Source organism: Metopolophium dirhodum, chromosome 1 (genome assembly GCF_019925205.1).
Source record: "Metopolophium dirhodum isolate CAU chromosome 1, ASM1992520v1, whole genome shotgun sequence".
NCBI classification, from domain to species: domain Eukaryota; kingdom Metazoa; phylum Arthropoda; class Insecta; order Hemiptera; family Aphididae; genus Metopolophium; species Metopolophium dirhodum.
Genome location: NC_083560.1, coordinates 25,023,035 through 25,146,868, shown reverse-complemented (window position 1 = coordinate 25,146,868; position 123,834 = coordinate 25,023,035). Strand labels below are relative to the sequence as shown.

Below are 123,834 nucleotides of genomic sequence, written 5' to 3'. Positions count from 1 at the left end.
CTACATCTGATGGAGAACCTGTGCTCTAGTGATTCTGATTTATATAATATGTAAAAAAATTACTATTTTAATTACATCATTAAAATAAATAATAAGCAATTTTTTATATTCACAAAAAAAAAAATTTAAATAAAAAAAAATAATATTACGTATTGTCGGAATTCAAAAATTTGATTTCAGGACTTTATGAATACACTAGGTAAAAACTGAATTTGAAAATGAACTAAATATCCGAAAAGTAAACTTTTTTTATAAATAAAAAAATTTGTCCTGCTAACAATTCTTTCTGGAATACTTTTTTGGCTGCAAGCGCATTGTTTGTAACATCTTGTAGTATGTCAGTTGTGTGACCTGTTGTGACCACCACCACGTCGTCGGCAAATGCGACTAACGTGGTCAAAGATATGGACGAAAATAGGCTAATTTAAAAAGGGTTGAATTTGGTTTTTTTTTTATTCATTGGATTTTAGTACGGTTAAGTTAGGTTAGGATTTTGTATAAATGGATTATATGAAATATAATGGTGGAATTGTGTAAAAACGTCATACTTGGTATAACTTTGATACTTTAGAGTTAAATCATACACTTACGTACAAAACAGCATGGGGTTCACATCTAACCGCAGGTAGATTGCCTTCCTGATAATATACTGCTGGGAATCATGGTTTTTAATCCGCAACAGAACGGTTAAGATACATTTTGAACACTATACACCGAATATTAAATAACGAATTGAACAAAGTTTGAGTCTTATAGAGTTGGTACATTTAACGGGAAATAAAGTGCACGGGATGAGGTAGTATATTATAAAATTACAATACCTAACGGATGATAATATTGAGAATCCCCTATATAAATCTAGTGTTATAATTAATCTGTGGTAATTGCCAGAGAAGAAAAAATAGCGATGCGATGGCAATAACCATGGATATATTATGGTGTTTTAATAATATTTATAAATATAAAATATTATAAAATATAATAATTAACTTTATGTTTATTTATTAGTTTATTACATAATTGAAAAGCGGCTAACGTTTTTTTTTTATATCGTTTAATTATCGATGACAAAATATCTACATCCTGTAACAGTTTTGGTGACGTCTTAACGTAACAGTCGACGGCGTCGTCGTAATTCTGCAGCTTTCGATTTTGTGTAGCTGTGAAACGACTCCTACCAGACGATTGGATGCATAGCGGTCAGTAGTAGGGCACCTGAACCATCCCGATGCTCTTTTGACGACTCGATAGTAGTCAGAACATCGGATAATCCGAAGGCGTTTGCCTACACTCTACAGTATCAGAACTCAGAACGGAACCACGTCGCAAAAAATATCTAAATATGTTTTTCATGGCAGCTACATACATTGCTTTTTTGGCTTCTTTTTTGGTTGATCCTGAGAATATATCTTACAGGATCAACCAAAAAAGAAGCCAAAAAAAGCAATGTGTATAGGGGCCATTAAAAACGAATTTGGATATATTTTTTTCTTTACAGTGTAAAACCAAAATTAATATTTAATTAACAGATTATTGTAGAAACATTTTCAATGTAAATCTAACCAATATTTTTTGTATATATTATAAAAGTTTTTATTACGAGAATAATCTATATTTTTTTAAAATTAAAACTAGTAATGTTTTATTAGATGTATTAATAATTTATTAATAACTTCAGAATTCAGGCCATTGACTGACAATGCTATTTATTTTTGTTTTATATATTAAAGTAATGATATCCAAATCAAATAGCATATCTGAGTTTTTACATTAAACTTAATATTTAAGACAATTTATTAAAAACGTATTTTAAAAATTCCACTGACTAATATAATACTACAAAATATTACGTTGTCCGATAAATAAATTCGAGTCTTTGAAACAACCGTATATGAAGATTCCATTTAGTTTTACAGTTTGTTGAGCAGCATCACGTGATTTTGAGGAAATGTCTTCATTGCCTAAAATTATATTATACCTGGTGTTATTTACTGTATGCTTTAATAAATATTTAAGATGATTATACCCAATACCAGCATATTTTGAAATATAAAGATTCAAAGAAAAAAAAAGCATTTTGAAGTAAATCACATTTTGATCAACACATACTTTAAAAAAAATTGTTATAAAAATGACGGGTACTTGCATATGAAAACACAAAATAGTTACTATAAATTATAACAATATAAAATAATTAACAAAAAAAAAGCAATTCGTTACAACCAGTATCGTATTGATAAAGTTGAAATGTATAAAGGGTTTAAAATAATACAAAAAACTGAGCTATAACCATAAAAATACAAAACAAAGAAATATATTAATAATATGAAAAAGCTTAAAATATGAATAATTTATGATAATAGGTAGGTAATACAAAAAAATATAATCATATGAAAAAGAGCAAAACTACTATACATAATAATCTGTTTTTTTATAAGTATTATATATATGTAGATGCATATGTTTTTGTTGTCCAATATATATATATGTCGAGAACGACTAGTGGTTAGTATATCAGAGTGGTAAAATTACCACGGCTAGAGGTCCATTCCCCCACTTTTGAAATTTGAACTTCTGACCACACCAAACATTTGTGCAGAAATGTGCACCAGGTCCCGACGTTTGTGCACAAAAACTCCAAAAAATATCCAAAAAACAAAATGGAGGAGGCATTGAAACGAGAGTCGCCTTTTTTTGAAATTTTAAATATTTGTCATATTAATGAAATGTCGTTTAAATAAATGTCGTTTAGGTACCTAATATGTTTAATACAATTTTACTATATTGCCATGTAAACGTCTAGAAATAGTAGGGCAGTAGGTTCATAATATATTATATTTAAATATTGTCTTATAATATGTATAATACAACGTGCGTTGCGCCAGCACCGCTCATTGAAAATTTTAATTTTTTATTTCATCAATAATTAGCACGCAATGAGCATGAATTTGCATGACTAATTTTGCAATTTACACGATATCAGTGTCCCTGGAATCACAAAAATCAATGGGTGGTGCTGGCGAAAAAATTCGGCAGCACCGCCCAACTAAAAAAAGGAATTTTTTTTAATTTTACATATCCTTCATTTAGCACGCATTTAGCATGCATTTGAATGACCATCACCGAAATCCGCACAATAGTAACTTTCTTAAAATGTAGTCCCCAATAATTTGATTGTTTTGCTGGCACCGCCCCAGAGTGAAATTTTCAAACTTTTAAAATTGAATGACTGGGAAAGACTGAACGATCCATGGATTGAACATTGCAGATTCAGCCCAAGATGTGTATATGTGTTATTAATGAAAGGTAATAAATATGTTCAAAATATATTAAGTAAATATTGTAAAACCGAACATATTTGTAATTGCGAAACTGGGTCATACGTTACCGTTTGTTAATCGTCTTTTTATTATATTATGTTATAGTAAATAAAAATAAATGTCGATTTTTTAAAACAACATATATGTGTTAATATTTGATTTAATATATCGTGAACGTATAGCTTAGTGGGTTAGTGCTTGTAGCAATAATTTAAATGTTTTCAGATAACAGGTGAGTATATGTAATTCTCCCCTCTACTACATGCACTAGCCGACTATGCTTACATTCACATTTTTTGCATTTTTTTACATTTGTATCTATCAGGTTTAGTATATAATACACTTACAAAGTAAAAATGCTTTCAGTTCAACACTCATCGGTTATATTATATCAAATTTAAAAAAAAAAAAATTACGTTTATATTTTGAAAGGTTTTTTAATTATTAACTTTAATTCGTTATGGGTCTACCGGTAATTGTGTCAAAATCGGTATTTGACATACGTCCATTTGGTAAGAAGAGTGTTACGGTTGGACTATTAATCAGCAAGCAAATTTAAATTATTGTGTTATTAGAGTATAAGTTAACGAAAAAAATTATTACATTCAATTTAGAGCAATGGTGTACGCCATTAATGTCTGAATCTAATTACACTTCAATTACTAAAAACTTACATACCAGTTGTAGACGTGTAAGAATTACTGAGAACTTCACATATTCAATTAATGTGAAGCAGAGTTCAATAACCTTACATATAAATGATGATTATATTACACTCTCACATATAGATTTCTGCAGACTTAAACAACTTCAACATTGTGTCGACCTTTATATCGCAGAAAAACAGAAACGTCTACCGAGTTTTTAAGCAACACCCAATGCAGCTTACGAACTGATTAAAAACGATGTCCGTGGTTTGCCCATCAGTTGTCAGAGGAACGAATTCACAAACCAGTATAAACTATGATTTTAATTATTATTCTCATCTACAAAACGATGACATTTCATTTTTGTATGAGATATAACAATTTCATTTTAACGCAATGTCTGACATGATTTTACAGGAGTTAATAGTATGATATAATACAAATTCATTTATATTTATATATTGTTTTTTTATTAAATAAAAAAAATATTTTTATACTAAATTTTTCATGCGGCTAATTTATTTCTAATCGTTCGAGGTTCAGGGTCTTTTAAGATGACATAGAAGATGACCTGCATGGTCTCGTTCAAAATGTTGTTCAGAGTTTAGTCTTTTGACTTATCTGATGTCACCAACTGCAACATAAATTAATTATTCAATCAGCTAAGCAGTGAATAAAAACAGATGATTTTTTTTTCATTTAGCAATAGTTTTTTAATTAAAAAATAAACCCAAGTCTAGTCTTTACCTTTCCTTTGTTGGAACATTGCTTATTTTTGCACACTTGTAATGGGTTATCGTCCAGTAGTCAGTTGGCTTCTCATCAGGATTAAATTGGCTTTTGATGGTACCAAAGTATTATTTATCTTACTATTTTCATCTGTTTTTTTTTTTGTTCTTTTTATCAATTGCTTTTTCAGCACCTATTTTCAACGATGTTTTAGTCTGCTTCGAAGTAGAAGGCTTCATTTTTAAGTCCAGGGATTAAAATTCGTTCTATAAAACATAAACTAAGGTGAATAACTATAAATATATGAGTGGCTTACAACCGATCTCTAAAACAATATTGAGTAACGTTACAGTCACACTCTAATTATTATTTAATTTAAATATTATGTTTAAAATAAAGTTATAATCAACCACGAATTATAACCATAGTGTTGAGTAATTTTACGACTGACCTCCAATTTGCTTTAGTTATTAAAGTGATTCAATTACTAACCTCTGATCCAGAATAGATGATTGAAGTTCTGTAAGACATCTTGAAGCTGAATTGTTAAAGACGATGAAGAAGTTCTAGTTGCTGAATGTTGACTGTAATATTGCTGTCAATACACTAGCCTTATATACTGTTATGTTTCTACTACCATAGCAACTTTGAAATAGTCTATTATTATTAGTATTATTCACTAATTAATATGCACTATTTTATTTTTTTTATTACTATCAGTTAGTGTATAAAAACTATGAAAATTACAGAATAATAAAAAAAAAAAAAAATTATAATAAATGTTTTAAATATGCATTATTATCCAAGTTTGATAATCGTTCCAATAAAACTAATTTTCATAAAAAATATTTTTAGATGTTAGAGTTAAAAAGTAGTTTAAATTTGTTATTGATTTTCCAACACCAATCAGTCAGATACCTAAATTTGAACATATAAACAATATTTCAATAAACACTTATAGTTTGAATGACAAAACAACTATTTTTCCCTTGTATGTATGTAATACTGAAAGAAATGATAATTTTGACCTATTTTTGTATAATAATGATGAAACATCACATTGTTATATTAAACATTTTTCAAGATTAATCAGAAGTCAGAAAACGAAAAATTGTTCAAAGTTAATTATTTGTAAGAGATGTTTCACAACTGTTGGTACTCAACCATGCAAAAGTAAGTTTATGGGTGTAAAAGTGTCGCGGTCGTTATCGCAATGACCACGGCCTCTCCATCGACGTCCGCGAGGTCGCGACCGACAACTGGTCTGGTCGCCGCCGGTCCAGCCAGCGGCGATGGTGGCAGGCAGCTTTTGCCTGACCATCGTCGACGCAACACGCGCTGATATATATATATATTATATTCTATTTCGTTAATAAAACGTGTGTCTTGCCAAGACGTTGTTGTCATTATTTCATCCAACCGTTCCTATACCTACAGTGGCGTAGTCGGAAAAGGAGTAAGGTAAGTGCTAATTTTAATAAAAATAATGTTACGTAAATTAAAGTAAATTAGCACATATCGGGTTAAAAGAACCTACAATAGGTGTCCTGATCATACCTGATCATAACCTAACCTAACCGGTTCCTAATATTTTTATTCTGATTTCTTATTATAAATAAAATATTAAGGGCTTGTCCAATCTAAGGTGGTAAGTTGTAGCAAAATGTGCATAATTTAGCGTAATTCCTACAGTGCTAAACTCGGTTTAGGCTATTTATAGATTGGAAAGTACATATCTCTACCAGCGATAGCCCGAGTTACGTAATTCGTATCCATCGTAATTTAATTAGATAGATAATAGCAATTAAATTTAATCTCCACAATGGTTACTAAATGCATTAGTGAGTTAAATATTGTCGGTATTAACAGGGAATTATTGAAACGTGGTATTGAGACCGGGAGGGTCCAAGGCCGATAAACTCTTAGCTTTAGAAGAGTATATTAGGACCAAGGAAAGCATTGACCCAAGATCAGTACGGTTTGGGGAAACTGATGGGACGTCAGCCCAGGTACCGGAAGAGAAAACATCGGAGGCTCAAACCGAGGAGGATGAGGTCGACTCTGAAAAGAGTTTGATAAACCAGTTCATGGAGCAGATGTTAGATAGGCTGGTGGGGTTGGAAACAACGGTCGACAAGCAGCAACTAACAATCGCTAACAAGAGCGTGGAACACTTGGAGCGGGAGTTAGCCGAAGAAAAGATTAGGTCGACCAAACGGGTAGAGCAAGCAAGTTGCTCATGCCGTGGAAATTCCCCCCAACCATCCACCAGTGAGATATCCGGGGAAAATCAAATTTCCCCGAACAAAAGTCAAAGTCTTCCGGTCAAAACTCAAAGTGTGAGTTTCGAGAGCCGATGGGCGAACATACGAAGCAGATTGACCGGGGAAAAAGCGAGAAATCGGAGTTCCTCCAAAGTTTCTGGTAACCGGTTCGGAGTGTCCGGTGAAGTGTCCGGCAGAAGTCATGAGGAAGCGTTACGGAGTAGTTTTTCCGGAGTAAAACGCGTGCATTTCCCGGATAGCCTGCTCATCCCTCAAAATGAGCTGAATATGGCCCGTGCGTCGATACCAGAGTTTGCTGGTAAGAGGGAGGAGACCCAGTGCAGTTTTTGCTCCAGGCCGAGGCAATACTTGAAGAAACTGGTATTCACAAGGCTAGATGGGTGAACGTTCTGGCCCCTCAGTTGAAGGCACAGGCAGGAACATGGTGGGGAAGCATGATAGCGTTGGACTTACTATGGCAAGAGTTCAGGTCCGAATTATTGGAGAAGTTCAACGGGGACGAGTTGCAGTCGAGACTGCAATCAGAATTGTTGAGTACCGCTCAGACCAAGACCGAAACACTGAGGGAGTACGTCCTACACAAGTACCAGTTGCATCGGAGGTTAAACCTTGGTCTGACAGAAGAAGCGATGGTAATAACAGTGATTGGACTCATGCGTGATGAATTTAGAATTCATTCACGTATACAGCAACTGAAATCGTACAGTGAATAACGAGCGCTTGCCCATGTTCTGGATGGTAGCAAGGCCGTAATATTGGATAAGGTACTCCCAAGCTCCCGGTGAGCTTCAGCGTACCACCAAAGTTAAATTAGTTAGATAACCGAAAAGCTGAGAGTGCAGAGAAATCCGAAAGTGTCGAATCCGAAGCAACGACTATCTTCGGGAGCAGGATGCTGAGTATGTGATAGTCATGACCACTGGCAAGCTGCATGTCCGAAAAGAAAGTCGGAGTCGAGAAACGCCAAAACGATCGGCGGGACCGCCGGGTCCCGGCCGACCAGGAAGTAACCAGCGAAAAAGTCACGAGTCGTCCAAAGAGTGGTAAGCAACGAAGTTTAACACGGGCAGTGAGTAACGTTCTGGTACAGAAACCATAAATTACAAGAACTGACCCGAAGAAACGGAACTTCGGAGCGTTACGGACCGGAGACTCGGGGAAGGGCCTAAAGAAATAGGTCAAAAAGAGTTCTGAACCGGTGAAATCCGGTAATAACGGGATTCCTCCGGAGGAAAACTTTGGTCACCCGAAGATAACCTCCAGAGTGAGGAGTTGCCCGGTGAAAACCGTCGAGCCTCCGGAGAAACACCGGAGAAAACCCATTGAAAACGACGTTCCGGTAAAGGAATCGCAGCTCGTGACAATGGACCGGGTAAATGGTTCGGTGATGGAAACGGGATCCGACCACCTGGACAACTGGTCGGGAAAATCATGGAGGATCGAAAGTGTTCCGGAGAAAAGTGAAAATCTCACCGAGGTGAGTGATCTTTCCAATAAAAACGTCGTGGACAGCATTTCAAGTGATGCGGAACAAGATGAGTTAACACAGGAGTTGTTAATTTGTCCGGTCACACCTGAAAATTTCTCCGATGAGTTTATTCCTTATCCACGGGAAAAGTGCAAGAGGAGAGACTCAGATACGGACTCAAAGTTGGAGTTGAGAGAACGCTTTTTGGATCTGCGGACCAGAGTGTTAGAGTCTCCAGCCATTGCAACGGTGTCAACGGGGAAAACTACAGTAACGGATGTTCCGTTACCGGCCATAGAACTAGATTTTGCACTCGGGGCAGTAGTAGCGCTACTGGACTCCCAAGCAGCGAGGACATACGTCAAACCGTGGGTGGCAAAGAAGTTTGGCTGGAGTTTTTGCTGAAGTACACAGATATACAGAAGTTAAAAGGTAAATAATAATAAGATCAGATATATATAATATAATAATAAGTATAATGATACGATGTATAATAGTGTTATGAGGCGTAATATAAATCAACGACTAACTATGTATACCCGGATACACTACACAAGACATATATGCTGTAGTATTATAAAAATGTATAGTCAGCGTCTGCTGAACTACAGTGTGAATATATTACTTATACACTACATTATATAGGGTGTTTTTTTTTATAATTCCAACACTTTCCCTTAAACAATATACCCTAATACATCAATATTTATAACACCTAACATCTCCCTTAGCTCATTGAACCGCGTTCGAGGAGTTGGCTTTGTCATAATGTCTGCAATCTGCTCCTTGCTGTATATGTACTCCAATGAAAACAATCCCACATTGAAATTTTCTCTTATATATATAGTGTTATGTACGTCTACACAAATAAATAAATGAAACACGCAGTGAGGTAGTTAACTACTATACTTTATTTGAACACTATGTCAATACAAAAAATATACGGATTTGTGGAGGCTCTGTTGGACTGACAACGACTGACTCGCCTTGGGGACGAGTGCGGTCGGGCGGGCCCGCTGTGGCTCAAAAGTGCCCATGCAGCGGAATGCCATATACGCCGACCGTGCTCGTTCCTACAGCAAATAAATGGTTACATATATATGTCAAAGAAATGCTTATATTACAAATACATATACTACTCATGAAATGGGTTTAGAACACCCCACGACTTAAACGAGGAATGGGGGCTAAATAGTCACCATGTGTCTCCTGTTTTATGTACAGAATAAAAAACTGCAGGCCTAGGCGGTGTGAGACTGTGCAATTTCTTGTACATTATGAGGTTCTGCGATTTCAGGTGAATATAATTATGTTATACTACATTAATACTTAATAACTAAGTACAAATTTATAATAACTAATGTAATGACAATTATATATTATAACAATATAAAATGATGTTTTGGTTTTACAAAAATATTTTTTGTGGTATCCTTGTACAATTCCTTGAGTTTGTTTAACTCTTGGAAGTCCCGAGCTAATTTGTTAAAATTTATATAAAGTGTATGATTACTGATTTTCTGAGGTTCATGATGTTCTGTTATTTTCTTAAGGCATAATGGTAAGTTTAGACTTGGATTTTTGGGTATGAAATCTTTATGATTTCTTGTTTTGATATTCCTGATTGATGTGAGTATTGAGTGGTCTGTATAGATCACGCAATACTCCGGAATGTCTATTTTACCTACCCCAGTAAGTGATATTTTATACGGGACTTGATGACAGGCTACTGTTATCACCTGATGAGTGCAATAATATAGCCACGAATTTTGATACTGAAGTTTATGCCATATAGTGGTTTGCAAACTCAAATATCTGAGGTTACATGTGTCTAATTGATTGTCTGGATTGTTGTACAAAGATACCTCACAATTTTCTTTCTTAGTACGTTTAAGATTCTAGTCCTATACATAATTTAAACGAGAACAGTGACTTACACTTATAATATTGAGGTTCTGTTAGACTAAAATGGTATTCATTATTTACTACTAAATATTGTGTATCTGGATTTATTAGAGCTATATTCCCGTTTGGAATAATTGGGATGTTATAATATAGATTAAATGGTATGTTTGACAATAACGGTATCCTTGCTACAAACATGAGGGTCTATTGTAGATATACTACACTTAAAGTAGATGCTCTAAAGAGTTCAGAAAGGTCTAAATGTGATTCTACAACAGGGAGTACTAAATTTGGGGGTAACGTAATTTGAATTTCCTTTATTTCGGGATAAAATTCTGAGGGTGGATAAACACTAGTGTGCATCCACCCATTTAATGTAAAATTAACAATTGTTTGGAGGTTCTGATTTTCCCACGCAAACTGATTTAACAGGATGACTAATGTTGTAGTATGCGCATCGAATAGATTTTTAGCGTTTAAAATATCGATTGCGTTTAACATGCGTGTGGATTGTTCGGAGAGTTTTTGGATATTTGATTTTGTTTTCAGAGAATCTGTTACTATATCATGAATCGTGAAGTTCACGTCTTGTACAATCGATGACACAATACGTAATTGCTCTTGTGCCGGATGTTATGATTTTTGGTTGGATTCTTTTAGATTTTGGATTTTTGAGTAGAAAAAATTCAGCGTATTCTTCTGAACAAACGCCGAAGAGGACGTTTGTTAGCCTACCTACTGCGTTAATTAGACCTCGATTTTATCTAGACTGAATTTTTTCTACTGGGTGCCAAGATTTTCATTACAGAGTTAAAATGTAATTCTATTTCATGGATGATCAGGTATGTGGTTTGTACAAATGTGATACAGACATTATTTAGAGTCTCTTCTTCCTGATCTTTAAGGTGTGTGCATATGTCGCTAGTGAATTGGAAATAACCCCTGAGGTTCTGAAATTTACTATAGTAAATAGTAAGGTAGACATATGTCACAAAGTCCCAGTTTGAGTAAGAAATTCTGATTGGACTTATTGGTTCAAAATAAAAACCAGTAGTATTTCTGAGTGACTTTACGTGTAAATGCTTGTCCATGTTTTCTGATCTTCTGGCTATGATTATGGTTAACACCCTGAAACGTAGTAGGAGTTACTCGTGGAATAATCTTAACAGGTTCCTGTGCAATCGCATCTGCTTATTACGTTTGAGAATAGTGACGTTGGGAGAATCCATATGGACTTCTATCACAGGATATGATCCTAGCTATTTAGGTGCTAATTTGCCTTTACTGGATTTTTCTTGAACGAGAACTTTATCGCTTACGTTAACCGTCAGAGGTGTGATTTTCTGGTCATAGTGGTCTTTGGATTTTGGATTGGATTCGATTTGTTGTTTGGTTACCATTTGTTGAGTTTCCCGAATCTGTCTTTTCATTTCAAATTGATAATCTTGGTAATTATACTGAAGTTCTGGGGAGCGTGTTAGAGAATTTGGAACGACGAGAGGATATTCATGAACCACCTCGTGAGGCTGGTATCCAGTGGATGAATGTACTAATGAGTTGTGACAATACATTGCATAAGGGATGTAAGTGTCCCAATTCTTCTGATTTTTATTAGAGTAGTTTCTTAGATATTCACCTTTTCAAAAGGTTTCGACGCTGTGGTCGTTATAACCATTGGTTCCTTGATAGTACGGTTGGGTGTCTTATTTACTTGGAAAATCGGACCTTTTCGGATAAGCTGCCTGATCTGAGCTCTCATGCCTTGCCATTGGTACTGTTGCGATAGTCTGTTGTAAGTACGGGTGTTTCCTTGATGTCCTCCAAGAGGATTCTCATGAAACCCTTTGATAATCTGCTCTTTGTTGTCTTCAGTTAACTCGTCCTTTTTGTATACTAGAATATACACAGAAGAATCACGGAAGATGAATATCATAATTTTTTGTACTGTTTCCCACTTAAGTCTATCGAAGCCGCAGCCTAAACGAGGACAAGCGAGTTTGGTAACTTGAAGTTCTTTGCAACGTACCTTGAGATTCTGAAGACTTTTAAAGAAGTTTTCATACGATGATCTGTTCCACTTAAGTTCTTTGGTCAACAAATAGAAGATATACGGTTTCCTTCTCGTATAGAAGTGATCTCCATGACTGAATGGTTTTGGAGTCAGAGTTCGTCGAGTCGTGCATATTTATGACTGAATTCCAAAGCTATTCCCTTATTCATTTTTATGTCAACTGATACGCAATGAGCTAAGGAAGTTCCTAACTCCGTTTCGAATATCTCTCCTATCAGCTCAACGACGTTCGGCGTCGGGCCTTGCTGTGCTGTATCGGCTTTCAGAAATTCTGGGTAAGTCTCTGGAAACTCTGTTTCTTCTAGATGTGTTTGATTATCTTGAGGATCTGTAGATTCTTAAGGTTCTGGTAAATCTGATGGTTTTTGAGTTTCTAGTAATTCTGATGACCTGGTATAACCCCTAGTAGAGACAACATGTATACGGCTCAGTGCATCTGCGTTCGTGTTATTTACTCCGGGTTTGAAATTAATAGTATACTGGTACTCTTCCAACTTCAAACTCCATCGAGTTAAACGTGATCCCGGATCTGATATGTTGAATAACCAAGCTAATGCACGATGGTCCATTATTATGTTAAAATATTATCCAAATAGGTACAGCCTAAATACTTTTATTCCACATACAATACTGGTTAATTCTTTTTCCGTAGTATTGTAATTGATTTCATTCTTATTTAGTGTTCTATTATGCGAAAGCTATTGGTAAATTCTTTCCAATAGGTCCTTGAGACAGTAAACAGCCTATGGCGTAGTTCGTTGCATCACACGTTAGATTAAATTGCTTCTGGAAGTCTGGGTATTGTAGAATCGGAGCTTGAGTGAGGAGGTTCTTCAATGTTTCAAACGATGTCTGACATAAATCACTCCACTTATAAGGAACTTCTTTCTTGAGTACCATGGTTAATGGCTTAGAAAGTTGTCCATAGTTGTGTATCAATCGTCTGTAATAGCCTGATAGTGCAAGGAACGACTTCGCTTCCTTGACATTCTTTGGAACTGGAAAGGACTGAACACATTCAACCTTTTGAGGATCTGGTTTAGTTATTCTTTGACCTAGCTAAGTGACCTATTTCCTAAGAAATTCGCACTTAAGTGGTAGCAATTTAAAATTATACTGACGAAGTCTGTTAAAGATTCCTGAGAGTATCTGAGAATGATCTTTGAGTTTTTTTGCATAGATAATGATATCGTCCAAATAGACAAAGGCCCTGAGTCCATTTAAACCAGTCAGAACCTTATTCATTAGTCTTTGGAATTTCCCTGGTGCTCCATTCAAATCAAATGGCATCCTTAAAAACTCGAAATTACCTTTGTCTGTGGAAAAAGCCATTTACTCACAGTCTGATGGTATCCATGTGCTGAATCCAGCGTAGTGTAGTATTTGGACCTACCTAGCTGGTCCAATGTGTCTACGATGTTCGGAAGCGGAAATGCATCTTCTACGGTGACTTCGTTTAAGCGACGAAATTCAACACAAACTCGATATTTTATTTTCCAGTTTATGTTGGACTTCTTTGGGACGACCAATAGGGGTGCGTTCCATGGCGATTCACTATGTGCTATAATTATGCCTTCACGTTCAAGATCTTCCATTTGATCTGTGATTTCTTGTGGTATTGAAAAATCGAAGTGTACCACTTGGAAATCTGTGACGAATATATTTTCTCCTAATTTAACATCTAGATAGGTGAGTCTAATTGTAGACACCAGTGAGTCATGGCGTCGTGTTGTGTGCGTACGTTCAGCAGCGGCTATAACCGTTTTGGGTGACACTATGTACACGGCAGCGCGGACGCTTGATGATGTTCGTGCTATTCCACACCAGTCTATATACTCGGTGTTGGAATATGCTGATATGCGATATTTCGGGAGGCACCTCGTACGCGGCGCTCGCTTCACAATGGCGACAATTTCTTGCTACGGAAATGCCACTCTCGATGTTCTGAATTAAATTTATTAAATTTCCTCACGATGGATTTTCTGATAGTCCCTATGATTTTCCTGATGCTCTTGAATTCTGTTTGTTCTCGATTTTCCGTAATTTTTAATATTACACACTTTGGGTTTAAAGATATAGGTTTACGTTTTTGACGACCTCGCATATTTACTTTAAGGTACTGGAATCAACAGGTGATGCCACCGCTGCCAAAAAAATGTTATGTACGTCTACACAACTAAATAAATGAAACACGCAGTGAGATAGTTAACCAGTATACTTTATTTGAGCAATATGTTAATACAAAAAATACAAAGATTTGGGGAGGCTCTGTTGGACTGACAACGACTAACTCGCCTTGGGGACGAGAGTGGTCGGGCTGCCCCCCTGTGGCTCAAATGTGCCCATGCAGCGGAATAAAATATAAAAAGGCTGTTTGAACGTCAAATTGTCGAAGTTGTAATTGTTCTGCTGCTGATATAGCTAATATAGACCGAATTGAATCGAACTTTACTACAGGACTAAAAGTTTCATTAAAATCAATACCAAATATTTGACTATACCCTTTTGCTACTAGCCTAGCCTTGTATCGATCAACATATCCATGAACATTGTATTTTGTTTTATACACCCAACCACAATTTACAATAGTTCTGTCCTTAGGTAACTTTACGAGAGACCATATTCCGTTTTGTTCAAGAGATTCCATTTCATTGTTCATGGCTTCTATCCATTTTTCTGAATTTTGTGGCTTCTCAGTGACACGGTACGCAGCGGCCAGTCTACATTTTTCGTCAAACACCACTACGGGCTACAGCGCGACAACGCCAACTCCCCCACCACGCCACAAAGGCACAAGGTGGGACGGGAAGGCGAGTCGCGTAGAACGAGTACCGGCCGTCGTAGACTAGTTACTAGAAAAGACACATACGTTAAGAACACACGCCACGACCACGATCTATATACCGTCTTATATAGCCGCCGTCAGTTGCTCTTGTTCTTTCTTTTTTTTAATACCATTTTTGTATACCTATATTATTTTACGATTATATCTGTGTGAAATAAACATCACTATCGTCACCCGAAACTGTGTTACCGTTTCTTTTTTAAATTTGCGAGTGTGCCGCCCATTCTAACCCATCAACGACCGGCTCTCCGCGGACCATCTGCCACCACCGTCGTAGCCGTGTCAACAGCTTCCTTGAAACTCACTGGATAGGATTTGACTACGAAAAAGGCTGAATCATCATAACGTTATGGTTTCTTAATATTACTTCTGTCTCGCAAGTTGTACACGTTGACATTTGACCCATTTCCTTGTTCATGTCCTTGTTTTTTATTGTCAGCTACACTTATTGATCCAAATTAATTTTCCATGACTTCATCTCCTTCTGATTTATTGCTGTGTTCTGATAAGCCGTCCTTGTGTAAGCTAAAAACATCAATGTTATAACTATCATTTAAATTATTAGAACATTCTACAAGTTGGTAATTTATAACACTTTCATCCTTGAAAATTACGTCTCTACTAAGTGACACCTCGTTATTTTCTTTATACCAAATGCGATACCCTATTGAAGTTTCTGAATATCCAACAAAGTATCCTTTTCGGATTTTTGCATCCCACTTCTTTCGTCGTTGTTTTGGAACTAAACTACAGTTTATTCCAAATTCTACGAACTTTTCTACTGTAGGAAGTTTATCAAACCATAACTCGTATGGAGTCTTACATACTTTCCCTGAATTACCAGTATAATTGAATGAGAACACTCCTGTATTGACTGCTTCTGCCCACAGTGATTTTGGAAAATTCTTGGCATAGATCATTGGCCGTTGGAAAAAGTAGTAACTCGTCGGTGGCCAAGCAGTCAGGCCGTTGCTGAACTTGGTGTTGGGTCTTGATGGAGTGGGGCAGGTCAGTGTCGTAAGTTTGCGGGAATTCATACAGTAATTGGGATATAGAGACAGTATTGCTTGCGGGCCGTGCCGGCGGACGCGACGAAAGCGCCGGCGGCAACGGGCGGCGGGCAACCGTGACACTTTGACGACGGACACTGCATGGTAAAGGGGGGATCGGGGAACAACTATTACATAACACTGCGGTCATTAGTGCACTAGCGCGCGATATCTAGTTTTATTACCCATGGTGGGAAGAATAAAGGTGCGTTGACTTGTCAACAACGTTAGAATAGGTATGCTCGGGGATATTATAATTTATTAAGGAGGCTAAAAATTCCGTGACGTTACAAGCTATATAGTAGTAACTCATTTTAAGCCAAACATAATTTATATTGATTTTGAAAAAGCCATACATAATTCTATAACACGACGTACACTACCATACATATAATATAATAAAATATAAAATTATCATTTAATATTACTTTTATATTATTATTGTTTTTTTACCTATATTATATAGTATAAACCTAAGTCTTATATTTTCAATAATAATAAAACATAAAATAATTTAAAAAAATTTAAAAAAAATTTATTAATTATGTTAATTTTATAAATTCATATATTTATGTCGATTTTTATAGTGAAGCTTATAAATCACTACTTAATTCTGTACGGGAGGTAGCTAGTGTGAAAATTCTTGGGAGGGAACTCATATATAATTATAATCTACCAGGTCATCGGAGGCAACTAGTGAAAATTAATCTTTTTATTTACGATAAGGTTGGGAGGAAATTACGTACGTTTAGCCAGCCCCCACCCCCCCCCCCCCCCCAAAGAAAAATCTATAAACAAACTAAACAAATATTTAGCACGTACATGAATAAAAAATTAAATCAATTTAATTTAAATTAGATTAAAAACTTCAAGTTGAATGAAAAAATGTTATTTTAATAATAAAAAAAAGCCTAGTTGTATAAAAAATCTATATTTCATGGCTGAAATAAAGTTAAAATATTTGGTAGGTTGAATGATCTTTAGGAAATGCCGATAAAAACAATAAGCGAAAAAATTATGTAAAGTATCTACGGTTATTATATTTTTTCTATTCTACTTTGATTATTCTTTTATTGAATACAGTTTTTTATTACGGTGTTTTTGTTTAATATAGATTTTTTCATCAAATATACATTTTTATTTAATATAGATTGTTTATTAAAAAAAGATTATTTTTTTTATTAACTACAAACATTTTAAAAGGCATTTTTATAGATTTAAAAACATCATGACATTTCTTTGATAATTTTAGGAGGTATAATACTCTGGTTCAAATGACATCGTTTGGAGCAAACGAAATAGCTGAAGGGAACTTTATGCCCACTTTTAAAATTGCATCATTTGATAGGAATTTTATTACCCAAAATTGGAAACAATGCAAAATGTTTACAAATATATTTTATGTTAGAGTCTGATCAAATATCTACTCAAACAAGTATGATTCCAAATTTAAAAGAGGTCTCATTGAATCATTGCAAATAGTTTTGCGTGAATAAAATCACTTCATACAGAGCTTTTGATCTTATCTAGAGTCAAGGTCCTTTGATGATTTGCAAAACTTCAAGTTAATTATTCACGCTGATCGAGTTCCTCAAGAAGAACACAGAGGTCAATATAATGCACCTACAATCGATGAAGTAGCTGTATTATTAGTTAATGAAGATAAAGGTCCCAGAGATATAGTTCTGCCGAGTCTGGCATAGATCTTATGATGCACTGCAATATCCGTTAATGTATACTAGAGGTAAAAACGCTGTAGTGATCGCCGTGAAGGACACGTTGAACACTAATACAATAATTATTTAAACGACGTAGCACGTTCGTTTGTTGTCTTGAGTCGTGGTTGAGAAAGATAGGTAAATAATTAATAACACTTTTTATACTTTTAAAATATGACAATTACATAACACTTTATTATTACAAGTGTGAATTACAAAATAACTATAAGCACTGTCGTAAGCTTGATAGACCTACGACGAGGGCTGACTATCTTCTAAGTAATAGTAGGTGCTCTACCCGTATTTATGCGGGTTCTAACAATGACGTATTGGTGGCGTGATATCTATATTCTAATATTACTTCCCTAGTAATGTAAAATTGCATTATGATGGGAATAGGTAAAACAACTTGTTGTTTTCACCTCTGATCCACGCTTCCTGTTATTTAGGCCTATTTTACATTGCATATTAATACCTACATTACCCATTATAAATTATACTAAATGTATAATTTATTCTACGTGATATTGTTTAATATCGTATTATAGCTGTGGGTATTAATACATCCCTAATATTGTTGAATTGCACTATTTTGTGACTCGGTAAAACAACTTGTTGTTTTCACCTTTGCTCTATGTTTCCTGTTATTTAGGATTATATTAATACCTACGTTTCTACTCATAAATTATACTATGTATAATTTATTATTTTACTTATTTTATTTAAAATAATATAATGGCTTTTGGGTTTACTATAACGCTGTCACATTAATATTTTACAGAAAAATAACCAAAATTGAACAATCACCGTCTCCTGCAAGTGATTTTACTCTTACATACTTATGGTTAGAGAAGCAAATTTAAATCACCTACATTATTACAAAAACTTATTTAGTCAATTCACCGTAAACATGATGGCAAAAATAATTTCTGAAAGATTACACTTTATTTGTAACCATCAAGAACAACTACTTGCGGATGATTATGTTCACCTCCGAGATGCTGTTAACTATGATGCATATATTAATGCTAATAACGTGGGGCAAAAAGTAATACTTCCCTCCTCTATTACTGGCTCCCAACGTTACATACATGAAAAAAATCAGAATGCCATGACTTATGTTCGTAAGTTTGGCCGTCTAGATTCATTCGTTACTTTCACATGCAATCCGAAATGGCCAGAAATAAAAAATGAATTATTTCAAAATCAAAAGTTATTTGATAGACACGACATAATTTCTAGAGTTTTTCATCAAAAACTAAAAAAGTTAATGCATGTATTAAAAAAGAAATATATTTTTAGAGAAGTTAACTGTCCCGTTTACAGTGTTGAATGGCAAAAACGAGGTTTGCCACACTGCTACATTCTTTTATGGTTACAGACAAAAATTCAGACAGCTGAAATTGATAAAATTATTTCTTCCGAGATACCGAACAAAGACAGAAATTCTATACTTTATGAAATAGTATGCAAGAATATGATTTACGACCCATGCGTCGAGTTAAATATTAGATCGCCATGTATGATTAATGGAAAATGTATTAAGAAATACCCTCGCAAATTGTTCAAGGATACTCAATCTGGAGATGATGGTTATCCGACTTACCGACGGAGATCACTAGATGATGGAGGTTATACTGCAACATTAAAAGATCGAGGTCAAACAGAAATTGTGCAAATTATTTGAATGGTCGATACATAGGTACTTCTGAAGCATTATGGACAATTTTCAATTTTTAAATCCACGTTAGAGATCCAACAGTTATGCACTTGGCTTTTCATCTAGAAAATGGACAGCGTGTTTACTTAAATGCATTTTTATGTTAAATTTAATTTGTACCTAACTATTCTTTTAAAATAACAATAAACTACTACCTACTACTACTGTAAATCACATTGGTTAATTGTGTGTAAACCCATAATAATTCATGTTAATCTTTTAACGGCCAGCGGCTATGGTGGCAGGCAGCTTTTGCCTGACCAGCGTCGACGCAACACTCGCGAATATATTGTATTTCGTTAAAAAAACGTGTGTCTTACCAAGACGTTATTGTCTTTATTTCACCTAACCGTTCCTACACCTACACAACATCAGTAAGTACTTTACTATAACTCACATTGATTATGATAGTGTGTAAACCCAAAATTTGTGTTAACCTTTTCACAATGAGTTGCAATCGAATTTCTGTTATAAGAACTCGATGAAAAATAAAATCGATAATACACGTAAGTAATCTGTAACTCAATGTATAACGGTATAAAAAATTGTAGTATTTTTGAGAGCAAACGCATATACCCTAACAGCCCATAATATATTAATCGGTATTTCAGTTTCCAACCATACGAGATATTTAAATATACAGATAACCATTATATACAGACGTTAATTAATTACGATTGGCATTAATTAATAAATACATTTTTCAACAGTAATATTAAAGTCTACCCTAAAATTTAAATGTGAAATTGGTTCTGAATACAATTCGACATTTAAATTACAGTGTTAATTGTTGTACTAAACATTATCGTCTACGAGTGTGCCTGGTACTGAGTCGCAAGATTACATATCCGGTGTGCGTTGTTTTGAATTTCCGGGACGTGTACCGTACTAAAATCTAAATTAGCTAGTAAGTTGTAGTGACCAAAGTGTTTATTTTGAATTTTTGTCTTTGGCCCTGTATAACCAAATTAGTGACGAGTTGTCTGTTAGGAGTTCAAAACGTCGGGTCTCTAGGTTTGGCCGAAATTTGTCAGTTGTCCAAATATTACTGCTAGGCACAAGCGTTCAACCGCGTCATACCTTGTTTGTGTCTTGCTAAATTTTTTGCTTGCGTAGGATGCCTTGCCTCTGGTCTGTCATCCCGTTGGAATAGTAGGTACCGCATCAGCTCCAATTTCGCTTGCATCGGTTTGCAGACAAAACGGTTTGCTATAATCGGGTAGGGACAATTTTGGTGATGGGCCTAGCGCGTTTTTTTATAGATTTGAACGTGCTTTGTTCGACATCTGTCTATATCCACCTAACTTCCTGTTTCATTAAATTTGTTACCGTCTATTTTTGAGACCGAAGGGGAGGACTTAGAATTGAAATAGACCTCTACGTGTTTGGAAAGCCGTGTATTTTTGTGCATTTTTGTGTAGTGGCACTTACAGTTACCCGACCTGAGGTAAAAAATGTTGACAATTTTCACGCCTCACATTTGCCTAATCATTTTGTTGATATATGGCACAGGGTACGCGTCGGATTCCGTCACTTCGTTAAGCCGCCTGTAGTCGACACAGAGACGAAATGATCCGTCTTTTTTCTTTGTCCATACAACTGGTGCGGCCCACAACGAGGTGCTAGGTTCAACGAGGCCCTGGAGTTCCATATCACGCACCATATCGTCGATAGTAGGTTGTTTCTGATATGAATATGGGTAAGGTTTGAGCGTGATTGGGGACGGGTCTTTTAGAAAAATGTTGTGTTCAATTAATTTGTTATGTCTTACTTTTTCACTGAATACTACCGCGTATTTGTTTAATATTTTGGTTAGTTTCGCGCTGTACGATTTCTGGTTTTGAAACTAGTGGCTAGTTTTTTTATTTCACTAGTTAAATCTAAAAACACTGACGAATTGTTTATTTACTGGATAATATCCAATGTCGAACTTTAAACGCTTATAAGAAATGTATTTGACTTACCTATCGGTCACTTTGACTTTTTTTTTTTGTTAATTGTAGAAAAATTTATAGGGAATCTTGAATTAATATACGCAATTGATATACGCCAGGATATTTTGTAAACCGAAAAGTAAAAAAAAAAAGTGGGGAAGTGGATGTCGCTCTGCCTGTAAGGTAAGGTACAAGTGGGCCACTATAAAATGGATGGTATTAAATTTGAATTCAATGATATGATGCCATTGTATACGAAAGACGATTCTGAGCGGTGACGCGGTTGGTCAGTGTGGATATTTTATATTATACTATTTATATTGTTATTACTTATTATTAATACAGTAGCCACGGTAAGTTGAATTAATATTATAACATTACAACAAAATAACTAAAATAGTTATTCTTGGTTTTTTAATATGTAATTTCGTCCCAATTTGAACTTAAAATAACTAAAAAAATAAACTGTGTTTATTTATTATTTAGATTTTTGGTAAATTTTACTTACGTGGAACTTTGTTTTATATTTTAATCCTTAGCTATAAAAGTTGAACATTTATAAATGTTTAACTACAAAATCATTTTCAAATTTCAAACTTGATATAAATGTTGTTAAAAATCGAACTTTAAATGCTTATAAAAAAAATTTGTGCCTATATATTTTTAATATTTTTCAACTGCTATTAAGCAACATATAAGGAGCCTTTTATATTACATTTTAACGCTTTTTGGGCCGAAAAATGTTGACCCAAAAAATTTAAAATTTGAAATTGTCTATAAACAGCGCAAAACAATCCAAAATATTTTGAAAATGTTATTAAGTATAGGAATTGATAAAAGAAACATATGATTACGAGAAAGTAACTGTGTTTTGATAGTTATTGAGATAAACAACATATTATTATTATTTATAACGTACAATACCTAAATATCAATTATATTGGTAACTATCTGGTAACTGACCGGTAAATATCCACGACAAGCCCTGCAATAACTATTAGATATTAAATTATTTCGGTTTGTGTTGTGTCCTTCCACCTCGCCGTGTTAAGCAAAAGATATTATGCCAGACCACCGGCTAAAAGAAACCTGTGGCGGTCTACAACACGACCATATTATTGTCAATATATTTGAAGTTTTCTGGAAAAACAAACACAGCATAACGTAACATGTATATCGTTATAATGACTAAACAATAATGATGATCAATACATTAAGTACATTTTAGTTAAATAAATTTTTATTAATCAGTGGGTATGTAAAAATGTTAAACACCCGTAATTTTTTTTGATAGATGGGTATAGCTGTTTACGGTAGTTAAAATACTACACCGACGAAGTAGAGGTAGGTAGCACACTACACGAGTACCTAAAATAATAAGGGAGCTCAGGGAGGCGCAGGATGACGTATTTCTGGTGGGGAAGGGAGAGGGGATTGTCGGTGTGACGCAGTATGACGTAGTACAGGTGTGGTGAGTGGGAGGGGAAATAAGCTCAGGGTGGCGCGTGATAACGTAGGAAAGAGTAAGAAGGTGCTGGGAGTAACTGGGAGGGGCATTTTAGGTGGGGGAGTGGGGTGGGAGGCGCAGTATAGGCTTGTGGAGTGGTAGATGTGGAAGGGGGGTATACAGAACTGGCTATTTTATACTACTCGCATAAATTTAAATTATAATGAAGTTTTATTAATTTTATTGTAAGAAAAATTTATTAGGAGTGTTTAATCAGAACATTTATATACTACTAGATTAATATTACTATGTACAAAAAAAAACTTAACTAAATAATTATTACTCCTTCTTAAATTAAAACATAAATAAATTAACACTTAAAAATAAACAATTGGTTAAACAAAAAATTCGTAAAATATAGATCGCATACATACAAAATATAACCCATACGTCAATATTCACCTCGAGTGTGTAAAACACCAAAATCATAGACCCAATTGCTCGTAGTCTTCCCGCCGTGAAAATTCAATCTGATAGAAAATGTCCAAAACGCGATATGTGTAAAACACACAAAATATACTTGTAATTAAACAAATGAAAATACAAGCAAACAAAAACACAAATGTTAAAAAGAAATTAGGGTAGTGGATTACGAATGATGTTGGACACCACTGTCGTGTACCTATCTCTCGATAGTACACAAAACAATAGATGACAATTCACACTATTGAATAACTTTATTAAAGGACCATCCAACTCAAAAAATTTTCTCAGGCTTAAATTAAAGTACAAACTTTGACGAAAAAAATGATACCACTAAATTAGTTTGTGACTGTCCGTTCGCTAGTTAAGCGATTGCGCGTGCATTGCGCGTGACGTCACGGATTCGTTCGTCGCGGCGGCGGTCATATACAATACACAGCAATGTTTATCCGTTTTTGGTTTAACGTAAAGTAACTGCTAATAAACTTATATTTTTTCGAATAACCTAACCAAATGTATTTAAGAGTACCTCATAATCTTTCTATTCGTATAATTATATTGAATTTTGGTTTAATATTAATGAAATAATAGCAATTATATTATAATACACCACTGTCATATTATAGTGTCAATTGTCACTAATTACTCATATGAGTACTGCTATGATTTTATTTATAATTATATAAGATTTTATCGATGTTTATTTTTTATAACAATATAGTCTTATTGTCGTATTAAAGTTATAAATATCTTTATGGTTATGATAATAATTAATAATAATGTTATCTTTTATTTCGTATTAGTGTTTAGCTAGTTACTACTAACAACTAGTAAGTACAGTGTCAGTGTGAAATGTGAATGCGGTCCTTTCTAGTTACACGATATAATATTCTAATATATGTAAATTATATAATATTTTTTAATGGCCCTTCAACCATATAATTTCGAACCAACAGTGGATGATCTGGGAACAGATATCCAACCACAAAATGTAAATAATTCATTTTTGGAAATCGACGTTAGTGGACGATCAAAAGTGGCCAACATAAATAATTGGTGTACGTGCGAAAAATGTTGCATTTTTAGTAACGATATTGAGTGTGTTTGTTGTGCCGAATTTGAAAAAGTTACATCTTTACCATCGGGACATAAGTGTATAACAGAGAGTGATTTGTTTAAAAAAATAATTTTAGACGAAGACATACTAAACATTACCCGTCATCAAATTATTCTAAAAACAAAAAACAAATCTAAAAAGAAATTACTCACTATGTCAATTTTATCAAATAGTTCATGGAGGTTCATTTGTTACACACAATATACGCATTGGATTAATTCGTGGTCTTCATTGGGAAAAGGTAATATTATCATACATTTATTATATATATTAAACTGTTTATAAGTAGGTAGTTGATACCTAATAACTAATAAGTAATAACTATATTATAATACCATTGCATAATATAAACTATTTATTTATAAGACTTACCCTTATCAGGTGTACGAGTTGTTATTCCAGCCTGTGTTGTAAAAACTATTAGAGAGAAATACCCAGAAGTGAATGGAGTTTATGTTGGATTCAAAAATGGAAGTAAATTACCCAATTAGATAAACACAATTTATTTGTTATCATTTTAAATAAAGAATGTATTCTAAATTGTAATTGTGTATAAAACATAACAATAAAACAAATGATTGTAAATATACATAATAATTTATACATAGACATGTATAATATTATAAAGTATATGTATACATAATTATAAACATATGATCCTTTAAATATTATTAGATACAATTTTAAAATACATTTAGATGCCAGTATTACATAAATCTCTTTTGTATGGGTATTAAAATAATATTAAAACTAAAAAACATTTTTAGTAATATTTTTTTTTAAAACATTTAAAATCATTTTTGATTATTATCGTTGAAAAATCTGGAATATTTTTTTGATCGCAACTCATTTATATCTGGTTTTGGAGTAGAAATAATATTCTTTGGTACAGGTATTAATTGTTCTTGACTTTGGAAAATTATGTTTTCCTTAGCTTTTTCTTTTATATTTTGCATTATTTCCGCACGCCAATCATTGGTTGTAGATGAATAACGATTTTTAATTGTATAACGCCCCAAGGGTTTAGAGTACACCATTTTGTCCCCAATCATAGTTTTGCCTACGTTACTATTATGATCTAAAATAGCTATAATTGAACGCATATGCATACCACTGTACTTTAAATGAATCCTTTTAGGCATGTATTTTAATCTGACGTTATGATATGATTCTAAACGTCCTGTGTGTACAAAATGTTTGGCATGTTGGAGATCTTTTAGAAAATCTTTTGCCAATAAAATTTTTTTTAGAGCATTGTAGGACTCGCTATCTGGACGTATCCATAATGTATTATTTGTATACTCTTCGCTCAATGTATCATGTTCACATTTTTTTATAATTCCATCTTCTTCCCACTCATGTATATTACTTATGTGTTGAAGAACTGATGAAAATTTTTGTGTAAGTAATGAACCATCCTCTTTACATGTTTTAGATGACCACCATAAATGATTATTTATGCTTGTTTTCCACAGATAAGCATCGGGGTATTTTTTATCCAATATTTTCATTCTTTTCATCAAACTCTTTGATAAATGCCAGATATCAAACTCGTGTTGAATTTCCGGAAATTTAGTGCGAATATCATATCGAATTCCTTTGTGCCTATCAGTTAGGAATAAATCAATTTTACAGCCTTGTTCTACCATTTCTTCGAGTAACATTTCGCAAGCTTTACGTTCTAAATCTCCTTTTACCATTCCTTTTTGGACAAGCTTGAAATCAATAATTTTACTACTATTCAAGTCCATTAATGTATAAATACAATATTTCGCACAAAACCCTGGAGAATCAAATTGTCCATCACCTGCTACCCAAATTTTATCTGAACTCTTTAACTCGTGCAAATTTAATTTTTTATGTTCACTCCATATTACGTTTATCACAGGTTCTGTATAATTTCGAATTATTTTATCATATGAAGTACGAGAAAAAAATGCAAGTTTTAATGTTTCACAAAAAACTGTCATTTGCGCAAATAAAATACCAGATAGCGTCAAAGATGCACCTATTAAAATATTTCCCTCGGGACGTGTTCCATTTTTATTTTGTGAGCTCCATTGGTATAAATGACCTTCTTCACAAATCGTATTGACCGATAAAAATGCACCTTGGACGAAGTGTTTAAGTTTTATTATTTTACCAGAACATATATTACAAGATTTGAATAAAATTAAAAGACTTTCCCAAAATACTATAAAACATGCATTTGTACTTATATCTATCATACTTTCATTATTTTTAAATTTTACATCTGTATCATCTTCAGAGGAGCTATTTTCATCCGACAAATAGTTGAACGACTTATCATAATCACCTGCACTATCTTGACAACGGTAAATTTCATTACCTATTTCACATTGGATGCCCTTATCATTAACAGTGTCATCATAACTTTGTCTTGAACATACAGAAATCAAACTAGAATTTATATTTATGAAATCGTCATCAACATTTTCGTCATCAAAAACTTCATCATGTACATTTTTTTTTTTTTTTGGTGTGCTAGTTTTTAATAATTCTACGACCATCTCTTTTTCCCTCTTTCTCGAAATTCTTTCCTCTCTATTTGAATTACTAGTAGTTGAAGCGATAGAAATATTTTTTTGAGTACTAAAAATGGTAGGGAAAACTCTGGGTTTTAATCTTACAACTACTTTAGTGTCGGGCATAAGTTTTTCACGTAATAAGTCGGATTCATTAAAATCTTCGTTAGAAAAATGTTTAGAACAAATCATTGATGACTTACCAGGAACAAATTGTTTTCTCTTACAAAAATTAGTCCACTTTAAAAATCGATCTGGCGAGGTTTCTCTACGAGGAAATCTAAAAAAATGAATTTTTCCCGGACCATTATTTTTTGAACTATTGCAATTGCAACCAAATACCGAACACAACATTTTTGTGGCTGCAATAGTAACAATATAATAAAATAAACAATCACAGGACACACCACTATGTCGACAACGTGAGTACAGTATACGAAATGAGAGGTATATTTGCAAGGCTGGGCATTAACGAGTTAAAAATTAAAATTAAGTTAAAACGTTAAGTTAATATTAACTAAATTAAGTAACTCGTTACTTTTTTTTGGAAACTTAATTTTAACTTAATAAGTTAATTTTTTATCATATTTAACGTGTTAACTTCAAGTTAATTTTATACAGATTTCTTAAAATTAAGTTACATTTTAAATTTGACCCATTGATTTATAATTTTGTTGGCTTGAGAATTATTAGATATCATAGAAAATAAATGGGAAAATGACGTACCTATGGTTAATAAATAATAATTATTACCGATTGAGTTTGATATATACACAATAGACATAATATAGGTATTTTCAATTTTGTAAATAGCCTATTAGCCTGTATCCAGTGTAATACTAGTAATGCCCACCCGCATGTAATAATAATTAATAATTAATATTTATAAATTTGTGATTATTGTCTATTGATGTATATACAAATATACAATATACATACAGTATATACTATAACTATATACTTTATACATTATACATATTACGAATAGTGAATACGAGCCATATTGGATATAAATATTTGATCATATATTATGTTTATCATTGTCATAATATTATATAATGAAAAAGAACATTGAACTATTATTATATATTTAAATTATATATTAAATATTAATATAAATTTATATTTATATGTACTCATATAATTGTATACGGGTCTCGACGTTCATGTACTTAATTAGTTTTCTTGTAAACCATAACTCATTACCTAGTATAGTGACATTTTAGCGCATACACCACACATCCTGTCTGATTCCGAGAAATACATTATTACTTGAAATTATTAAAATAACTCATGCCTCATGGGGAAAAATTATTTTTGAATATCTGATTCAATATTGAAAATATTTATACTCCACGATTTATAGTTTTAATTACGGTATTGTTATTTTGCTGCTTATTGCTTCATTGACCATTGACGTGCGCAGAGCGGTACTGCAGTTCGATTGACATTTCGTCGATTTCGAGTCATTTATTTGTTTTAATTCCACTGTGGTGTTTTTTGTTATTATTTGTATATAATATTAATTAATGATGACCGAGTCAAGAGACCTAGAGTCAAAATGGCCGCATTTAAATAATTATTTTAAACAGCTACCTGCGGATATTTCGGATGTCAGTGGAAATTTTGTGTTCAAATGTGTCCTTTGCCTACCAAAAACGAAATTATTGTGAAATTATTTGAAAATAATTAAATTTTTAATTAAGTTAATTTTAACTTAGTTAATTTTTTTTATCCATGAATTTTTAACTTAACGAAGTTATGAAAAAAACATTAGTTAACTTTTAACTTAACTTAACTTACTTTTTCTTGTATTAACTTAACTTAACGAGTTAAAAAAAATCGTTAACTTGCCCAGCCTTGTATATTTGTATATTATAATAACAAAATATTATGCCACGATAGATAAAAAATTATCAGACAATTAATAATAATTATAGCCATTGCCCTACTAGATGTCTAGATATTCATTTATGTCGCCGTCGCTGCAACGTGCTGCGATAAGATTTTATGTTAAAATAGTTAGATAATAATAAGAAAGCCTCACCCATCTCTAATATTAGCTACGAGTTAAAACTATATAGACAGTTTAGGCGTCAGAAATCCGTACACGATGTCACGATCGTCAAAACAATATTACACACGTTTACTGCAGCAGCAGTATGGTAAATTCATAATATAATTTATTTAAATGTTATTTTTGTCTACACTATTAAACCAAAATGTGATATAATTATACGAATGGAAAGATTATGAGGTACTCTTGAATACATTTGATTAGTTCATTCGAAAAAATATAAGTTTATTAGCAGTTACTTTACGTTAAACCAAAAACGGATAAACATTGCCGTGTATTATATATGGCCGCCGCCTCGGCGGACGAATCCGTGAAGTCACGCGCAATGTCATAAGTCACAGTAACTAGCGAACGAATAGTCACAAACGAATTTTAGTTGTATCATTATCTTAGTTAGACTCTATTCTATTTATTAGAATAAAAAAATAATTATTGATTTTTTGAGTTGGATGGTCCTTTAAACATAAACAAGCACAAAAATACGAGTCTCTATGGATCGCTTACAAACATACGGGCCTCGCTCGAGGACTACACTGTCCTACTACTGTGGTGCTTACGTCCTTAAATATTATTTTACAAAATGCTGCCTCAGCTCATTTGCTTTGTGGGCTTATTATTACAAATATTAAAATTTCTATAATTATTATTATTTAATTAGTTGGCACCTACAACAATTTCATTAGTACACACTATTATAACTGTATAATATGAATATGATAATAATTTGAATAACAAATAAATAATATGTACTTATACATTTTATATTTTATTTATTTTTATAATAAATCAACTAAAAAAATTACCATTTTACTTAATTTTGTAAAAATGACAATCACTAGGTATTTATGAGCTACATCTATATAAGCTTGTAGAGTTTGTGTGTTTGAACGTGCTAATCTCAGGAACTACTGGTTTGAATTGAAAAATTATGTTTTTGTTGGATAGTCCATTCATCGAGGATGACTATATGTCTATATAACATCACGCTACGATCAATTAATAGAAATGCTCAAACAGGGATTTTGAGATTAACGATAGAAATATTTGTTTATAAATGGTTACTATTGGTTATAGAAGAAATAATTAATAGAAATAGTATTTATTTATTATTGTTGCTATTGGTTAATCGGGCTAATCAGGTACAAGCACGGATCAAATCTAATTTTTGAACATTTCCTACCAGCGTAGCACTTACTGCAGTGAGTTACACCAAAAAGGAGTTGAACAATCACAATTTTTTTGTCATTTTTTATGGGCCTCAAAGTGCGCAGCGTCAGCTAGTTATTTTATAATTTTAATACATTTTTTTGTCACCGATCAATTAGAGTTATCTAGGTTTTGCTATATAAATATAGTAGGTACTCGTGTGGATCGACGACAGCATATTCATTTGATGTTCCATTAAAGATATATATATAAAAAAAAAATTGTTAACGGTGCTAGACTTGTTTGATTAAAATATTAAAACACTATGACACAGATAAATTTCTTCCTTATGCGTTGTGGAATTTTGTAATTCTACTATAAATACAGAGGTAGTATAGTTGAATCCCGCGCTTAACAAAGTTTTTGCTATGTTAGAAGACGGAGACAACACATGGTCGTTTTAAAGTCTTAGATGCTTATAAAAATAAACATGCCTACATACATGTATCTTTAATATTTTTGAACTGTTAATATAATAAATTGTATACATTTTCAAGATTTTCAACCTAACGAAGAAATCTATTGACAATTATTTCAAATGTCTATAATATTAAAAACAAGTCAAAATATTTTGAAAATTGTATCATATACGGAAAATGATAAATAAACATTTGATGAAAATGTCAATCCTATGGTTATTCATATTTGAATTACAACAAAAAAAGAAAATCTTTCGATGAGAATTCGTTAATATTTACGGCTGAAAATCCAATGTTGAATAAATTTAAACTTCAAACGTTTATAAAAAATTAATTTGACTTTTCGGTGTTATTTTTTTTTTTTTTTTAAGGTAGAAAAACTTTTGAGCATAGCTCAGATTACATAGCATTTGCTAATTGTATCATAATGCAGATAAAATATCAGTGATCTATAAATTTTTTTTATTCACTAGAAACTCCAAATATAAAATATTTTACTGCTATTTGTTGCATATTTTAAGTATTTTAGATTTGTGTTATTTTTCAAGTTTTGTTTTTTCTAATATGCATAGTAAAATTATTTGTGTAGACTGAAAAATAGAAGAAACAATTTGTTATTAAGTGAATTAATAAGAAAAATACTTACATTTACATTTCATACTATTATATATTTTTATGTAGCCCGGTGTATTGCCATTTGTCAAGAGTATTCTGTCATACATATTTCAGCATCAGTCAGTTCTCCATACAAATAATTATTTAATAAATATAAGTTTTTTTAAATTGTTAACAGAAGACCATTTTCTTCTATACTTTTTTTTATGTTTTTTATGGAATATTATAGCACATATTTCAGTTATTCTTAGAGCTATAAAACCTGAGCCCTGCTTATGAGAAATCTTGTATTCATTTTTCAAAATGTAGATAGGTTAGGTTTAGGTTTGTTAGGTATATTTTTTTACGAATTTCTAACACAAAATAGTTTGAAAATGTTCGTCATTTTGACAAATTTCATACTTTTAAAAACATCTATAAAAATATATTGTGATATTTTAATATTGTTGTGTACAGTACTGTTATCGAGGGCATCGAGCAGCAATAGATTGCAAGGCAGTAGCTGGCAGAGCCAAGAGAGTTAACAGAGTTACAGTAGAAAATTACTACAAAAACAATTTGGTAGTGTTCAAATTGCCGATCAGGTATTATGAAAAAAACAATAATAATTATTGATACAATAGATTAAAATATTGTATTGTTTTGATTTAGCAAGAGGGCAGCTAGAGAGGCGCATAGTCTTCCCACCACAACCGCCACTGCCTAATAAGTAATGACTCTGAATTTATCAAACATCACATATACAGCAGTGTTATCAACTAACGACAATTTTGGCTATCAAGATGGAAAACAGGAAGATACATTGATGCGCAGTGATAGTGACAGTAGTAACCACTACAGTCTACAGTAGTAGACACCTAGTACATCTAGTTTATTGTTTGTTGTCGAACCAGTGGTGAGTCAATAAGCGACTATAAACAGTGAAGCGCATAAAAGTAGGACTTCTTCAGTTAATTATGATTATGAAACATCTAGACGGACACCCAACCACATAAATGTGTAAAATGTTTAACTTTTATGGCTAAGGATTTAAAATTTAAAACAAGGCTCCACGTAAATAGGTTATAAATAAATTACTTTATTCACAATAATATCATCAAATATACTTGGTAAAATCATAGGCTGACTGACCGTTTTCGCTCAGAATCGTTTTTCTTATACAATGATATTATATCATTGAATTCAAATTTAACACCATCCATTACAGTGACCCACTTGTAACCTACTGTACAGCAGAGCGACATCCACTTATCCACCTTTTTAATAATTAATATTGTCAATAATAATATCATATTAAACGGGTAAATATTTTGATACGAGCTTAATTAAGTCAAGTCTACTAATTTGATTATTTTTGTACTTTGTCATATTTTGCTCTCTTAATATATTCTCCTTTTCTATAGTGTTTTGATTTTTTGGATAGATCTCTACTTCTTATTGAATATATGTATTAGATTGGGTTTCTTTGAAGGCATCAATAAAAATATAAATATTTGGATGTGATGTGATGTATAAAATAAACTATTCAGCTTCGCGTGAAATGATTCACAACTATTTGTTGTACGATTAGATGTTGTCGAAAATTCAGCCCAAATATTAGGCGGGAATGTGGAATCTGATGTATGTTTTTAAAATATAATCGGTGAATAATTTTATATTTTCATTTGCAGGAAGCTTTGGCATAATATCTTCAATGAAACAATTGTAAACATCTTTCGGACTTAAAAATGGTAAACCAAAAAATATTTTTAAAAAATAGCTTTCCTCCGATTTTTGTTTTTTATAATTTGTACTTAAGCCAAGGCATTGAATTTTTTTCCACCAATTTTGTCCAAGGTCAAAACGACAGCCTTTAATATTAATTGCTGGCCAAACTTGTTGTGCGGCATTATGTATAGATTTTTCAAAGTCAATAAAAATATATTTTAGTGAAAATAATCTAATTATTAATACGCGACATTGGTGTGTTTATATGATCGCAATACCTAATGGTGCACGACTGTACGTACATAGGTAATTTTGAAAACTTATCTAATAATATACGAGGGACTCAGTTTACCGCTTTAACTTTTATACAACTTTAACTCAATTCACCGCTTTTGAAAAACAGTAATTTAGTTTGGGACTCAATTTACCTACGCCCGTATTGTCAAGAGTATTCCGTCATACGTATTTCAGCATCAGTCAGTTTATTCTTTGTTGTCGAACCAGTGGTGAGCTAATCAGCAACTATAAACAGTGAAGCGCATAACAGTAAGACTTCTTCAGTTAATTATGATTATGAACCACCTAGATGGACACCCGACCATCATGACTATAGTATTTAATTGATTATGTTATTTTTATTTAGAATACAAACACAATGTTATATAACAAAAAACAAGTTATTTCAAAATATTAAAGTGAAGTTTATTAAAGAAATGTAATTAAGATGTATAAATAAGTATAATATAATATTATTACAAACTACCAAATATTATTATTTGTTTACAACTCTTAAACTAGGTTGCTTAAAATATATTTTTAAATTTGCTTTATGTTGAATAGTGTTTTCTCATAGTAAAAATACTGAAAAATGTGCATTTTCCAATTGTTTTTATTTTATTTAAGTTAAATAAAAAATACTAATTGATTCAGGTATCATAATCTTATAAAATACAAAATTTTAAAATATAATAAAATATTTTGCAATATATTTTGGAATCTATAATTCAACGGTAAAAGTTATGATATAGATGTTAGTATGTAAAAATCTAATTATATACTTTGACAACTTATGCATATTCAGATATAAATGCACAAATTTCAAAAATATTAACAGTATTTTAAATCAGAATTGTGAGTATAATATTACTATAAAATATTAACTTAAATATTTAGGATATAATAAATTTAAAATAATGAACAAAAATAATTAATTACTAACAAATAAATTTAATATTTTTTTTTTTTTATTACTATGTATTAAGATTTTAGTACTTTAGAACTGTACACTAAAGGAATTTAATTTAACTTAATACAATTATTGATTAAGCTAAGATTATTACAACTATGACAAGGATTCATGCATATTTTATACCTCTGAATTTGTCTTAATAAAAATATTAGAATGGACATGCATACAACCTTCATAGTTCATGAATATTTATTTATTTATTTAATACTAATAAATATTTACTTAAATATCAAGTATGTAAGAATTATATTAGATACTAATAAATACATTTTTTTCAAATTTAATTTTACCTCTTAAAATTATTGATTAAGCTAAGATTAATTAAACTATGACAAAGATTCATGCACATATTATGCCTTTTACATATATTATAAACTTATTTTATTTTTAAAAAATGTAATGAACACATACCTTCACTTCATGAATACTAATGAATTCATTTAATACCAATAAATTTTTTTTTTTTTTGATTTAAATTTTTTTATTACTATGTATTTAATTTTAGTACCTTACAACTGTACGCAAATATAATTTAATGATATCGCATACAGTAATTGATTAAAACTATGACATTGATTAATTCAAGGATATTGAACTAGTGTTAAAAAGTATTAGTGATCAGAACAGAAGAATACTTTTCTGTATCATAAGCTAAGCTACACATTTAGTAAATAATAAACAAAATTTAAGGACTACTATATATATAAGACATAATATATAATTTTTCATATATTACGACAAATTTGAGTTTTACTACTTTTACTACTGGACGTAAACATATTGTAATGTTACCTCCTACAATTATTTATTAAGCTTAGATAATTGAAACTATGACAATGATTCAGGCATATTTATATGACCTTGAATTTGTTTTAAAAATAATCCGAATATTAGCTCATTATCATCATGAAATAATTATTAGTATTAAATATTTAATTTGCAAAAGTTATAAATAATAAACAAATAAGAATAACTTGAAAGCTAAATCATAATTGTTTTTTAACTGCCTATAATGTTTGCAAATGTAGTTTAAAGTAACAAATATTATTAATTAAGCTAAGATTATTTAAACTATGGTTAAGATTTGAGCATATCTATATGACTCTAATCATGTTGTAAAATTAATTGTAGCGTACACATGAAAAAATACTCTTCAAAATAGTTAAAATGTCTTTTACACCTTTGAAATAAAAGACAAATATTACAAACTTCTACATTTTTTTAAGAATAATACGCTTTATAATTTATTATTTTTATATTACTACAATTTTAATTTTAGTACTATACTACTGTATGGAAATGTAGTTTAATGTAATGTTACGTCCCCCTATTATTGATGAATCCTAGATTATTAAAACTATAACAAGATTCAGGCATAAATGCACAATAATACATTTCTGGATTCGTTACTTAAAAGGAATTCAATTATTTCTACTCATAACCATGATATAATTATTAATATTAAATTTTAACTAAAAATAAATCAATTATTACTTTTAAAAACTGAGAAACAAAAATTAATAATCTATCCACTGTTATAACATATATTTTTATACATTTATTAGTTAAGTATTTTTTTTTTTTTTTTTATTATAGTTGACTTAATTTTGATTTAGCAAAAACTATAAAACCATGATAACAATATAAACATATTTAGATGTCTGTTAATTGCCTTTAACACGATTACGATTGGAAATTGAATATTAGTATTACTTAGGTAAGTACATGGTTGAAATATATTATAAGATCTCGAATATAAAACAATTAACTTTTATGTAAGTAGAAAGGAATAACTGTTTGGCAATTTATTTTAATATTATGTTAATTTGATTTAAATTTTACCATCAGTTGTATAATTTAAGTAATTCATTAAATAGAATTGTTTATTGTATTCCAAAATCTATCAAATTTTTTTAATGCTGTTTGTATTCTCCTTATGTTAATAATTTATAAAAAAAAAAAATAATGGTTTAATTTCTAATATTTTAATAAATAATACAGTCTCCTATTTTATGCCACTTAATTGTTATAAAAAAAAAACCTGGATGGAAAAATAATTTTTAAATTATAAAACTAGAGCTTATAAAATTGATTACTTACTTTTAAATAAGTTGTATAAATCTTAATCTTTGTTATGTTTATCCCCCCACTCATTGTTAGTATTATCATTATAGATTGCAGCTAACATTGATTCTATGTCCTAGTTTTCCGTTTTGTTTTCTACATTTGTATTGTCTTCATTAACTTCTTTCTCAACAACACTGTCTGGAGTTACTTGATGAGCTTCTTCCTGTTCAGGCACAACTGTATCTTCTTCATTCTCTTCTTCTTGTGCAGGCTCAGGTTTTTTTTCGATGTTACTTCTTTTACAGTCATATCTTCCTGAGAGTTTTCAGTTTCTTCTCCTTTGCCTACATTTTCAGTTCCTTCTTCTTGTTCAACATTAGCAGATCCTTCAATGGGGACATTGTCATTCAATATCATATCTGTGTTGACACTGCCTTTGTTCTCCTGTTGATTTTCGTCTATGTCCATAAGAGACTCTGCTTGCTGATTATTTTCTTGAGTCTTGGATGGTTCCGGTTTCATAACTTTGGTTGTAACCAGACAAGAATCTTCCGTTTCTATTTCCTAAAAATAAAGTAAAATAATCAGCACATGAAGATTTGTTAAAATATTTAATTTTTCATTTACTCCATTTAAGGTTGATTGAGATGGCTGATAATGGTCTTTCTGAATGTGATCAAGGTAATTAATTCGACTATCAAAGGATTTAAAACATACTTGACATCTATAAAGCCGTTTCTTCTGTTGCGGTACCTAAATTAAATTAAATTTATATAAATTAAGAGATCAAATTAAAATTGTGTCTCATATTATTAACTGCATTTTAAACAATAGTAAATGAGTTACATAAAATTAATATTGAAAGAAATTCTTTTTCAATTAAATGGATGTCAGGGCATTTTTTTTCTCCCTCACTCACATGCAAAATAGCAAATTTTACGTTTACAGTTATGATCATTATCATTTTAATTTCTAAAATTAGAGTGAAAATACCACATAAAAATTTGAAGGTAAGATTATTATTTAGGGAACCTCTTAGGCTTTTTATAAAATTTTATTTTTAAAGCAAGTTATGAATATTTAAGTTGTACAATTTACAAAGCTCGTTTTAAAATTAAAATATAATAAAAAGCCTATGAGATGGCATAGATAGTAATCTTGCCTTCAAATATAGGTCATTTTGCTCTAATTTTAAAAATTAATATGATTATGATCATTATTTTGCAGATACAATTTGTGATATTGAGGGTGGGTCAGGGAGAAAAAAAATATGCTGGCACTTTCTTAAAAGTCAATAAATAAAAACAGTAGTATAATATATATTTTTAAATTATGATCTTATCCAGGATCTTATGGAACAAAATAGGATATTTATAATTAAAATCTGTCTTAGTAACACAGTAACATGGTTCAATGATGCAAAATACAATTTAGTGTAGTTAACATAATATATTATAATTGAAAATTGTTAAGTGAAAAAGTAGTAATGAAAGTGCCAACTAAATTAAAATATGTACAGCAAAAATATTAATTGGTCTTATACTAAATTAATATAGTAATGGGTTTTTTTTTTTTTTTTTATTCTTACCGGAGTTAATGCTTTAGCCACTGGATTAATAATAGGTTTTTCAGGCTCCTTTTTGTTCATATTTTTGCGCATGAGGAATCTAAAATTAAAGCATTAATAATAATTTTTAAAATAATATTGAATAATGTACATACAGAACATTACCAAGCTCTTTCGATTGGAATGTACAAAAGTCACACTTGTACATTATAATTTTGTTAGCGCTTTCTTGTTGTTGGTGGTGGTGGTAGTTGTTATTGTTGTTATTGTTGTTGTTCTGGCTGCTGATGTGAATTTAACAATTTTAATGGAGTTTGGACGGGAGTAACTACGGCAGCAGTAGTTACAGTAGGAAACAGTAGTTGTTCCCCTGCCTTTAAGTGTTCTATTACAATCTAAGAAAAAGTACAAAGTAATATTTTTATATAACTACCTAATATTATTGTATTGTATCTTGTTTCTAATTAGGTTATATACTTACCCGAACACTGACTGGAAGATCTTGGTTTTAATTTCTTCTACTTTATTTTCCAAGCTGTCTATATAATCAAACATTGAGGTACAACTCTTGCATATGCAATCATCAGGGGTCACATCAATTGGTAATTCATTTTCCATAAGCTCATTAATTTTACTCATGTATGTTGCATTACTATGTGGTGTAATTTTAGAACACACCCGTGTACCTTCACCGTGCAATTTTGCCTTACAAAAACAACAGACACCCATCATATCTAGGAAAAAAATAATGTCATTTTCTAAGTTACAAATGATAATTAACTAAGCAATTATAATTAATAGAATATTAAGAATATTATTAAAAATATAATATACATTAAACATTTTACTTTATAATACTATAATAGTTATTTACTGTAAATGTAATACTATCAAAATCAATCATTATAGTAAAGTACAAACCAAAATGATATAGTTTAGCAAAATCAATTAGATACTTACTTTAGTATAAGAAAGCTTGTGTTACAAATAGAAAATTGTAATCTAAATATGATCAAAATATTAACCCAAGATAGTATCTACCAAAAATATTCACAAGAATACACAAACGCAGTGTTCCTGACCGTCTATTGAACCGTACAGTTCACCGGTATCAAACAATAATCTCACCAATCACCACTTACAATGATAAGTTAAAAAATAACTTATAATAATTGAGATATCATAAAATTATTAGATTGGATATAAATTAGTTTATAAATGTCACAGTTAGCTTGACAGTCTTTTAAACTGTATTTTAATGGGAATGCACTTTGAGCATTTCTAATACAGACCTCTCATCCTATACAGTTAATTCTATACTTTTATAGAAGATACAAATATTTTTAACTACGATACTTAATATTTATGAAACTTAAGATGACGTCGTACTCTCATGTGTTGTGTCCATTTTACACACCTAAGACAGCAAATTTTCGTTCACTAATTTCAAAAGTGTGCTATTAGTTTTGATATTAGAGTGAATAGACATATTATTAAATGTTTAGGTAGGAACAAACATTATCTGTGTTGGATCGCTCTCGTTAGGTTTTTACGATATTTTAATTTTTAAGCAGATGTGTCATTTGTTGTTTCTGTCTCACAAATGCTGAACATAGCAAATTATACACTATATTCGTTGAGCTCCATTTGTTTAAAAATTAGAGTGAATTTAATTGGCCTATTAAAAAATTTAAAGATAATATTATTACCTAGTCAATCTCTTCGGCTTTTTATTATATTTTAATTTTAAGCGAGATATGAGTTATTTAAGATGCACAAACAATTTACAATTTTAAAATACTCATAACTCGCTTTAAAATTAAAATACTCATAACTCGCTTTAAAATTAAAATACTATAAAAACCTCATATGTATGTACGATAGAGATAACATATGTGGGTACAATGTCCTCTTAATCAAACAAAATTACCAGGAAGCGTGCATTCTAGAATAAAAATTTAGTAGTGATAAATTATTGAAAATTGTCACATGCCTTAGAATTTTGAGAAATTCCAGTTCAAATTTAGATGGAAAAAAATAACTAGGTGTAATATGCAAATCGTGAAAATATGAGGAAAAAAAGTACACAATTACCTACATAGCTTATTTTATAAGTATTAGTTTATGTAAATTTACATAATAAATAATAATATTAACACGTGAGGAGGGAAGTAATCAAGTGATGAAACACTTCAGAAGAATTGGTCTATTAAATCAATTAGTCGAGTAGGTCACCGCTTTTTGTGTCTGCGTGGTGAGTTGACAGGAAAAGTATGTGATGATAGCTGGTAGGCTAAAAAGTAAGAGAATGGTGTGGGATTCTGGAGTGTAACATATTATAATTGATTATGGTTGGTTAAAGTTAGTTGGTTCAATATTTCTATTTTAAAGGCTTTGTGTACATTTGTTTATGATGTACCAGGGGACTCGATGCTAAATAAGTTATAAATATAAAATGTATGACAACATTTAGGAGGCTAGGATATTTGAAAATAAAATTCAAATTCAATTAAGTATTTTAATTATTTTGAATTTTGATTTCAAGTTTTAAAAGAGGTTTTAAATAGGTAATTGATAATAAGTAATTTAATTATTACCTGCTATACCACAAGTAGAATATATATTACACCAAGGGTCGGCAACCCACGGCCCCCATGTGGCCCTCATTATAAATAGTATGGCCTGGAAACAGCTGATTAAAACGTTATTTAAATGTAGATACCTTGATAAATTAATTAACCCAATAAACTCTACATATTATGTATCATTTAAATAATTTTAAACCATTATCAACATAACATAATAACTAACCAGTTATAGGTATTCTATAATGTTGATAAAAATATGGGTAGTTCAATATAATTTATAACTACATAAATACCCAAGATAGTTTATTAACCTCAATGCTTACGTTAAATCAACTTAGTATGTTATATGATTTAGGTTGAATTACAGTTGAAGTTCTTAAAAAAAAAAAACTATTGGCGATTGAAAGTGATACGCTGTTACAGGCATGCCGTGTATCATTTATATGTTATTTTTTCAGTGGCTCGTTACAGATCCATCCACACTGGTCTAAAAATTGCGTTTAATTATATTTTTAAATAAACCACCTGATACTACCTCCCCGTAATAAACAAAAGTTTGAAATTCTCTTGCAAAGACTGTACCTATGTAGTACTATGTATGGATTTAAATAATGGACATAAAGTTATAAACAAATTGTCTGTCGGCTGTGTAACGTCTAAAATGATTTTAAACAATCTTTTTTTACGTTGCTTTACTGTGAAACTGTCAGCGTTGTAACCAATTAATTATATTCTTATAATGCATTTGATTATTCTAATATATTTTATTATAGTGAACCATTACGTCAACAAACACATATAAATAATTTAATTATTTTGTTGGATTATATCATTTATAAAAGTACCTACAGTTATAAATTTTAATACAAACATTTAATTTAAAATTATAAGACATTGATTATCAAATTACTATATGTTAGCTTTTAAAAAAGGTACGAATAATTTTTAAAATTTTATAAGAAAAAAAAGTAACTTATTTTTAACTAAATTAAGTTAGGTACTTTTATATTCTACTTAATTAACTTGTAACTTTTAGAAGTGAAAGAAAAAAATAAAGGTAACTTCTAACTTCAAACTTGTAAAATAGTTAATTTGCCTAGCCTTGGATATTATACATATAATTATAAAATATTAAACCTAACATAATTAAATTATTTAAAACTAGATATGAACTTGTATGACCATTTACCCATTTTAATATTATATATTATATAACATAATATACGATATCTAAAACACATAAATTTGTTTCGGTAATAAATGTGTATTTGTATCTAATATTAAAAAATTTTTAATTTTATTTCAGTATAAAATATGTTGAATGTATAAACAGATGTATAAACCTTGTTCTAGATTTATCGATTATTTATTTTTTGCGTTATTTCCACCATTGTACATTAATTAGGTACTTCCTTTTTATGAGTAGTGTCATAGTGATTAGTTATTACAAAATACATTGTAACTAGTTTCAACACAAGAGACGAGCCCATAAATCACAACTATTTATAATTGATTAATTTGTTTTATTTATTATGTAGGTAGGTACCTGCCTATATAGTTTAATTTTAGTTCATATACACTGTCGCTTAAATTCTAAATAATAAACAGCGTTGAGCGTAGTCGAGGGATGTGATCGATTTTATTTGTCGGAGAGAGCGCGGAGAGCGAGTGACCACGCCATGTGTATAATATGAAAAAACTAATAACTATACATACTTGTACAAATTACTTTTCCGTCAGTTTTATAATCGATGATGTTTCAGTATTGGTAGCGAGTGCAGTCTTATCGGTTGGCCCAAAGGATGTTCACCAATTGAACTGGTTATTTCGTTTGGAAGCGGTCGGACACAGTCGTCAGTCGTGTTTACGACGAGTCTAAGAAACGTTCGTCGGAAAAACTACACGGAAGTCCTGAGACCGACTACACGTCACAGCAATTATAGCGACACTACAATGTGGCTACTCGAACCTCAAAATATATTAAACGCGACGAAATCACACACGAGGCCAGCGCTACCGAGTGTATTCAATTCGCGCAAGATGTAAACAGCACAGAAAAACGTAAAAAAATATATCGTTATTCGAGATGATTGAGTAAAAATGTACCACTCGGTAATAACTATAATATAACCTATTACAACAATATTACAACGTTTGTCGTGTCGAATATCGATAAACAGGCTCGATAACGTACTGCGCATAAAATAATTGTGGAAAATATTATATTATACGATCACAACGATTTAACCGCGAACGAACGAAAAGCGACAACAAAACACGACGCTCCGACGCCATGAAAAAGACGGTGGCCAGTGCCGCCATCCTTACCGTATAATAATCTCTCAAACGTCGTAACGTTATTTTATCTGTTCTATGGTCGTGACGTTCATAATAAAACAGATAGGTTGGTATGTCGGCAACAATAAATTGTACAAGGCGGTTAGCGCCTCCCACCCATCCCAACCATGGTCGTAGTAAAATTCGCCTCATTTCGTTGACCGTTAAATTACCCGTACGACATGATAGTACAGCGACGAACGAACCAGTCGTGCTGCTAGTAGGCAGGGTGTGGAGTGGTCGGCGAACAAGATGCGTATCAACAAGTCACTGACATGGGTACCTACCCGTCTATTTCGTCGTGATAAGTATTTTGGCATTTGTGTAATGTGTACCGTATTCGTCTCGTCGTGTTCTGTCGGAAACTTAGAAGTTCGACGTTAAATTCGAAATTATCGCAAGTGGAAAATACAACGGTCTTCCGAGCTCGGTGTTATCGTCGCTAGTCCGTTCGTAGATGGCTTGAGTTTTGTTGAAACCGCGATCGATCCATCGTTACCTAAACGTTCGTTTTTAACCAATCTACCTAACGACCGACACTACAATCAGGCACTGCGTTTGACTGATGAGTGAGTCCGTCGGACGGATTGAAAGAAAATCGAATACTGTTGTTGATGTATGTCGCGTAAATTATAATTCTCTACATTGATACCTATATCTCCGCCAAATTGTAAGTTTTCAAATGTGTTTTATTGTTAAAATCTGATAGTCGGATAGTTAGCTGAGGCTTTACTTTAAAAAAAAACCAATGGAATACTAATGTATATATTATATAAAAATTAATGAATGTTTGTCTGCCATCCGTCTGTCTGTCCTTTATGCATTCATACAATTTCAAGCGGTTTTTATAAATTATATTGTACCGTTATTTGAAATAAAATTGGAAATCGGAGTTTGATGCGACATGTAGGAACTCTTCGTATTTCAGATAAAAAAATAGTTATCAAAATCTAACAACTCCACAAGGACTGAGAATTATTCTTGTGAAGTAATTTTTTTTAGTATTATATTATGGTGGCAACCAGGGTGGCAACTAAAATATAAAATTTTGTATAATTTCAGAAAAGTCCCCTTAATACAGATTTTTTTTAATCTTCTACTGATTTAAAAAGATGCCACACTACATTTTCTGGTTTTCATCAATTGATAATAAATAAAGTCATAAATCTATATACATAGGTAATTTGGTAAGCAATTATTTTTTAAGTGTTTTTTTAAAAAATGAAATAAAACAAGATGCTCTATTAGTATTTAGCATCAGATATTCAAAACAACAATATATTCATTGCAATCATTAAAACATTTTGGATTAAAAATGTGGTTATTGTAATATGATTTATAAATTCAAATTTAGTTGTAGGTACCTACTTAAAACATTGATATTAATAATTATTTATTTATTATTTTAGATAAGATGTGTTCTGATAAAATCATGGTTTTCAGACCAACTTGGGCAGAATTTAAAAATTTCAGTAGCTATATTGAACTGATGGAGAAGGAAGGTGCTCACAGAGCTGGATTGGCGAAAGTAATAAATTATAAAATTGTTGCATTTTAATATCGATTTCAGATTTTATTGTTACAGTTCTACATTATTTTTCTTCTAAATATGTAATATTAATCTTGTAGGTTATCCCACCACCTGAATGGATAGCAAGAAGAAAGCGTTATGATGAAGATGATATTATGAGTTTGAAAATTCCAGCTCCAATCAGTCAAGTACTACTTTCAAGTACTCAGTTTTTAATAAACCAAGTCCATAAATGATTATCTTGATTTAGGTTGCACGAGGTAATCAAGGACTTTTTCAACTACTTAATGTAGAAAAGAAACCAATGACAGTATCCAATTATAAAATAATAGCAGAGTCTGATAAATTTAAGACATTTGACCACTTTGATTATGACGATCTTGAAAGAAAATTTTGGAAAAATATTATGTACAACCCCCATTGTATGGTGCAGATGTATCTGGATCTATTACGGATAAAGATGTTGATGTAAGTATTACATTTAAACATTTATAAATTACAATTTATTTGATTTCAAATGTATATGTAAATGAAGTAAATATTGTTTTAAATTAAATTAAGGTTTGGAATATTAACAAATTGGGTACAATATTAGATTATGTAAATGAAGATTATGGTGTTAGAATTGAAGGTGTCGATACAGCTTATTTATATTTTGGTATGTGGAAATCCTTATTTGCTTGGCACACTGAAGACATGGACTTGTATAGTATTAACTATATACATGAAGGATATCCAAAGACATGGTAAGATTATTCTAACATTTTATTATTATACTTTGTAATTATATATTATATATTTTATGTTACTTAAGGTATACAATACCTCCAGAACATTGCCACCACTTTGTAAAGTTGGCTAATCGCCTTTTTTCAACTGAAGCTTCAAACTGCTCTGCTTTTCTCAGACATAAAACGACAATTATATCTCCTAATATTTTGAAACAAAATTATATACCATTTAATAAAGTAAATAATTAAGAATTAATATTTTTAAACTTGGTTATCAGTAGGTAATTATGATTTTTTTTATGATCAATATTATTGTTTGTTATAGATCACACAAGAGCGAGGTGAATTTATGATAACATTCCCCTTTGGATATCATTCGGGTTTTAACCACGGATTCAATATGGCGGAATCCACTAATTTTGCATCTCCACGCTGGGTGGAATATGGGAAAAAAGCTTCACTATGTCATTGCAGTGAAGATTCAGTGAAGATTTGTATGGATACATTCGTTAAACGTATACAACCCGAAAAGTATGAATTATGGCTTCAAAAAAATAATATTGGTGCTCATCCAAAAGATTCTTCTGGTACTTTAGAAGCACTTTTGACTAGTAAATCTAACATATTATGTAATAAGAAGTAAGTTAGTTTTCATTATCCAAAAATAAGTTTTTTAAATTTGGTTTTTTTATGCTACAGCAATATAGGTATTCCAAAACATAATATTAAAGCTGGTAGAAAACGTCGTCATGTAGAACTTTTATCAAATTCTGAATTACCTAATGATACAACATATTCAAATAAAGCTGTAAATGTGAATAAATGTCTCAATAAGAGTATTAATTAATATTCAACAGTAAAATGTGACACTGTAAATGATAACGCACATTTAAATATAGTTGTAACTAAACCATTACCACTATTTAATTTGGAAAAGCCACTTAATTCATCTTTCACCAGTTCAAAACCCCACATGAATTCAAAAAGTCAACCATCTTAAATGACTCAAACAAAAAAAAAAATAGATTTGAAATCCACACGGAATTTTATTTAACCAACTCATGTACCTATGCCGATTAAGGAAGAAAAACATGAAATTGATGTTTCAGTTAATTTATTTTCTACTTATATTATAACAATCATAAAATATTAAATTTCAACTTTTTAATGTAAGTTAATATCAGCATTTAAAAACATAGTAGGACTAGCTGATGCCGCGCACTTTGTTGCCCGTTAAATGTATCAACTCTATATGATTTAAACTTTGTTCAATTCGTTATTTATTATTCGGTATATGGTGTTCAAAATTTATCTTAACATTTCCGTATCCCCGAATAAAAATTCTGATTCACAGCAGTACATTATCAAGTGATGGTTGTCTAGATAATAATCTTACCTTTAAATTTTATAAGAGGTCAATTCTATATAAATACACAGACTATAACCATACAGACTAAACTCTGGAACTACTTATCAGATATTTTTGTACATATTATATATATGTATATTGACAAAAGATAATAATACAAATCAACAAACATGATTAACCAATAGCAACCAATATATTACACACGGGTGGATTTTCCTAAAATTTTCTTTCATATAAACCTTCTCTATAAAATACTCTTTCGTTAAAAAAAAATCAAGAACATCTGATTAGTAGTTCCAGAGTTTAGCCTGTACAGAGATTTTCATTTCACATTTTTATAGTTAGATATTATATTATAATTTATATTTAAAAAGTAAAGCAAATATTTTTTTTTTTTTATTATTAATTTATAGCTTAAAAACCCACCATTGCTTATAGATGCATAACAATAATACTGATTGAGTATGTATATGTACAATAACAAATCGTCAATGTATATAATAAATGGTTTGTTTGTTCTCGTGGCAAAAAATTAAAACGATTCACTATAATGGATTGAAATTTCTAGAACGAATCATTTTATACGACGACACTCGTGGCAACCATTTATAAACTAAAATTTCTATCTGAAATCTCAAAATTCCTATTTGAGCACCTCCCGGGGTTGGTCCTCCCCTTTTTAAATTAGCCTATCTTTTAAGTTGGACCAAATTACACACAGTGTAAAAATTTCATCAAGATCGGTCCAGTATTTTTGGAGTTTATCCCGTGTTTATCACAAACACGTGACATAAGATTTTTATATATATAAGATATGCTTATAATGATCTTAAATGGACTAATTGAAGCAGATTGTTTAATCTGAACTTTGTTTATTTTTAGACGACAAAAACATACTGCACTTGAGACATAATACCAACCAAGTACATGGCTAGGAATCGTAGAATCCGATATTGTTGTATACAGCATCGTGATAAGTGGTTCTACTGTACAATACAATATTATGTCAACTGAAATTGGCAAATCATAGCAAAATCATCCATGTTACCCACCTTGAAGAAACCCACCAAAGCATTATTTAAACATGCACTTTCTGGCAGTGTTAAGGTTTTTAAGGAAAAACTCATAAGATGTGAAAAATGTTATTTGACCGTTCATAAAGTGTGTTATGGCATAACTATAGACACAAGTATTCATTGGTTGTGTGATCGATGCATGACAAATCCTAGGCTTGCTGTAAGTGTATTATAAATTAATAAATTATGTATGATTGCTCAAACTTAAAAAATAATTCTCAAGTCAAATGAATACTCTGACTCAAGAATTTATTATTTTTTATTTTTGTTATTAAATTTAAGTTTTTTCTGTTTTTCATTGATATAATTTCATAGATTAATCAGTATACAGAAAAAATATTTAATTTATCAAAAATAGTTTATAATAAAATATTAATAAGTATTTAAATGTATGTTCCTATAGGCTTGTGTATATTGTCCATTGAAAGGTGGTGCTCTAAAAGAATTTAAAATCAATGGATGGTCACATGTTGAATGTCATCTTTTTGTGCACGGCAGAAGTCCGTTATTACCTACCAATACTTTTTCAACAGACTTTATAACTAACCAAAAGGTATATTATGGGTTCATTTCTAAGTTGTATTTTTTTATACCTAAATTATGCAACATTTTAAATGTATTAAATATTTTACAGTGTGTATTATGCAATTTAACATCCGGTAATTGTTTTTGTTGCTCTGCAAGCGGTTGCTGTGCACGGTTCCATATTTCTTGTGGAATATTTGCTGGATATGATTATCAAATTAACCAAAAGAGCAAGCATATTATTTTAATCCATTGCAATAATCATTCATTTGTTCCAGATAAAGTAAGTTATTCTTCATATTGCTTAATATGTTCGTTATTTTATGGTGGATGTTTGTATTTTTAGAACCTTAAAAAGTATGGGCAAGGCACATGGAACGTACAAGGATCTCTGAATGTTGAATTGTAAAAATTGATGAAACTCCATTAGGTATTGTGAAATTCAGTGATGGTACAATACCAGACAGTATTACACTAAAATAAATTAAGGTAGTCTTGTTTGCTATACTTTTTGTATATTATTATCTTCAGGTAAAGCCCCTTATGTTAAATCACAAATTTACAAAGATACTTAAAAATTTTTGCCATCAAAATACAACATATAATTTTGCAAACATCTATACTCTTTTCATAATAAAATAGCACCAGGCGGCCACGGGCAAAACCGATTTTGTCACGTAAATCTGGTATGTTCTTATTCTCAAAAAAGTATAGGTTTAATTTTTAAATCATTTAATCTATAAGCTTAAACCTGAAACTAACTGAATAACAATAATCTTTTTAGACACAATATACATTTTCATGTTTTGATATATTTAATTACTGATATTGATTATATGTTTCTTATGTTATTCAATTATTTGGAAATACTTCAGAATCATAACAAAAGATTTTGGTTGTACCTTTGATATAAATAATAGAAATCACAAGTTGTACTAATAAATATGTAATTTAGTTGATAGTTTAATTGATTTTGTATTGTATGGTAAAGATTAAATTAAAGCAAAAAATATTAAAATACTAATATACTAAATTAATCGACCTGATTCTTAGGTACTTAATTCTTACCATATAAATTATCTTCGTGGCTTCTCGTCGTTTTTCGTACTACAGTTATTTTTATATTAAAATCACGATTAAAAATTATATAATATAAGTAGGTACTAGGTACATTACATTATAACAAATGATATATTGATATGACTAGCCCGTTCAAAATATCTGTAATAGGAAAATAATATGTTTAAACAAATCAAAATTAATTTATTAATTTCTAAAAGTATCAATACAACTAATAAAATCTTACCAGAATGTTGGTCGGATGAATTAGTGCCTCTTGGTGTGATGGCTATATTACTCTGCGGTGAAACTTCATTCATTCTTTTGTTTTCTTTAATAATCTAATTATTGAATTTTGTAGATGAATATGGCTTAGGCATCATGTTTTTGTTTTCTAAATCATCATTACAATTGTGTTTAGTTGATGTAGATGGTCTATGGCTAAGATTTGATAACTGTTTGGTATTATAATCTAGGGAAAACAATGAATATGTTGTAATAATATTATATACTCAGTCATAAGTCATGACCATTAAATAGTTCAAGAAGTAACGTATTATCACCTGATAAGACTATTTCTTCATGCACATCATGAATTAATGATTGGTAGTTGTCTTGTGATGTGACCTTAAATGGAGAATATGATGTATATACGATGGATGATATTTCATGATTACTTTCTGGAGTTGTTGATGAAGAATTATTCTCTGTTAATAATATATACATTTAACATGTAATATAATATAATAAAATATAATTTTTAATTAAATTAAAGTATGAAATATAAATAATAAAATACGAAAATATAATATAATAATTAACAAAAAAATTAAAACTTTATAGTATTTATTAAAACAAAAAAGGTAAACATACCATAACTTGTAACTGTTTTCTGCTTTCGGGTGAAGTCTCCAATTTACCTATCAAAATCTATCTCCTTAGAAACTAAATCATCTAAAAAAAGACAATTAACCAGTTATTAAAATAAATATAATAATACATACTTAAGTAATTGTATAAATTCAATAGGTATTTACCATTTTGTTTATTTTTATGTAATTGTAATTTTTCAATATACTGAGGAGGTTCTACATTTTTGATTGTAGTTTTTTTTTTCTTTTTGTGATTTCCATATTAGATAGGTCACTTGTCTCATCTGCTAAATTTAACCATTTCTCGAGGTTCATGTAATGTTCCTATTAAGTAAATAAGTAGTAATAAAATAATCTGCCTATTTATAAAATATTTACCAATGCCTTTTTTCAAAATTCTTGATTTAAAATAATTAAAATCAAATTTATTTGGAATAGTCCTACGTTGTATATGTTTTTGTATCATTTTTTTGGCCAGATGCATATGTTATTTTTCATCCAGTGAGTAGGAACAGCTTCTACAGCATCTTCATCGTTAAAACTATCTATGATCCACATCTTATACTGGTTTATTGAACTAAAAGAAAATTTTAGTTAATAAACAATTTTAATATGCTTGGTATGTACATGACAGCGTGTTACATAAATAACTGAAAATTAATATAATAAAGTTTGTTTTAATCAGTATTTTTTTTTTTTTAATTGATAGGAATGAAAGTTATTACTTTGTTATAGTCAATAAAATAATCATCTTTCAGTTCTTTCTTTTACATGGTATACAAATGTTAATAGTACATACATATTATGTTTGTATATAATATTGCTTATTACCATTATTATTTATATTTTGAGTAATTTAATTTTGGATGACCATTTTCCCCATAATATACATTAATTAATTGCAGATGTCTTCTAATGTTTATAATATATTGTTAGTTAATATTTTTAAAACTTAATTACTATTGTTTGAACTTTGAAGTTCAAGTTATTAAACATAAAAATTTAATTTAATAAAAATACATTTTTAAAGGTAAATTAATGATTTGAGAATCTATTTTATTGTATAAGATTTATATTGTCCAATTTATTAAATTAAGTTTTACTTTAACGATTGGTATAAAGTTATACTAATATCATTTGCAAAATATCATACATAATTATACAAGTTAACATAAAAAAAATAAAATATGAAATTTTATAATTATAATACTGTGTGTAGTAAAGGAATAGCTATAAGGTTGCTGTTTCTCGGAAATATCATAACCTTGTTTTTAATATCACTTATGTGTATCCAGTAATCAAAATTATCCGATAATTGTTGTACTTCATATATATTTAGGAGCAATGACTGAATTGGTTGGTTGTAAAAATATTTTTTTTTGAATAAATGTCTTTCTTATTAAAACAGTTTCTCCAGTTTCTTTTAAATGAGCAATATTGACTTACTTGATAATATCATTATTATTGGTACAACAATATAACTCTGCATCAATTTTACTTTTAATCTTGAAATTGTCTTTTACTAAAGTACTATATTGTAGATTAATTGTTATATTATCTACCAAAGGCCCTCTATTATGAGACCCTAAAATAATATAGTTTTTTGGTTTTGGTTTTGTAGGTTGGATAACTAAATTACTTCCTTCATGATATCTGTTTACAATTTGTGTTAATGGTTTGTCTGGCTTCCTCAGAATTGTCTTTAGAACCTTCATGTAGTTTTCAAATGGAAATGCACTGCATAAATCTAATGGTTCGTATCTTTGATAATCGTCAACTAAATGGATTAAATCATGAATATTACTGGATACCAAATGTCGTCCATAAATTTGTTCAAACGATTTTACAAAATATTCCAAAAGATCTCATGCATATTGGACAAATTCACTAAGACCTGGTGTTAAAAGTATGGTCATAGCTACACTTAAAGCTTGAAAGTTTTTAAAACAGTGATCACTCAACACTTTATCCAATACTATTGGTCCAATATATAATAAAAAAAGACCTAAACTCAGTTGCTTTCCAACGAGCAACTTTACTTCAATTAATGTTCTAGGTTTTCTGGAATACTCGCATACAAAAACTGGTTTTACTATTAAATCTGATAATTGATTAATTTTCCATGATGGCAAACGAACACTTAATGGGCCTTTCATAACATTAGAAGTTTTTTGACTACACCCAAACATACCAAGTGCATATTATCTAACGAAAAACCTTTAACAATATCAAATCTGGATATTTCTACCAAACATGAATTATTAGAAAACACATGATGACTAATTTGAGCTCGTTGAACATAATCATTATGTGTCCTTTCAGATGGTTCAGAATAAGGATAACGCAACCGGTTTTCAATATATTCCCCTTCAATTTTGCAACGTGTACATGAATAAAATCCATTAATTCCTTTAATTTTTAAAACAAATGATTTTGCTGGTACATCACAACAAACAACATCTAGCACAACTTTGTAAAACTTTCCATTGATGAAAATACCATTTAAAATGAATTGTTCAGCTTCAATGACAAAGTCTTTTAGATAATCATTACGGTCATTAGGTTTTTGTGTTCCACAATAAACTCCAATAGGAAAAACATGATTGGAAGTTGAACGTATGTATGCCAATATAGGCCAAAATTGAGTGGAACTGCTCTTAGAAATAGGTAATTCATCAATACCTACTACTAATTTAATTTCTTCATTTGAAATACTATCAAGAAAAAGGCATATAATACCGTTTTCAATACCAAAATGATAGTATGCACCCGGATTGACTTTTTTTAATACTATTGCATTCGACAGACTTTGTTTTTAACAATGTTCTAGCGTCTTTGGATAAACAAAAAAAATGAATATTTTTTTAAAATGGTTAAAATTCTATTGAGTGAACTATGCGTTATCTTGTAATGTAAAGCCCACTGTGCTGATTCTGACTCAAATAAATAACTATTTATCTCATCATTTGATATATTTGAATACTGTCGTTGTTCATCAAGTATCTCAAGCCTAATAGGATTTTGTTCAATATTTGAACTAAAAGTGTGTTGTCTTTTTTTTCTACATTAGACTTCATGATTATAACTTTTTGTTATTGGCATGTCTCTAATCAAACTACTACCTACTAGCTGAGATTCTAAATCTGATGATGAAATATCTAAGTAAAAATAGTGAAAAATAAATAAAAATGAATCCAAAAATACCTACCATTATTAATTATAATATGATAACCTAAATTATATACTTAAACAACTGTAGGGTTCTGGAGCAGTATCTGGAATAAAAGCTTCTACCTCCTTTAAGCCATTTAGCTATCACAATTAACCAATATTAATAAAACAACCTATTATAATTAAATTCACAATATCTTAGTATTAAAAAAAGGACATTCCGATATCGTTACTAGATAATAATACAGGTAGGTATCCGTTGATTAAAAATAATGTTCACTGTATTGATTAAAATTATCTTATATAATAAAATAAGGGTTATGACATTTCATAAAATATTTGAATTAACGGAAGATAAAAAAAACAAATTTTAATTTAAAAGTATAGTAGATAAAGTATAGTAAACACCTCTACTTAGTTAATTGTTCAATGAAAAATATCATAGAAATATTTCTTACATAGTACGCATTATACAAATTACATAATAGTTATATTATTTATCTTATTCCTTTATATCGTGATCAGGAATTAATAATTGATAATAAATTGATAGTCAATGTGACATTTTATAAAACGTACCAAAAACCAAGGCTTAAAAAAAAATTATAAATTATATTTTTCAATATTTCATACTCATAACCCTAAATGAAATAGTAAAAAAATGCTTTAACTAATTCTATAACTGATCTCTTGGCTGAACTTTCTTTGTTTGTAGACCGTTTTAAGGTATAATCTTTAAATTTTTTACTACGTAAAATTGTTGTTATTTTAATTGACTATGTTTTATATACTATTACATTTTATAATGTTTATAAAATTAAATAATAAGTACAAAATAATTATTTAATTTTAAATTTTAAATTTGATAAATGTCAAAATTTGAATATTAAATGTGAATAAAAAACAATTGTGCGTATGTATTTTTAATATTTTTCAACTGCTATTGTAACAATACATCAGGAGCCTTGTATTAAATTTTCACATATTATTACCCAATAAATACAATTTTATTAACAATTATAGAAAAATAATACTAAAAAAAATTAAAACTGACAATGTCGTAAACAGCTCAAAAAAAGTCAAAATATTTTCAAAATTTTATTGTGTATAGAAAATGAAAATATAAACATTCAGTGAAATTCCCATGTATCTACAGTTATTCGTTTTTGAATTACCACAAAATAACAACATCGCTACATGACAAATCGAGTGAATATTCAATGTTGTAGAAATATGAACTTCAAACGCTCATAAGTAGTTAATTTGATTTGCTTGTAGACCTTTTTTTTGATAAAGATAGACAAACTTATGAGGAATCTTGTATTATATTTTCAAATCTTTGATTTAAAAAGAAAATGTTTTATGAATTCTTAACTCAAAATAATTTGCTAATATTCGTGATTTTTCCGTATTTTGTCAATATTTGAACTTTAATTGCTTATAAATAAAAACTTTGAATAAAGATTTTTAATATTTTTCAAATGTCATTGTAATAACATAGTAGGAGCCTTGTTTTAAATTTTTAAGCTTTTTTACCCTACAAATAAAGTTTTATTGACATTCATAGAAAAAATTACTAATAAAATTGGAAACTGAAAATGTCACTAAACAATTCAAAATAAATCTAAATATTTTGAACATTTAATCGTGCACCTAAAGAGAATGCAAGTATAAACAACCATTGAAAATGTTATGTTCATTTCTTTTAGAGTTACATCAAAAACCAAAATCGATTTTGTCAAAAACCGATTTTGCGTAAAAATTCCCGTTTTTCTGAAATGTTTATGTTGTTTTTCCCGGCTCTTTTAAAAACTATTGAGAGTTATAAAATTTGACCTCCCGAATGCACCAACAAGATTCACTATAGTACAGTTGAATAGATGTCAGGTATTAACACTTGAGTTACCACCCGGATGTGATTAATATAACAAAATTCTAATCGTTGAATTTTGATAGTACTAACTATTTATTGTAATACTGCTAAGCCTTTCCTGCCGATAATCATAGTATTGGGTTTTAAATATATATTATTATAATGCTTGCCTCCAGTACCATAACAATACAGTGATTAATCCAAGGAATATTTCAATATGGTTTGTTGGTCTGGGGGAAGGTATAAATGAGTACGCTGTCAGATCACTGAAAATACTACAATGAAAAATCATTAGAATTTGTGTATATAATATGTAGAAATGCTGAAGTAATTTTACTATTTTATTCAGACTTGAAATAAACTTTAAAAATTTGAATTTTGAAATTTATTGATTTATCTGTTTTGTAGATAGTAAGATTGTATTATCTTAAATCATGATTTTGATAATGAAATCTATAAACATAACATCAATTGTATGTCCAGTATTTAAATTGGTAACCGTCCCTAACCCTAACCGCAATTATATTTAATAATTTGTTATCAACGTTTAATAAACCACAATTATTGATAAAGCAAGTTTTTTATGTTATTGTTTTAAATTTGTATAATTTTTTGAAAGTACCTGGAGTCCTGGATAACTACTTGAATATTCATAAAACTGACCATTTTAATAAAATCTACGTACAATTCCCAATAACACACCAGACATTTCAGCTCTTCCATTAACTTGTTTACCTAGTAAGTCATTATGATTTTGATATTGGCCCATGATATGACTATTTTTATGAACACCAATGTGTTGTATTCCGTATTGTCCGTATCGGCCGTATCATATGTGGTCAGAATTTATGTACAAATTATGATTACAGTGTATTTTTAATTATTAAATTAATAATTGTTACCGACCATTCAAAAACTGAAAAAAACTAGTAGTGAAAAAAAGTATTCGAATATGTATTCTGAATATATTTTTTAAGAACTATTCGAATACGTATTCTGAATACCTTAATTCCCATTTATTCGAATATGTATTCAGAATACAAAATCAAAGTATTCTTTACTATACTGACTTTAGGTCTTAATAGACAGATACCTAAGGTAACTAAATTTATCTTTTTAATTACTGATTAGGATTATATATTTAACAAATTTCCACAAATTGTTCTAATCACATTTTTATTTCAGAAATGTAACTTCATCAAAAATGTATTTTGGAGATGTCAACAATTATGATTACCATATTGATTGTACCTTTTATATAGGATTGATCGTTGTTGAAACGTCTAGTGAGTATATTTTTAAACATTCAATATAAATCAAACAAATCAAAACACTTATTTCCGTCCCACTTGAAATATCAGACTGCTGACTATCTGTTGTGCATGAATAAATTAAATAAAAGCATGACTGGTGTGGTTACAAATTGTGTTTTAAAATTATGTCTAGTGATTTGCATACCTATGTAAATGAGTGTTGGAATTAACTTATTTTACAAATTACTGTAACAAGACTAGTTTGAAACAGCTAATAAAATTAATTAAATCTGGTATCATTTCGTGGTTATTTCTTAATTTACTCTGTATATATATATTTTTTCATTAATTCCTAGAAACAATCTCAATAGCATTTTAACAAAACCGTGTAAATTTTTTTTACATATTATAATACTACACTTGGTACCTATGTGTTGTGTAGAACATTTTCTTAGCATGCAAGAAATATCTTATAAAGTTATCTAAAATCTGTGATAATAATCTTATTAGATAGGTGCATTACCTGTTGTTTTAAATATATTATTACATACAAATAACTTCTTTTTATAGATATTGTTTGAATATTTCATAATTTCTTAAGTGTTTTAATTTTACATTAACACACATCAGACATTTGTTATAATCGATTACTAAGTAAAACACTAAATGCCGTCCCACTTTGAACCAGACTGCGGACTGTCAGTTGTGCATGAATAAATTGAATTAAAAGTCAGATAATATATTAAATTCATTACTGATGTGGTTACAAATTGTGTTTTTAAACTATGTCAAATGATTGTGATGAAATTACTGTTACTACTAGGTTTAACTTATCTTTTGTTACCTAATCTTTCTGTGTAAAGTAATTTACACATACCTACTTATATAACTTATTGAGACATACTGTACCAGACATTTGTCATTATCTATTATTTATCTAATTGTGACTTGGGTAATGTTTTTAACTTCTCAATAATTAAGATGTAATAAAAATGTCCTGAAAAAAGTAACTCAAATAATTTAATTATAATTTTGATATGCAATTTGTAGCGTGCTTTACTCTAGTCTAAGAATTTCTATATATTTTCATTTCATCATTTCTGACAAAAAAAACAGTAGAAATCATTGATTTCATAATTATCAATTCTGTCTTTTTTAGGGATGCAATTTATCGTTATCCAGCGGCAACACACAGAACATGACACCCATTCTACATAGTCATCTTCGGGGAGACTTTGGTGCTTATTTGAATGTCGGCTACAGTATAAGCATACGTTTGTCATGTCTTCAGAATTTTTTAAGAGATAATTTTTTTAATATTCTCTGTATGTTTGAGGATTAAAGTCTAAACTGAACTCAGAACTGTCCATGATTTTAAATGCGTAGTATATTAAATACATTTCACAGTTAAATGAATCTTTTTGTTGTGGAACGTTTTTTAAAGGGCATAGAATATGTGATAACGGTGGACATTGTTGTCTGTCGTTACCGTACATTACATCTGATTTCAACATTTTACATACCTGTTTCAAACGAGCTATTGCTAATTGACTTTCTGTGTCATATGGATTAAATAAATCCATGATGTAACACTCTTCAGTTTTGAAATTTATAATAACTACTATAAAGTGACGAGTATTAAGTAACCATGGTAGAATAACCGTACTGTCCTGAGTAAAAGTAATTTTGTTATGCACTTCACCAATTTCTCTTTTTTCCAACAGCGATCTCGCACGGTTGACTGATAAAATGTGTGTGTTTTTTAAATCCAGCTTTTTAGCATATGACATAAAACAGATATCTACAACAAAGTTACACAACCATTCTTTCCCAGACAATGTATCAAAATCTTGGAAGTACAGGTCGGTCAAGATGTCACAATTTCGTTCTTTATCAAATATGTAACTATAAGTTCCAACTATATAATTATTATTCTCTGCCATTTGTTTGTAGTATGTCAAATCTTTAGATAGCATATTTTTGTGTAAATCTATAGATTGCACTGATCGTTGAAACGGAGATTTATGACTGCCAGGTGTCGAAACCGATTTCATTAAAAAAATATCGTCCAATGGCTTACTCAAATCATGTACAACCATGTCGTTGTTAATTGGCTCATCAACAGTGAACCTAGTTTCATTGTCACATTCTATAATCACAAGCTTTTGATACCATCGACCACTTTGGGCGAAATGTTATTTTTATCTGCTGTAATGGTCGAAGACTTTGGGATTTTTGACAACAGTGCTTTGAAAGGACGGTAGTTGGTGTGTTGGAGATGTTTGAGTTGTTTTTCTTTTTTTTCCCCAACTTTCTGTTTTGTCTAAATGGTTAAGGCTAGACAATTCTGAATTTTTTCTTTTTCCATTTTCTTTAGTTGTACTCTGTTTAGACTTACTGTCAAAATCAAGCACACGAGTGCAATTTTCTTTTCTAATATTGTACTTCATTTGTTTGTGTACATTCGTCACACGCTGTCTCATAAGTTTTAAAAACCGGCCGCATTTAAACCTACGGTCGCCTTCTAGTATGTCTTGTTTGACTGTTTTAAACCAAGATTCAACGGTAGCATTACTCTGGCGGATTTCAATGCCATTGTTGACTTTATTATTCATAATAGGTGTCCACAGTGCTAAGAAAGGTACACACTTAACTATAAACACGTGTAAATATGATTCATCATAATATTCATTAATGCTTATATTTTCAATATTTACAGACCAATTTAAGACTTCAGATTTAACCTGTTCTTTGATTGACTGAAATCTACAGAACATCATGGAATTACTCGTGTTGGATTCGCATAGAAATTTATTTATTTCCTCCGAGTGATCCTCACTAATAATACAATAAGCATATAAGTGTAGAAGAATACATTACAAAACATTAGTATTTGGGTGGAGAACCACCCAAGGGTGACACTCCAACATTTTATTTATAGAAATACTCTAAGGCATACTTTCGTTTTCTGGAAGATCAAAGGGCTCATTTCGGTCTTCATTATTTGCTAATCATACAAACAAAAAAGTCATATTTCGTTAAGACAATATATTTTTTATCATAATTTATTTCTATATGCTTACCTTGAATCTGGATTGGCGCCTCAATATTGTCTGTATTCCCTATAATATTTATATTTAAAGTATAGTAACTAGAGTATATAATGTATTTTTAACTTAAATGTATAGTTGTATATTACCGAGAAGATGGTGATCTTCAATTAATCCAAGGTTACCACCTGGTTATTGGCGCTCATTTAGATGCCGGACCATTCCATGATTTTCTGGAACTGCTGCTACCCGTTGATAACCACGACCCCTCCTAGGTCTACCAGCTCCACGAATGTGGAATGGCGGCAATACAGGTGGCAGAGGCTGAATTAGTCCAACCATTGGTAGCTGTCCAGGAATGAAATCTTCGAGAAGGATTTCTATAATTCCATTTTATTGTCATTTAGTTTATACACCCAATTGAATTTATATGGTACCCACCATTAGCTAAAGGGCCTATTTGCATATCTATATACCCTCTCACCGAATAAGATACTCTTCTTAAATATGCCATTGTGTCATAGCGGCCATAGCGTATGTTTCGTAGAGCATCAGCCAAAATTCAGTTATTTGTGTCTCTGCTAAACACAATAGATCTTCGTATCTTTAAAGTTTGATTTATTCAAATTAAAATTAATTTAAAAAATGTAAGCCATATATAGTTAATTGTCTCACTTGCAGGCCATTGATTGTTTGTAACGTTTCCCTCCGTACTCTACTTTCAATCGATCATAATCGATCTGCAAAAAATTATAAAAACCGATCAAAATTCCAGCTATTGTCAACTATATATTTTTATTAAAAATCAATTATCGTAAAAAGACCAGACTGGTGGATGTATGCCTATGGTGGACTTAAGCATGCTGTGAAAACTTTCCACAAAATTATTAGTACGGATGTTTACACCGTAAACGGAAAACCCGTATGGACGTACTGTGGTCAACCAGTATTCTCTGACATAGTCCACTAACTGAACAATACGGTTCAGTACGCCCATACGTGTTGCCAATCTTGTGATTGCCAGAAAACCCCCAAGAATGTGGAAGTCTTCTGGAAATTATGGCATCTGTTGTGGTGGCAAGTGTGGTAAAGACATAATCTATATATAAAAAAAAAAATGTTAGTATTAATGTAAGAATTTATCATATCACTAGATCCTAATCCATCAGTCATTAATTGTTATTTCTTATTACCATTTTCAGTATTGTGGCAGCATGATTGTTTTCACGATGATTGTTTTCACGGAATAATATCACCATGCCAGGAGGGGTCTGGACAAAACGTAAAATGCTCTGCAAACAAATAGTGCATTTGAGAATATAATTTCTTTATTGAGTAAGGTAAATCACATTCATTTTGGAAATTAGAACTTTTATATACTGGCGTAAAAAAATGAGTGTCGACACTTAACATTAGTTCGATACAGTGTTGATAAACTACTGTTATCTGACAAAAGAAATTACATTAAACATTAATTTCTTAAAGTTGTGGAAAAATTTAACATTCATTTTTTGGCTACACTACAAATTTGAAAAATGTTTCACATACCTATGTTTTAATTTTTCACATTATGTATTTCTTTAAATTTAAATTGTTTTAAAAAATGTATAATGATATTTTTTTAATATTTAAAAATTTTGATAATTAAACTTAATAAATTTAATTTAACTTGAAACTCATAAAAATTGTTATACATAAATCTGTTTCATATCTAGATTAAAGAATCCAGAAAAATACTATACAATAATAAAAACATTAATGCACAATTTGTTTATTACCTGGCAAAAATGGAACCAGCACTCAATCAATTGGAATTCTGGAATCACTATTTGTATTGTATTTTGCATGGCTGTTTCAAAGTCTGAAACAATACTTACATTTTGCCAGTCAAAAATATCTTCTGGTAAATTATTTCGCACATATTGCCACAGTCCTATGTAGACGTTTTCTGTTCTACGATTTAGTAAAGCATATACCACAGGAACTGACTTAAATTACAAATGTAAATTGAATAAAATAAAATTTAAATAAACCAAATATGTAAGTAAATTGATTATCTAATGTTAACAGATCTCTTACGACATTGTCCAAGACAGCGTGGATTGTGATCAACTGCTCGGCATCAGCAGGAACTCGCGGAATGACACCAAATGTGCCATCAATTGCCAAGACTGTTGCTTCACGTAGGTATTACCAAAAGACACTTAACTGTTTACTTACAACTGAGTTGACGCTAATTAAGACTGTATAACATACGACTGGTGGCTTTTATAGAAAAGTGTTACCCCCCCCCCCCCCCTATAAATTATCACGTAATAATTTGGAATGACAATTATAAATTCTTAAAAGTAGAAGGGACTAATGATTCTATCGGTACCTCAGAATATTTATACAAGCCAAGTTAATTTCTTCGAAAGGCTGAGTAGACGGAGAAAGTATACATTTGCTTAGTTTCAAGAATATTCCAAAATGTTTGGAAACTCAAAAATTGGAAAACTATGAAATATATTTTATGGATTCTGCACTCCCAAATTCCCTAGTCTATGTAGACTGTAGAGAAATAATATAAATAATAATTCTCGAAATTGCTGCCTGATACAAAGAAAGACGTTTCAATGTGTAGTAGATATCAACCTAAATTAATCTAAATCCTCAGCATTTACGTACCTATAACAAATTTATTACTTATGAACCACGAACTGGGTATATAATAATTGCCGCTGTGCAATACTTGGGTAGAGTTGAGTAATTCTTAGGATTCCATATTATCGTAATACTTACTACGTAATTGACCAAGTTACAGTCATATTAATCATATTATTCTGTGCAGAACATTTTACTTGTCAACTGTAAATTACGTACACGTATTCAATGTATTTAATGGCTAATTTACCAACTGTACATAGGTAACCTACCTAGAAAGACTATTCTGATAGGAGACGGTCTGCCAGCCTAAATATATTTTATTAAATCCCTATTATATCAGTGGCGTAGCCAGGATTATGAAAGCGAGGGGATTATTTACATACTTTTTAAAAATGTACTTTTTCTAGTAGATTCATGAAATAACCTGCGTAGACGTATAATACTCAAAATTACAATCTTTAAAAGTTCATAACCTTGGAACTAAGTCTAGCAGACAAATTCTGATTGCATCATTGTGCTTAACTCATTGAAATATACATATATAGGTTCCCGAAAAAAATTCCCAAAAATCAAGCTAAACTGCATTATTTCAGTATATTTGTGCAATATTGCAATAGTGATTAGTGTTTAATACCAAGTTATATTATCTGGATTTGGGTTTTTATTTGTTGTTTCTATAAAATATACTATATTAGTAGGTACCATTAAATAATAAGTAGGTACATAAATATGGTTCTCCAGTTAAAAAAAATAATAAGTTACTTATGAACCATAAATTACTTTAGTGTTAACGCTGTTAATCATTATTCGTGGGACATTATCAACTCTTATTATCTCGACTTAATATTTTGAAAGCATATTAAACTTAAAATAAAAAATTAGTGTTGTGATGCATGTCCTTTAAGTACCTAATATATTTATGAACAGTGATATAAAACTATTAAACTGTAGGTACGTAACTTTGGTATACATTTGGGAGGGCTAATCTAAAACTTTGGAGCTTAGCCCCCACAAGCCCCTACCTAGCTCCACCTATGGCTTGGGGGGACGACTTAGACAAATTTAGTCAATATGCACCTATGCCTCAATTCATGCTTTGTCATTTCAGATATTTTCACAATGGTGATGATTAGATGATTTGAAAATTTAAACGACCACAAAGCCAAAAAAAAAAACAATTTCGGTATATTTTTCGCTCAATGAGCAATTCCAGTGTTTGGGTCTTACATAACATTATATCGGTAAAATTTTAATTGATACAAGCTGCTTATAATAACTTAATATTAATAGGTAAATAGTACCTAACTACAATGTTGAGATTAAAATTAAAAATGCTTTAGCCTCTCTAGCTCAACATATAGACGCATTAGCGTAGTGGCATGGTGAACATTGATTAACCATGATGCCCAGGATATACTTCAGTATTATTATAAAAAACAAAATAATCGAAATTAGAAATTTTTAAATCATGACCAAAATGTATTTATAAATGCTATAATTGTCTAACTTAATATTATAAATGGATTTAATAATCATTTATGTTTTTTTTTTAAATTGTTACTTATGTAATATCCAGTATCCTAACATTTACTTACCTACCTAATAACTAGGTAGATACTAGATACTATAATAGGTTAATAAATTCTACAGAAAAAGTAGATAATATTATTCATTGATCGTTTTTACGTGCAATATTTCTATATTAGACATTTCTAAGTAAAATGTTGTTAAAAGATAATTCGCAAATGATCCTCGTCTCCTGGAACATGTCAAGTACCCTTTTTCACCATAATATGTTTATATCACCATTTTTTATAAATTATAAAAATGTCGTGCTATAAATAGGTTAAATATATCAATAAAAAAAAATTGCTAACAGGTTCCAACTTCCTATTTACCTACTATTTAAAATATATAGGTAGTTGGTACTTTGGTGAGTTTATTCAATACCAAGATTCAAATTGCTTAATTATTATTAGTATATATTATTTGCAAACAAAAACAACAGATTGTACAGAAATACTCATTTTGTTCAGTTGTAACTTGTAAGTATATTTAAAAAAAAATCTAAGACTCATTCCACGTTCACTGAGTACCTATTATAATTGTAATACCTATAAAAAGTTTATTATATCATAAAATTATTCAATATATAAAAAAAAAACAGTAATATAAAGAAAAAAGTAGGTGCATACAATTTATAGTTTATGCTAATAATATAATTCAGTAAAATATAATAATATTTAATTATAATCAGGATAAATTATAAAAATTGAATTTGAAACATAAAATAAGGATACTAATAACAAATTTTAAAATTATTCAAGAAGAATAATATTCTCAATTAATATGAGTGGTGTATACTTTTGTCCTCATAATGAATACCATATGGGATATTTGTTCCTCGTCAGTTGAGCTATAAGATTTACCACCTACAGTATATAAAGAAAACAAAGTTCAGAACTGGCAAATATATTTAGGTATACAATGGTTATTTGTTATACTTTATCAAATATTTAATGTTTTATTATATCATGCTTACCCAAGTAGGTACTCTTTTATTTTTTAGATTCTGAAACTTGAGCGGAGTGAAATATAATGTACCTATTGGTTTTACAATTTCTTTTTTTTTGTCTGTTAGCAACATTTTTGGTACTAAAAATGCTCAGGTTTTCAAGATTAGCATATTTTCGAATAGAAAAGTAAATCTAGTTGGTTCTTTTGGGAGGTAAAAATTCCAAGTAATTTAAGAAAGTTTTAAAAGAAGAGATAATATTATTACGCAAAACCAATTTTTGAAAATATCGATTTAATTTTTTTGGTGTAACTCAATATCCAATAAATGTACACCCTTGAATTTTTCACCAAATATTTATATTAGCATTTAATATAAATGTTAACATTTTCGAAATATTTTGAAATTTTTCGAATTTTGTAAATTAATTTTCTATTATTCTCAATAAAAATTAAAAATTGACAAAACTCATAAACATTTCGAACATTTTCAAACTATTTTTCAGTTAATTTCAATTCATAAAAGTTATTCCTTTCATAGCTAACATTAGACATTTTGATAGAAGACTCCCTTAAATGGTCTTACTTCAAACAAAAAAAAAAGTTTACTGGAAAGTAACATTAACTTTTTATGAGTGCTTGAATTTAACATTTTTATGATATTCATCAGTAAATTAACGAGTTTTTTATCCATCAATTTTTGATATTTTGTTGTACCTAATACAAAAACTAATAACCATAGACACTTAAATAAATAAATTATATTGTTTATAGATTCTTGAGGTATTTGTTGTGAGTTGGTTGTATTGGTTGTGGCTGCACTATTATTTTGATTAGTTGAGATTGTATTATTTGGTATGACATTGTTCAAATGAACAGATTCTTCATTATTTATATTTTCTGTAATTTATTGCAACATTATTATCCAAAATAAATTACTGAAAAAACTCTACTGGTAGATCTTTATCTCCATCTGCTAATAAAGCAATTTTATGTCTATCGCTTGAAGTCACAGCAGGAAAATTTTGTGATAATGTATCAAAATGTATGTAAATAGCACATTGGTGAATACAAAACTGTCCAAATTTATCCTTATTACATGACAAATCCCAATTTTCATATTAACATTGAATGATTCGTCCTTATACTGAACAGTATATTCATAGTCCCCTACTTGTCATATGTTTTCTTTGTTTATTTCTATAGCTTTATTTATTTGAGTTTTCAAAAATAGACGAGGATTATGGCTTCGGAAGTTTGAAAATTCTCTCAACCTACGACGGTTATATTTTTCCAAAGTGGTGCATACAAAATCAATCAAAGCAATAACATTATATGCTTTTACCCTTGATAAAACCGTAACTTTAAATATCCGTACGGTTATTTCTGAAAAATTATTCGTGTGATGTCCATGACCTGTAACATCTCTCCATACAAGACACCATTTGTCTCTTGTTTCCCAATAGTCCTGTAAATATTTTGACAAAGACATTGCTTTTTGAAATGCTTCTTCTGCTAATAATTTTGATTCTGCATAAACAAGATTTTTAAAGGATCGTATTAATTCAATTCTATCCTCTTTTAGTATTTTATGTTTACTGTCCCAACACCACCTCCATACAGCTTGACAAACGTGGAAAATACATCAAATTTTTGCTTTCAAGCCATGTTTTTTCTAATTCGTTAATTTCAGCAGTAGCACTATTGGTCATAAATAGCTGAGGGTAACCATTTCCACAAAAAGAATCTTCCAGTAAGCTTTTTACTAAGCCAAAACCTGTACTATATGAAATGTATTTTTGACCTATAATAAACATAAATTGTATTGTTTAATTTTTTTTGAATTAATTTTTGGTATATTATTTAATTTTATAAACTGCTGTAAAATACCTTTTGTAATAATAATAGCTAAAGTAACGGCCCCTGCCGCACATGGTGTCATCATAAATGTAATACAATGATTTTCTGCATCATAAGCACTTGTACTGTCTACAAATACTATTTGTCCTGCTGTCTTTAATCTATGTGCTCTTTTCATAAGTGGAGTAATAATAACGACAGAAAATGGGTCTTTTAGAAATTTAACAGAAAAACTTTAATAAATAAATATTTTGCTTTTCTTCAAGTTTCTAAAAATATTGTATTTTGTAATATAACATTATCTAAATAATAATAATAATTCTTTATTAACGGAATAAATTCCAAATTACAAATATTCTGAGAAGTATAGTGATTGTAGTGCAAAAGTAAAAGTTAAATATATTTTCATATTTTATTATATTTTAGATCTAAGTATTGAGTTTTATTAATAACAATATAAAATACAAATGTTAATAAATATAATGATTGTATCTATCTATAACAGTTATATTAGATTATTAATCTATTGATATTTTTAATAAATACATAATGAGTTGAACTTTCAGTTCCTAAAAATATGTTAGTTTATACTACATTACTTTTATAACAATATTAATATATTTATTTAAAAATATTTACAGCCCTCTGACAAGCTGATAGCTTGTGGTGGAGATTTTACAATTACACAAAATAATACTTTAAAATCAAAAGATCGTTCTTAATCGATTTCAGTTGAAATTATTACCAATTATGATCACTTCTTTACAGTACCTAGTCTTGAGGTTACTGTTAGATTTGTATATTATGTAGTTAAAAGAGAAAGTATATATATACATCTTACAAATTGTGTCGTAACCATAACATAATGTAAAATATTTATACTTGCCCCATACCTTGGAGATACTTAATTTGAAGTTTTTTTTTCCGGTTATAATTTTATTGTTTTGATTTTAGTTCTTATTACTTCTTAAAGTATTAATCGATCTACACCACAAGATGGGTAGAGAGGAAAAAGCAACTTGGAAAGCTAACTATTTTTGTGAAGTTGGTGGTATGTTGTACATTGTATTAAACAGCCACTTATCAACAACTTTTAATTATAAAATAAAATATTTTTTCTTTTAGAATTTACTTGACGAGTTCCCAAAATGTCTCATTGTGGGAGCCGACAATGTGGGTTCAAAACAGATGCAGCAAATCCGCACCAGTCTTCGTGGAAATGCTGTCATACTGATGGGCAAGAATACAACGATGAAGAAGGTAATAAAGGGCCATATCAACAGATATCATTCTCTTGAAAAGTAATATTAATATTATATAAATATAAAATAGTTACAAGCTGATATTGTTTATGATGCTAATTATAACTCAATAAGTAGAGTCTTAACGCATCAAAGCCAGAAATAGCTGAACACATTGCTGTAGTTTGGTTTTTATTGATGTTGAATGCTTTTAGGTAGTCTGATTTACCATAATTTTGAAATTAATAATATTTTTCATTTAATAAAAATGTTTTATTAACTATTTATGTACTTATTGAAGGATCATGCCTCACATTAGAGGAAATGTAGGATTTGTTTTCACTTGTAGTGATTTGGTTGAGATCAGAGATAAGCTTTTGGAAAATAAAGTTCGTGCTCCAGCTCGTCCTGGCGCTATTGCACCATGCCTTGTTGTTATTCCCACCCAGAACACTGGCCTTGGACCGGAAAAAACCTCTTTCTTCCAGGCGTTGTCTATTCCAACTAAAATTTCTAAGGGAACAATTGAAATCATTGTAAGAAAAATAATATGCATGCTATAAATTTAATTTAATATACTTATCACGGTTTTTAAATGTTTAGAATGATGTCCATATTTTAAAAGAAGGTGATAAAGTTGGGGTTTCTGAGGTGACCTTATTGAATATGTTGAATATTTCTCCATTCAATTATGGTTTGGCCGTACAAATGGTGTATGATTCTGGAACTATCTTTGAACCCGAAATCTTAGATATCAAGCCAGAAGATTTATTGAAGACTTTCTCAATAGTAAGTTTGAATTTTTATTTTTAAGTTCTTTAATTTATTATTTTAAACTAAATTTAAGTACTTATTAATTGTCTCTTAAAATTAATTTGTGGCTGAAAATTTGTTATGTTAACATGATTATACACATTTAGATAACTAATAATCAGGGTTGGAACGTATAATACAGTCAAGTATAAAATACATGTAAAAATGTATATAACATTAATATTTATAATAACAAAAAGAAATCATATTTCATTTTATTTTATTCTAAAAAGAAAATTCACCAAGTTGATGTGATTAGTTAATTTGTTGTATTAATTTATAAGCTTATACTTCTTAAAATTTAAAATGTACAGTATCATCAGTTATAATTTCAAAGGAAAAAATGGCTACTTAATGTCTTAGTCATTTTAAAGTTTTATACATTTTAGTCTTTTTATACGTAGGGTAAGTATGTGTAACATAAGACAATGTTTTATACACGTATTACCATTCCTGCTAATAATCTTATACATTTTCTAATTGATTGTATCAATCTAATGACTGAAAGTGATGATATTATAGCTTTGTCTAACATAAGCAACTGAATACATTATGTTTATCAATCATACTTTGGAAATGGAACTCATAAGTTGCACATGTGATTGACCACTTTCTATTCCATAAATATCTCAAACTTCATGTGAAGATTTACTTTAAATGTTTTTAGTTGTCAGTATTTTTTAAATAATAAAATATATAATTTTAAAATTACGGCCGTACATATTGTCTTTGTTTTAAAAATGTACAACAAAGCAAATTTGCATTCAGTAGAATCAATTATGTTTTGTTAGTTTGTTAAAAATTGAATGATTTTATATGACTATATAAAGAGTAAATAAAAATAAATATGCTCATAACTTGCTTCACAATTAAAGTATATAACACAGATCTTACCTTTAAGTTTGATAGTAAATCAATTACTTATATTTAGGTCCAGTTGCGCAAAAATATATTGGTTCAATAAATTGAGTTATTGAATCAATATAAATTAAAATACATGTTACATAGAACCATAAAATCTTATTGAATTAAGTTATTGACCGTTGATTACTATTGGTTCATTTATAGGCCAGATTTTGGTTCAATAAAATAAATTTAATGAATGTCAAATATCTTCTGTTATAAATATATTCATATTATCAAAATAATAATGAACCATTATGATATGTGGTTAAAATAATAATAGTTTGTGCAACAATTTCTAATATTTATCTAACCAATAAACTTATGGATCCAATAAATTATCTGATCAATAAAATAAATATCAGATGATTTTTGTGCAACCGGGCCTTAAGTATGATCGATGACTCAGATTTGATTTTACATAATATATAAGACTAAGACATTATATGAGGGTGCAATGTCCTTTTAATAAATTAAGAAAAATAGTTTTAATATTAAGTATTGATATAATTTGCAAAAAAAAAAAATGTTTATGATGATGATTCCTTATATAAGTATTTTTTGTGTTTTTTCCTGTCAGAAGATATTATGTTGATAATTAATATCTGAGTTAATTTGTAAAGTACATCAATAGGTTTCATTACAAATCTAATATATTTATGATTAGTAGGTAATGTTAAGTTTTCAAATAATTTATCATAATTAGATTAATCTATTAACTTAAACTTAAGTATAATATATGTAGTTCAAATTCCTGAATGTGGCTTAATAATGTCCCATTAATATATGTCTATATTTTACAGTTCCTTAAATATTATGTTTCATTTTATATTTCTATACCTCTATTTAAATATTTTATCTATTCGATTAAGAGTGGCGTGCTGCAATAAAGTGAATCTGCAATAACCTGCCCTCCCCCTTCCATACTGCTTTTCTGTGTCTGGCCTTAATAATATAGTTTAAATTTAGGTATTTGGTTGTAATTTTCAATTAAAAAAAGGTGGATAAGTGGATGTTGCTCTGCTGTACAGTAGGTTACAAGTGGGTCACTGTAATGGATGGTGTTAAATTTGAATTCAATGATATAATATCATTGTATAAGAAAAACGATTCTGAGCGAAAACAGTCAGTCAGCCTATGATTTTACCAAGTATATTTGATGATATTATTGTGAATAAAGTAATTTATATATAACCTATTTACTCGGAGCCTTGTTTTAAATTTTCAATCTTTAGCCATAAAAGTTAAACATTTTATACATTTTTAACCACAAAATAATTAATAAATTATAAATTTGATAAATGTTGTCAAAATTTGAACTTTAAATGCTTATAAAAAAAAATTGTGCCTATGTATTTTTAATATTTTTCAACTGTTATTAGAACGATATATCAGGAGCCTTATATTAAATTTTCACGCTTTTTTACCCAACAAATAAAAATTTATTGATATTTATAGAAAAAAAAACTAAAAAAATTGAAAACTGACAATGTCCGTAAACAGCTCAAAAAGAGTCAAAATATTTTCAACATTTTATGGTGTATAGAAAATGCTAATATAAACATTCAGTGAAATTTTCAAGTATCTACAGTCATTCGTTTTTTAATTACAATAAAATAAGAAAATTGTTACATGAGAAATCGAGTGAATATCAAATGTTGTAAAAATATAAATTTCAGACGCTCATAAAAATTTAATTTAAGTTTCTTCTAGACATTTTTTTTTGATAAAGGTAGACAAACTTATGAGTAATCTTATATTACATTTTCAAATCTTAGATTTAAAAAGAAAAATTTTTATGAATTCTCAACTCAAAATAATTTGCTATTTTTCATGATTTTTCCGTATTTTGTCAAAATTTGAACTTTAAATGCTTATAATTAAAAACTGTGACTAAGGATTTTTAATTTTTTTTATCTGCCTTTGAAACAATAACCTAGGAGCCTTCTATTAAATTTTCAAGCTTTTTTCATCAACAGATAAAATTTTATTGATATTTATAGAAAAAAAAACTAAAAAAACTGAAAACTGACAATGGCCGAAAAAGCTCAAAAAGAGTCAAAATATTTTGTAAATTTTATGGTGTATAGAAAATGCTAATATAAACATTCAGTCAAAATGTCATGTCCCTACGGTCATTTGTTTTAGAGTTACACCAAAAACCAAAATCGATTTTCTCGAAAACAGATTTTGCGTAAAAGTTCCCGTTTTTCCTTAATTTTTCTTTTGTTTTTCACGTCGCTTGTGAAAACTACTGGGAAATTTTTACTTTTGACCCCCCAAAGTACCAACTAGATTCACTTTCCTATCAGAAAAGTTACTATTGAAGACAATCCAAGCACTTTTACTGTCCTAAAAGGCGATGACAGACACAAAAATAAAAAAATAAAAATAAAAAAAAAATAAAAAAATAAAAAAAAAACACACATCATTGTAGAATCAATATATTCATCGCTTCGCTCAGAATCTAAAAATATTTGAATGCAAATTAATTGTGATGATTTATTTTTATTTTGTCTTCTTTTCCCGACAGAAGATTTTATGTTGATACTATTATTCTGAGTTAATTTGTGTGAAATAATAGTAAGTTATAAAGAAAACTTAAATTTTATTGTATTCTTTTGAACATCAGAAATAATCATTGTTGTGTTTATACTACATTTGTTAATGGAGGGGGACAACAACATACAAGCTTTATTGTGCATGTGTTAAACTGGATACTCTAGTTCAATAGACTTTATAACTGATTATATATTATTTTATTTTAATTAACTCGTACCCAATAAGCAATTTAATAAATAATGTAAGGATATATACAATGTTTAGTAATAATATAATAACTATAGAAGTTAATTAGGTTAAAATGGACACGGATAAAAAAAGAATTATAAATATATGTTTCGGTAAAAGCACAAATAGTGGTAAAACCTAGGGTACACAAAATAGTTTAATCAAGCCCCGTATGATTTTTGTAGTTTGAACTTTTACAAACAAGGTTTGGTAAATCTTAAAATAAATAATCAGTGTTAGTAAAAGTCCGAAATTGTTTACCAATTGTGTGGTATTTTTTATGCTGAATGTTAATTAATATATATAGTCCGAAATTATTATATTATAATGGTCTAGATGGTTGTGAATACTATTTGACTCATAACAACCTTATATATTAAATAACCAATTTCATTTCTAACTTTTTCTTTTAGAAACGCATCTCAAAAATACAAATTATAGTTATAATATTGAATCCTTACAATCTACAAATACTATAATAAATTATAGCTTATAGAAGTGTTTCTTAACCTTTTTATTGTAACCCACAAATTTACTCTTTACCCTCCGATAAAAAAAAAAACTTATATATGTTATAAGTATCATGCTACTAGATATTATACCTCTACAAGGATAATTGAGGAATCATAGATATGTCTTGGCCCTTTGGTATAGCACAGTAAAAAAAACCAGCAGCATGCTACATGAATTTAATTTTTTTCTTATTGTTGTTTTCCGTTTTTAAGGCAATAATCAAAGCCTGTTAAAAATATGAAGTAAGAAAAAAAGTTTTTCCTAGCCCAAAAAAATCAAGTATGCCTGAAGGGCGAATAAGTTACTAAACGAGACGTTGAGACCTATCAGGTTACAACTTACAAAATACATAGGTTAGTTCCTGCGTTGTGGAAAAAATGATACACATAGGTATGTAAGTTCTTACAAGGTAAACAAATTTACTTACCTGTGTTAGTTTTTATACGGTTTGATTAATTGATATGACTTATAGGGTTAAATGGTAAAAAAATGTACTTGTGTTAGTTCCTTGTTCCTTTACCAATTGTTTATCTGTGACTATTGGAATAATAATATACCTACCTATATTAAGTAGGTATTTAAGTAAAATTATTATATTTATTTTAAAATATAATATGATGATATTCTTTATATTAAACATTTTAAATGTAGTCAAACATCAATTTAATCTTATATTTTAAAAAATGTCAGAATACATTTCATAAATAAAAAGTTGTAAAAAAAATATAAGTAGGTACTATGTTTTATTTATTAAATGTAGTGAAACGGTAGAGGGGAAAATACAATATTATATTATTTAACTTTATGCGTGCCCCTTACCCCCTTGTGTGTCAAACACGGAATTGTGTCACTCGGTATTTTCAGGTCACACAATTTGTGTCCGGTAGAGTTTTGTCTAAAATAAAAAACGTAAACTAATACAAATTCTGTGCTAAAAAATTTGTCCCATGACAATATTATACATATATTTTACACAAATCCACAAGAATAAAATATGTTTTTTCTTCATATTTATAATTCATCGGAATAATGCATCTAGCCACTAGGTACGCTAGATGATGGTATAGAGCAGGGGTCACCAATTAATATGTTCCGCGGGCCACATTAAGAATTCGGAAAATTCTCGCGGGCCATAAAAATTCAAAGTTCATAATAATTATTATAATATGCCGATTGGTCAAAAATACTTTATTTCTAAAATAAAAATATGTACACTTATTAATTATTATGTAACTAAAACTAATGAAAATATAATTAAATTTAATAAATATATGAAACAATTATCAATTAATATTTTTGATGAGAAAAATGGCAGATCTTGCTTTCAACTAGCTGCTTTAAGTCGGGGTTATGGTTTGTGGTAGCTATCTTCATCATAATTTCAAGGTGTTCGTTGGTGATTCGGGATCGGAATTTGTTTTTGATATAATTCATTTTTGAAAAAGCAGACTCACAGACGTATGTGGAGCCAAATACTGTACACATTTTTACTGTCAATAATTTCAACGTCGGGTATTTCTTTTCAGATACATATTTCAACCAAAATTCATCATATGTAGAATCAATTTCAGTTTTTGAATACTTTTCATCATACAAATTTTTTAGGACATCATCTGATAGAAATTCAATTATTTCCATTTGAAGATGTGCTCTATTGCAGTTGAAAACATTTTCTGCTTCGTTAATCCATTCACCATCAGGCTGCAGAGTAAAACTACTGTTCAATAGTTGTACAACGTTTTTGATTTTTCTAAAATCAGCAAAGCGTCTTTCGAATTCAGTTTTTAAACTTTCCAAAAACTTCGTAAAATTTGTCATATCAATCTCGTGATTTTCATCTACAACTTTTTTCAAGTTATGAAAATGTAAACGTTCATTACCAACATCTTGTAAAAAAAAGTCAATTTTTCTACAGAAACAATTTACCTCAGAAACTAAATGGCAAATTAGTTTCTGATTACCTTGAAGTTTCGAGTTGAACGAAATTATGTGTTGAAATATATCTGTCAAAAACGCAATAGTTGCTATGTTACTATTATCACTGATAAATTCGTGATAGTCTTTGCCAGACAAATGTTTACTCTGAATTAAAAATAGTTCAATTTCATTCAGTAAGTTAAAAAACCTTTGCAAAACATTTCCTTTGCTCAGCCATCTCACATTATTATGAAGTAATAAATCGTCAAACTGAGTATCATTTTCCTGAACAAGTGCCTTAAATAGTCTGTGCTGGAGTGAAGATTTTGCACGTATAAAATTAACAATACTCATTATTGTTTTCATAATTTTTTCCAAACACGGATCCAGTTTGCAGCAAAGGACGCTTTGATGAATGATACAATGGTACGATAAAAGATCAGAGTTGCATTTAGGGTCATTTCTTAATCTTTGAACAAAGCCTTGATGAGCGCCAATCATCGCTGGTGCACCATCGGTTGTAACAGAGATAATTTTTTTCAAATTTAAATTTTCTGTTTCAAAATACAATACTACAGCATTGTACAAATCATTTCCTTTGCTGGTCCCTGATAATGGCAAAAGTGTCAATAACTCTTCGTAAAATGCCCCACTGATATTGCTCAAGTATCTCACGTGAATTATTAGCTGAGATGTATCTGTGATATCACAAGATTCATCCAAGGCTATAGAATAAAAATCAGCAGTAGATAGATCTTGTTTCAACTGATTGTGATTATCTTTGGCCAATACTTCAGTATTTCTCGTGTTAGTGGATGCTGATATTGGGATATGACGAAAAGTTTCGACAATTTCCTTTTTATTTTCAAACAGTATATTTACAAATTGAAGCATACATTCTTTAACAATATCAGCATCTGTAAATGGCTTCATATGTTTACCGAGTATCCACGAAATTTGTAAAGATGCCTGTGCACATTTCTGTTGTTCAGTCATTGCATGGCTCAAAATTTGAGTTGCCGATTTATATTTCATTTTTAGATTTTCAATTTTTGTTTTACGAATGCCAGTACCCAATGGGAATTTTTCGGAAAATGACTTGTGTGTCTCATAATGACGTTTGATATTAAACACTTTCATAACAGCCACTGTTTGATTACAAATTAAACAAACAGGTAAGGCACCTACTCTATCTGGTAAAATAAAACAATATAAGTCCATCCATTCAGGACAAAACTTCTATTTTCATTTTCTACTTTTCTTCTTTTTCTATCCATAGTCAAATTAAAACAAAGAATAATATATTATTTAATTACGAAAATTAATAAACAAAACGGAACGGACGAACAAAAATTACGTCGCAGCGTCTATACTATAGACTATAGAGAATTATACAAATGTTTGTAAAATCCCTTTACGTATTTAAAATGCTACGAAGTCTTCAATGATCGTCCGACGTACACTCTAGTAATATGCTGTTGGAAAGGTTATGATTTTTTCTATGTTTAGTTATAAGCTAGTTTATAGCTGATTGCTGAATATAATATAATAAAGTGAGTACTACGACATACCTACCTAACAAAAGAGAGTTTTAAAAATATTAATTTAGAAAAAAATTATGATTTTAAATATCTGATTCTATAACAAAACATATTAAAAATTGACGTTGAATCAACAGTATCTTGTTCGATGGGAAAGTGAATCTAGTTGGTGCATTCGGGAGGTAAAATTCCCAATAGTTTTCAAAAGCACCGGAAAAAACCGTATATAAAACGGGAATTTTAACGCAAAATCGGTTTACGACAAAATGAACATGACATTGTTGTTAATACTTGCATTCTCTTAAGGTACACGATAAAATGTTCAAAATATTTAGATTTGTTTTGAACTGTTTAGTGACATTTTTAGTGTCTAATTTTATTAAACCTTTTTTCTATGAATGTCAATAAAACTTTATTTGTTGGGTAGAAAAGCTTGAAAAATTAAAACAAGGCTCCTACTATGTTGTTACAATGACATTTGAAAAATATTAAAAATCTCTAGTCACAGTTTTTATTTATAAGCAATTAAAATTCAAATATTGACAAAATACGGAAAAATTACGAATACTAGCAAATTATTTCGAGTATTTATAGCTTAATTGTTCAACTCCTATAGGCTAAAGATAGGTAAATGATAGCTCACATGATTTTTTTCAGTTAACGAAAAAAGAAAATTGTTTTGTTTATCTTATTTTATATAAATTGTTGCAATTGGTTACATATTTCATCAATAACCCCAGTCTTTTTGTTCTTGAAACCTTTGTGGTCCAAGAACTATGTATTTAGATTTATTTGAGAACCCTATTTAGGTAACCCATAATACACTGGAATACGTCAAAGCTTTTTGATAAGCAATTTTCACCATAACTTTTATATCCCAATAATCTTTATGTTGACGCGTATATTTTATCTGCAATAATTTGTAAACCGGATTTCGTCGTATTATCGCTCGCTATGGTTTATTACGATTTTTTAGCATAGCGTTCTTCCTCTCTTTTTATATTATACACTATTATTGTGAAGAAAAAATGTTTTTATAATAATTGTTACATTATTTATTATGCCAGTGACCACTATGAACTAAGATAAAATCAAGTAATACGCTCTGAGAAACTGCAATAAAGTCGTGGTTGTTGAGTTGTTCAGATCGTTCTCGCGACGAATTAGTAAGCCTCAGCCCTCAAATAGTCGAGAAGCTATACAAATTCCGAAAATAATGTCACTGACAGTATTTCAGCTGACAAATATTTAAATTCAATAATATTAACGTTATTAAAATTAATATTAATACATTTTTATGGATGTTACTAGCGTGTTAAAACTATTTATTGAACTATTCATATCATATACTATTTTCATTAATTATAGAGTCAATATCGTAGAAGTAAAACAATGTGAAGAGATTCATCGCATAAATAGGAAATAGCTTATTTTAATCTAAATATTTTTAAAATGTCCATACTAATATTTTTGAATTCAATAAAATAACTAAAATTTTTGTTATCCCTGTTTTTAAATTAACAAAATGTACATATTTGTTTCTGCCATCTTTCCACAGAATTTAAATAACATTGAATGTTTTAAAATTCTAAAATTAGTACTCTTTGAATTAGGTAAAAAAAAAATTTTAAATAGTTTGATTAGAAATAATGACTTAACTATAATATACAATTTCGTCAACATTTAAGAGGATGTACGATGTTAATTTTTTGTCTCCGTCTTACATGCGTGTGACATTGCAAATTTACGCTCAGAAGATTACATTTAGTTTCATTAGTTTAAAAATTAGAGTGAATTGACCTATTATGAAACTTGATGATAAGAACAATATCTGTGTTTGTACCCATGTTGTTTTTTACGATAGGTAATTCAGCTTTTAAATAAGTTATATTTATTCTTAATTTACTCTATATTATAGGTATTAATTATACGCTTTACTTGCTAAATAATTGAACTGTCGTAAAACACCCTCATACAAACACAGATAATATTCTTATCATCAAGTTTTATATTAGGTCCATTCACTCTAATTTTTAAACTAACGGAGCTAAACGTGATCTGCTGGTCGTGAATTTCCCATGTTACGAACTTGTTAGTTGTTAGTTGTAACTTGTTAGACGGAGACAAAAATGGCCGTATAGCGTCCTCTTAAAAACGACCTAAATGTTTTACAGACTTCCATACAACAAACTTAACAAAATATCCCGTTTGACGAAATATTTTTGGAAACCAAATTTATTAAATTCTATTTAACGAAATTCTCGAATTTTTTAAATGATTTTTTTTTATGTTACATGAGACTTTGTAATATAGAAATTCTACTGTATTGCACTGTCACTCCGTGTAAACCGCGTGGTTAACCCGTTGCCACAATATACTAAATAGGCAATATATTAGATAATATTTAGAATTTAAAATATTCAATACTATTCCACAGTGAATTATGTGGTTATTAATGACAAGTGAAATCGTTTTACCTAAACAAAATTATTTAATGTGGTGAATAACGATAAAATTCTGAACACAGAGTCATGTATAGGTATATAGCACCAAAAACCGTATTTGACCAATTGGCGATTGTAAATTGTATTGGACAATTAGTTATTTGGTATTTTAACAATAGCTGCATTTCTAAAATTACAAGAATATTGTCATAATCATAATCATAAAGGTATTAAAATAATAAATATAATTAATAAACATGAAAACAATCCGTATGTGATAAGAATACAATTTTATATTTAATTGTCATTATAAATCTTCCTCGTATTTGTTAATATATGAACACTTTTGTCGAAATCTATAGGTAGGTATATCATTTAATACTATCTTTAGTTGTACATAGTCGTAGCAGTTGGTAATATCGTGTTGTGATTTTGTGAATATTGTGATGTTCAAGTTATCTTACTAATAAATCTAGTACTTGAATATAATACCGGTAATTGTTTACAGCATAATCGAGATTTTAGGTAACTGTCCCAAGTCCTGTTGCCGTTTGCGATTTTAACGAATTTTGTTCAAATTCTTACATAAAACACTCTCATAAAATGTTTGTAGATTCATGACTAAATTTTATTTTTTCAATTCTAATTTTCATTATAAACAACATCAGAAACGTTCAAATAAATCTTCAATCTTTTTGTCGGATAAATATTAGCAGAGGTAAAATCTTATATTTAAAAAAAATTGTAAAATATCTATAAAAAGCTCGAAAAATCTAAATATATTGAAAATTATACCATTGTAGGTACCTATAGTAAATACCTCAGAAAAAAACTAATATTATAAATTATAATAATTTAGTGAATATTATCGGTTTTAAATTGTGTAATTACATAACAAAATCGATGTCGACAAAACTGGTGGTTTTGACTAAAAATTCCCGTTTTCCCTCTATTTATAAATTTTTTTTCCAATAATTGAAAGTTAAGGATATTCTATAATTTTGACCCAATTATTTTATTGTAAACAATTGCATGCATCGCTCCGCCAAGATTTTGAAACTATGTTTGTTAAGACTTCGTTTTACTAGATTTTGATTTTATTTTCGTCCGAATATGCATGCCAAATAAACCATAAAAGTGGTTTTCTATTTTAAATTTTTTTTGTTTGTTACATCATTGAAACAATATTAAAAGTATAAATCCGTATTGTGTTATATTTAATTACATAATAATATGTAAGTTTGCGATTACATCGTAATGCGTTACCGGTGTTTATCTTGTGCACATTGAATTGTCATCTGTAAAATGTAAATATGACAAACAATAAACTTCCGCTATAATATAAATAAAGGGTTAAATGGTTAATAATAAATGTTAAGAAACTATCTATATTTTTATTTTTGTTTTATATTGCAACAATAATTATAATTGTATACCTACTTACATAATATTATTATATTAGTTATTGCATTACGTGTAAACAATATTAATATTAAATTGGCTTTGCGTCACAACATTTTCAAAAAATTTTTTTTTCAACTAGTTAGGTGTATATAAATATATTACTTTTAAATTATAATAGGTTTCTAAAAAGAGAGCTTTAAAAAACAGTAATATAGGCCTATGTGGAAGTTATACATTTTATCTAGTTGGTATTTGAGAGTGTGAATAACCATAACTGTCTTTTTATTCTAACTATAAATTATAAGTTATAACTAGAGCGCGAATTATTATGCATTAATAAGTTTCAAAATATGCAGTCGAAATCGAGAACATGTGCAACAAATCTGCAAGAACATAAATTTTAAATTGTGTAATATGGTAAAGATTCACAATTTAGTAGTTTATAAATTTATTCCTCAAAAATAATTTGAAACAAATTAAATAACTTATAATATAATAATAATTATAGATATATATTATAGGTATTATTATTATTTTTATTATTATTATTATTACTCTCTATTATCTCCCTACTTAATAAACAAAAAAAATTGTAATTTATAATTTATAATTATTAAAATGAATAATACTACAAAAGGTATTATTAATGTATTTTATACATTTTTTTAGAATTTTTGCTTCAATATGTAATATATTTTGAATTCTGTCAAAATATTTAGAAATATGCCATAACCATTAAGCATGCAGTAATATGCAAACAAATCCCCATTAGCTTCAAACTCTTAGAATTCGTAAAAATTATTGACAAAAATCCAAAAAATGTGAAAATAAAAAAAATATGCAATTGCATATAAATCTGCTCTTTAGTTATAACTTATATAATCTCAAAACAAATAAAAAATATACTAATGTTAAATAGGTAGTTTTATTCTGTTATTTTCAATTTTTTATGAATAACTAAAATATAAGATAACCAACAGTTTTTTTTGACTTGTCTAGTGAAAGCAACTCAAGACAAAGTAGTATATAAGAGTTTACTAACATTAATTTTGCCATCAAGTTTTTTTTAACTTCATTAGAGCTTTATAGTACTCATAAAATAAATAATACAGTTTTTAGTTTGCCTATTATTTTCTTTTACTTCCTTTTGAAAAATGTTCTTGTAGTTATAATTATTCAAATTTTTAATTTAAAATCCAAAAATTACTTTCTAAAAAAATATTTTTTTAAAATTATTTTTAGTACCTATAATTTAAATTATATTAAAACATTTGTATAGTTAAATTATATTAAAACATTTGTATAGTTAAATTACAGGGAAAATGTTAAAAACGAATGTGACGATCCTGAAGTAAATGCAATGGCTCTCAAAATGAAAGAAAATTATCAAAAAACTGCAACAGCAGCAGTTCCGCACCAATTACAACGAATAACACAGAACAAAATATGCAAGGAAAATTACTTAAAGATTGTGAAGATGTCGAAAGTATTAAAGGTAAGCAAATAAAAGTTAATTCATGATTTGAAATTTCCTATGAAAACATTATATTTTATGTTCTTTTATGCAATATAGGTAAATTGTCATGGAAATTAATCGCTGGATACTATGTACCCTATATCATACGAGTAATTAATGGTAAACTTTTAAAGTTTGTATCTGTACGTATGGCTGAAACTCACCTTCTCAGCAACTATTTAGATTATTTACATGCAGATATTTATAAATGCACATCTGTAAGAAGTCATATTATCACTGATTCTGACGCTATATTATTAAACGAAATCAACAAAAAACATGCCGACTGTATATACGGGAAAAAAATGTTTTTCGCAGGAAAAGATTATATTGTTCGTTTAGAAAAAGTTCATGAATTTTATACGTTCATAGAAGTATGTTATAAAAAATTAATGTGCAATATTACTCCAGGTAGCACAGAAAAATGCGGTTTTATACGTATTAACTCTGAATGTATTGTGCCATATTGTATTGAAGATAACCGAAAATACGTTCCGATTTTCTTCTTTAAAGGCAAATCAGAAATTCTAGAGCGTCGAGCTGTAAAATTAGAAAATTGGAACTTGGCCTATCTCAAGTTCTGTTGTAGAACAATTCAGGGTATCACAAATGAGTTTTTTCTTAGTGACTCTTGCACAGTGATCGATCTTGATGATATCAAGAATTATTTTCCACCGCAAACAAATATTGAGGAATATTGGCCAGGTAAGGAGGTTTATACACAACTCCTAACTAATAAGAAATCAACCCGTGTAAATCCACCCAGTGACTGGATCAGAGAACCCCCTGACGTAGTACCTGCTGAAAATACTACTCCTCATACCTTAACCGTACCTGCACCAGTATTACCACCGATTATACCAGTGATGATGATCTCCTATCAAAACAGATGGCTACCAAACAATGGTATGAATTATATATAAATAATATAAATATATTATTTAAATATATATATTAAATTGCTTTTTTATTTTTGGTTCTTTAGATAATTTGTTACTTGTGTTTTCACAATGTATTCAAATGTATCAATTATTTTAGGCTTATAATTATTTTTAGTACTATTTACTATTAAATATTAATAAATAATGGATCTATAAATAAAAAGGTCTATCAATTTATAATTATAATATATTTTGTACCTATCAAAATAATATAAATATGAGAAAAAAGGTTTAAAGGCTTTTTAGTTTTTTACATTTAATTTTGCTTTTATTTGTTTCATTTAATTTAATTATACTTCATAGTAATGGTAGTGTCGTGCATGCTTTTAAATAAACCAATTTTTTTCTCTACAATCAGCCTGTATTCTAAATAGATAAATAATATTTTTGTAGGTGAATTCATATACCACTCAGGCTCAGCCACCATCAACAACTTGTGCCTATTCTATTGCAGCCAGAAATCAAAGCATAGTTGGGCAATGCTATAATGCGGTACTTAATTTTCAACTTTCTTAATTTTTTTTCTCCTTTTATTCCTCGCCTCTTATATAGAAATACTCAACCAATTATCTGTAGTTCAAAGCTCACACGGTAAACTGTTTTTGATTTTATACTTTTGTCTCCATTAAAGAATTAACTTTCTTGTATTTTTATAAAGGAATGGACTAATTAGTGTCATTCCTCAGTTGGTAATTCAAACAATTAAGCATTTTTTTACATGTTTTTGTAGACTTAAAGTAATGTTAATATATTAATAAACAATAAGGTATGAAGCTTTTCTTTTATTTTCTTTGAAATTGTTTTAAAATAACAAGTCTAGCTATTAATATATTGGATCATTTTATAATTTAATATATTTTGATGCTTCATTAAAGTTAATTTATAATGTAATAAAAGTATTGACTACAAGTTTAGCTTGTGTGATATAATTAAGGGTTTGAATTCAATGGTTGGTTTTATTTTTACTACTATTAATATTACATTGTAGGCTATGTAATACATATTAGTAAATCAACAGTTTTTACATTTAGTTTTTATTGGATTTTCAGAGTTCAACAATGTCTCAAGGCAGCAGTTTGATAAGCGGTTCGGGTAATTTTGTTCCACCACCGTATTTAGTCCGTGCAGACAGTACGGCACCAGTAATTGGGTAAGTGTAAACAAAATAACATAAATAATCAAATTTGTAAAAATCTAAAAACAGAAAAAAAATTATTACCATTTCATACTCCAACATTGTACCTAATAGTCAATGTACCAAACTATAATCAACTATGTACAATCCAATAATCAATAGCAATGTAATATCATATTCAAGTCAAATGAGACAATTCTACAATCAACATTCTTACAATAGCCAAGCCCAACAACAACAGTTGCAACAAAAACAAATTACTTATCTTCAAACTCAGCAGTCATATAGAGGCCAATCTGTGTATGATCTTTTCACCAATAATCAACAGCGCAACACAATGACAAATGTTGGACCCATTATAATTGCTCCCTCAGAAATCATTGACTTATCGTCATCACCATCCAGCCCTGTACCTCTAATGGTGCAGATGACTCCTGTTCTTCCTAATATTAGCTGGGAATTGACAAGAATACCGGAACGGATGTGGGAACTTGACACATCTAATAATGATGCATACAAGGTTAATGATGTTTAATATTTTAAGATTGACTGAAGTTATTGGGGCCTAGAATAAAATTATATTATATTTCACACCTATATAAAATATAAAATCTTGATACCTTTATTTTTAAAAACAAGTATATATTTACTCACAAAAATAGCATGTGCATCAATTTCAGCCAATTTTGTATAACATAGATAAGTTGATTATGTTCATTAATAAACATAAGATACTATGAGTTAATCTTTAAATTAATAATATTTTAATTTTATTGACTTTGTTTTACATAAATGTTTTGTATTTAAATGTACGTTTTCATATTAATAGATATTAGTTTCTCTAGGCTGGTGATTTAAATGTATGTAGTTATTCTGTAAATTAAAGGTTTGAGCATTATTTAAAATTGGTATAAAATTATTTTTTTATACTTAATATTTGTGGAATATTTTTAACTTCTTACAATAAAATTGTTTCGACATTTATTATTTGATAAATTGCAATATAGCAATAAGTAACGGGCCTGTATGTTATTAAACTAAAGTTATAGTAGTATTAACACAAAAAGCTACTATTTAGATTTATTTTTCATATAGAAAACCAAATAACTTTTTTTTAATTATTATAATATGTTTAATACATCCACCAGTTTGTATTTAAAAAATAAATAATATACACATATTTAAAACAGATCCAAAAGGCAACACTTCAAGGGAAAATGATATATTGCATAAACGCCAAACCATATATATATTCTGATTTGATGATAACATTAAACGATCTAATCCAGATGGTGCTGCCTAAATGTACAGTCACGAAATGCGCTTACGTCTTAAGCAAATGCTTAAATACAACATTATTCAGTGGAAATTCGTAAGTGTCTCTGCTCCTATCTACTTTTAATAATAATTATACCTCCTATTACTCATCCGACAGTGTTAGGTAGAGGTTAATAAATTTCACCCGTCGTTTGTTTGACAGCGAGCAATTGACTGTGTTGCGGAGAAATGGACGCCTCAGGTCGATGCACCCGAATGATACACCCATGGCCTTGTTACAAGATGTCACAAGTGTTTTTCCGAAATTAATAAACACATTGGCTGGTATTGGTTGGAATGAAAATCAAATTCAACAATATCAATCTGCGGGTGGTCCGTCCAAAAGACAACGTACCGACTAGGAATGGGCCTGGCACGGTGAAAGCACAGACCCGACTGGCAAAAGCTGGTGGCGGGCAGCAGCAGCAGTAACAGCGGTGGTGCCACTTCCATCCCCGCCGCCATCACTGGTTGGCACTCGCCGACCGCGGCCGACAGCAACGATTGGCTTAACGCCGGTACTGGTCCGTCGCAATCGCCGCACTCACATCACCCACCGTACCCATTGCTACAAAATACCTACCAGAGTCGAAGAAACTGACCTCCGCCCCCGCCGTACATGTATAAGGACTACTACCGCAACTATGCAACACAGGTAATCTGCGTGTCTATGGAAAGTTGTTCCTCATCATCTCTTATCGTGTTTTTCTCTCGTTTTTCGCGTTTTCTTTTGTTATCCAGTTATTGCCTGTATTTAAATTCAGCGTTATTATTATTATTTATTATTAACCGAGTTCCAGTCCAATTAAGATTATGTTTTGAATAGATCGACGACGAGATTCCAATTCTGAATATCAATATATTATATTATGGTATGGGTGTTTTATTCCTATAAATAGTATGTGTACATACATACAAGACTGGGCAACTTAATGATTTTTTTTTAACTCGTTACCTATGTTAAGTTATTTTAAAATAATTAAGTTAAGTTACCCATATTTTTTTTCTTTAAATCGTTAAGTTAAAAGTTAACTTAGTGTTAAGTTAAAATTTGATAATTTTCAAAAATAAAAAATTCTAGACATAATATGGTTTATTAAATAAAATTTGCATTATTCTTCGGACAAAAAATAACTTAATTTAGATATTTTTGAAATAAAATTAACTTAATTTTAACTGCCCAGCCTTGCATATAATATATGTACAAACAAAAATAATATATATCTACACGATTCCGTGTGGTGTATATATTATAATTTACTATTACAATACTATTATATATTTTAAATGTTAATTTCGGATCTTTGTCATTTTTCATTATTTAATTTATCTTTCCATTTATTCGAAGTATTCATTTGAATATTAGTTTTAAATGATATACTGAAAAGTGAACATTTGTAAAATAGTTAGTTGATTATATTGTATTGAATATTATTTGTATATTATTTAACTTTTGTATTGACCTATAACAAATTGGAACTTATTATTTTAATTAATGTGGATTTGTTTCGTAATAAAAAAAAAGTAGATATCTCTTGGTTTCTTATTACAGACCATGTATATGGTATATAGTATATCTACAAAACATAATATCAATATAATAAAAAAACATAACACAAAATAATATTACCAAAATTGGTTCCGAAACACATTATTCGATCTAATGCGAATAAATGCTCAAAACCGTTTGTGCCAAGTGGAGTACAATACCGATTGCCGGATTGCATGCATAAAATATAAATGGTTAAAATGTATAGGTAATAAATTCAAATTATAGACGTCTGAACGAGAATACTTAAGAAAGTATAAGGCTGGGACCATGCGTCATTGGAAGTTAATTAATCTTAAATGTAACGTCTGTCATGAATCGGACGTGCAAGGTGACGTCGACGAAACAATAAATTTGACAAACTTTGAGTGTGTGACTGTCGACTATAATAGTCAGTAAATCGTGAAACTCGGGTGACAGTTAAAAGAGCGAAAAGTAAATGATTCTACTCAATATATTATTCTTAAACTTACAACATATTATAGTAGTCTATATAATATATAAATGCCAAATACCACTCACTCACTAATACTGATCGATATAACTCAAAAACTACAAAACGTACGAACTTGAAATTTGGAATAGTGGTTCCTTTAATAATATAGTTGTGCGATAAGAAAGGATTTTCCGATAACTTACTATTCGAATTTTAAAGAGCTGGTCAAATACGGATCTTGAGATCCACAGTGAAAATTAAATTTTTATTTTTTGTTTATTAATGGTTGCAGATTATAATAGTATTAGTGGAAATTTTTTTTTTTGTAATAGGTACCTAAATGGTTTCCATTAGTTATTCGGTCAGTTCAGGCACAATCATGCATCAAATCGTCGTGTTTAAAGGCCTCGATTAAAGAAACTATATCTTAAAACCAAATTAATGTGTTCAGCTTATGTAGGTACTCAACAATTACTCAATTGATTTTGACGAAAATCTCAGAGATTGCTTTAAAGGTGTCATAAAAGTTTAAGGAGTAAATAATTTAAACCACATTAAAAAATATGCCAAATGCTAAATCTGACTTGTGGTTGTGCATACCTAGGTTGAATTATTTCTCAAAGCTAGGTACACCAACACCGATTTACCAGTGAACTGAGCTAAATTAAAACAGTAACATTCAAACCGAGATATACCTATATAGCGAATATATTATATAGGATTTGCCACAAAAAAACTTTAGACGGGTGAAGCCGCGATATTGAGATAGTAAGTATATAAAAATAAATTAACACAGCATTATAAAATAGACAATGGTGTTCCGCGTTTTAAAATGATGAATTCTGTAAATGATTGAACAATAACTTTCCAACGAACACTACTTAATCAGAAAGCATTAACCGAAAATATATTTCAACGGGTACTGCAGGTGAATAAAGTACTGGTGAAAAACGAAAGGTGACAGAGGATAATAGTGTAAAGTACTTAACTAACCTATAAACAAACTCAAATAGGATGAAAATTCATTGAATGGAACTTATAGTCAAATACAGGTTAGTTGTGTAAATTATACCAAAAGAAATTTTTATAATGCTAGGAGAAAGATAATGCCAAAATGACGCAATACCTAGTTATTTTGACTTTCATATTTTTTTTAATGAAACCCAATGTATGACAATTAGAAATTAAAATGTTCTTCAATACGATAGACAGTAAAGAAAGGGTTACTATTATATTATTCTGTTGTAAAATAAACTTTGAAGGTATGTGTAAAACAGAAATCCTTTACATGGATCATGGATGGACCATTTACGTATTACGTAATGCATTTTGTGCAGCTTTTCACTATACATGGATATTTAAATAGCCATTATAGTCATTACGTTCCTTTGTGTTTTTGCAAATTAAAAGGTGAACACGGGTCCTCTAATATTGAATGCTTTCAAAGCATTAACGAAATATAAATAATAATAATAACAATAATAATAAAAATATTCATAAAATAATCGATGAATGTATTGATTTTACAATGATGTGTTTTATTTATTTTTTGTGTCTGTGTACATGATAATTAGTCGAAATAATGTTTCGATTTTAACTTCTTGTTCAATGGGAAAGTGAATCTAGTTGCTGCATTGGGGTGGTCAAAATTAAGAAAAAAAGGGAATTTTTACGAAAAATCGAATTTGGTTTTTAGTGTAACGCTAAAACAAATGGCAATTTTATATTAGCATTTTCTATAGATCATAACATTTTAAAAATATTTTGACTTGTTATGAGCTGTTTACGGACATTTTCAGTTTCAATCTTTTTAAATTTGTGTAGTGCATAATTTGCTAATGATATTTTTAACTATCTGTAGAGTGTACACTCTACTACTGAAGCGTATACCTACATAGAAAAGTAGTACCCACCAAGACCGTCTCTACAATTTGCGGAGCATGGGATATAAAGCATAACTGTTTTTGCGGGGTCTATAACAAAAAATGTGATGCAATCCGAACAAAGCCAATGACATCTTGTAATTTCTCCCAAAAAAATGTAAAAATACGTAAAGTATTTTAGATTCTGAGCGGAGCAATGAATGTATTAATATTACAAAGTTTTTTTTTTGTGTGTGTACACGATGAGTAGTCGAAATAATGCTTCGATTTTCAACTTAAGTATCTTTTTGGATGGGTAAGTGAATTTAGTTGTGCATTCAGTAGGTCAAATTTTAAAATCCCTAGTAGTTTTCAAAAACCCCGGGTTTTTAGTGTAACTCTACAACAAAATATGATACATACAATATACAATAAATGTTCATTGAATGTTTATAGTAGCATTTTCTATAGACCGTACAATTTTCTAAATATTTTGAATTGCTTTTAGCTGTTGAAGGACATTTTCTATAAATGGCAGAACAATTTTATTCGTAATATCAAAAAGCTTGAATATTAATAGGTATATAAGGATTACAAGGTTCCTGAAATATTGATACAAGAGCAGTTGAAAATATTAAAATTACATATTACATAGGCACAATTTTTTTATAAGAATTTAAAATTTGATTTTGACAAAATTTATCAAATTTAAAATTTAAAAACAGTTTTGTAGTTAAAAATATATAAAATATTCAAATTTTATAGCTAAGGATTGAAAACTTACAACAAGGTTCCACGTAATTACAAGTAGGTTATTCTGTAACCAAAAATTCTCAAGAATATAAAAACAGTTTTAGATCCTGAGCGAAGCGATGAATGTATTGATTTTACAATGATGTGTTTTTTATTTTATTTTTTATTTTTTATGTGTCTGTCATCACCTTTTAGGACAGTAAAAGTGCTTAGATTTTCTTCAACAGTAACTTTTCTGATAGGAAAGTGAATCTAGTTGGTACTTTGGGGGGTCAAAAGTAAAAATTTCCCAGTAGTTTTCAAAAGCGACGTGAAAAATAAAAGAAAAATTAAGGAAAAACGGGAATTTTTACGCAAAATTGTACAATCAGCAGAACACGTTAAGCTCCATTAGATTAAAAATTAGAGTGAATTGATCTCTTATAAAATTTAAAATGTTAGATTATTATTCAGGCAATCTAATGGGCTTTTTGTTACATTTTTATTTTAAAACGAGTTATGAGTATTTTAAAATTGTAAATTGTTTTCCTAATGAACTTTGAAAATTGAATTGGACCAGACAGATTCCATTTGTAGTATAATCATAGACACAATACACGCCGGAGACGGTTTTGGTATATGCTTGGCAACCAACGATGACTAAAAATATTTAGGTATTATTCATTTATCCATCCAATATTATCTAGTTGGAAAAAGAGTTTTTTTTATTAAAAAAGACGAAAACATGTTTTAATTGTTCTATTTGTATTGAATGTGTTTTACTAAAACTTAAATAAAAGTGTTATCTCAAAGAACTATAGGGAATATTGAAATTGAACTAAATAATAATAATGTTGGAAGTGTCACTTATAAGTTGTTTCTTACGTCATGCTTATCATGTTTTTTTTTTTTTTGCAAATTGCATATTTTTATTTTACTTAATAATTAAAAATTGTGTATTACTTTAAAAACAAAATATATAAGTATAATCAATGGTATAATGTAAATGTATATATAATTAATAATAGAATAGATAAAGAATTAATAGAATTAATAAAGAAAATAGGTGAATATTTACAAAGGGTTAAATTTGTTTTTTATTTCATTCATCGGATTTTAGCAAGGCTGGGCAAGTTAATGATTTTTTTTAACTCAGTTAAGTTAAGTTAATATGCACCAATAACAAAAAGTTAAAAGTTAATTTAACTATAGGTTAACTAACTTAAGTTAAAAGTTAATACACACATTCTGTTAACTTTTTATTAAATTAAAGAAAAGTTAATTTGCTTATACAACGCTAGCGTACTTAATTTTTTCCAACCCAAAACTAAATTATAGTAGGTATATAGTTTTTATACGTCATACAATATTTCCATATAAGTTAGATTCGAATAATATTAATTTTTAACATATTTTAGATTCTGAGCGAAGCGATGAATGTATTGATTTTACAATGATGTTTGTTTTTTTTTTTTTTTATTTTTTTTTTGTGTCTGTCGTCACCTTTTAGGACAGTAAAAGTGCTTGGATTTTCTTCAATAGTAACTTTTCTGATAGGAAAGTGAATCTAGTTGGTACTTTGGGGGTTCACAAGCGACGTGAAAAACAAAAGAAAAATTAAGGAAAAACGGGAATTTTTACGCAAAATCTGTTTTCGAGAAAATCGATTTTGGTTTTTGGTGTAACTCTAAAACAAATGACCGTAGGGACATGAAATTTTGACTAAATGTTTATATTAGCATTTTCTATACACCATAAAATTTACAAAATATTTTGATTCTTTTTGAGCTGTTTACGGTCATTGTCAGTTTTCAATTTTTTTAGTTTTTTTTTCTATAAATATCAATAAAATTTTATCTATTGAGTAAAAAAGCTTGAAAATTTAATAGAAGGCTCCTAGGTTATTGTTTCAAAGGCAGATGAAAAAAATTAAAAATCCTTAGTCACAGTTTTTATTTATAAGCATTTAAAGTTCAAATTTTGACAAAATACGGAAAAATCATGAAAATTAGCAAATTATTTTGAGTTGAGAATTCATAAAAATTTTTCTTTTTAAATCTAAGATTAGAAAATGTAATATAAGATTACTCATAAGTTTGTCTACCTTTATCGAAAAAAAAATGTCTAGAAGAAACTTAAATTAAATTTTTATGCGCGTCTGAAATTTATATTTTTACATTTAATGATTTTGTTATTTTCTTGTAATTCAATAAAAAATAACTGTAGATACATGAACATTTTACTGAGTGATTATATTTTCATTTACTATACACCATAAGATTTTGAAAATATTTTAATTCTTTTTAGCTGTTTACGGACATTATATATACATAAATACATATTCACAATTTTTTTATAAGCATTTAACGTTCAAATTTCGACAAAATTATCAAATTTAAAATTTAATAATTATTTTGTAGTTAAAAATGTATAAAATGTTTATTTTTCAAAATCGAGGTCAAGGATTGAAAATTTAAAATAAGCTTCAACGTAAAGAGGTTATATATAAATTACTTTATTCACAACAATATCATCAAATATGCTTAGTAATATCATAGGCTGTCTGACCGTCTTCGCTCAGAATCGTTTTTTTTTATTACAATAATATTATATCATTGAATTTAAATTTAACACCATCCAATACAATGATCCACTTGCAACCTTGGTTACTAATAGCTATTGCACAGCAACCTACGGTAATTGAAATTTTTTTTATATAAATCTTGATTAAATGGTTTTTGTTTAGTCAGACATTTTTAAAATGTAATGCGAGGTTTCTCATGACTTTTTTACATTCCAAAAACATCTAAAATACATTGTCACAATATTTGTCGTAAGTGTATACAGTTAGATTTTTGATAAAGTTCGTCAAAATCACAGAAATGAGTAATCTATTTTGTTAGAAATTCAAAAAAATATGTCTTTTTAGTGACCAATATCTTTTTAAATTTAAAGAATAAAAATTTAATACATGATGTCAAATTATTAAATAAATACAAAAATAAATACATAAATATGTTATGAGTTTTTTACTTTTGTCAACAAATAAAAAGCCAGTTAATTTTTCATGAGCGTTTGAATTTGAACGAAAGTATTTAAACAAAAATAACAATTTTGGTTATTTTGTAATAATTAAAAAATATTTTTGGTAGATAAATATATTTTGAACACATAATGACATTTTCAAATGCAGTTTTTTCGCCAAAAATTAATTCAACCTACTTCTTTTTCTTTTTGTAATACAAAAAGAAAAAGAAACTTTAATAGCAATAATATCATAAAATATACTTTATACTATTATACACAATAGACTGACAGATTCATAGTATAATAATAAATAATATTAACAATTTTTAATTTCAATGTAAATTTTTTTTTTTAATTTGAGGTCTACGTTTTATATTATACAATAAATATCATCCTGAAATTCTTTTTCTGCACTGCACATAGAAACATATTTCCCTGCCCAATTACTTTTCCCACTGCACAAAATGTGTCTCACTGCACACTAAAAAGAACCCGGATTGAATCAAAATATCACATAATATCCATTACAGTGACCTATTTGACATGTATACTGTACCTACAGGAAGGCTTGCCCACCTTTTAAACATTTAATAAATATATAATGAGTTGTTTATTTTGTGAATTCAAAATTGTGAAATTTATACCAACAATTAAAAAATAAAATTTAAAAAAATTATAAGGATTTAATTTTTAATAAATCTTTGTTTTTACAACACTTGAAACCATGTAAAATTTTTTTTTTCAAAAACATACTTTTTGAATAATTGGTGTGATAAAAGAACCACTCGGTATACTAATATAAAACGTTTGTTAGAAATGTATTTTAGTTAGGAACAATAAAAATTCTACAAAAATAAGTTAATTTTGATGGGGATATTAGAATTACATTTTTTATAATATTTTTTTTTCTAAAATAAAGTATTTAAAATATCGGAATTATTTGTCTTTTGTGGTGATGCTATAAAATGAATATGACATGGTAATTTAAACTTTTAAAAACTGCTGTTTCGACTTTGAAAAGTAGGCTTTTCAGTTCTCAAGTTACACAGATGTTGTTAATTCAATAGCAAATTAGTCATTTTGACTAATATTAATTTTGCCAACAATTTTGTTTATCAATGAAAGGTAGGTACAATGTCATGATCATGGGCGTACACAGACTTAATTATATGCGGATGATAAAATGTGCCACTCTATAAAAAAATGTTCTTAAAATGAATGTAGATGGCAGACCCGGATACAAGGGTGGGGGTGGGGGGATACTCAATGAAGCGCACCCCTCCTACCAACAAATTCTTAAAAATAGGTTTGTATTATGTATGATATGTATATTATAATATGTTATTGGATCCAGTTTTTTCTATGTACCTATTAGTTAATAGTTAATACTTACAATACAAATTAAACCCATATTCCTTAAATTATTGAGAACCACTAACAGTAAATATAAAAACAAGTCCATATATCGTTACTTACATAATTTACCACCAATCGAAATTATGAACTGAAAGTCCAGTGTTGTTTATGTGCCCCCTAAAACAAGCTTCTGCCCGCAAGATATGCAAGTGCATACCCTGCATACTCTGTGGGAACATCATGGTCATGATGAAGAATAAAGATTAAGATAAAAATTTGGTTTCAGAACTTCTAACTTATTTTAGGTATTTCAAGAAATTAACTTGTTAGCCACTTAGCCCCATTCATTATTGCTGTACCAAACTTTTCTAATACCTTGTAATGGATGATTATTGAAAATTGAATTATTTAGTGTTTAATATTAGAACAAATAAATAAAATATCTAAAAAAGAAAAAACTGTATTACGTATACATTTATTTTAGATTATGTATTGCCTATTATAGGTAAATATAATATCTTTTATTGTATTTTGTATAATCGACCAACAAAGTCTTATCATAAATAGTATATAATAGTTATCTTATAATTAAGTGTACATTTTTAATTGAATTTAACCAATTAGGTACCTACTTCTATGCAAAACTATAGGTTAAAAATATAGAATTATGGGTAGTAATTTTAAAAAATATCACTACACACCTATATGATTTCAATGTATAACAAATAAGTAACATAATTAAAACTCATCACATAATATCATTAACACAATAATATGTAACATATAAAAAAGAATGACAATAATACAATGTTTCCTAATAAGTATAGTTACCTACCACATATTCAATTAGTCAATTAAAATTGATATACAAGTGTTTGAAACATTATATTATAATGAATTAATGAGTTACCTTGCACATATTGTTTTCTTATAGATCAATGTTGTACAGAATTTTTAATACTAGGTACTTGCATAAATATAATAACAATCTACAGTGTTAAACTTATTAAACCAAATTATAATAATATGTCTTAATTAATGAAAACTTAATTTCGATCATGTTATTTTCATAAAAATCTTTTATAATAAATAGGTCAAAAAATTATGAAATAGTTTTTTTTGATTATGTTATACAGTTGTTGTTTTTAACATGAGACTTATTTTAGAATAATTATTAATTTACATTTTTTTTTTTTATAGCATGGAGTTCTGCAATTTTTTTTAAGATTATAGTAGAAGAGCAGAAAATTACCAGAAATTGTTTTTTTTATTAATATTTGCACTCCATATTTTTTTAACTATCATAATTATTATTGTTAATAATGAATAAACAAGTAATAATAAATAGCAAGTATTCAAACCAATTTTTTAAAGTTAAAACGATCAGAAAACTTTGAAGTATAATTTGAAATTAAAATGTAGGTTATTAAAAGTCAACATTTTTAATTTTAACACACTGAGTTATGTTAAAACAAGAAATGTACACACAAGAAGTTTTTGTTTAACAGTAAATTAATATTTTATAATATTGCTGTTATAATATATAATATAATATTTTATACTAGGTATATTAAATATTAATATTTAAATTTTATAAAAACTTAAAATAAAAATAATATTTTAGTAAATGATTGGGAAAAACATGTACTCAACTATGTCAAGAATTTAATGAAAAGTCAATTTAAGAAGCCCAAATAAATTATTTGAAGTTTGCTATCAATTATAACACTCCATACAATTATGCTAGTATTGATTTAACAGGCATGGCTAACTTTTAAATATTATAATACACAGATAAACATTTAAAAATATAGTTTGATGTACTTGAAACCATAAAAAAAAATTTATTTTTTTATATTTTTATAATTAGTCATCTATATTTAAAAAATCATACTGTTTATATTTAACATTTACACATGAAATATTGATATATAAACAAAATGCACATGTTATGCTTAAATATCAATTTAATATAATTTGGTTTACGAATATATTTGTTATACATTTGTATAAGTTATGATTTATTTATTTAAGAATAATATATTGTTAAACTATTAATTTATTTTATATTATAAAAAAGTTAACTTAAATGTTACAGTTAATATTTAGTCTTCACTCTTGTGTATAGATGTCATTATCACGTAAAAGATTTTGTTTTTCCAGACAAGAAGTTCTATGACAAAAAAAAGGTTTATTAAAAATTAAAAATAATATAAATTAACAATTACTGGTAAAATAATAAAAATTGTTCATTACTTATTTGATACAAGTAGATTTCTTTCTTTGATACTCATATTTAATATGCCATTGCTCATTGAATCCCAAGTCCACAAAATAGCCGTCAGCAACAAAGCAGCTAAAATTATATAGTTTCATTAGAAAAAATTAAAATCAACAAATAACTATTTTATTTAAATTAGGTAGAACAAGTATTAAAAATGGTAATAAAGGAAACATTACATTATTATTTAAAATAATTGCGTTCATAACAAAATAAGTTTAATGGATAAATTATATAATTAAAATGTAAGGGAAAAGGTATATTATCGATTGAAGCCCATATAATTAACTTTAAATATAGAAATATTATTTATTTAAATTAATCTGTTTTACTTCTATTTAAAAAAATAGAATGTAAGATTTTTAATGTGTATAGAAATTTAAAATTATTAATTAAAAATATGTTTAAAATGTATAAGTTATCTTCAATTTTTATAATTAACCACTGGGAACTTATAAATGTCTATAATTTACTAGCTCAAATGTATTAATAAACATTTAAGGAAAAAAAACACACCTAATTATTTATTGCGTACAGTTATGTAAAACTAAACTGTATGAATAATATGTATTTAGTAAAAGATATATTTTATTGTGTTTTTTATATGACTAATAAAAAATATATTTACCAGATAATAAAAGACAGAAAAATAATTCCAACATATAGTAACCATCTGAATCAACTATTATACCGCTTAACAAAGCAACAACAGCTAGACCATGATTTTCAATGTACTGTACTCTATACATTAGAAAAATAAAACAAGAAATCAAAACAATTATATTTGTTAACATCAACTAATACAGAAATATTTATTTCCTAAAAAAAAACTTTTTCCTCAAAAATATAATCTATGGTTTATCAAGATGAAAATTTAAAAAAAAATGTTTGTATTCCTTACTATTTGATTGTCTTACACCAGCTGTTCCCAGCTTAAGGTCTTAACCCAAAATAGGGTCATGGATATTTTTATAAAGGGTCGCGATAGTGTATAATTTACATGTTATTTCAGCATAATTTTTGTCAAAAATAATATTTTCCTAAATTAATTGATTAACAAAAAAGACCGTCGAAGAAAAATGTTATGAATGTTATAGGTACTCATAATTTCTATTTTTTATTATTTCATACTACACTTTAGAGGACGTCACACATTTGTGATCTTTGTGTCTTTAACAACATAGCACATTTTCATTAGCCAGTTTCAATAGTGTGCTGTTAGTTTTTATATTAGAGTGAATTGACCTATTATCAAACTTTTGGGTAAATACATTTTCTATGTTCTCTCGTTGGTTTTTTAGGATATCAAATATTAATGTTTAACTATTCATAACCCACTTATAAATAAAAATATCGTAAAAAACCAACAAGAGAACACAGATAATGTTGTTACTTACCTAAATGTGTGATAATAGGTAAATTCACTCTAATATCAAAACTGACCACACCCTATTGAAACTAATGAACGAAAATTTGCTATGCTGTAGTGTGTAAGACGGAGACAACACATACAGGTGCGATGTCCTCTTAATGAAATATTATGTTTTTCAATTATTGTGATTATTATAAGGGTCGTGGGCACTCATTAAAGGCTGAGAACATCTGTTTTACACAATATATTAGATTTTGCTTTTGTGTTTAAAATTAAATTTACATCAAAATCAACAAAAAATCTTAAATGAATAACAAACAAGTTTGAATTTATATCCAAATGGTATTAACAATTTAATAGATTTGGCTATATGTTTAATTCAAACATAAACATATCTTTTGATTTCTATTTCATGACCATCCGACTTATATTTCTTAAATAAAAGACAAGATAAACATAATAAACTAGCATAAGTACAACATTATAATACACAAAACACTTGCATGCCAAATGCGGTTCCCATTTGATGTTCAGGAATAACCATTGAAATCAAAGGCCATAATGCATTTGCCAACATCGAGTAAGACAATCCCATTGTGAACTAAAAACAATTTTAAATATAATTTTATTATTTTAATACATATTTTATGTTTAATATATGAGTTAAATTATCGTACCATGGCAATATAGGGGTTTAAAAATGTAAATGCCAATAACATGTGTGAAACCAAGGTACCAAAAATTGATAAAAACACCCAAAACAGATTCCTTCCAGTTCTATCAATAACTAAACTATGTATAGGTGCACATATAGATGATATGATGTAAATAATCCCATTAATCAAATTGGCTGAATCGGATGAATAGTTATACTTTTTTTCAAAGAATACTCTGAAAATTAAACATTTACAATTAGACATCTAATTGAAATAAATATTAGAAAATTGAACGTTTTACTTAAAAAATAAACAAGATTTCTTTAGTTCCACAACATAATATCAAAACCAAAAGTTAGATCATTTTACGAAGTAATTTATTCAAAAGTACAAGTTATAATTTTTAAAATGTAGTAATTTAAACTAAAATTGGTACAATTATTTCAAATTACAGAAATAAAATATTGAAATAAATGACTCAATATCAATGATATAACTTTTTGTTAAGTAGTATTTTATAAATCATAATATTATTGCAAATAAATATAATAATACAATCATCTTACTTTCCTAATGCAACAAATGGGAAGATTGATGAATAATAGAAAACAATAATGAATGTAACTAGCCAAAAAGCTTTTGGAAAGTATCGCACATCAGAATTTCCAACAACTTCAGTAGCATCAGGTGTTTTTCGGCAAAGTAGTTTTTCGGCTCTTTTATCTTGCCAAGCAAGTAATAAGGCACTTACCAATGATATGACACAAGTTAAGCTTGCTAATAAAAAATACATCAATTAATAAATTTCTGTAAAATAACGATTTTTACTAAATACATACAAATTAACAAAGCAATCGATAAACTTTGATAGTCAGGGAAATTTATTTGCTTTTTTATATATCGATATAATGGTTCCATAACTATGAAATTCACTGTTATAATAAATCTGGCAAAACTCATTTGAAATCCAAACACCATATTACGTGCTTTTCCTTTAAACCACAATGCTGCATAGTTGTTTTGAGAAAGAGCCAAAGATTCTGCACTAATTCTGTGTTAAAAAACAAATTTTTATTTTTATAATTTTTAAGTACCTATTTATTTTAATTTTAAATTAAAATATTAATGTACGACATGCTTGATATAATACTCAAAAGTTATAGGAAATGCTAACAAAAATCAAATAGCTTAATCATAACACTGACCAAATTTTATTTTATAGGTAACAAAAATAAAAGATTTGGTAAATGTATGATAAATTAATCAATGAACTATTTTTGCAAGATAATTTTTTTAAATTGTAATATTATGTTTGGATTCTAAATAATACAAATTTATCAAAGTATGTATATGCCTTTAATATAATAACAAATATTTAAAATCTTATACATATGATTACTATTTTATTATTTTATTTTTAATTCCAAAAAATGTGCATCTAAGAATTATTTTATATCATGAAATATATTAAAACAATTTTTTTTTTCATTAGAACAAAGAAATATGCCACAATGTGTATATGTATAAAATATTAATCTCGACACTGCAGAAAGACGCGAAAACGGATAAACAAATATCAATATTTTGGCGATGGTACCATAATACATAATCGACAACGATTAACGTGAAATTGTGAAATAGCTAATGGCCCGTCGGTACTTTTGAGTCCATTGCATATAATCAGATATTTTCCCCTCTTTTAATATATCGATATTTATACCATAACAATATTTATAATCTAGACACAATTGCAAACAATTCTAGCGGATAAGAATGCTAAAAATAGCTTTTGTACGTGTTTAAAACCCAGCCTGATGTGGGCATGTTTGGTTCTAAGAATTTTCGTGTACATTGTTTACTTTGACATCTATTTACACAGTTATATTTCTAAATTTGGACCATAGTTTTATTTTTTTCTCGTAGCTAAAGAGGTACTTGTGCGTACCGACGGGTCACAGTAAAGATAAATGCATCGTATTATTTAATATACATTTATTTGTAATGTGGTACTCAAAAGAACCGTCGGTCGACAAAGGGTTAAACAATCTCAAAAAACATTAAGAAAGTTTAACCATACCTATAATTATAATCATCCAACCGATACTTTATTAAACAATTAATTAATTAAAGTATAATTTAGTGGAGATATCCGGTTCTTGCTCAAAACATATTAAACCAGATATCTCATTTTGTATGATATTAGCTTATCTATCAGTCTGAGAGATATGTCGTTATTAGGTACATCAAAATACAGACAACATTTTCCACTATCAGAATATGTTAAAACATGAATTTCAACAAAAAAAGGGGAGTCATCTCGTTATTGCACCGTATTCTAAACTATATCTATAATAAAACATAACATTTTAAAATATTTATTTTATACTTTTTTTAAATTTTATTTTATAGCATGTTTAAATATATACACTAATTTAATTTATAAAAAAATAAGCTCAAATTATATTATAATGTAATTTGTGTGATACTAAATTTAACTCATTAGATGAATTTCTAAAATACACATACCTAGGTAATAGTATATTTAAGCATAGTTTAGGCTTGTTCAAAGATTAATTCGTACAAGTTTAATATAAAGTTATTTAATGTATTCAATTAGTTATTTTTATTAAAAAGACAAAGGTTATATTAGCTAACTATCATAATATAATACTTAAATACAGTTACCCAAATATCAGACGGCCAAGTATCATAATCCATAGGGTGTTCAAATACGTTCCAGCAGCAAATACTATTTGACCAAGAACAACCATCAATGCGAAGATGACAGTACCTAAGCGTATCCCAAAAACTCTAAAATAATTTTTTTTTAGAATAAGTAATTATTTTAAAACTAATTTTTCAATTTAGAAATGTTAAATAAATTAATACAACTAAAATTACTAAAATAAACAAATATTTTTAACTTTAAAATATGGTATCACAATTAGAATATATGTAAACTAGTCATACCACCTGGCTTTGACCAGGCAAAGTCACCACAGGTGAAAACTGAGATGTTTTTACATTGACTACATTTTAAGTATGATATAAGTATTAGTTTAAGGACTCAAAGATGCATTAATTGTATATATATATAATATGTATTTTCACGATTTTCCATTGAGTATATTCCAGCTTTGCTCGTGTGCAGTTTTTTTTTGTTGGTAAATTCTTTATGGTATATTCGCTAAATAGGTGTATCTCAGTATTAATGTACCTCGTTTCACTAGAAAACTAGCACTTATACCTTAGAGAGCTTTGTCTCTAAATTTTTTTACATCTATAAAAACAATCTCTGAGAGTTTTGTCAAATAAAATTGAGTAGTTTTTGAGTATATAAGAAACACACATACATTTGGTTTTAAGACATTTTTCGAGGACCTCATAAGCGTAACAATTTGATGCTTGCTTATACCTGATCTGCCCGAGTAACAAATGGCAACCAATTATATATATAAAAAAGTTAAATTTTCCACTTTGAATACTAAGATTCCTGTTTGACCACCTCTTTAAAATGTTAATATCATAAAATCCTTTCTTATTGCACATCTAGATCATTAGAGGAACCACTATTCCAAATGACAAGTTTGCCAATGTTGTATATTTAAATTTGAATTTGTTGGATAGATAGAGCCACTGTTGTATTCTTACAACCCCTTAATTTCCCCTTAAGGGGTTGAATTTCTAAAAGTCTTTTCTTAAAGGATGCCTACGCCATAATTGCTACCTGTATGCCGAATTTTAGTCAGATCAATTCATTGGTTTGGGCTAAGCGTTTATAGATCAGCCGGTCAGACAGTCAGTTAGTAATCTTATCCTTTTATATATATAGATATATATATCTTATAAGTTAATACATTTTAATTTAGCCTTAATTTTTCTCATACTTACAGATGTTTTATAATTAAGAATAATATGTGCATAAGTAAAAAATGCACATATTATAAAAACATTAATAAAATATCAACAAGAATTTTTTGGTACTTAAATTTATATACAGTTACATACAGTACTTTTGCGTATAAAATATTAACACAATTTATGACAGTACTGGAATATGGAAAGAAATAAAATATGTTAAATACCTAATTGTCATTAAATAATGGTGTGAATCCCAGAAGATATATATTGGTTGTAAATTAATTAATATCAAGCATATTACAGAATAATAAACTTAAAACCTGTTAATTAAAAATCCACCAATGAAACACATTACAATATTCGGCCAAAAATAGAACGAATACAGATAGACAAATTGAGAAGTTGTTAAGTTCAAGTCTTGAATAAAATTATCTTGTAATGCTCCAGGATTATCAAAGCAAAAATATGAACCTAAAAACAATAAATATTATTTTTAATATTTTTCATACTTACTACTATGAATACAACGAAATAAATATTTACCAAATCCAATTAAACACATCAAAAATAATGTTATAAGTCTTTGAAAAATATGCCTTGGATGTGTCCATGTTACTTTACAATCGTCTTTGTGGTTGTCTGTTATTTCAGATGTTGGGTGACTTTTCTCCATTTTTAAATTCTTGAAACTAAGTAACTGAAAATATTATAATCCAATTTTTAAATCAAATACTTCATTTAGATAAACTGTATCAACTAATTAAATTATTAACATATTATATTTATAAATTATAAACACTAAAGCTAGATACCCTAATTCATATACATATAGTTTCTGACACGATGCACGTACATTATGTTGTCTCTGACATAGAAACATAGCACCTTTGTGAAAAATAAAATCTTGTGTTGTTGGTCTTTACATAACAATAAATTGACAATTTAAAGGTTAGAATATAATCAGTGTTTTTTTGATAGCTTTTTTCTTATTTGAGTTTGCATACTTATAAGTAAGTTGTATCTTATATTATACAATATTATAAGTAACTTACTTTAAATTTGTATAATAGGTCAATTTACTGTAATATTAAAATTAACAATACAAAATGGATTCTGGTGAACACAAATTCCCAATGTTGTACATTTGCAGTATAAAAACCAACACAACACAATATGCAGGCGTCATTTTCTATTAATATTTAAGCATGATTTAGAGAGACAATAAATAACATGATTGGTTTTTACAAACTAAATACTCATTTTAATAAAATAGTGATTATACTAATAGTAGCGCGACTATAATATTGGGTCTACGATTATAAGGATTTCTGGAGCCCTAAGATTATTATCAAGTATTGTTATTTTCAAGGTCCTATAAGTAAATATTTAATGTATTTTGTATATACTCCATTAATAAAACAAAATTGTTTTTGCTTCGCTTGATCATAATTTACATACTGCGCTCTAATTTCACCAAGAATTAAAAAACAAACATGTATTAAAATAATTTGTTTTGATTGTTTTAATATTTTTTTAAATTGGTATAGTATTAATAAATCTTAATTTGTTTTTAATATAATTTAAAATATTCATATTTAATCAAGTATACAAATCTTTAATTTTTGTAGTAAATTAAATTCTATGATGTTTATAAAGGTATTTAAGAATTCACAATTAATTTTACAATGTTAAGTCATTGATATTTTTATGTGGTGAAGTTAGTTACAGTTATTTGTACCTAATATGAGCAATTTAATGTTTAGAGCTTTCCAGTACCTAATATAAAAATTTTTTTATCATTAACTAAACTGAATGATTAGATACCTACTCTAATACATATTCAATTTTTTTTTTTTTTTAATACAAACAATTTTAAACAGAATGAAAAAATTAATAATACAGATTAGAGTAGGGCAATATTCAAATGAAATTTTAATTTGATGATTATTTAGATAACATTTTGTTTGAATAAATTATTATTCCATTAGGATGATTTTTTCACAATGTATAATATAATATACAATTATAATTTAAAAACATTATTCGAGTAAAAAATTATACACATAATTTACAAACATTATTTGAATAATCTTAAACTATGATTATTCAAATAAAAAATTTTTCGACTTAACTTCAAACACAGTTATTTGAATAATGTTTGTTTATTTTATCTGGGTAAACATATGGTTGGTAATTTAAAATAGGCACATATTACAATCAATAGTTTGAATAATAATGTTTTAAAATTGTAAATTTGTTAATTAAAAAAAAAACCATTCCAATAATCATCTAGATAAAATTTTGCCCAACTGCCACAAATAAATAATATTGATTATTTTTCTTTCTATAATATTATTTTATATCCATATATTGATTTAATTCTCATTCTCATTTCTTAGTAGGAAGCACGGATATGGGGCCTCCTCTGAACCTGTGTTAAGCTTCATCTACCCCCAGTTGTTGCGCCGCTGTATGTTAATGTGAATGCGATACATATTATAATTAAAAACACCTATTATATTATGATATATTCTGTGATATATAATACAGTGAACGAATATTATTTATATACCTAAATTTAATTATTATGAACTTCTAATACCTATCATCTACTTTGGATGATATTTGTTATTTTAGTAATTGTTAATGCTTTCAGCATATTATATAATATTATAGTTTTTGATGAGGAATAAAAATAGGTAGTTATAACTTATAATTTAATAATATGAACTATTATAAAATTACCAAACAATAATCTATTATGAAATTGTTGATGAAAAGTATTATTAAGTGGACAAAATTCAATGTCATTAACGAATTGTTGCGTATTTAAGCTGTGGTAAAAATTGATTAATAGGTGTATTTAACATTTATGTTCTTACACAATGAGTATAAATATTAATTTTAAATCTGTATATACCTAATGGTAAAATGGTAACTTCAAAATTTTAAATATTGCAAAATAATGTTTTAGATGTACCTAGGTACGTTTTTTGCTACTTGGAACAGTAAGTCTATGCAACAAAAGCCTGAAGGTATCTTACCTTTCTTGATATTTAAAAATGTAATTAAGTGCTATTTAAGGTATCACCCAAATAATGCACACTTGTTTTTTTATAATAGGTACAATAAACTTAGTAAAACTTATAATTACCTATATATTATAACATTTAGTTTATTTAATTATAAATAAAGACTCAATTATAAAATATAAAAAATAAAAACAACTTATGTCAAAAACATTAAAAAGAGCGACCTCAAATAGGTACTGTTGATGAGCATAAGCAATAACATTTATCTAAACAACATAAATTGACTAACCTTTTTTGTTGCAATTTGACCATCCAATTGGTGGTTATAATAAAATTAATTAGTTAAAAGAATTTCGACAATTTTTCAGCTATTTGATGTGCGTACAGAAGGATCAAATGGTGTTATATCACGAGGGGGTGGTATAAGGTTGAAAATAATGGATATCCAATAATAATAATAATAATAATAAAGTTCGTGCTACGTAACGCGACAACGGGGGAGTTTTAACCTAATTGTACGCCATTCTGTATCAGTGTGAATGTTTAGAACAGAAAGAAAATACAAGTCATGGCCGTAGGTATGTATAATAATAAATACTTTATATCTCAACAAGGGACAATCAATGATAACAAATGTTGACATAGCCCGCCTCCGTAATCGTAGTGGTTGCCTATCGGCTATCGTGAAGTTGCCTAAATGAAAAACAATTTAAATTTCTGATAAAAAACCCATATTTATTCGAAATACTGTTTGGTTATAATAATTAATAACCTCTAAATAATGAATTCAATAATTTATATGAAAAATCTGAGCTAAAAACAAATAAATTATGTATGGGTTATTTTCTTTTTTTCTTTTAATTATGATGGGAAGGATGGTATTATAAAAATATTTGGACATTTTATTAATCTCTACTCATGCCTTTTATTCTCCAAATATTTTGTATTTGAAGTGTTTCAAATAAAATTATTGTCGTGGTAACACTGCAGAGTATTGTTGCTGTAGTCATAGTATTCCGGCAGTGATGTGAACTTTTTGTATGATATATCATTTTTCCGGTTTTTTTTCTCCAGACCCTAAAGCCAGAGTTCAACGTGATTCAACTTCCAATCTTTTTATATATAATTCTACTGTACGTGTGTTGAGATTGAACTCCTCCTAAACGGTTGGACCAATTTGAATAAATTTTTCCGTATGTGTTTGGGTGACGGGGCCGGATGGTTACAAATCATCCCCCTATGTCTAACCAGGGGATGTGCTAAAACGGGGATTTAGAGATTTACGGTGGACATTTTTGTTTATAAATGGTTGCAATGGGTTTTAAAGCTATTATAATAATAATTATTGGTTGCCGTGAAATCAGTATATTCATTTAATTCATTTAATTTTTTTGTATGCTGTGTTTTGATATTATATGTATTGCAATTACGTAAATATTGAGCGTATTATACTCACATATATATATGTAAGTTTCGTACATAAAACAATGCCACGTCTTCGTGGACGAGGAGGAAATATTGGTCGACCTACTCAGCATTCATAATTAGTCCAGCCGTTTAGGAGGAACTAGTTCAGTGACATACTTGGTATAACTTTGATACTTTAGAGTTAAATAATAAAGTTACGTACAAACAGCACGGGGTCTGCGATCTACCGCAGGTAGATTGCCTACCTGATAATAATATACTGCTGCGAATCAGAATTTTTATTCCAGGCAACAGAAAAGTTAAGATAAATTTTGAACACCATACTCCGAATATTAAATAACGAATTGAATAAAGTTTGAGTCATATAGAGTTGGTACATTTAACGGGAAACGAAGTGCATGGGATCAGCTAGTATATTATATTATTATAACTATTGTGGTATAATTTGTTTTATCTGCAGTTATTTTATTCATAAATAAAGATTTGAATCATAATCAATTTTCAAGTTATTTAAATAATCTTTGAATAAAATAGATTTTTATGAATTGATTTAGCATGCGGCCTATTACCCCATTAGGTGCGCACTTTTACCCCAATAATGGGGTAAAGTAATGGATTTGTTATAATTTCTAATTATTTCTAATTTTTGCTTTTTGCATTGGCAAAACTTTTAACCGGAAAATTGAAATCTCTGTAATATTTATGATAGGAAAACAATATAACAATATTTCTAAGATGTGTATGCTACCACATATTAACTGTTAAATGTTAGGTGCGCCATTATACCCCAGGTTACTCTATGTGGAAAATGGTGTCAGTTGATTTATTCAAATATTTAGATTAAGTTGGCTTACGATAAATTTTTAAAAATAAAAATAAACTAATTGTAATACATTTTTGATTATTAAAATATTATTTCAATATACCTCTCTTGTTTGACTTTCAGTATTAATTTGTTAAGTAAAATCGTGCAAGATAATTCTGAATTGCAAGTTCTACGAAAGGTAAGTAACAAATTGATTCAAAACTCCTCGTATATTGTTTTACCTGAATGTAAACTAAAAGAAAAACTAACGCTGGTACTCTAATACGACGTATAAAATAGGATCTAATCTTTTTGTATATAGTAATAAATAATTGCATAGACTGTTCATTAGCAATGATACATTTTAAGATAAACGATCGTGAATAACGTAATACCAATTTATTATTCTAGACGCCACATTCTAACTCTGCTACTACAATGATACTATGTTTTAGATTCTGAGCGAAGCGATGAATGTATTGGTTATAAAATGATGTATGTTTTTTTTGTGACTGTGTAACTAACTTTGTAACTGGCTTTTAGGACAGTATAAATGCTTGGATTTTCTTCAACAGTATTTTTTCTGATAGAAAAGTGAATCTAGTTTGTACTTTGGGGGTCAAAAGTAAAAATTCCCAATAATTTTCAAAAGCAACGGGAAAAAAAAACAATTAAGGAAAAACGGGAATTTTCACGCAAAATTGATATTCGTCAAAATCGATTTTAGTTTTTGGATTATTTTTATTTTTAATTATGATTTGAAAAGATTAACATTTTCAAGTTTTGAATTACAGTTAACAATTATATAAGTTTTAATTTTAACCATGTGTTCTGTACGATATATAGACAAGTTGTTCGAGTTCAAATTTTTTTCAGAATCAATCTAACGGATCGTACAATCTATAAAATCTAAAAATGGTAATAGTTCAAAATAATGCATATATTTCTCAAAAATCGCAAAAAACATGAATAATCCCTATATTACGGGGGTTAAAGTAGCAATCCTTGCGTACGCAGCGCTGTCTGTGGCTGTTTAATCGTGCGACTAATTTCGGCAAGTCATCTTATTCTAGTCTTCAATAAGAGGTTAACAAAATAGCAACAAGCTGAGTGCCACGTTCACCCTGATGCAGTGACTGACGGAACATAGCCACAATAAGATTTCATCGTTGGTCACCCTGCTTCTATGTTGGTCACACTTGTCTCGTCTCTAACCACATGATGTGCTGAACTCTTTCCACGATCCGCATTCTACGTGCTCTACCGCTAACAGGCAACAGATAGCTGCAGCGACTATTCTCCATCCACTCTCGTGCACAACTCACCACTTTCCACCGTCCACGTGTTTTCACCTCACATAGTGTAAGTTTCCTCACGAACATTGTATCGCGCTCACGTCTCTACACAAACTACGTTTCAAATTTCAACGTACCGCGTCAACGTTCTGAACGATTCTGTGGTCTTGTAATCATCGATCATTGCTTTAAAATCCTGCAATTGACCACATCTGCGACATTGTAAATAACTTGTGTTATAAGTATACTTTGATTTCTTTCAATAAACAATCAAAACTCAAACGAATTAATTTTTTTAACATAATATTATACCGATGATAACTTATATATTGAGGGAAAGACATAATTTTATTATTATCATGGACCTCGCTCGTGCTCCCATTATAGCATTATTACCATTGACGGCCCACAGATTAGTATAATTGACGCTTGGTTTATCACTATATAATAATAATTAACTTTTTAGTTATATAATATTAATATTATTTATTTTATTTAATATAGTACCTATATTTGCTTTTATTTTTAGAAAATAACTATTCCAATGGAAAACCAACAACCACTCTTGCCATATGAAACACTATTTGATAATCAAACACCAACAATTTTGGTTGATCAATCATCTCGGGAAGAAGTATACATTGAGGTATATAGCTATGTTTTACATTTAACCTTTGCAATGGTCACATACTCGATACTCATATCTACATGTATGTACCTCTACATAAAATCTTTATTATCACCAGTTTTATAAACTTATTATCAGATTTATTTACCATTGCCTTGAGCATTAGACATTACAATTTGTATTGTTTTATTTACTAATTAGTAATTACATGGATGTGTTGAAAATAAGAAAGTGTTTGTAATATGACACAAAACCATATAGTATATTGTTTTAAAAAATAATTACCTATTAAAATATTGCAAAATAACACATCTATATATTCTGACAGATTTAAGTTTCCCACATATTTCAAAACTATAGTATGTACATCTATTTCAGAGCCGTAGTGCAGATTTATTCATTTCATATAATTTTATTTTTGGGTCGAGAGACATCTAAGCTTAAAATGTTGTTGCGGTGATTTAAATTCAGTATGGTTGAAGCTATTACTTTTTGCCAATAGTACTTATTATTTGTACATAAATATAAAAGAACATGACCTACCAATACGATTACTTAATACTATTAATTATTAAATCCTAGTATTAATTTGATGCCATATTTATCATAAGATCTTACATTAGGAATTTGTAAATCAACACAAATCTTGTGTTTATTTTCAGTCAAAGTCAGCGATATTTTGTCATAATTTTTTATTGATAGTGTCATAGCATTTTTGGTAACTTTATAGACCTTGACAGAACAAACACTATCCACTTACAATAATAATAATTATGATGATAATAGTTAATACAGTTAAAATATTGTTTTTATTATTTATATATTAAGCTAAACTGTCTTGATGTATTAATGTATTATCTACTCAAGTAAATGTGTCTAACGCAAACTGACGATACTTTTTTGTCTCATTTATAAAAATTGATAATTGTCTCATTTTCTATATGGAATATACAGATACAAACTGAGGATGAAAGAACCAAGGAGAGTGAAAAAATGGTTCCCAGAATCCGTATGTCAATTATTTTTTAATTAATTTATTGTTATATTAATCAATTCATTATTTTGATTTTATACATTTATTTTTATGTTGAACCAAAAAAGCAAAATTATAGAATACTCCTTAATGCTTGAATGTTTTATTTAGTATCTCCCAAAAGTGCATTGATGGTATTTTCTGAGTTGTTCCCTGACGTACAAATTAAATTACAAACACACCCAGAAAATGCTTTAAATTGTTTGAGTTATTCAGCTACACTTGAGGTAAGATAAATGTTGAGGCATAATTTATTGAATAAGAATACTAAAATTATTTCTTGTGTAATAATATAATTATTAGAGCACGGATTTATATGCATTTGCATATTTTTTCTGCTTGATTGTAAGATTTGCTAAATGAGCACAATAATTTGTTTCTTGACAAAATGATTTAAAAAATTAAACTTTTTTAGTGCATATTTTTTCTATTTTAAGGGCTTACTATACAATTTTATTGCATATTTCCATGTTTTATAAGACATTTTTGAAATATATACTATTCTAATATAAGAAAATAATATTAAACTTTTATTGTTTTGATTAATATCAAAATAAATCACTAGATATACTTGTAGGTGTAAACGGTTTTTCCAAAGTTGATCTTAGATCAATAATAGGTGAAATAAGAAACCTATACCAAGATAAGAAAATATCGATTATGATTATTGATCATTGACATTATTTCAGAATTAATGAAGAAAAGTATTTATAGTATGATTCTATAATATTAAATATATTGTTTTAATTAAATGTTCAAAAATACAATTTTTTTGCTAATTTGTTATGTATAATTTTTATTTTTCATGCATATTTCAAAATTTTTAGTGCATACATAAGATTTTTGCGCTCATTTGGTTGGTTTTTAATGCATATAAATCCACACTCTCATAATTATTAATCATATATACTTAAATAAAAATTTAGATTGATGGTCAGATGTTTACTGCAATTGATATTTCCACGTCTGGAGCAAGTGAAAAGGCATGTGAAAAATTCTTGCACAATATGTTGGCTAAAAAAATAGGCAAAATATCTGGTAGGTTAAAAGTGTTGAATTAGTAAACTTTAGTATTGCTAATTTAGTATATATATATGTATATAAATACTGTCATATATTTAATTAGAAGAAAATGAAAAATCTTCTATGGAAATAAAAATGGCAGATGAAGAAAATGATACAATAGATGCATTCCCATGGGAACAATTTATTCAATTAGCCATGCATAAATTAACAATTCAGTGAAAAATACAGAATGCGTCAAAAACTCTTGATGAAAAAGAAACAATAATTGAACATTAAAAGGTGAATAATCATTTATTTACTATCATAATATTTACAATTTATTCTAAATTAATATCACATAGATAGTACAAATTGATTGATTTTGAATTGCCTGTTATAGAAAGGTACATGATAAATAACTATGTTAAAATCAGGACTTAAATTCAGTTAACTTGTTGGAAAATTAATTGATATATTATTATTAATAATTTATTAACATATAATATTTTGTTGTACCATTGGTTTTATAATGTATTTGTTATAATACAGACATGCACAGTAGTAAGTGTTGTTTTTACTTTTTTTTTTGTTATATGTATTGTATATAAATTTTGTAAAAAAAAAAATGCTATTTTTGCCAAAATCCTAAATTATCATCTTCATTACTAGTCCAAAAAAAACAATGTTTTACTTTTACACTTAACAAGTAGGTATGCAAGAGTATACACAATTCTAACCCTATTTTTACCAAGGAATAAGCTTATTTAATAAGAATATTAAAGGGGATATGCTGTATAGATACTCTCTTAAACAGTTCTATATTATAATATCTTATATTACAAAATCAATGGTTGTACTTATTGGTCTAATAAAATATTTAAAGCAGTTAAATAATAATAAAACACATTATATTATAATTTTATAACTTTTATTTTAGTGTGAAAAGACAAAGATTCAACGTTTTCCCGAAGACCCAAGTAAACACAATCCAATGCAGTTACTTCATAAAATGTGGCCCCCAAGTAGAATTTATATACATACAATTTGCTCAATTGGTAAACAGTCCGCAACAATAATCTGAGTCAAAGTGTAATATAGTTAATTTCGTAATATTTATTATAAATTAAAATTAGTATTATTAAGTGCAGTTTATTAATATTTCAACTTTGAGTAAAATATTACAATATTATGATGTACTATTATAATGTATAATAGACAATAGTATATTCAATAAGTATAAATGTTTGTATTTTGTAAATTATATATAGTATGTTTATTTCTTAAATAACATTGATTTTGATTTGATTTAATTAAGTATACGTAATTTTATCTTAAAATAATTTTAAATACATTATCATAGGATTTCTCTTGTTGAGAACTCAAATAATAAGTTACAAATATATTTATTTTTTTTATGATTAACTAGTAATTAAATTTAGTTTTATTATGTGGAGTATTATTAATACTTCAAATATCAGTAGAATATAATATTGTAATGCGTAATAGGCAATAATATATTTGATAAGCATACATTTTTGTATTTTGTAAAATCATATTTAATATGTATATTTCTTAAATAATATTGTTTTTGATTTAATTTAATTAAGTATGCGTTAATAAGTATATATATCATCCTAAAATAATTTTAAACACATTATCTTATAGTTTCTATTGTCGAAAACTTAAATAATAACTAATAAGTTACAAAAATATTTTATTTTTTTATTCATTATTAATTAGAATTTCAATTTAGTATTATTACATGCAGCATATTAATATTTCTCTTTTGAGTAGAATATTCAATATATTATTATAACGTGTAATGGCAATAGGTAAGAATATTTAATAAGTATACATTTTTGTATTTTGTAAATTACATTTAGCATTTTTATTTCTTAAATTATATTGTTTTGTTTTGATTTAATTAAGTAGGTATACTTATTAGGTACGAGGTACCTATTATTTATACTATATTATTCTTAAATAATTTTAAAGACATACTCGAATTCTATACTGTACATCAGAGGTGTTTCCCACTTATTTTAAATTTAAGATGTACAGAGATAATTATTATTATGAATTATCATTATTTTCTGGGGAATAATGTTAATAACCGTATGATATGGGAAATTTTGATTAGAAAATAATGTTCAACGAGTAATAATAAGGTGATTGCTAAACTAATTGTGGTACTAATTGGATCATCCAGTAAAACTTTATCGGGCGTACCTACCTATACATATTATAACATTGGTAGTTACATTTGAACATAATATCATACCTAACAAAAAATTATATAGTTGCTTATACTTATTAGTATATGTACAACTGTTGTCGTATGTACCAATTTTAAATGGCTAACATGGAGTTTTAAGCACCGACAACAAAAAAAATTAAGGATAAATAGGACATTTTTATGCAAAATAATTTTTCGACAATATCGGTTTTGGATTTTGGCATAACTTAAAAACAAATGACCGTAGATATATGAAATTGTCACTGGTAGTTTATTTAGCATTTTATATACACCATAAAATATTCTAACTATTTTGACTTGTTTTGAAATGTTTACGGACATTTTCAGTTTATAATTTTTTTAGTTTTTTATCTATAAATGTCAATAATATTTTATTTGTTTGGTAAAAAGGCTTAAAAATGGAATACAATTTTGGTTTTAGTGACAATATTTCTGAGGTCAAGTGGTTGCGTTTTCTCCATTATACCCAATATAATGTTCATATAAACAATATAAATAAAAAAAGTTTCAACAATTTTAAAATACCTTTACTTAATTAAAATTTTTAAAAATAACACAACGTCTTGCCCTCAGAAATATTGTCACAATTGAATTTTATAATAAGTATTTTTACTCTAGAACCAAAATCGAGTGGGTTCTACTCAGACTACGTAATCGCGTTATGTGTAAGTGTATAAGACAGAAACAACACATTCTGGTGTGATGTCCTCTTAATATATTATATAATTTTTTTATTTTATTGATTTTAAGCATCAGAAACTATGGTTATTAGCATTTTATAGGAGGTTACTGATGGTTGAGAAACACATGTGAAGGTGGCAAGGATTTGCAACTAAAAACCCAGGTGGTCTCTCATTTAGAACACGTTAGTGACTGAGGCCAACCACTGAATATCAATCTATATTATATACATAGTTTTATGTACATTTTACAAGCATATAAAATTACTAATAATTAAATATTTTGATTGAACGATCAAATTATCAATGATAATATTAGGTAAATATCAATAACGTCTTGATAAATAAATTTATAGTTGTATCTAGGATTAAGGATTAATCAATTTTTAACATAACTAAATTATTACAGTTGTATTCCTGAAACTCATACTTGTTTCAAGCTTAAATTTATAAATCCACAATTATATATATATATTATAATGAAGTGGAGGTTTGAACTATCTTTTCTTTGTCTCACATTTAATATTTTTACACCACCAACCTTAAACGTTTTTTCACTGCTCTCAAAATAGTTAATACATAAGTTGTTGGTGGATTAATAACCTTTGAAAATTGTTCAAACTACTTTAACCAATTAGGTATAGGACACCAACCCATTAATATTTTTGTGAATCTTGTGATTCAAAAATACTTTCATCGAGCCAACACTTAATATGATACCTAGTCGAGATATGGCTCAACTGTATATGTTTAATGTTTATTTATAGATCTAAGATTGACACAAGTGTGAGTTTTGGGAATAAGAATGTAGGTAATAGTTTAGTTTTGTTAAAAATAGATTAATCCTTAATCTTAGATATAACTATGAAGTTATTTATCAAGCTGTTATTGGTATTTATCTAGATATAATTTTTCAATTAAAATATTGAATTATTAGTAGTGTTATATACTTTTGTAAAATGTATACACAATTATTTACTATGTAGATTATGAATAAATACTTAATTTAAGTTAGGTAATAGATTAAAGATTAAATTATAGATGAAAGTAGTATAATAAGATCACTAACTAATATCTTTGTGTATGATAAATGTTTTCATTATTAATAATATTATAAGTGATAATTAGTACATAATTTCACTCAACCAACGATGTGTATTCATAAATAATAATAATAATTGTAATAAATACTTTTAATTTTTAGATCATCAAAGTTGAAGATGAAAAATATGGTTTACCTACTCACACCTCAGAAATGCTTCTTTCAACTGCGGATAACTGATTATAGTAGCCTCAAGTATGCTATTTACAACTGTTGGACAATAGATATGGATAATTATGTGTTATTTAGGAATGCAGATGTTAACTCTGACGATGATTTAGATATTATGACAATAGAAACCTATTAGCTAAACTGTGTTAAAACCTTAGAAATGTAATCCTTATAAATATATGTTTTCTTTTAAATATATTATTCTTGTGTATGAAATAAAACTATGTATGGGGTTTTTACACATAAGATATAAAAAGAAAAATATTTATGTACAAAAATTGTTAACAATTGACCGTATATATGTAATATGACAGTGGTTAAACAAATTATTTACCTCAACTAATACATATTTAATAAAAAAAAATGGTTTTTTCAGACACGGTTTTCTGTTGTTCAGTTGTTGCTTGTAATAGCTATAGCTAAAAATTTAAGAAGTGAGCGTTTACAGCTTGTGCGCATATCTTAAATTTTCAGCTATAGCTATTACAGATGCTAATGTTTGGGAAACTGACACTGTGGCAGTATCTTCCCCAGCATTGACTGGTGTTTGCTGATTATAACAGTCACTTGTAATGTGAACCTTTGCAAAAACTACACCCTAAAAAATCAAAGGAATGTAAGTAGGTCCTCTTTAAAAATTTCAGTAATGTGTACTGACAAACGATATACACGGTTCTTAGGTGTATCGGCAAAATGTTTCAGGTCTACGTTGTCTGCCTGTAAACACAAATATCTTATGAGTTATAGGTTAGATTTCGGCTTTTTCTTCGTGAATACACGACTTTTGTATTACCGGTCAATCAGGAAATTCCAAAGAGAAAATCACTCAAATAATGAAATAATTCATCCAATGATTTTGGTTTTTTTTTTTGAAATTCAATGTACAGGATGATTCTGCATGGAGAACCATTTTTTCATTTAATAATTAATTTATTCAAATTCTGATTTATGAAAAATTTTATGTTAAGGATAATAGTCCTTAAAAATGGTTTTACTTATAGCTAATACTTACTATAAATATAGTGTCTAGATATATTATACCATTTTATAAATTATAAATATTTATAGTTATAAATGATGGAGTTTATCCTTTGTCTGACCTTTAGGCGTATTTTCAATGGATATCAGGTTATTATAATAATAACTACGAGTTATGATTAATCATTATCTAGAGTTTTTTTTAGAAATATATACCATAATATTATTATCAAGGAAGGGCAAGTTAATGATACTTTTTAACTCAGTTAAGTTAAGTTAGGTATTTTTTTTTCAATTAAAATAAAAGTTAAGTCCATCGTCATTTTTAATACATCAACTAAGTTAAAACTAAGTTAACAAATACTGTTAACTTAACTAAAAAAATTGAAATTTAAACTGTCCATAAACAGCTCAAAATATTTTTTTTAAATTTATCATGTATAGGAATTCATGAAATAAACATATGATATAAATCTCAAGTATCTACAGTTATTCGTTTTTGAATTACAACAAAATAAGAAAATCGCTACATAATAAATCGAGTGAATTTTTCAATGTTGTAAAAGTTGTAACTTCAAATGCTTATAAAAATTTAATTTGACTTGCCGGTAGGGAATGTTTTTTTTTGATTAAGGTAGACAAATTTATGAGGAATCGTGTATCATATTTTAAAACCTTAGATTTATAAATAAATGTTTTTATAAATTTTTAACTCAATATAATTTGCACATTTTCATGATTTTTAGGCATTTTGTCAAAATTCCAACTTTAAATCTGCGTCTCTTCAAGTGTTTACTTTATTATCATTGGTATAATACAATCCTCAGTCAACAGTTTGTAACCCTTTTCCTACATTAATTGAGTGTATATACTCCCTCTTAATTAATAATTAATAAGCATTAGTAAGCTCACCATTGCTGTTGTAGGTGCGATTTGTACTTTCAATTTGTCTCATTTTTTTTTTGTCCCAATAAACACCAATATAATGTATTGTAATCAACTGCAAACCAAAAAACAAATCCATGTTAACACCAAGAAGTGAAATGACAAAATTGATTGATATCAAAATTGTGCAAAATAAAGCAATTTATTATTTATTATTTCCAATTTAGCTAGGTATTACAAGTCAATACAAATAAATTTGATATTTAAAAGAATAATTTAACAATCTGAACTCATGGGTAAAATATTGAAAACAGGTACAGTAACAGGGCCATGTTCACTAAGCGATCAGACCAGTGTTTGGAAAGAATGTCGTTCATTTAGTAAATGATACTTGAAAGTCATTTGTTTTTATTTTTTTCAAATAGAACATGAGCAAGAACGGTGTTTATATATTTAATGCATTTGAACGATTTTTAAAACGTTTAAATGTATTTACTATTTAATAAATATTGATTGATTATACTATTATAATATTGTATAAGATAATACAAGTTATAAAAATATAATACGTGAAATTCCGGTGGGTAGACATAGAACAACAATAATATTACGATTTCTAAGATTTTGTATTAGTAGGTATTTAAATGATCCATAAAAATTAAATTAAAAAAAATCAAAAGAAACCCATTTATATTGGTTTTCTAAGGACGTGAACGTGTTAATAAGAAAAAAATACAAAACGTGAACAAATTCAATATTTCAGTGAACGTCCCGCAAACTGGATCAGACTGCTGTGTAGGTAGACCATTTTGAATAAATATAAGATGGGTGCCTACATAGTTTTACAATACCCACACGTATCTACCTAACGCTCGTGTTCCAATAACCGTCGACGTCTTGAAATCACACAAGACGCGTAAACGAAACGATAAAAATTACGCAACAACACAAAAACTCCGGGACAAGGCAAAATAATATTATTTCCCAATTAACTATTTACCATTATTAATAATCACAATATCATATATTTTAATAGCTACCTAGTGAGTTATACTACCTTTTGTACTTTACCTATACAGCGATGGAGAGTCTGTACGACGGTGTAGCGTTATTGTTAGCGTCACTATTATAGCTGTTGTTGTTGTTTTTATTATATATTCGTATCGTATGGATATATTTTAGAGTCGTCATACGATAAAGGCTACGGAGAAAATCAATTGGCGCATTTAACGTAGACGAGACAATAATAAATAATAGACATACAGTACTCTACTCTAACTAAACGTACTCTACTCTAACTATTCATATTCGAACGCACCCCAAGATAAGACATTTTACTATTTTAGTACTGTACTATAATAATTATGGATCTACACACATTATCTACACTGCGCGACGTAGAGAAGATAAGGTGTTAATTGATAAGGGCCAGTTGTACCCATAGATAATAGGTATGAGACTTTATTATCTATGGTTGTACCATCTCCGATTAAAGTTAACCCACAGATATATAAACATTTTGTACTGTATGTTTATATATATCTGAGTTAACCGGAGTTTAATCGGCCGAATTTTCCCGGTTAAATATCTGTTATCTGCGAATTAAACTACGCCATGTACGCGCCACTTGGCTTACTTTATTGACATAGTACTATTCCGTTAAAATTCTCGCTAGGCATACTTCGCGTACTCGACGTACTGTGCTTTCTTAAAGTAAGCTAACTACGACATGTCGGGTCTCGGGAGGTGTCTCTCTTGACTTCTTGGCGTACTTAGGTATTCAATTTGATAATCATTCAAAATTGTTATCATAGTTTGTTGTTTATATTATTTGTTTATCTACATCGCGCCTTATATTATAGTTATATGTTATAAATTGATTTTTTTTCAAGTCGTGATCAAAATGAACGCGGTGCGAATTAACAATTTATTTTTATTTGGCGATGAACATGGCAATGAACGAGAAGATAGTAGACGTTTATGAATAGAACGAGTTCTTATTCGTCAACGGACAGTCTATCGGCTATCAGACGAAGAATTTCGTACCAATTTTCATATATCCAAACATACTTTTGAAAGAATTTTGCATGAATTAACACCTCATTTGATTGGCAAGCTTAGGAGTGACGGTATTTGTGTTGAAAAAAAGGTATTTATTGTATTATTATATTGATATTTAAACATATATTGAGATACCTACGCAATATGTTTTTTACTGCAGGTTGCGGCAACAATAAGATTCCTTGCACAAGGCTCTTACCAGAAAGGCGTAGGTAATGATTTTTTAATTGGACTGTCACAACCTGCAATTAGTAAAGTGTTGAACGAGGTGTTAGAATGCATGCATATTCAAATGTGCTCCAAATATGTCAAGTTTCTAATAACTACTGAAGAAAAGACACGTATTTCCGATTGGTAAGTACCTATATTATTGAAGTAATTGCTAACTGAAAACAAAAAAATGCTAATATTGGGGACGGGTGTGCCACTCATTTAGGTGGAAAGGTAGGATAGATAAATTGTTTTAATTTATATCTATTGCCCATAGAAATATCTAGGTATTATTAAGAAAAAATTAGGTTGGATCTACAAACTGTTCATTTAAATACGGTCAACAAACTATTTATTAATATTACAAAGCCATATTAACCAACTAAGTTAGGAAAGACTTGTGTCCAGTGATTTTAAAGTAATGGACTAAGTACCAATGTGGTCTGTTGATAATAATGGAAAATTAGTTCTACATAATTATTATAAAACAAATCATAATTAATTTATTAGTATTATTTAACACTGACTTATTATTATTAAATATATTTTGATGAAAATGTATTGTCCGAATAATAAAAATATTTTTCTCATAATACAGGTTTCAAACCAGATTCAAAATACCAAATGTGATTGGCATGATAGACGGGACACATATTGGGATTTTTCCCCCAGCGGTCAACAATGAAGATGCAGCACCTTTGTAACACATATCGGAATTCCAAAGAATGGTTGCTGGGAGATTCTGGATATCCTCTTGAACCGTGGTTATTGACACCATTTTCTAACCAAAACAATGACGATTATCAAATGTTTAATAACGCCCATTCTAAGGCTCGTTCAACTGTTGAACGTGCAATAGGGGTTTTAAAAGGCAGATGGAGATGTTTATGTAAACAAAGAAACCTGCACTCCACAATATCTGTATTCAAATGGATGATTATTTACCTTTAGATGAAATTCTTGTGGATAATTATGACGATAATGTTATTCATTTTGGAAATACAATGTATAACGTTGGAGATAAAAATCGGAGAGCAGTAATTGCTTATATGAACAATAATTAGGGATGATAATAATTGTAATATAAAACATAATACTTAAACGCATGGTCGAGTCATCCCATGAATTTTTTTCAAAACACTTATCGCATCATAAATTATTTTATGAAATACTAGATAAAATTCCTATTTACACATTGAAATATTATTGTATAAAAGATATGTTATTTTTGAGATAGTATTCTGACCCATTGACAATATGTGACACAAAAATAAAAACTTCAAGTATTAAAATGTATAAAACTGTAAATGTATTTTAACAGCAATGTTTTTGTCAGACTTTGACAAAAAATCAATAAACATTTAAAAAAAAAAATAGTAATAATAATATTTTAATATTATTATATATTAAAAAAAAGTAACAAAATTGTACTGAATCACTTTTTCAGTCTTTGACTTATTTGAAATGCTGTGCTATAATTTTTAATGTATCTGCAATACTAGCGATATTGTCAGCTTTTTTTTTTTTTTTGTATTTCTTCCTGCCGCAATTGTAGCTCTTGCTATTTAATTTTAATCTCTTGGTGACGGAGTTCAATTTCCTGCTCTTGCAGTTCAACCATTTTCTCCCGTGCCCCTTTACATCTTGACTGATGTTGGCCTCCTGAATAACATTTAGTATAGTTAATTATACTTACTATATTTGTGTATTATTTAAGCTTACTAAAATTGGTTGATTTCTTCCTATTTAAATTAGGAGTGGTAGAGTACGATCTTTTTCCTGAATCTTTTCCTGCAGCAACACTTTCTGCGGGTATTTCAAAACTAATTGGTGGAATTTTTCCTTGAACTGGTTCTTTTTCAGTTGTTTCTTCCAAATTGTAATGGTCATCCTGCAGAAAAATATTAAATAAATTAAATAATTAATTATTTATTATAATATTAAATAAATAACCCCTCTTTACATCAAAAATAGTTGTCGTATTGCAGGCTGAAACATTAACCACTTCATAGTCTGTATCCTAGTAAAAAAATATAATATTAAATATTTTATGCTATTAACATGGTTAATCAAACAATTTCAAACATTTCAAATTTATCATAATGTAGTAATGTACTTACTAATAATTAATAACATTAAATTAAATTTTTACTTGTAATTAAAGTAGAATCTCAATCAACTATCACATTCAGGACTGGAGTACTGTGTATAAATAATAAGGTGAACAATATACATCAGTAGTGTATATATTCCATTCCTGGCCACTTATCTAAAACCCTCTTTAAAAACCATTTTACGATTAAGTTCTCATGAACAAATTTTTAGATAACAATGTGCAAAAATATCAATAAAATTAAATTAACAATATAAGTTAAATAAAATCCGAAAAATCACAAAATGAATAACAAAAAGATCTCAAAAATATTTCTACACAATAATCTCAGTAAAATACTAACAATATAAAAAGTTCAATATTCCACAAATGCAACTATTATAATATATGCTGTTCATGGAAGTGGTCCTACAGAAAATTCAGGATTTCAATCTTGTTATCAAGGTGGAGGACAAGATGAGTATATTATTCCTCTATCAAGTTTTGGTTTAGGTTCATTGAAAGATATTAAATGTCCTATTTACAATATTCTGTGTTACAATGCTACATTTGATGTAATTTTTACGAGAAATAATGATGAATATGCATTGATTCTAACAAAAAACACTAATAACATATTATTAGAATCATATTTAAATACAAATAAAAGTTCTCCACCATCATGGTTATACTCATTAATATTGTGTATAATAGATTCTTCAATTATATTACAATGTACTTCTAATATTTTTTTATTATTATTTAATGTAGAATTTAAATTTTAATCCAAAGTGTGTACTGTGTAGGTAAATAATATGTCTGTTTTCAACAAAACTTAAACATAATTTTAAATTTTGATCAATTGAATAATAATCATTTGTTATAATTCTAATAAAATTATCAACAATTTATACTCTTAAACCCAAATGTAGTAAACTATTTAATTGTTCAAGTGAATAATTTCATTTCAATTTGATTTGATTGTTTTTAGAATAAATAATACCATTCATGTTTTTTATAAAACTGTGTGTACAATTTTGATTTTTCTGAGCCTATTACCTTTATATTCAATATCTTTTGATAATTCTAATGATAAAGGCCAAATTTTATTTATAGGGATTCCTTGTGTTATAAAATCTCCAATATTATCAATACCTAAACAACTTAGTTATACCTATTCATCAAAATTAAATAATCTAAATTGACATTCTTTGTCTATATTTATATAATTTTCATTAAAATTAGGATTGTAAATTAGTGATTTTAATTGAAAAATCTAATTTTGGGTTTTTAAAACCTAAATTTTTTTTTAAATTTTCATCTAAATTATAATAACAAGGAGACTGTAAAATGGCCAATGCTATGATAATTACAACAGACGATTATCGACACTATTTTCTAGAATATATTAAATTTATTGAAGATTTAGGAAATATTTATATGTGTAAATTTATAATGGGATTTTATTATTACTTTAATATAAAAAATGTAGATTGTATATTTTTTTTGTTAACCGCAATGGTTGATTGAGGTTCTACTGTAAATTTATAATTTAAATCATAGTTAATTGCATAACTTACTTCAAGCATGATAGGATTTGCTCCAAAACATAATTCTTGTACTGTCATGTCCCCCTGCACCACAACATTTCCACCAATTAAAGAAACTATTTTTTCTTCTTCTTCGGTTAAATCTGGTGTGTCGTCTTCACCACCACCTGTTTGACCAATACTTCTTACCTTATCTCCTTTTTTTCGTTTCACTTTAGACCTTCTATCATTCCAATACTAAAATAAAATATTATATACGTTAGACCATGTTTTTATTAATTAGATTTTAGATTCAGAGTATAGTTAGGAAAGTATTGGTTTTACAATGATGTTGTTTTCCTTTTTTTTTTTTTGTATAAGCATTTTAAG

At 28.6% G+C, this 123,834-nt stretch overlaps 5 protein-coding genes, 1 long non-coding RNA gene and 4 pseudogenes across 6 annotated transcripts; 5 read left to right on the top strand and 5 right to left on the bottom strand.

Annotated features, from left to right (window-relative positions):
* Positions 1-21,231: 21,231 nt before the first annotated feature.
* On the bottom strand, positions 21,232-28,286 carry LOC132934901 (uncharacterized). Its single transcript, XM_061001313.1, has 3 exons — positions 28,267-28,286; positions 25,850-27,138; positions 21,232-21,485 (listed from the first exon to the last, which is right to left on the bottom strand). The coding sequence occupies exons 1-3, from the start codon at positions 28,284-28,286 to the stop codon at positions 21,232-21,234; spliced, it is 1,563 nt and encodes a 520-aa protein (XP_060857296.1).
* Positions 28,287-34,449: 6,163 nt separating this feature from the next.
* Positions 34,450-43,038, bottom strand: LOC132934650 (uncharacterized; annotated as a pseudogene).
* Positions 43,039-43,339: 301 nt separating this feature from the next.
* LOC132934893 (probable lysine-specific demethylase 4A) lies at positions 43,340-58,104 on the top strand (annotated as a pseudogene).
* LOC132934885 (uncharacterized) lies at positions 52,432-56,092 on the bottom strand. The gene is made up of 4 exons (XM_061001289.1): positions 56,009-56,092; positions 53,525-53,591; positions 53,366-53,437; positions 52,432-53,069 (listed from the first exon to the last, which is right to left on the bottom strand). Exons 1-4 carry the CDS (start codon positions 56,090-56,092, stop codon positions 52,432-52,434), a joined length of 861 nt encoding a protein of 286 aa, XP_060857272.1.
* Positions 58,105-58,673: 569 nt separating the features above from the next.
* Positions 58,674-59,339, top strand: LOC132934387 (uncharacterized; annotated as a pseudogene).
* Positions 59,340-67,642: 8,303 nt separating this feature from the next.
* LOC132934879 (large ribosomal subunit protein uL10-like) lies at positions 67,643-68,837 on the top strand. The gene is made up of 5 exons (XM_061001276.1): positions 67,643-67,711; positions 67,772-67,947; positions 68,189-68,423; positions 68,491-68,676; positions 68,808-68,837. Exons 1-5 carry the CDS (start codon positions 67,643-67,645, stop codon positions 68,835-68,837), a joined length of 696 nt encoding a protein of 231 aa, XP_060857259.1.
* A 5,356-nt stretch (positions 68,838-74,193) lies between these two features.
* LOC132934870 (general transcription factor II-I repeat domain-containing protein 2-like) lies at positions 74,194-75,819 on the bottom strand. Its single transcript, XM_061001264.1, has 2 exons — positions 75,229-75,819; positions 74,194-75,135 (listed from the first exon to the last, which is right to left on the bottom strand). Exons 1-2 carry the CDS (start codon positions 75,817-75,819, stop codon positions 74,194-74,196), a joined length of 1,533 nt encoding a protein of 510 aa, XP_060857247.1.
* Positions 75,820-78,493: 2,674 nt separating this feature from the next.
* LOC132934863 (uncharacterized) lies at positions 78,494-86,415 on the top strand (annotated as a pseudogene).
* Positions 86,416-96,043: 9,628 nt separating this feature from the next.
* On the bottom strand, positions 96,044-118,845 carry LOC132936488 (major facilitator superfamily domain-containing protein 1-like). The gene is made up of 12 exons (XM_061003224.1): positions 118,610-118,845; positions 117,580-117,667; positions 102,797-102,950; positions 102,574-102,724; positions 101,078-101,203; positions 99,232-99,443; positions 98,959-99,169; positions 98,414-98,627; positions 98,240-98,337; positions 96,993-97,105; positions 96,340-96,439; positions 96,044-96,256 (listed from the first exon to the last, which is right to left on the bottom strand). Exons 2-12 carry the CDS (start codon positions 117,580-117,582, stop codon positions 96,196-96,198), a joined length of 1,443 nt encoding a protein of 480 aa, XP_060859207.1. The 5' UTR covers positions 117,583-117,667; positions 118,610-118,845; the 3' UTR covers positions 96,044-96,195.
* Positions 118,846-119,178: 333 nt separating this feature from the next.
* Positions 119,179-121,132, top strand: LOC132936527 (uncharacterized). Its single transcript, XR_009663477.1, has 4 exons — positions 119,179-119,328; positions 119,445-119,701; positions 119,774-119,967; positions 120,422-121,132. It is a non-coding gene; the product is annotated as an uncharacterized LOC132936527 (long non-coding RNA).
* The last annotated feature ends 2,702 nt before the right edge of the window (positions 121,133-123,834 follow it).

Coding starts and splice junctions, on each gene's coding strand:
- LOC132934901 (XM_061001313.1), bottom strand. CDS start 28,286: ATGGCTCGTATTCACTATTC. Junction 27,139..28,266: donor ATGGCTCGTATTCACTATTC/GTAATATGTATA, acceptor TGTATGTTCAAG/ACAAAGTTATGATGACACTG. Junction 21,486..25,849: donor GATTCATTTAAAGTACAGTG/GTATGCATATGC, acceptor TTTTTCTAAAAG/ACCCGTCCCCAATCACGCTC.
- LOC132934885 (XM_061001289.1), bottom strand. CDS start 56,092: ATGGGCCAATATCAAAATCATAATGACTTACTAGGTAAACAAGTTAAT. Junction 53,592..56,008: donor CTGGTGTGTTATTGGGAATT/GTACGTAGATTT, acceptor TAATTGTGATAG/CTAAATGGCTTAAAGGAGGT. Junction 53,438..53,524: donor AGAACCCTACAGTTGTTTAA/GTATATAATTTA, acceptor ATTTTTACTTAG/ATATTTCATCATCAGATTTA.
- LOC132934879 (XM_061001276.1), top strand. CDS start 67,643: ATGGGTAGAGAGGAAAAAGCAACTTGGAAAGCTAACTATTTTTGTGAA. Junction 67,712..67,771: donor TTGGTGGTATGTTGTACATT/GTATTAAACAGC, acceptor TTTTTCTTTTAG/AATTTACTTGACGAGTTCCC. Junction 67,948..68,188: donor AGATATCATTCTCTTGAAAA/GTAATATTAATA, acceptor TACTTATTGAAG/GATCATGCCTCACATTAGAG.
- LOC132934870 (XM_061001264.1), bottom strand. CDS start 75,819: ATGACTGAACAACAGAAATGTGCACAGGCATCTTTACAAATTTCGTGG. Junction 75,136..75,228: donor ATTGTATCATTCATCAAAGC/GTCCTTTGCTGC, acceptor TCTTCACTCCAG/CACAGACTATTTAAGGCACT.
- LOC132936488 (XM_061003224.1), bottom strand. Junction 99,444..101,077: donor CTTGGCCGTCTGATATTTGG/GTAACTGTATTT, acceptor TTTTTAACACAG/AATTAGTGCAGAATCTTTGG. Junction 99,170..99,231: donor ATCGATTGCTTTGTTAATTT/GTATGTATTTAG, acceptor ATTTTTTATTAG/CAAGCTTAACTTGTGTCATA.